We start from the raw sequence: 144,179 nt of genomic DNA on the forward strand, positions 1-144,179 counted from the left end.
TCTCCGTTTCAAAGCCAAAGAGCTGGCGCTTGTCCGAGGACGTCTGTGTGGTCATGTGGCCCGCATGACTAGACGCCAAAGGCGCACGGAACGCTGTTACATTCCCACCATAGTGGTCCTTATTTTTCTACTTGCATTTTTATGTGCTTTCGAACTGCTAGGTTGGCAGAAGCTGGGATGAGTAACAGGCACTCACTCTGTTACATGGCACTCAGGATTCGACCCGCCAAACTGCCGACCATTTGATTGACAAGCTCAGAGTCCTAACCCACTGAGCCCCAAACAACCCCCAAACTACACATGCATTACATGTAAACTATGTAAACTACTGAAGGAAAAAGTAAGGGACTTAGAGACAACACTAGCCAAACCCCAACATACAAAAGAAAGCTCTATCCAAACCAAACCAAATAATGAACAAATAAGAGGACTTGACCCTACTGATAAACCCTTGGAGGAAGACAAATGGAGGTATGTCACACATAGAAGGAAACACAATACTCAAAAAAAGAAGCAGCATACAACTAACCAACCCCTTCTGTCCAATCCAACCAAACCCAACCAGAAGCACCCTCATTAAAACTGAGCAATCAAATACTCCTCTTAGATGAAAACACGCAGACCCACAACCTCCCCTTCAAAGAAAACATGCAGACAGCTAGCAAAGAAACAACTTCAAATCCCTTAAAAAGCCACTTCAAGTATCCCTAAAAAAGTCACATCAAGAAACACACTTGATACAAACAGAAAAATACCCCAGACTGCAGGCCCCCAAAAAGGAAGGCAAGTGTTGGTAATAGGAGATTCTATCGTTAAAGGAACAGAATCATCCATCTGCAGGCGTTAGTCTTTGAATAGATCGGTGCCTACGCTGCGGGTGGTATTGCCCCCCATCCTGATCCCTGTCTGCGGAACAGCAGGGGAGTGGGTGCTGCTGAGGTGGTAGCTTCAGGTTCAGTGGATGGCCCCAGTGCTGCACATTCTAGATCCCCCCCACTGTCTCTCCAGCTGCGGCTCCAGGCACTGTTGTGGCTGCGAGATTCAGGTTTCTCCTCTCTTAACAAGCCAAGGGTTTTTTTCATCAGATCAATAGCTTTCTCTAGGATCCACTCTGCATGAGATGCATAACTCCTGTCCTCTTCACTGACGTGCAGGGAGCTCTCCATCTCTTGCTTCCATTTGGGTTGGTGGCTCCTCCACCTCAGGGTCACTTTCCTCGATGCCTTTTCCCACTCGCTTTTCCTTCCAATGTCCATCAACCACCATGGTTTGCAGTTGCGTGTCTCCATCACCTCTTCCCCAGAGGAGTATGATGCTTCAGCTTCCGATAGTTGGTGGGATTTTGATCAGGGAAAAAGTTCCCTTTCCATGGGGCTTCCCTCCTTGACGTTAGATATTGTATTTTTTGCAAAGTCCCCCAGTAAGGTTCTTCCTTCCAGGTTGACTCTTAATGCAGATCCTGTCTAATGTCAGAACCCACTCCAATCCACATCTTAAGAAAGAAAGACTCTGGAGGCAAGATTGTCCAAGCAGCAACTTTTACTAAGACATGGATGATAGAAAGTATAATAGACAGGATCTGAAAAATATTTTCACAGATCGATATTTTTAAAGTGCCCCTGAGCAAAATCCCACCACTGATCAGTTCCAGATCAGTCACGTTTCAGGTGGCAAGTGTTCTGTACCAGCCTGCTACCGGCCTTGCAGAAAAGGCAACCCCTTTATAGACGGCAAAAGGCTGGAATACGTCTGCCAAATTTATTACAAAAACAAACAAAACATGAAACAAGATACCGGAGCTTTGAAACACTATCTGAGCGGTTGCTTTCAGCAAACCAGCCCTCCCCCAAACATTCCCTTTATAAAGAGTTCAGGGCGTGGCCTCTCTTTGCCTCCTTCCGAGAAGCCCCACAGCCTTCCTCTGCTTGCTCCTACTTGACTGCCTCCTGCGTCGGGCGTCCTTGAACAGGGCCAGCTGTGGGTCATCTTCATCCACACTGTCAGGCTCACACAGCTGGGTCTCCACCAGGTAGGAGGGGCCTGGCTGGGGGCTCTGCGGAGCCTCAAAGCCATCATCAGCAAGTTCTTCAACACCCCCCTCCTCCCCCTCATCTGAGTCATCCGACCCAACTGCCGAACCCACAGGCTGACCCTGAATCACAACAGCAAGCCTCTCATGAGAAAGGGAGAACCATAGAGTTCATTCACAGCACAATTACTCCCTCCCCTTTACATTCTATCTGGACACACAAACCAGAATTCCCCCACCCCCTTTCTTAGTTGCTCGTAGATCAGAGGAAGAGGATTCCTTTCATTGATCTTTTTGTGATGGCCAACAGGCAGGCTAGATAAACAAAAAGTTACATCTAAGGGGAGGAAATGGAGGCAATAAATTCCCCTGTTTATTCCCTTTCCTCTTGGGAATGGCAGAATCCAAAGGGGGGGTGAGATTTGGGTTTGCACAGAAAGAGAGTTAGAAATGAAATATAAATGGATTCTGACACCGGACATACAATCCAGGGAGGTATGTTGTCTCCATGGAGCAAAAATCAAAAATGTGTCTGAAAACCTAACCACAATAATTAGGCCTACGGATTACTACCCTTTCCTCCTCCACCACATTGGGATGAATGACACAACAAAGAACCTGAGCACAATAATGAGAGATTATAAACAACTACTAGGTTCTCAAGGAACTGGCAGACGTGATCTCAGAACCACTGAACTATATTTTTCAAAGATCCTGGAGCACTGGGGAACTACCAGAGGACTGGAAGAGAGATGATATAGTTCCCATCTTCAAAAATGGGGAAAAAATAGATCCAGGAAACTACAGACCTATCAGCCTGACCTCAATACCTGGGAAGAATCTGGAAAAGATAATCAAACAACAAATCAGTGAACACCTTGATGCGAACAAAGTTATCACTAAAAGCCAACATGGGTTTGTCAAAAACAGATCATGCCAGACAAATCTTATTGCATTCTTTGACCAAGTGACAAAACTAGTGGACCAGAGGAATGCTGTAGATATAATTTACTTGGACTTCAGTAAGGCATTTGATAAAGTAGATCACAACCTACTACTTGATAAGATAGAAAAATGTGGGTTAGATAGCATCACTACCAGATGGATTCGTAGCTGGCTGACAGGCTGTACTCAGCATGTGGTCCTCAATGGAACTGCATCTACATGGAAGGAAGTGTGTAGTGGGGTGCCCCAGGGCTCTGTTCTGAGCCCAATGCTCTTCAACATCTTCATCAATGATTTGGATGAGGGGATAGATGGGGAACTCATCAAATTTGCAGGTGACACCAAGCTGGCAGGAATAGCCAATACTCCAGAAGATAGGCTTAAGATACAGGAGGACCTGGACAGACTCGAACACTGGGCACTATCTAACAAAATAAAATTCAATGGTGAAAAAAGTAAGGTTCTACATTTAGGCAGGAAAAATCAAATGCACAGGTATAGTATAGGTGGTACCTTGCTCAATAGTAGGAACTGTAAGAGAGATCTTGGAGTTCTAGTGGACAATCACTTAAATATGAGCCAGCAGTGTGCTACAGCTGCCAAAAAAGCCAACACAGTGCTAGGCTGCATTAACAGAGGGATAGACTCAAGATCGCGTGAAGTACTAATACCACTTTACAATGCCTTGGTAAGGCCACACCTGGAATACTGCATCCAGTTTTGGTCACCATGATTTAAAAAAGATGTCGAGACTCTAGAAAGAGTAGAGAGAAGAGCAACAAAGATGATTGGGGGACTGGAGGCTAAAACATATAGGGAACAGTTGCTGGAATTGGGTATGTGTAGTTTAATGAAGAGAAGGGTGAGGGGTGACATGATAGCAGTGTTCCAATATCTCAGGGGCTGCCACAAAGAAGAGGGAGTCAAGCTATTCTCCAAAGCACCTGAAAGCAGGACAAGAAGCAACAGATGGAAACTAGTCAAGGAGAGAAGCAACCTAGAACTAAGGAGAAACTTTCTGACAGTTAGAACAATTAACCAGTGGAACAACCTGCCTCCAGAATTGGTGAATGCTCCAACACTGGAAGTTTTTAAGAAGAGTCTGGCCAGCCACTTGTCTGAAATGGTATAGGGTTTCCTGCCTGAGCAGGGGGTTGGACTAGATGACCTCCAAGGTCCCTTCCAACTTATTATTATTATTATTATTATTATTATTATTATTATTATTATTATTATTATTATTATTATTATTATTATTATTATTATGCAATAAAGTTAAGACGCTAGAAGCACAAGTAGTATTCTCATCAGTACTCCCAATAAAAGGCCAAAATCTTTGAGGCAAAAAAGAATTCTAGAAATAAACCATTGGCTAAAGCAGGGGTCTTAACACTTGCTCCTTTTATGACTTGTGGACTTCAATTCCCAGAATTCCTCAGCCAGCCACGCTGGCTGAGGAAATCTGGGAGTTGAAGTCCACAAGTCATAAAAGGACCAAGTTTCAAGACCCCTGGGCTAAAGAATTAGTGTCACCAAGAAAACTTTGGTTTCCTGAATCATGTACTGCATTTCTTACACGAAGGACTCTTGGCAAGGGATGGGCTGAACCTCATGAAAAAGGGGGAAAATGTACTTAGAAAAAGACTGGCCCAACTCATCATTAGGGCTTTAAACTAAAATTGAGGGGGAAGGATGACCAATCTTTAGAAATTCTAGAACCCAAAACCAATCATAAATCCCAATAAAACAAATCAAACAATGAGGTAGGCAGTGATAAGAAGAAAGAAAAATTCAAACAATATTCAGGACATGCAGGAAACATACCCTCAGGTAGGCAGAAATGTCTCAAATGCTTATGTACAAATGCTCAAAGCTTAGAGAATAAACAGGGCAAACTAGAAGCAATAGTAAATGAGGGTGGGTATGACATAGTTGGCATTACAAAAATCTGGTAGGATGAAACCCATGAATGGAATGGACTGATGGATGGATACAGATTGTTCAAAAGAAACAGATCTACAAAAAGAGGAGGGGGAGTTGCACCTATATCTAAGAGAACACTACATATCTACAGAAATGCACATGATCAAAGATTGGGAAATCAAACAGATTCCTAACCAACCTAGCCAATAACGTTGTCATCCAAAAGCTGGAGGAGGGAACTAGACATAAAGCTATACTTGACTTAATTCATACTAATAGAGAAGAAATGATAGAGGGAGTTGAAGTTGCCGAATCTTGGATGAAAGTGACCATGTCATACTGGAATTTAATATAATGCGAACACTAGCAATAGTAAACAATTCAACCAGTATCTTAAACTTCAAAATAACCGGTTTTAACAAACTCAGGGAGAACCTAGGAAAGATTCCATGGAAATAACAACAACAACAACAACAACAACAACAATAAGAATAAGAATAATAATGTTGGAAGGGACCTTGGAGGTTATCTAGTCCAACCTCCTTCTCAGTCAGGAAACCCGATACCATTTCAGATACTGAAAATTGTATTACAAGGATGAAAACCCTAAAGGGGAAAACAACCCAAGAAGCATGGGAAACTCTGAAAACTGGGATCATAAAAGCCCAGACCAGCACAATACTACTGGAAAAGAAGAACAAGAAATTCAAGAAGAAAACAGCATGGCTGCATAAAGATCAAAGGTACAAGTACAGATTAGGTGAGACCTGGCTTAAAAACAGCAACTGTGAGAGGGACCTTGGAGTCCTGGTGGACGATCACTTGACTATGAGCCAGCAGTATGCAATAGCAGCCAAAAAAGCTAGTAGAATCCTGGGTTGTATAAACAGAAGCATAGAATCAAGATCATGCAAAGTGTTAGCATCGCTTTATAAAACCCTAGTAAGACCACAGCTGGAATACTGCAGCCACTTTTGGTCACCATATCACACACAAAAATGTTGAGAGTCTGGGAAAAATTCAGAGAAGAGCAACTAAGAGACTGGAAACCAAAACATACCAAGAATGGCTGCAGGGCTTGGGTTTGGCCAGTCTAAAGAAAAGAAGAAATAGGGAAGAGATGATAGCAGCATTCCAGTATTTTAGGGGCTGCCACAAAGAAGAGGGGGGCAAACTATTCTCCAAAGCACCAGAGGGCAGGACAAGAAACAATGGATGGAAACTAATCAAGGAGAGAAGCAACCTGGAATTAAGGAGAAACCTCCTGACAGTGAGGACAATGAACCAGTGGAACAGCTTGCCTCCAGAAATCGTGGGTGCGCCATCGTTGGAGGTTTTTAAGAAGAGGCTAGATAGACACTTGTCTGGGATATTTATTTTTTATTTATTTTAATCCCATTTATATCCCGCCCTTCTCCGAAGACTCAGGGCAGCTTACAATTTAAAGCACAAATCAATGTGCATAGCAATAGCCTTCATTCTATGTATATGCCTGCTTATTAGGGCTTTTGCCTCCCCCCCCAGCGGCATTATTACAAAGTCAGCTTAATTGCCCCCAACAAATCTGGGTCCTCATTTTACCTACCTCGGAAGGATGGAAGGCTGAGTCAACCTTGAGCCTGGTGGGATGCGAACCTGCACTAATTGCAGGCAGCTGGTGTTACTTAAGGAGGCATTAGCCCACTGCTCCACCAAGAGCCCCTTGAGTAAGGGGCTGGACTAGGAGACCTTAAGGTCCCTTCCAGCTCTATTCTATTCTATTCTAGATTTAGGGGGAGACGAGAGAGGAGAAGAAAAGATTTCTCAATTTCTCCAGAGATATCAAGAAAAAAATGACAGAAGCTGAAACAAGATGAAGAGCAAGAAATGCCATCTCTCTTCCAATTCCAAGCCTTCTTTAGTTCCCTGTCTTTTAATATTCGACTCCTCATTTAACCTCCAAGATTATTCCTTTTCATTTCTAATGGAAAAAGTGTCTATTTTTTAAAAAGCCATAACTATAAAAACCCCTTTCATGACCAACATCTGCTTATATAGACCTCCCCCAAACCTGCCCAATTTTCTGGTGTCATCCACCTTCTATGTTGGAGATGGTTCCTTCTGCACAAGGATGACAATCATAGCAACAGATGGGCTCCCCTTCTTGAACAACCTTCTTAAATCCAGGATGACAGCTTTCCACACATGTAGAAGGAGGCAAGGGCTGAGGAGAAAAAAGGAGATAAATCTCTGAATAGTGAGATGGGCTGCATACGTAAAACATCCATGAAAATAAACTTATTTCCAGAAAAATTGCAAAACATTTCGTACAAGATTTTGCTTTGACTAAGTAGAAGCCAAGAGGAAATGTCAGGAAAATAAAAAAGATTGAATTGTACTCTTCTCCTCCATTTCTCTTTCCTTTAAATGTTTCACACATGCTACAAATTTAGACTTTTATTTTAAACTTGGATACAGTAGTTAATTTCTCGGGGATATATTGTCTGGACATGTTGCTTGGGCAAGGTAAACCACATTATTTGAATGACTCCCTTGGTCTTCCTCCTTTACCATAGAGTCAGTGAATAATTAGTATGAAAATTGAAGATTTCACATTCATGAATAGCCAATAATGAAGTTCTCACTCTTGAGAGTCTGACCAACTGATGTGAAAACTCAAAGGGATTGAAAGCAATCCCCTACCCACCCCCAAATTTCCATGCTGTTTTTGCCACCTTCAATGGAATAAATTAAATATTAATCCCACCTTATTAAGCATTTCCAAATGTGTGATAATCGTCTGGTCAAGAGATAATTTAAAATCCTGGGATTCCCATTTTTGTAGACTCCCAATTTTCTCTCTTATAGAACCTCTGTTGGGGAATGTGACTCAGTTCACAATGTCCAAGTCAGACATAAGATCTCCTTTCTCATCCAAATATACCCCTTCTATGGAATTATTGTAAAACTCAGGGCTTTGAAGGAAGGGGTGAAGCTGGAAAGAAAATAAGATATATCAGAGTTTAGAAGTGACATCAGAGTGTCTTTGCAAAAAAACAACAAACCCTTAGTCTACACTGGAAGGGATCTAAACATTTATGCCTATCTGCTTTATTGTCAGATCTGTTCTTGGATAGAAGAATATAAATAAGTAGAGAAATAATAACAGCTGCTAACTTAATATTTAAATATGTAGATCAGAATAACGTCAGTAAAGAAGAGAAAATAAGCACCAGGCCAGGTTTCTGTTCCCACCACTTTATCACAGCAACAGTAATATATAATTCCTCTTAAGGCAAAAAAAAATCTTTTTTCACTGATTTTTTTTATTAATCTAAAAATAATTAACATGTAAAAGAAATTTCAGCCATTCAGATTTTTCTTTCATTTGGGGGTTGTTAGATTTTTCTCTTGTCTTGTATCATTAATTGTATAAATAAAGTTGTTGTTGTTTTTTTTTTATTGAAAAGTTTTAAAATACATTTTATCTTTAACAATCCCCCTCCCCCTCCCCTACCTATCCCTCCCTACCCCTCCCCACTCTCCCCCCCCCCGGACTTCCCAGAGCTAAGTACAAGGTATAAAAACAGAAAACCATCATAAACATCCATATGCTAACAACAATAAACTCTTAAATCTATCGCCCTCTAACTCATATAAGATAACTACAAACAATATTAATATTACATATAAAAAGAAAGAAAAAGAGGGAAAAAAAAAGAAAGGAAGATTCATTCAAATGCTAAGTGAAACTTTTTAGTCCCATATTTCTTCTGGATATATTCAATCCATTTTTTCCACTCCATAATATAGCGTTTTTGCGAGTGATCTTTCAAATAAGCCGAGATCTTTGCCATTTCTGCCAGGTCAGAAACCTTTAAAGTCCATTCCTCTATAGTCGGCAATTCCTCCTTCTTCCAATACTGACCTATTAGAAGTCTTGCTGCTGTAATTAAATTCAACATCAACTTAGTGTCCACAACAGTAGCTTCTGTAGTTATACCCAACAAAAAGAATTGCGGACAAAACTTTATCTTTTGCTTAAAGATCTTCTGCATGTTCCACCAAATTTTTATCCAAAAAGCCTTAATCTTTTTACAAGTCCACCATATATGAAAATATGTTGCATCTTCATCACCGCACCTCCAACATTTGGGCTGATAATTCGGGTACATACTTGCCAGCTTTTTAGGATCTAAATGCCATCTATAAAACATTTATAAAAGTTCTCTCTTAAACTTTGAGCTTGTGTAAATTTTACATTCCTCACCCAAATCTTTTCCCACGTGTCCATTGTAATAACTTCTTGAATATTTTGGGCCCATTTTATCATACAATCTTTAACAAGCTCTGTTTCTGAGTCAATTTCTATCAATGCAAGATATATCCGTTTGATATGTGCCGGACCCTGATTTCTAATTTGCTTTATCAGATTTTCATCAGTCATTGTAAAGCCAGTTTTCTGATCTTCTTTCCACCTGGCCCGTAGCTGGATATATTGAAACTAAGTTTGAATAATCTTCTCATCTCGCAAGAGGCTGTACGGTTTCAGACACCAAACATTTCTTTCCAAACTTAAAATCTCTTTATACGTAGTCACATCATGTTTAAAACCAACATTTATATTTTCTATTGTGTGTTTTGGGATTGCCCACAATGGTATCTTACAGTCTAACTTATGTCTATACTTCTTCCAGACTCTCAACAATGCCTGTCTTAAAATATGCACTTTAAACACATTATCTACCTTCTTATCATACAACAAATATGCATGCCAACCAAACAACAAGTCGTGGCCCTCAAGATTTAATAATCTCTCTTGTGTCAAATTAATCCAATCACTTATTCCTGCTAACGCAGCAGCTTCATAATATAATTTAAGATTGGGCATTTTAAGACCACCTCTTTCACGAGTATCCTGCATAATCTTAAATTTAACTCGCGGCCTTTTCCCTGCCCAGACAAATTTATTGATACCTCGTTGCCATTCCTCCAGATTAGAGTCTTTCTTAAGAACCGGTATCATTTGGAATAAAAATAAAAATTTAGGCAGGACATTCATTTTCACTGCTGCGATTCGCCCCAACAAAGACAATTGCAATTTTTCCCAACTTTCCATTTCTTTTTGAATTTTTCCCCATAATTTTTCATAATTATTTTTATATAACTTTGTATTAGAGGGTGACAAAAACACCCCCAAGTATTTGACCCTTTTAGCAATCTCAAATCCAGTTAATCCTTCTAAGAGAGCCTTTTGCGATACTGTCATATTTTTGGCCAGAATTTTAGTTTTTTGTGCATTAACTTTAAATCCAGAAACCTTCCCATATTGCATTATTATCTCCATCAGGTCCACAACAGAGTTCTCCGGCTGGGTCAACGTAACAACCAGATCATCTGCGAACACTCTCAATCTATAATCCTGATCTCTAATTTGTATACCCTTAATTCTTTCTGAATTCCGTATTTTTATCAATAATATCTCCAATGTTAACACAAATAACAAAGGCGATAACGGACACCCTTGCCTTGTGCCCTTCTCAATATTACAAGCTTCAGTCAAACTATTGTTAACTATTATTCGGGCAGTTTGTTTTGATATAATGCCCTAATTGGTTGCACAAAGTTATCCCCAAAGTTCATTTTATCTAAAACTTTCATCAAAAATTGCCAATTCAATTGATCAAAGGCTTTTCAGCATCTAAAAAGATTAGCGCCGCAGGGATCTGGTTGTTCCTTTCCAAAAACTCTAACACATCAACTATATGCCTCACATTATTCTTCATTTGCCTGCCACTAATAAACCCAGTTTGATCCCCATGAATCACCTGTTGCAGAACCCTCATCAGTCTATTAGCCAACACCTTAGCAAATATCTTGTAATCTGTATTTAAAAGCGATATCGGTCTATAATTTTTTACTTGAGTAGCATCTTGATCTTCCTTCAGAATCAAAGAGATAAAAGCAGTTCTCCAAGATGGAGGCACCTTTCCCCCTCTCTGAATTATTTGAAACAGTTCCTTTAACGGCTTTATCAACTCCATTTGTAAATTTTTGTAGTAGACCGCAGTCAGACCATCTGTACCTGGCGCTTTATCCAACTTCAATTCCTTAATTGCTGTAAGAATTTCTTCTTCTGTTATCAATTGGTTAATCTCCTCTTTTTGTACCTGCGTAAGAACCGGGATGCTAGCATTCTCCAAATATACATCAATATCTTTTTCATTAATCTTCTCCTTAGCATATAATTTAGAATAAAAGTCCAAAAAGGCTTCCTTGATAAAATCCTGTTGAAACACAACCTTTCCCTTATGTTCAATTTTATCTATATTAGAAGCCCTTTGCTTCTTCCTTAGTCTGTAGGCTAGCCATCTACCTGGTTTATTGGCGTTGCAAAAAGTGTTATGCCTAGCAAACCGCAAATTGGTTGCCACTTGATCAGCCATTAATTTATCAAATTGTCCTCTTAATAGCTTAATAACCTCCTTAGTCTTCACATCCAATGGGTTCAAAATCAAGGCCTTTTCTTTTTCCCTAATTTCATTCTCCAATTCTTTCCTTCTGACTTCCACAGTACGTCTATGTTTATTATTCATATAAATCAACACCCCTCTCATGTAGGCCTTGCTAGCATCCCAAACCATGTCCATAGAAGTATCCTTATTCATATTAATTTCAAAAAAATCCTTCATCCGCTGTTTACATTCTTCCACATTTCTCTGATTTCTAAACAAGTTCTCATTTACGCGCCACGAGCGCCTATCTCTATTGTCCTTATTGATCTCTAACCAAACTGGGCTATGGTCAGAGATAGCTCTTGCACAAATCTTTACCTTCTTAACCCTAGAAAAAAAGTCATTAGTCAGCAAAATAAAGTCAATCCTGGAAAAAGATTGATGTCTATCAGAAAAAAAAGTATAATCCTTTTCATGCAGGTGAGTGTCACGCCAAATATCTCGCAGTTCCAAATCATCCTTCATTTCAAAAAAAGATTTAGGCAATCTGGCATGACTCGGAGAGCGCTTAAAAAAACCAGCCTTATCCATCTGTACATCCAAAACACCATTCCAATCCCCATAAAAATAAACGATTTGTAATCCAATTGAGTAAGCTTTGTATGAAGTAAGCTAAAAAAATCAGCTTGCTGTTGATTAGGAGCATATAGTCCAACTAAAAGCGTTTTTTTACCTTCTAGCAGCAAATCTATCATAACATATCTACCATGCTTGTCTGCTTCAATTAGTTCCGCTGATAAAGCGCTTTTAACATAAACAACCACTCCATTTTTCTTATTCATCACAGAAGCAACAAATTGCGTACCCAATCTTGAGTTGGATAAATACTTTTGGTCCATAGTCCTAATATGCGTTTCTTGCAAACATATAACATCAATCTTGAATTGTTTTAAATATTGAAAAACTTTCTTTCTCTTCTGTGGTGAATTTAGTCCATTAACATTCCAAGTTAGAAATTTAGTCGCCATGCGTGGCATCCCGAAGCTGTTGGAGCAGATCTTTAATAGCCCCTCTGTCTTCTTTGGGCCTTGCTCCTCCCACTGCCTCGCTGTATGTACGCTTTGAGAATTCCATAAACTTCTGTTGATCTTGCTCTTTTAATTGTTTTGCTCGTTTTAAAGCGGCACGTGTCACCCTCTGCTCTCCAGCAACAGCCGACGAGGTTATAATTTGATCCCCTCCAGCACCATTCTCCTCTTTCTGTCCACCTTCAGCCTCTTGAGATTTCCCTTCTCCAAATCCCTTTGCAGCTTCCAGAAGTGATAGTGGGGTTGCTTTCAAAACATTATTGTAGAAGTCACGCGCCTGTGTCACAGTAACCAGACGGTATCTTTTACCTTCATGCATCACCAGCAATCCGACAGGAATCTCCCATCTAAACTTTATTTCATGTTGCTTAAGTTCTTGCACAAGAAATGCAAAATCCTTCCTTCTTCTTAAAATCTTTGGAGGAATTTCTTTTAAAACCAAAACTTCTTGGTCAGCAATCACAACTTTAGTATCATAAGCAGCTTGTATAACTTCATCTCTGGTTTCTCTCTTTGTGAAATAAACCACCACATCTCTAGGTAGCTTTCTCTGTCTGGCAATCCATGAGTTAACACGAAAAACTTTATCCATGCATCCCTTTATTTCAGATGCTGACTGATCCAATACTGCTTCCAGAGCCTCAGAAATCAGCTGCTTTAGATCTTCTTTAGAATTCTCTTTTAAACCTCTTATTCTGATAGCATACTGCATCTGGTAATACTGAGCAAGACTCAATTCTCCGTCCATTCTATCCCTTAAATCTTCATTCTCCAGTACCTTTACTTCTAATATAGCATTCTTTTGACTCAGATCCTCCACTTTTTCATCCAAACTTTGCACACATTCAGCCACGCTTTGCACTGTGGACAAGATGTCTACCCTCATCGCACTAAACTTCTCTTCCATCCTCTCCTCCAATTTCTCCAATTTCTCCTCCAATTTCTCCTCCACCTTTGCCAACTTGTCACCCAGTATTTCTGATATTACCTGGGATTGTTTTTCCAAAGCATCTTCTAAATCCTTCGATGTCAATGCAGCAGGAGGAAGCAAAGCTTGCAACGATGTCTGTTGCACCGGGGAAGTTCCAGCACTCCGAAGAGTTTTTGAGGGAGGTTTAGCCGCCATCTTTTCACTTTCACTTGTTGCGCACTTTCACTTTAGGTTTATAAAGTCCATTGAGCTAGAGAGTAAAAATAAAAGTCCTCTTCACCTTAGCCTCCTGCACCGCTCTGCCTGCTCCTTTTTATTCCAGGGTCTTTCCTTCTGGCAGGGGTGGTCGCAAATGCCTGGCTCTGCTCCAAAAATCCCAGAGCAGAGACGCTGAACAGCTGGGAGCAACCCAGGCTGCGGGGGAGTTCAATCCTTCAGCCGCCCAAGCTTCAAGCTCACCCCCTACCTGGGGCCTCACCCCCTCCTCTTCTCCCGAGGAGGGGGCTTCAAATCCACCCAAACAGCTGATCGGCGCTGTTTCGGGTGAAAAAACACAGCTGAGCAGCGGGCAGCCCGAAAACGGCTGTCTCCGGCGCCGCGCCACCGGAACATAAAGTTGTTGTTGTTGTTAGCTGCGAAGTCGTGTCTGACCCATCGCGACCCTATGGACAACGTTCCTCCACGCGTTCCTGTCCTCTACCATCTTTTGGAGTCCATTTAAGCTCACACCTACTGCTTCAGTGACTCCATCCAGCCACCTCATTCTCTGTCGTCCCCTTCTTCTCTTGCCCTCAACCTTTCCCACGATTAGGCTCTTCTCCAGTGAGTCCTTCCTTCTCATTAGGTAGCCAAAGTATTTGAGTTTTAGCTTCAGGATCTGGCCTTCTAAAGAGCAGTCAGGGTTGATCTCCTCTAGGACTGACCGGTTTGATCGCCTTGCAGTCCAAGGGACTCGCAGGAGTCTTCTCCAGCACCATAGTTCAAAGGCCTCAATTCTTTGGCGCTCAGCCTTTCTTATGGTCCAACTTTCACTGCCATACATTGCAACTGGGAAGACCATAGCCTTGACTATACACACTTTTGTTGACAGGGTGATGTCTCTGCTTTTTAGTATGCTGGCTAGATTTGTCATGGCTTTCCTCCCGAGGAGCAAGCGTCTTTTAATTTTTTGGCTAAAATCCCCATCTGCAGTGATCTTGGAGGCCAGGAAAATAAAATCTGTCACTACCTCCATTTCTTCCCCATCTATTTGCCAGGAATTGAGAGGGCCAGATGCCATGATCTTGGTTTTCTTAATGTTTAGTTTCAATCCAAGTTTTGCACTCTGCCTCTTCACTCGCAACAAGAGGCTCTTTAGTTCCTCTTTCACTTTCTGCCATTAGAGTGGTATCATCTGCATATCTTAGGTTGTTGATGTTTCTTCCGGCAATCTTAATTCCAACTTTTGATTCATCTAGCCCTGCCTTTCTCATGATGTGCTCTGCATATAAGTTAAATAGGCAGGGCGACAGTATACAGCCTTGCCGGACTCCTTTCCCAATTTTGAACCAATCAGTGCTTCCGTGCCCAGTTCTCACTGTTGCTTCTTGGCCTACATATAGGTTTCTCAAGAGACAAATAAGATGGTTTGGTACGCCCATCTCTTTAAGAACTTGCCACAGTTTGTTATGATCCCCACTATCAAAGGCTTTAGCATAGTCAATGAAGCAGAAGTAGATGTTTTTCTGGAACTCTCTAGCTTTCTCCATAATTCAGCGTATGTTGGCAATTTGATCTCTAGTTCCTCTGTCTCTTTGAAATCCTGCCTGTACTTCTGGTAGTTCTCAATCCACATACTGCTGGAGTCTAGCTTGCAGGATTTTAAGGATAACGTTACTAGCATGAGAAATGAGTGCAACGGTGTGATAGTTTGAACATTCTTTGGCACTGCCTTTCTTTGGAATTGGAATGTAAACTGATCTTTTCCAATCCTGTGGCCACTGTTGAGTTTTCCAAATTTGCTGGCAAATTGAGTGTAGCACTTTTACTGCATCGTCTTTTAAGATTTTGAATAGCTCAGCTGGAATACTGTCACCTCCACTAGCTTTGTTGTTGCTCAGCTTTTCTAAGGCCCACTTCACTTCACATTCTAGGATGTCTGGCTCAAGGTCAGTGACCACCTCATTGTGATTGTCAGGGATGTTAAGCTCATTCTTGTATAGTTCTTCTGTATAATTTTGCCAACTCTTCTTAATCTCTTCTGCCTCTGTTAGGTCCTTGCCATTTTGGTCCTTTATCATGCCCATTTTTGCATTAAACGTTCCCTTCATCTCTCCAATTTTCTTGAAAAGATCTCTGGTCCTCCATATTCTATTGTTTTCTTCTATTTCTTTGCACTGTTCATTTAAGAAGGCATTCTTATCTTTTCTAGCTATTCTCTGGAATTCTGCATTCAATTGGGTATATCTTTTTCTCCCTTGCCTTTCGCTTCCCTCCTTTCCTCAGCAATTTGCAAAGCTTCCTCAGACAGCCATTTTGCTTTCTTGCATTTCTTTTTCTTTGGGATGGTTTTGGTTGCTACCTCTTGTACAATGTTGCGAACCTCTGTCCATAGTTCTTCAGGCACTCTGTCTATCAGATCTAATTCCTTAAATCTATTTGTCACCTCTACTGTATATTCAACAGGGATATGATTTAATTCATACCTGAGTGGCCTAATGCTTTTCCCTACTTTCTTCAGTTTAAGCCTAAACTTTGCAATGAGAAGCTCATGGTCTGAGCCACAGTCAGCTCCTGGTCTTGTTTTTACTGACTGTATAGAGCTTCTCCATCTTTGGCTGCAGAGCATATAGTCAATCTGATTTCTGTGTTGACCATCTGGTGATGTCCATGTGTAGAGCCGTCTCTTGGGTTGTTGGAAAAGAGTGTTTGCTATGACCATCGTATTCTCTTGACAAAATTCTATCAGCCTGTGCCCTGCTTCATTTTGTACTCCAAGGCCAAATTTGCCTGTTATTCCGGTTATCTTTTGGCTTCCTACTTTAGCATTCCAATCCCCCATGATGATAAGGACATCATTTTTTGGTGTTAGTTCTATAAGGTGCTGTAGGGCTTCATAGAACCGGTCAATTTCATCCTCTTCTGCACTGGTGGTTGGGGCATAGACTTGGACTACTGTGATATTGAATGGTTTGCCTTGGATTCGAACTGAGATCATTCTGTCATTTTGAGAATTGTAACCCAGTATTGCTTTTCCTACTCTTTTATTGACTATGAAGGCTACTCCATTTCTTCTGAGGGATTCTTGCCCGCAGTAGTATACCTGATGGTCATCTGAATTAAATTCACCCATTCCTGTCCATTTTAGTTCACTGATACCTAAGATGTCGATGTTCAGTCTTGTCATCTCTTGTTTGACCACGTCCAGCTTCCCTTGATTCATGGATCTTACATTCCAGGTTCCTATGGAGAAAAAATCTTTACAGCATCGGACTTTCCTTTCACCACCAGACACATCCACAGCTGAGCATCCTTTCGGCTTTGGCCCAGTCACTTCATTCTTTCTGGCACTACTGGTACTAGCCCTCTGCTCTTCCCCAGTAGCATATTGGATGCCTTCCGACCTGAGGGGCTCATCTTCCAGCATCATATCGTTTTGCCTTTTGGTACTGTCCATAGGGTTTTCATGGCAAAGATACTGGAGTGGGTTGCCATTTCCTTCTCCAGTGGATCACGTTTTGTCAGAACTCTCTGCTATGACCTTTCCGTCTTGGGTGGCTCTGCACGGCATAGCTCATAGCTTCATAGAATTATGCAAGCCCCTTCACCACGACAAGGCAGTAATGCATGAAGGGGATTGTTTACCTTAAAAGTCCTTTATTAGGCTAATACACCAGCAAATGCTTGCTCGAGAAAAGCTGGAATCTGAAATCTCCGCCCCTTGCACAATATATTAAAACACAATTCTCCACCTTTCTAATTTTGTCATTAATCATATTCTCCAATTAATTTAAAGAATCAGTTTCCCTTCCGTTAGAAGACCCACCAAAGCCTTATCTTCTTTAGAGAGACAAATGGCCTTGAAGGTGCATTCCTACTCATCCCTCCTCCCAACTTTAAACTAAAGCAATACACAAGTCTTAAAGCAATACACAAGTTTAACATATGAAATAGCTACTTCTTCATCTCTTGTCAAGCAATAACATTCGATGTTAGCAGCGTTGACACAATCATTTATCTGTTATCTTCAAATGATTAATCTGTGTAGCATTTAAAATAAAAGCAATTATTTGCCAATGAATATTCAGCATTTCCATTACAGTATTCAGGATGGAATACTTGTTAGAGAAGCAAAAAGTGCTAAAACATGGTCTTCTGCTTTCTTGTCTGATTCCTTAACCAATGAGCCAAGGTGGCCCAGTAGTTAGAAGGCAGTATTGCAGGCTAATTAAACTCAGTGCCAGGAGTTTGATCCTCACCACCTCAAGATTGATTCCATCCTTCCAAGGTCAGTAAAATGAGGTCCCAGATTTTGGGGGGCAATATGCTGACTCTGTAAACTACTTAGAGAGGGCTGTAAAAGTATTGTGAAGTGGCATATAAATCTAAGTGCTAGTGCTAAGTGCTATACCAAACTAGCTATCTTGGGAATATTGCTATACACAATTTAGAAACGTGTGCCTGAAGTAGCTGAAAATCCGGTGAAATCAAAGAATATCTCAAACAGAAAACAAAAATCTTTAACTTTCCCTCCTTGGTTAATTGATTAAATGTCTTAAGATATAATATTTCTGCTTGAGAATCAAGGAAAGAAATTATGAAGCCAAAAACAGTTTATTTATTTATTTATTTATTACATTTTTATCCCACTTTATTACAGTTACTTAAATCCCAAGATTATGAATATGTGAGCCTCAAGATGTACCTGTAGATCATTCCAAGTAGTCAATTCCAGATTTAAATTAAACCTATTTTTATAAAGATTGACTAGAGCTACATAATATTGCAAATCTGATTATGCTATGTCAACTCCCCTTTTATACTAACGTGGATTATGGAAGTCATTCTTGCTTTTCACTTTGGACTTAAGCAATGTTTCACTCCTTGTTTCTCAATCTTTACTCTCTACATGGACCTAAAGGTTAGCATAGACACAGGGTACTCAATTCCTCTTGTAATTATTAAGCATTATTACATTAAGGATATCTTTTATCTGTTTATCTGTTTTATCTGTGAAAAACCAATGAGTTGAAATTGTTTGTCTATCTGGAACACTCTGATTGGATCAAAACCTAGTATATAATAGTGTGAACAAATTTCCGTATGTATGTTAGTTTTTCACTTTCCTTTCTATTGTCAGATACTCCTTTGTATTCAGATCAGGCCTCAGAATGATAATATAGCATTTGGGGAAAAAGATGCATCCCAGCAGGCCAGCACTGGAGGCCAAGATGGAGAAGACTTGAACAGCCACCATGGATTTTCCTTTGGTGCTCAAGTAAGTAGGCACAAAGGATATCCAGATGCTGCAGAAGACCAACATGCTGAAGGTAATCAGCTTAGCTTCATTGAAGGCTCCAGGTAGATTCCTAGCCAGGAAAGCCACCATGAAGCAGATGACAGCCAAGAAGCCCATGTAGCCGAGGGTAAGGTAGAACATGGCAACAGAGCCTTCATTGCATTGAAGGATGATCTCTTCAGAGCAGGAGTGCATGTCAGTGTCAGGGAATGGAGAACAGACTCCAAACCAGATGGAACAGATGACAACCTGGACACTAGAACATGAAAGGATGATAGAGTTGCTCAAGCTCTTCCTCAGCCACTTCCTCACCCTATTCCCTGGCTTTGTGGCCAAGAAAGCGAGCACCACCATGATCGTTTTGGCCAGGATAGAAGATACAGCAATGGAGAAGATAATGCTGAAGGCTGTTTGTCGAAGAAGGCAGGTCGCTCTAGTTGGTTGGCCAATGAAGAGGAAGGAAGTCAAAAAGGAAATCAGCAAGGAAATGAGCAAGATGTAGGAAAGGTCACGATTGTTGGCTTTCACAACTGGAGTTTCTTGGAATCTAATGAATATTCCCAAGACTAAACCTGTGGCTAAGACCAAGAACAAGGCAATGGAAACCAGAATGACCCCCAAATAATCTTGATAGGACAGGAAAATTATCTTTTTAAGAATACACTGATCTCGGTATTGGTTTGGATGATATTCTTCAGGACATCTGATGCACATTTCCACATCTGCAAAGAACAAAGGGAAGAAGAGGAACACAGGTGTAACTTATGGGTGTCACTGCTTGCTTTGCAACCTCCTATTGTGTTTTATGAGTACGTGAAAGTATGAGTATGTGAAACACTCCAAACCAGAAAAGCAAATGCTTTAAGCTATATGTACCACGTTAAGCTAAATATACCAGACATAATGGCTCAGCAGTTAAAGACACTGAGCTTGTCAACTGGATAGCTCACAGCCTGGGTTCAAAATCCAAGCACCATGTGATGGGGAGAGCTCCTGTTACTTGCCCCAGCTCCTGCAAACCTAGCAGTTGGAAAGCATGCAAATGCAAGTAAATAAAGAGGTACCACTTTTGTGGGAAGGTAACAATGTTCCATGTGGCTTGGCATATAGCCACACTGGCCAAATGACCATGGAAATGTCTTCTTCTAGCACCACCTCCTAGAGTTGGATACAACTGGACAGTTGGATACAACTTTACCCACACCAGGTTTCTTTAAGAGGCTGTATATGCACATGCCTATGGATGAGTGGGATATTTCCTGAAAAATGTGGTAGGTCTAGGAATGAAGGAAGTCATTGTAAGAAGACATTTCTACCAGTCTTCACCTGTAGCAGTCTCAACCAGAAGCCAACACCCAAAGTTGCTACAATACAACTGCCACTGATCAAAGTTGAAGAAATATGTTGCTTCTGAGATCTCTCCACTTCTGATTTTCTTTCCCTGATAAACTTTGGGGTGTGAGGGAGAGATTGCATTACACACTTTACAAATCTTTTTGTTAGCATGTTTACTTGTGGTTTTTTTTCTTCTCATTTTACATTTTTAATATTTCTGTAGGTTTTCTTTTTCAGACTGAGGCATTAATGGGATCTATTAGGGAAGAAAAATTGCACTCAGTTTTGCATTTCTATTTCTGCACACTTCCAACATTTGTGTCAATCCACAACTTCTATACACAGATTTTATCTATCAATATATATAAATGCATAATACAGAGATGCAAAGAGATGCATCATTCTTCAGAGAAACACGAGCTGTAAACTATAACATTTTGTTCATCTCTCAGATTCAAAAGTACAAACTACTTCTCACTGATCTAAATCTAGCCCTCCTTGAATTCAAAGAGGGTGCAAGAAATCAGCAATCAGGGTTGTTCAAATGAGTACACGGTTATTCCATGCTATCTCTATACAAGTATCTGAACTACTAACTGTCAAGACAAATTGGCGATAAATAAGAGTCAATGGAATTCAAGGAGGGCTGGACATAAAGGAAAGGAAAGGAAAGGAAAGGAAAGGAAAGGAAAGGAAAGGAAAGGAAAGGAAAAGGAAAGGAAAAGGAAAAGGAAAGGAAAAGGAAAGGAAAGGGAAAGGAAAAGGAAAGGAAAGAAAGGAAAGGAAAGGAAAGGGAAGGAAGGAAGGAAGGGAAAGGGAAGGAAGGAAGGAAAGAAGAAAGGAAAGGAAAGGAAAAGGAAAGGAAAAAAGGAAAGGAAAGGAAAAGGAAAGGAAAGGAAAAGGAAAGGAAAGGAAAGGAAAAGGAAAGGAAAGGAAAGGAAAGGAAAGGAAAGGAAAGGAAGGAAAGGAAAGGAAGAAGGAAAGGAAAGGAAAGGAAAGGAAAGGAAAGGAAAGGAAAGGAAAGGAAAGGAAAGGAAAGGAAAGGAAAGGAAAGGAAAGGAAAGGAAAGGAAAGGAAGGAAGGAAAGGAAGGAAGGAAGGGAAGGAAAGGAAAGGAAAGGAAAGGAAAGGAAAGGAAAGGAAAGGAAAGGAAAGGAAAGGAAAGGAAAGGAAAGGAAAGGAAAGGAAAGGAAAGGAAAGGAAAGGAAAGGAAAGGAAAGGAAAGGAAAGGAAAGGAAAGGAAAGGAAAGGAAAGGAAAGGAAAGGAAAGGAAAGGAAAGGAAAGGAAAGGAAAGGAAAGGAAAGGAAAGGAAAGGAAAGGAAAGGAAAGGAAAGGAAAGGAAAGGAAAGGAATTTCTCCATTTCTCTGAAGATTCCAAGAAAAACTGGCAAAGGTTCATCAGTATACAAGATGAAGAACAAGAAATGCTATCTTCCTTCTAATGCTAAACTCTCATTGATCCCTATCTTTTAATATCCTGCTTACAATTAAAACTCTCAGAGTATACTTTTCTTAAACATCTGCCTCTTTCCTCTTGTGTCACCCACCTTCCATGGTGGAGATGGTTCCTTCTGCACAAGGATGACAGTCATAGCAACAGATGGGTTTCCCTTCCTGAGCCACCTTCATGAATCCAGGATGGCAGCTTTCCACACACCTGGAAGGAGGCAGGGGCTGAAGGCAGAGAGGAGAAATATCAAGAAAATAAAGTTATTTTCAGAAACATAGCAAAGGAAGGAAAGGGTTGGTGATATCCAGTTCAAGAGTTAGCTCTGACTAGTTATAAGTCAATGAGCAATGTGATGTTCATCAAACAGATTGAGGAGTCCTTGGTACTCTCTGAGCTTGGTTGTTTTCTTGCAGATGTTTCATTACCCAAAATAGCTAACATTATCATTTCAAACCTTAGCCACAAATATTCTCCTTTATTAGATTGAACTGTGTTATTTCATCTTGGTTACTTTTCCCCTTTGATGTTTTATACACTTCAATTTTTAGACATTTATTTAAAATTTAGATATGAATCTTATCGGAAAAACGTTTGACAGACTCTGCATTTTTCTTGGGCTCCTCAATAGCTGATCAAGAAGACATTCACACATTTACATTCATGTAAAAGCATGATATTGAAAGCAAATGCCATGCACTCAAAAAGTATAACCCTGTTTTTGCCACCTTGAGGAGAATAATATGCTGTATATATTAGTACTACCTTGTTCAGAACCTCCAACGGTGTGATAATTTTCTGGTCAATGGTAAATTCCAACTCCTGGAATTTTTGAGAGACTTCACTCTCTTGATTGATTTGTTGGGGAAAACATCCCACTTCACATAGTTCAGGTCAGTTGAAGATCCCCCTTCTTACCCAAGTATATCCCACCTCTGGAATCAAACTGCACATTTCTTCTCTAAGTATTCTTTCCCTGTTTCTCTTCCCTTCTCATATTTCATACACACTACAGGTTTAGGCTTTCATATTAAATAGAGATATGAAATTTATCAGGAAAATGTTGGATGGATTCTTTGCTTTGGCTAAGACTAGTAAACCACGGTTATTTGCATGACTAACTCAGTCTATGTAAACACAGTGAATCATTTATTTTAAAAACTGGAGACTATATTTTTCATGGGCACCTGAATCACTGAGAAGGATTGTCATAGTCTTGAGATCACCTGACATAAAAAGCCAAAAGCATTGAAAGCAAGCCCACAGCACACCACACCAGAAAAGTGGAATCCTGTTGTTGCACCTTAAGTGTAATACAATAAATTTTAGTCCCACCTTGTTTAGCATTTCCATCTGTGTGATACTCTTCTGGTCTACTGTAAGTTCAAAATATCGGGATAACCATTTTACTAGACTCCCAAATTTCATTTTCTTAACAGACTTGTTGGGGGAAATAACCCAGTTCACAATATCCAAGTCGGCTGTCAGATCACCTTTCTCATCCAAATATACACCATCTATGGAATTATTATGAAACTGGGAGCTTTGACGGAAATAGTGAAGCTGGAAAGGAAAGGAAAAAAAAGAATTTAGAAATGTCATCAGATATTCTTTGAAAAGATTCTTCGGTTTAATTGCAGAAGGGATCTGAATATTTTTATCTCTCTGTTCAAGAATGAGATTCTGTTTTTGGTTTCCAGCTTGGTTAGGAGACTATCAACAAGAATAGGAATAATAAGCGCTGTAGATCAGAACAATGACTGTAAAGGAGAGAAATTTGAATAACTGGTCATGTATCTGTCCCCCACCCCCACTCCCCATTTTATCTCAGTATTGTTAATATAAAACTCCTCTAAAGGCAAACAACCAATTGTTTTTTATCTATATTTAATTAACCAAATAAATATTAAGCTAGTAAAACAAATTTAAGATGTTGCTTTAATTTGCCGGTTGTTGTGTGACTTTTCTCCTAAGAGGTTGGCTTATACTTAGTACAGTCTTAAGACTCTGGTCAAGGAGAGAAGCAACCCAGAACTAAGGAGAAATTTCCTGACAGTTAGAACAACTAACCAGTGGAACAACCTGCCTCCAGAAGTGGTGAATGCTCCAATACTGGAGGCTTTTAAGAAGAGACTGGACAGCCATTTGTCTGAAATGGTATATAGGGTTTCCTGCCTGAGCAGGGGGTTGGACTAGATGACCTCCAAGGTCCCTTCCAACTTATTATTATTATTATTATTATTATTATTATTATTATTATTATTAGTAGTAGTAGTAGTAGTAGTAGTAGTAAGTTGACAAGTCATAAATGCTTATAGTAGGGAACAGAATGATTGTTTCAGATATGTTTTGTGTGTGTTTGTTGTGTGTGAATGCTTCTTTTTGGAAATTTTCTTTTTGTCTACACTGGAGGGGGTCAGAACATTTCTCTCTCTCTCTCTCTCTCTCTCTCTCTCTCTCTCTCTCTCTCCTAAAAAAAGGTAAACATAGGAATAATCAAAGCTGTATACCAAAATGTGAGGGGGTGAGGTGTTACCCCCTGTTGATAGGGCTCGCAACTTGGGCGTCCTCCTGGATTCACGGCTCAATTTTGAAGATCATATAGGAGCCGTGACCAGGGGGGCTTTTGCCCAGGTTCGCCTGGTGCGCCAGTTGCGACCCTACCTGGACCGAGATGCCCTACGCACAGTCACCCATGCGCTTGTGACCTCCCGTTTAGACTACTGCAACGCTCTCTACATGGGGCTGCCCTTGAGGACCACCCGGAGGCTTCAGCTGGTGCAGAATGCAGCCGTGTGAGTCGTGATGGGGGTCTCCTGATACTCCCATGTAACACCTCTACTCCGCGAGCTGCATTGGCTTCTGGTTGCCCTTCGGGTGAGATTCAAGGTGCTGGTGATGACCTATAAAGCCCTAAATGGTGAGGGTCCGGGATATTTGAGGGAACACATGCTGCCAGCATCAAGCTCCCTTCGTCCAGTGCGCTCCCACAGGGAGGGTCTTCTCAGGGTGCCGCCAGTTAAAGATTGCCAGCGGGTAACACCCAGGGGTAGGGCCTTCTCAGTGGGGGTGCCTTCCCTTTGGAACCAGCTGCCTGCGGAGCTTAGGACTGCCCCCGACCTCCGTTCATTCCGCCAGGACCTGAAGACCTGGCTCTTCGAGCTCTCTGGCCCAGGCTGAGAATTTTTTAATTTTAAATTTTAATTGGGTTTTTATTTTTTCTCAGGGTTTCATTTAATCTTTTTTAATTTGTTTTAACTTTTGTATTGATTTTCTTTTAAATACCCTGTAAACCGCCCTGAGTCCTTTGGGAAAGGGCGGTATATAAATCTAAATAAATAAATAAATAAATAAAATAATGAATGAAAAGGACAATCAATCAATCAGAATAGAACTGGAAGGGACCTTGGAGGTCTTTTAGTCCAACCCCTGGCTCAAGCAGGAGACCCTATCCCATTTCAGATAGGTAGATGTCCAGTCTTTTCCTAAAAGCTTCCAGTGATGGAGCACCCACAACCTCTGAAGGCAAGCTGTTCCACTGGTAAATTGTCCTCATTGTTAAGAAGTTTCTCCTTAGTTCCAGGTTGCTTCTCTCCTTGATTCACTACATTGTGTCTTGTCTTGTCTTCTGGTGCTTTGGAAAATAAGTTGAACCCCTATTCTTTGTGGCTGCCCCTCAAATACTGGAATACTGCTATCATTTCCCCCTAATCCTTCTTTTCTCTAGACTGGCCATACCCAATTCCTGCAACTGTTCTTCATATGTTTTGGTCTCCATGCCCTTAACCATCTTCATTGCTCTTCTTTTCACTTTCCCCCAAGTCTCAGCATCTTTGTGTGTATGTGTGTGTGATGTGGTGATCAAAACTGGCTGCAGTATTCCAGGTGTAGTTTTACTAAGGCATTATAAAGAGGTACTAATAACTAATAGGTCATGTGATTTGAACTATTTCCCAAGAGTTTGAACAGCTGGGCATGTTCACATTCTGACCACTTTATCATAGTAATGATAATTTATAACTTTTCCAAAGGCAAACAATCATTTTTTTTTATCAGTGGTTTATTAACCTAAAAATAATTAACTTAAAAAAATATTCTCTGATGAATGAAGGGGAATATACATGTCTAATGTATATTCCCTTTCATTCATAATGTATATTCATAATGTATATTCATAATGTATATTCATAATAATAATAATAATAATAATAATAATAATAATAATAATAATAATAATAATAATAATGTATATTCATAATGTATATTCATAATGTATATGGGCTAATGCCTCCTTAAGTAACACCAACTGCCTGCAATTAGTGCAGGTTCGCATCCCACCAGGCTCAAGGTTTTTTTTTATTTATTTATTTTAATTCCATTTATATCCCGCCCTTCTCCGAAGACTCAGGGCGGCTTACAAGCTTAGCAGTAGCCTTCATTCTATGTATATGCCTGCTTATTAGGGCTTTCATACACCCCCCCCCAAGCGGCATTATTACAAAGTCAGCTTAATTGCCCCCAACAATCTGGGTCCTCATTTTACCTACCTCGGAAGGATGGAAGGCTGAGTCAACCTTGAGCCTGGTGGGATGCGAACCTGCACTAATTTCAGGCAGCTGGTGTTACTTAAGGAGGCATTAGCCCACTGCTCCACCAAGGCTTCCATCCTTCCGAGGTAGGTAAAATGAGGACCCAGATTGTTGGGGGCAATTAAGCTGACTTTGTAATAATGCCGCTTGGGGGTGTGTATGAAAGCCCTAATAAGCAGGCATATACATAGAATGAAGGCTACTGCTAAGCTTGTAAGCCGCCCTGAGTCTTCGGAGAAGGGCGGGATATAAATGGAAATTAAAAAAAAATGTGGCAGGATCCACTCTGGGTCACTCACCAGGACCAAAGATTTTGTCTTCTGAGCTTGCAGACTTGTGCTGGAGCCCATCTTCAGAGAACCTCTCTCTAGCTAAAGAAAGTTCCTTGAAGATGGGCTCCAGCATGTATCCGAAAGCCTGGAAGACAAAAAACTCTGGTCCTGGTGACCGACCCAGATTGGAACCTGCAAATATTCTCTGGGACACAGACATGGATGCAGTATAATATCTTGGCCTAGAAAACAATTACCGGTATAAACAGAGAATTGAATGAGATAGAAAGATGGCTGAACAACCAAGATATAGAAGTGTTCACTTCAGAAAATAATAATAAAAAGTGAAACAGTACAAAAATAAAAAGAATCAAAGGAAATGGAAAATGAAGGAAACGGAAGTATGGAATTAGGTTGGGTTTGAGTAACAGGATACTCTAATCTTTCAGAATAACTAACCAAGACATCCAGTTACAAAACGGAGTTCCATCTGCAGGGGAAACATGACTGATCAAAAATTACCTGCAAAAACTTCAGTCTCTGAGGTTCCGTCTTCATGCCCCTATTTCGTCCTGATCTCTTGAATGTGGATACATAAGCTGAATTTAAGGCCCTTCCCACAGCCGAGATGGTGTAAATGAGGTTGCTGTCCAGGGTCAGGATCCGATCAATGTCCTCTTTCCCCAGAGCCTGCAGATTTTCTCTTTGTCTGCACCGTCTCCAGAGTTTTACTGAAATGGCATCCTTAGCGGATGAACATGTAAAGGATTTTTTCCAAAAATTAAATATAGATTTGAGAAAGAGATTAAAAGCATCATAGTTTGCCCATTTCCTTTTCTTTATCAAAAAGGAAAAAATGGCACCAAAGTATTTAAAGGAAAGGTTAGCAAACATTAAGTCCACAGTGAGATCCCAGTGAGCTGTAGTGATCCAGACCTTTTCTACAGATTGTTGCTGGACACCTTGAAGTACTGTTTCTACAATTAGCATTCCTATCCAGAATGAACTGGTCTCTGAACCATAAACAAAGACATTGACTTTACTCCACTTGTAATATTGTTTAAATATTAAACCTATCTGATGCACATTTAATGGAAAGCTTTGATATATAACTGCACAAATGCCATTCCTTAACATTAAAGAAGACATTGTCCTCATGAACCTCTCCCCCTGGTCAGTTTCTGGAGCAAGGAGTCCAACCAATGTCCACTTGAAATGGAGGAGAAGCTGGATCATTCCTGGGTACTGGACTCCTTCAGCAGGGAGCATCGGGTAGAAGAAAGGAAAATGAGTTTTATCCCTCAGAATCTGGGAAGAAAAACTGTAACTGATCTGAAAGGAATGAAAGATGGTGGCATTTTAAATTAAACAAGCAAAATTCAATTCTTATCATTTTCACAATAACTCTCGTCTTCATTTGCAGCAGGAAGTTGCAAGAGTGAAAACTGTGTCCCTGAGAAAGACACACCTGAGGGATTTTATAGGTGCCCAACATGGTGGACATCTGGATGGAGATGCCAGTCTCAGCCCCTTCCAGAACAGCCACTGTGTTTCTCTGCCTTCCACACCTGTAATTGGGGACATTGGCTTCACCATCTGAAAGGAGATCCAGCAAAGGATCTGAAGTCATTTCTACCTTGAAGAAATTTTCATAGATATTATAACCCAGGGTGACGTTGGGTAAGAGATGGTCATTCTGGTTGATGTCCTTGATAGCAAAAAGGAAAGGCAAACATTTCCAAAAAAATTTGGATGATTTGCTGCAGGTATGAACATATCAATGAAAATAGCATTTTTTTTTTCTTCCAGGAGAATATTTTTAGTTTACTCAATTACAATTATTTTTTTCCAAATAGTTTGCAACATTCCAAAACACTACCATAGAAAAAGAATAAGAACAATAGAAAATTTTGAATCATAACGTACTTCAATGTCATTCTCCCACCTGGTAACACTAGCACCACTTCAATTTCATGTCTGGGTCTTCAAACTTTTAATCCCATATTTGATGGTTTGTTTCCTCTCTTTTATTAAAACCCAGATGGCTAAAATAAACTATTTACTATTCCTTCTTTTAAATTTTAGATATTTTTGGAGTTGGATATAGAATTCGGAATGACTAAAAATGGCTGCCATCCAGATGACATTCAGAAGATAAAATTCTTTGTTATTTCTTTCACTATGAGGCTGCATGAAGGTTCAGCCCTGCTGAATGGACCTTTGTTGTGTTTTCTGTTAGGCTGTTTTTTATTCTTTACCTGTTCCTATTTTTTTATTTGTAATTGAAAAACACACAGTGTTATAAAACGAATGTGGTCCCTGGCATGAACTTGTGAATAAAAGTCAGAGAAAATTTTAATGAATGCCTATGCTCTCAAATTTGCAATGTATGGCAGTGAAAGCTGGACCATAAGAAAGTCTGAGCGCCAAAGAATTGAAGCCTTTGAACTATGGTGCTGGAGAAGACTCCTGCGAGTTCCTTGGACTGCAAGGCGATCAAACCGGTCAGTCCTAGAGGAGATCAACCCTGACTGCTCTTTAGAAGGCCAGATCCTGAAGCTAAAACTCAAATACTTTGGCCACCTAATGAGAAGGAAGGACTCACTGGAGAAGAGCCTAATGCTGGGAAAGATTGAGGGCAATAGAAGAAGGGGACAACAGAGAATGAGGTGGCTGGATGGAGTCACTGAAGCAGTAGGCGTGAGGCTAGATGGACTCCAGAAGATGGTAGAGGACAGGAAGGCCTGGAGGAACATTGTCCATAGGGTAGCAATGGGTCGGACACGACTTCGCAACTAACAACAACAACATGCTCTCAAATGGGCCTTTTTCATCCCAGCAGTAAATTTTGCTGTGGAAAAAAATGGTAGTATTATCTCATCTCCAATGCAGAGTGAAAATACAGCATCCCTTTTTGCTTGGACCAGGACGTCAGGATTCCATCCAGAGTTCAGTTCATCTCAGGAGTGAGGTGAAAGGAAGAGGTCATTCTGTTCCTCCGGTCCACAATCTAACTCTGCTCATAGAATGGGAAGGGAAGTGGATGGGGGGGGAAATATTTTGATTCAGGTTTTATACTTTAGAGCTCAAAATGAACTTTGTCACCTACAGATGGTTGACAAAGGGGCCACAAGACAGAATCAGGTAGTAAGTTGGCCAAAGGGACAAATCAAGAGGAGAGGACCTTGAATTTTCAGAGGGCTATTATAGTAAACACTCATTGGAAATGCAGTGGCTCTAATAACGTGCAGGAGGATTGACTTACGTGAAGAATTTCGTTGAAGGACTTCTGCTGAAGTTTAATGATTGAAACCTAGCATCCTTTGCAGAGACTATCCCACTAATGAAATAATCTCCTGACTTGTAATGATGCTCTGGGTCCACTTCACTCTGCTCCAGAGACAAAAGACATTTGGCTTTGCATAACCCACAAGGTTCTGGTGGCCACATAAGCAGCACAAGTAGAAGCATCAGCAACATGATTTCAATTGCTGATTTAGCTTTCACTGTGGCACCTGCATTTTAACAAAGAATGAGAAGAAGATGTGGATAGAAACACAAATTTCTTCCAGGATGGAAACTTCAGATCCAGTCTGAATCTAGCCAAGGCACAGAAATGCTATCTCTGCTTGTCCTGAAACCACCCCCATTTTTTCTTTCTGTCTCCAGAGCCATTGATACACCCAGAATTTTCACCCAACTGTGCTTTTGAGTCTATATCAAAGCATTTTCTGACATGCTTCTATAACATCTTCCGAAAGTTTGCAGAAAGTTCTCTAGGAAGCTAACATGAAGTCAGTGAATAAATCAGTATGGTTTAGATAATTGGAAGGAAGAAAAATAAAGCATCAGCTCCCTGAATCCCTTAAAAGAGCCTTGGTGGAGCAGTGGGCTAATGCCTCCTTAAGTAACACCAGCTGCCTGCAATTAGTGCAGGTTCGCGTCCCACCAGGCTCAAGGTTGACTCAGCCTTCCATCCTTCTGAGGTAGGTAAAATGAGGACCCAGATTGTTGGGGGCAATTAAGCTGACTTTGTAATAATGCCGCTTCGGGGGGGTGTGAAAGCCCTAATAAGCAGGCATATACATAGAATGAAGGCTACTGCTAAGCTTGTAAGCCGCCCTGAGTCTTCGGAGAAGAGCGGGATATAAATGGAATTAAATATATATATATATATATATATATATATATGTCTTCAGGCTGGTGCCCAAAGGGAGAATTCACAGATGTGGCTCCAAGCTCTGAAGATAGGCCAGTGATAGAAACTGGAGAACTTGGTACATTTTTTTCAAATAAAACACTTTTAGAGAACCTGGGATCAAACTAAGAATAAGAGGGATCTGACTTTTAGCATGGCCATGAAAAGTCTCGTATTAATATGGATTTAGTTAGGTTTTGTTTCTAGCAGAACTTGCTCATAAGTCTGTAGGCAGACCGGTAGCAGAACTGGTAGCTACTTTTGTTGCCCATGCCCAGAATGGACTTCTGGAAGCGGCATCCACACAGAGAACTGGTTGTTCACATATCTGAATCCCACCACTGTCTGTAGGTAGCTGTTCATCTCATTCAAGAGAGGAATTTAGTCCCTATTTAAAAACAGACAAATGGCAGGGCACCAGAGAATAGAATAGAATAGAATAGAATAGAATAGAATAGAATAGAATAGAATAGAATAGAATAGAATAGAATAGAATAGAATAGAATAGAATAGAATAGAATAGAATAGAATAGAATAGAATAGAATAGAATAGAATAGAATAGAATGGAATGGAATGGAATGGAATGGAATGGAATGGAATGGAATGGAATGGAATGGAACGGTACGGAACAGAATAGAATAACACACTTGGAAGGGATTTTGGAGTCTTCTAGTTCAACCCTCTGCTAAGGCAGGAAACCCTATACCATTTCAGACAAATTGGACAAATGTTGTCCAATCTTTTCTTTAAAACTTCCAGTGTTGGAGCATTTACAACTTTTGGAGGCAAGTTGTTCCACTGATTAATTGTTCTCACTGTCAGAAAATTTCTCCTTAGTTCCAAACTGTTTTTCTCCTTGATTAATTTCCCTGCGTTGCTTCTTGTCCTGCCTTCAGGTGAATAGCTTAACTCCCTCTTCTTCGTAGCAACCCCTGATATATTGGAACACTGCTATCACGTCACATCATGTTCACATTGTCCAATAACACAATTCCTTTTTGTTATGGGAATGGCTCACTTCTCCATCGAGCACCTGCAGCAATGACCTTGGTATGAAGCAGGCTCTCACTGTCTGTGAATGGCATTTTGGAATTCCATATCCTCCATTCAGTTTCCACCCCTCCCACCTTTTCTATGGCAAGTTGATTAGCGATAGAGACCAGTAGCCATCATAGCAATTCAATCTTGACATGCACTCCTCAGGCAGGGAGTGAGTAGACCTGACATCTAAAGTCACATAGAAAGAAAATTTCAAATTTGCTTAGATGTCTAGGTATCTGTAAGGAATCAAACCCTTAATTATTCAAATAAAATTAAATTGAGCTCTTATCCCCTATACTCAGTGCTTTTTTTGTAAAAGAAAAAGGTGCCAGAACTTACATATGTCATACAACCCGCCTTGCCTACCCTACAAGCAAAACCTCAGAACGAATGAATGAACCTTTATTATCAAAGTACAACATGTGTACAGTGAGATTGGCTGAGCCTCCCTTCGTGCCCCCCACACAACGCACAGTGACAACAAACGGACCATCTTGTTACTAACCAAAAAAGGTGCCGGAACTCCATTCTGAGCGTTCTATGACAAAAAAAGCCCTGCTTATACTCATGATCATGGATTTAATTATTTTTATTTTTAATGTTGTTGTGATGGGCTGATAGCCATGGAACATAAGATGGGAGCCTTTGACATGCAGGTTATTTCTCCTGAATGGGAAATAACTCTGTGTATGATTGACTTGCGAGGCCGGTGTGTTGTGCAATTAGCTCACATGGTGTAACAAGATGGTGCATTTGTTGTCACTGTGAGTTGTGTGGAGGTCACAAAGGGAGGTTCAGCCAATCTCACTGTACACATGTTGTACTTTGATAATAAAGGTTCATTCATTCATTCTGAGGTTTTGCTTGGTAAAAAATACAGGAAACCAGAAGTTGCCTTCAAGCTTTACATTTTTATTCAGCTGAACAAAAGACGGGCTCCTCTAAAAGAGAGCAGCTGTGAAAGACAAGAAATCTTTGTATTTATTCTTTCTGGTTACATAAGTAAGCCATCCAGCAAAGCTGACACACGTATGATAAAGATTTCATCCAGTACGTCTGGCATACTGTAGATAAGAGAGCAAAAGTAACTAAATATTGCGTACTGGGTTCTTTGCAAGCAGGAGATGAGGCGAGAGAGTTCAGGCAGGAACATGTTTTATTGAATAACAGGAACTGAACTACTAACCAAGGCTTCTGCACAGCTATTTATACTGCTGGCCACTAGGTGGCAGCCAATAGGTATGAAGGAGTCTATTGCCACCCTAGAGCCAACCTGTGGTCGTCCTGGAGACTACCTGTCTGAGAAGCCAGCGACCGTTACACAGACTCCCTGATTAAGCAATCTCAACAGCATTCAAAGACATGTGGTACAGTTCAAGTGAAACAGGCCCAATACATTACACTAAACATGTTCCTTTTGGGGTGTTTGCTTAAAGATATTGTATGTTCTCGGGTGGGTTAGGACATTGGGTGTTTTCCTTGCTGGCCTTTCATGACCCTGCATCCAGGACTTTGCAAGAGCCCAAAGACAGCAGGGCCATCTGCACATTCACAGTTGATATTTCCTATACTGTCCCCTAATTCTGGGTCAACACCTTTATCAGGAAGAAAGGATCTTATCAGGGGAGATTTAGAAAGAAAATAAAGGGGGGATGGTGGGAGGGAGGGAGAGAGGGAGGGAGGGAGGGAGGGAGGGAGGAAGGAAGGAAGGAAGGAAGGAAGGAAGGAAGGAAGGAAGGAAGGAAGGAAGGAAGGAAGGAGGGAAGGATTAGGATGCATCATTGAGATAGGGGTACAGTAACAAATATGGCAAATCTGATTGTGCTTTCCCTTCTTATACTCCAGTGAACCAGGAAGGAGCCTGGTTCTCCTCCAATTACTATCTTGCTTGCCAGGATTTAGGAAACGTTTCATCCCTTTTTTCTTATATAATAGTTGTTGCATATTTCATTCAAGGTTATCTCCCATCTCACATCATCTCCCCTACATATGGAAGATGGAAACTATTTAATTTGCAGGAAGGAACAAACACAAAATGATTTCAATGTTTTCCATTTTGGGGGTGGGGAGGCAGAGATGTTGGAAAAATCACTGAGAAGAAGCCAGTGGAAAAAGATCAAAAGAACCTATCTCTTTGTTGAAATCATCTTTCTATGTCACTTTGTGATCAGGCTTACTCTCTCTTTTGAGTGAGTGTTCAACTGAGGAATAGTTAACATTTAATGTTGTAAGCACCTGTGTTTATTTATTTGTTTAATAAATCAATCAATCAATAAAACCATTATCTATAATCTTGGCTCTTAAACACAAGGAATCCCACCAAAATCAAGGATGGCCATTCTTCAGAAATGAGGCAGGGATATTGTTTGGGAAGAGGGTGGAGAATTCTTCCAGGAGGAGGGAAATTCCATTTTAGGAAGAATTCCTTGGAAAAGGAACTCAAGAGGAGAAAAAGTTCTTTAGTCGGTCAGGTACCAAGTGAACTGTGTCCAGTGGCTAAGGTTGGCTTTCAAAAAAGGAAATCTGTGAAATTATAAAAAAAAGATGCGTGGAGTTGTAGAAAACCAGAATGAATGTGAGTTGATACCAAGAGGGAATGTAACTCCAAAATGAGCTAAAGACAAATATATTGTTCTGGGATACAGAATGTGTATGAATTAAGAAGAAGTGCTATTATTTTTAAGGCCAAACATGCAATGACACCTCTAACATAGTGGGCAGGTTTATGATGTTGCTATCCCAGTACAAAGATAGAATAGAATAGAATAGAATAGAATAGAATAGAATAGAATAGGAATAGAATAGAATAGAATAGAATAGAATAGAATAGAATAGAATAGAATAGAATAGAATAGAATAGAATAGAATAGAATAGAATAGAATAGAATAGAATAGAATAGAATAGAATAGAATAGAATAGAACCTTGGGGATATTTCTATCCAGAGTTGTCAACCAGCCAGCCTGCGGGCCAGTTTCCTCATACTGAAGCTGCGCCCACCCCATTGCCGGCAATGCAAAAAGAGTTGCAACATGTAACGTGATGTGGCGAGTTTGACACCCGTGTTCTAGTCTGACCCCGTGCTCAGGAGGGAAATCCAATCTCTTCTTAAAAACTTCCAGTGTTGGAGCATTCACAACTTATGGAGGCAAATTGTTCCACTGATTAATTGTTCTGTCAGGAAATTTCTTCTTAGTTCTAGGTTGCTTCTCTCCTTGACTAGTTTCCATCCATTGCTTCTTGTCCTGCTTTCAGGTGCTTTGGAGAATAGCTTGACACTCTCTTCTTTGTGGCAGCCACTGAGATATTGGAACACTGCTATCATGTCACCCCTCACTCTTCTCTTCGTTAAACTACACATACCCAGTTCCAGCAACCGTTCTTTATATGTTTTAGCTTCCAGTCCCCTAATCATCTTTGTTGCTTTTCTCTGCACTTTTTCTAGTCTCAACATCTTTTTTACATTGTGGTGACCAAAACTGGATGCAGTATTCCACGTGTGGCCTTACCAAGGCATTATAAAGTGGTATTAATACTTCACGTGATCTTGATTCTATCCCTCTGTTAATGCAGCCTAGAACTGTGTTGGCTTTTTTGGCAGCTGCAGATTAACACTTTGAGTTGTTCAGCTCTCTTAGACCACAAGCATCTTGCCCATGGCTTAGAAGAAGCTATTTAGCCTTATCTATGGATATTTATTTTCATGTTTTATTTTCTGTGTGTATATGTGTATACATATTATTACAATTGTTACATTTATTTTAGTTGGTTGCAGCTATGCTGGTTATTTGGAGAGCAATGAAATTTGGTTCTTCTGGAGAACTTTGGTGTAAATAGGTGGGGAGAGGAATCTTTTTCTTAATATTTCAGTGTTGTAGATGGTCTGCAAGGAGCTGCTGTCAGTTCTTATTTCAATTTTTTTTTCCCTGTTCTAAATTGTTTTGAGCCTTTGTAGTTCTTGTAATTCAGAGTTTCTAAAATAGAATAGAAAACAGAACAGAACAGAACAGAACAGAAGAGAACAGAAAACAGAAGAGAACAGAACAGAACAGAACAGAACAGAACAGAACAGAACAGAACAGAACAGAACAGAATAGAATAGAATAGAATAGAATAGAATAGAATAGAATAGAATAGAATAGAATAGAATAGATGGAAAATTAGAATAGACTAGAACAGAACAGAATAGATGGAAAATGAATAGAATAGAATAGAATAGAATAGAATAGAATAGAATAGAATAGAATAGAATAGAATAGAATAGAATAGAATAGAATAGAATAGAATAGAATAGAATAGAATAGAATAGAATAGAATAGAATAGAATAGAATAGAGCTGGAAGGGTCCTTGGAGGTCTTCTAGTCAAGCTCCCTGCTCAAGCAGGAGAACCTATACCATCTCAGACAAATGACTGTCTAGCCTCTTCTTAAAAATCTTCAGTGATAGAGTGCCCATGATTTCTGGAGGCAAGCTGCTCCACTGGTTAATTGTCCTCACTGTTAGGAAGTTTCTCCTTAATTCCAGGTTTCTTCTCTCTTTGATGAGTTTCCAACCATTGTTTCTTGCCCTGCCCTCTGGTGCTTTGGAGAATAATTTGACCCCCTCTTCTTTGTGGCAGCCCCTCATATACTGGAATACTGCTATCATGTCACCCCTATTTCTTCTTTTCTTTAGACTTGCCAAACCCAAGTCCTGCAGCTGTTCTTCATATATTTTAGCCTCCAGGCTTTTGATCATCTTAGTTGTTCTTCCCTCTACTTTTTCCAAGGTCTCAACATCTTCTTTTGTAGTATGGTGACCAAAATTGGTTGCAGTATTCCAAATGTGGTCTCAGTAGGGTTTTATAAAGTGGTACTAATACTTTGCATAATCTTAATTCTATGTCTTTGTTTATACAACCCAAGACTGTATTAGCTTTTTTGGCTGCTGCTGCACACTTCTAGCTCATAGTCAAGTGATCGTCCCTCTCACAGTTGCTGTTTTTGAAGCAGGTCTCACCTAATCTGTACTTAAACCTTTGATTATTTTTTTCCTGCCTAAATGTAAAACTTTGCTTTTCTCCACATTAAAACTCATTTTGTTGGATAGGGCCCATTGTTCAAGTTTGTCAAGATCTTTTTGAATCCTGAGCTTTTCTTATGGGGTGAAGCTATTCCTGCCAGTTTAGTGTCATCTGCAAATTTGATGAGTTCCACTTCTATTCCCTCATCTAAGTCAGGGCTTTTCAACCAGTGGTACGGGTACCACCTGTGGTACATTGGCACCTAGCAGGTGGTACGCCACCATCCTAGAAAAGTGGTAGCAGGGGAGGGGTATGAGCTGAACTGGTAACAGCACCACACAAGCCTGAGCGAGAGACAGCTGGAGCTGCAGAGGTGTCAGGGCTCAGCAGTAGCACCAGGATCAGCACTAGGCTCCAGCTGGAGCTTGGGGCTGATCCTGGTGCTTCTGACCTCAGAAAAAGCACCAATCAGCTGGAATGTTGCAGCATCTCCAGGGTCTTGCAATTTACATTCAGATGTTTGGCAACTGATTCATATTTATGACGGTCACAGTGTCCCAGGGTCATGTGAAGTGACCCAAACCTACTGCAACCACTCAGCGGGGGGGGGGGAATAAAAACCAAAAACCCACACCCCGCCCCCACTGCCAGTCCTCAACAGAAGTGCTCACAACAATGAAAACCTCGGACAGAAGGAGAAGCGCCCCAGGCAGGCAGGCAGGTGTGTTGCTCGGCTGTGGCTTGGGGGGCACTTTTTTCAGTGCCATTGTAACTTCAATGTAACTGCCTTGGTGGAGCAGTGGGCTAATGCCTCCTTAAGTAACACCAGCTGCCTGCAATTAGTACAGGTTCGCATCCCACCAGGCTCAAGGTTGACTCAGCCTTCCATCCTTCCGAGGTAGGTAAAATGAGGACCCAGATTGTTGGGGGCAATTAAGCTGACTTTGTAATAATGCCGCTTGGGGGGGGTGTGAAAGCCCTAATAAGCAGGCATATACATAGAATGAAGGCTACTGCTAAGCTTGTAAGCCGCCCTGAGTCTTCGGAGAAGGGCGGGATATAAATGGAATTAAAATAAAATAAATAAATAAAATAAACAGTCACTAAGCAAACTGTTGTAAGTCGAGGACTACCCGTACTTCATCACTTTTTTCCTTTTCGGGGGGGGGGTCATCAAGTTTTTGACACCTTGCTAGATGTGGTACTTGGATGTTGCCATATCCTAAAAGTGGTACAATGGGTGAAAAAGTTGAAAAGCCCTGATCTAAGTCATTAATGAAGATATTGAATAGTACTGGGTCTAAGACAGAGCCTTGTGGCACCCCGCTGTTTACTTCTCTCCATGTGGATGTAGTGGTGGTTCTTGATACATTCACCCTTATGTATTATTCCTATTTATTGGACATGGATAATTTTCTTCTGAAAGATTTTTTAGATCCTATACCAAGTTTGGACTAGTTAATCTCTGAGATCCTGTCCAACTCATAACTATGAATTTCCTCCAATTGCAGCTTCTGGATAGTCTTCCAAAGCAACCCCATAGAGAATGCATTATAATAGTTGTTTCTACCATATGTTGTGTGAACCAAGTATGGTGCATAATAAACCATAGTTAAGAGTATAGCCTGCTGTGGCTTATTTAATTATGTTAGATGGGACCATCAATTACCGGTGTGCCATGGGTTAAGAATATGCTTAGCTGTGGCTGGGATGGGGTCACAAAATAGTGGCATCCATGTCTGGGGGAGGAGATGTGCAAGATGGAAGACAGGGATGTGATGCAAGCTGCACCACTTTGAATGTGCATCAACACGCAGTTTCAAAGAAAGTGAGGCTTGTATCATGTTACTCTCTTGCTATCTTGTCTATTTTTATTTTCTTGTGAAAACTACTGACAGAACATAGTAACCTATATTCTAGTTGGCTAAATTTTGGTGGGATTAAGAGAACTCATCTTAATATGGTTAAGGCCCCACTGAAGGCATTTGGGATTCATTGAAGAAATACTGCAACATTTCCAAAATAGTTTTCCAATATTTTCAGGGAATATTTTTATTAGGAATACAGAAAATGGCAGTCTCAACATACAAAGTCCTACAAAACTCTGAATCTGGCAAGCGTCCAAGAAACAGGAGAGAAGCAATGTATTTGGAAGTTAATTTCTATAGCAACATAACCAATGGGACATCTGAGACATTAAAATAATCACCTGATTGCTCTTTACGATGCTACAAAACTTTTTTTTATTGTTCTTCTGACACTCTGTCTCAAAAAATAGGCAGGCAAAACTCAAGTGTCTCTTTGCTGACCTGTTGCTAACCTATTAAAACCCTTTAGGGAATTGGCATAAACATGTTTTTCTTTAGCTCTGCACCTGCTCTTGCAGCTAGGTTGAATTCAGTGCATTACATAGAGACATTTTGCCTCATCTCCTTATAATTACCCAATTATGGTCATTTGCTTTGCTTGTTTCCAAAGGTCAAGCTGATTTTCATTCCTGGCCCATGAGGATTGTAAGCGAGGCCTATAAACATTAGAAAGCAACAGCTGCAGATAATATTTTGAATGAAGCTTGAAGAAGTTGGTGCAAAGTTATTACCAAAGTGTCTTCTGGGCCTGCTGAGGCCCAGAGCTGGGACTTAGAGCAACTGGGGAGCTGAGCTGAGAGTGAAACTTTACCTACAAGTGTAACTTCATGTGGAATACAGAGTCTAGGATGAAATTAATTCAGGTTACACATTCTCAGAGTCATATTTTTTGGGAGATTGCACCACTTGTAGGCCCTGTGCAGCTTTGCCTGATCTTGAAAGCCAACACCCTATGCCTACGGCTTTCTTTATGGTTACACAAGTAGTGGTCTCATAGTCAAGATCTACCTGAATGGTTCATGTAGTCAATTATCCCGTAAGCTCTTAAGAGCAGAAAGAAATGGAGGTCACATTACATGATGTCCCCATGCACAAGACCTCTAACCCTCCAACTTGTATGTCCTTTGTGGTATTTGCAATTACATTGGCCATGAGAAGGCAGTACATAACAAATTACATCATTATTAAGTAAATCAGAAGTATGTGGTCAGATGTTCTTCTATGGAGCTCAAATACTTTACAAGAAATTGAACTATAAACTTTCACACTTTAGACATATGGTGCCTGTCAGGATCTCCATCATCAGACTGGTGCCTTGCTGGAGTCCTGCCATCAAAGTGGAAGGGAGGGGGAGTCATTTGGGGCAATCCACACCTGTGTATCTAATGGTGAGAAATGGGGAGGAGGAGCTGACATGTGAAGAAGACCAGAGCTGTTTGTCCCACTTACGCCAGGCATCATCATCATCATCATCATCATCATCATCATCATCATCATCATCATCATCATCATCATAATACGATGATGACGATGATGGTGATGATGGAAGGGATCTTGGAGGTCATCTAATCCAACCCCCTGCTCTGGCAGGAAACCCTACACCATTTCAGACAAATGGCTGTCCAGTCTCTTCTTAAAAACTTCCAGTGTTGGAGCATTCACCACTTCTGGAGGCAGGTTGTTCCACTGATTAATTGCTCTAACTTTCAGGAAATTTTTCCTTAGTTCTAGGTTGCTTCTCTCCTTGATTAATTTCCATCCGTTACTTCTTGTCCTGCCCTCTGTTGCTTTGGAGAATAGCTTGACTCCCTCTTCTCTGTGGCAGCCCCTGAGATATTGGAATACTACTATCATGTCACCTGTCATCCTTCTCTTCATTAAACTAGACATACTCATACTGCAACATGGTCTTGGTGGGACTACCTTGAATTTGCCTTGGAAGTTGCAGCTGGTATAGAATTTGATAAAAGGCTACTTCTTGGACAGATCCATTGCAACATAACAACAGTACTATATAGTCACTACACCAATTTCCAATAGGTTTCTTGGTCCAATGCAAAGTGCTGGTTATCATGTGTAAAACTCTATAAACATTGGCAAAAGGATGTATCAGGGAATGCCCCACCCAGTGTAATTTGACATTGAAACAGAGTCTGTTCCCCTTCCCACTCACAGGAAGTTAACTCATTTCATGGCAATGGTATCAACCTCAAGTATACTGGACAAGAAACACAATCAGCCAAGCTAATTCTGCTTCACTATAAGGCAACATTAACAGAATCTTGAAAGTCTGAAAGTACAAATCTCCTGCCTTCTCTTTTTAATCACCTGATAAATTAGGGAGGTTTGTTTCTGAGTTTTTCTCGGCCCGTTATGCAGCTTTGGCCTATATCCCCTCTTACTCGATCATTCCCTAGAACAAAACAAAAAAACTGAGTTGGAAGGGACCTTGGAAGTCATCTAGACAGCACCTCTTACCCTCATTTCCCAAGATCATCCCCACATTTCATTATAAAAGAATAGTGGACCCTACTTCTCCCAAAGGGAAAATTGGTTTCTATACTATTCTAATATTCTAGACAGGCCAACTGCTATCCTAAACATAGCCTGACAATGATGCCCCTCTACAAAACCAAAACATTTGTGCTATGAGATGGAAACAAATGTGATGACACATGCAAACCAAACTTTTAAAATTTAATCACCTGCCATCCCTAAGGGGGCAGTTTTGTAACAAGGTAGATTCCAAATAGAAGTGGAAGATAAAGACAATTACAAAAAAAAATCCTCAAAACTTTAGAATGGCTTGCCTTAAGAGGTTATGGGTGCTCTGTCACTGGAAGCTTTTAAGAAGAGAGTGGACAGCCATTTGTCTAAAATGGTACAGGGTATCCTGCTTCAGCAGAGGGTTGAACTAGAAGACCTCCAAGGTCCCATCCAACTCTGATGATGTTCTATGCTCTATGGTCTATGTTCTATATTCTAGTCCAATGTAGGAGATGACCAGTCTAAACTCAAGGATGGGTCAAACACATCATCGATCTGAAGTCCCTTCATGCCCACAAAAGATCTAAGTCCAAAGCACCTTAAATTCCATTGAGTCTTATCTAACGCCAACACACTTTGACTGTTAGTAGTTCAGATACTTGTAGACAGCTTTAGCATACAATGAACATATATGTGTATATTTATGTGTATGTGTACAGTGTGTGTATGTGTATGTATATATATGGACTCCTGAATTCCTGTGCTTAACAGGCAGTGAAAGAATGAAGGGCATGCTAGATATGTGTATGTATATATATGGACTCCTGAATTCCTGTGCTTAACAGGCAGTGAAAGAATGAAGGGCATGTTAGCTAGGGGAAAATAATTCTGTGGTACCCCCTTTCCCTTGGTGCCCTAAGCAATATGCTTATTTTGCTTAATGGCTAATGCAGGGCTGACCCTAGACTTCAAAGGCCCACTGAAATATTTTGATAGATCTTTGGATTCTAGAACTTTTAGTATACACCAGAGCCAAGATGGCACAGTGGTTAGAATGCAGTACTACAGACTACTTCTGCTGACTGCTGGCTACCAGAAGTTTAACAGTTTGAGTCTCACTGGCTCATGGTTGACTCAGCCTTCCACCCTTCCAAGGTCGATGGTTGAGGGCAATATTCTGATTCTGTAAAACCACTTAGAGAGAGCTGTAAAGCACTGTGAAGTGGTATATAAGTCTAGATAGTATAAAAATAGATCAATATGATCATGATGATACAATCAAAATGTCACCATTTTGTACATGCATGTGACATCAACACACAGGCAAAAGAAGTGGGGCTTCAATTACATTGCCATGATTTTTACCACCACCCCCACCCCGCATGCAAATGGTTCTTCTGTATATCTACAAATACTTTGTAATAGTTTGCTCATATACACTGTACATGAAGCAATAGGTAATAATGATCTCTCAGAATGATCTTCAGTTTGGCCTTTTATGTCTCTCAGTGCTGGGAGATTTTGTTTTTTCCCATTAACCTATTGAAATACACTTTTTAGCTCCCAAATTAAACTTTAGAGAGCTAGTTTGATGCAGTTTTTAAGGCACCAGATTAGAAACTGGGTTGCAGTCTTGTCTTGGGCACAAAGCCAACTGGGTGATTTTAGGCCAGCCACTCTCTTGCTGCCCTAGGAAGGAGGCATAGGCAAACCACTTCTGAAAATCTTATCAAGGAAATGGCAGGAACTTGTCCAAGCAATCACCAAGAATGAACACTTAGTTGAAGGCATATTCCCCATCTCCCAAAACTTTACCTTGAGCAGTGGAACTTTCCATATGTATGGACAGAACCAATATGGACTTAAACTGAGCAATACAAAATTGTATTTCAAAATCAAATCAAGTGAGGAATCTACCATTCAACATTTCATGCCATTCATGTCAGTCCAGGTGGACCTCTGATTTGTCAAATGTCAAGGCAGTGATGAGGTCCCCAGGCAATTGTTTCTTTTGAATCCAGAGACAATAAGCACACCAATGAATATAGTATAAGCTTTATTAGTACTTTAAACAAAGAGATTTAAAAGTGTGGTGTAAAAAACATATATAGCAAGGAAGATAATACCCAAAGCTGGCATGAGTTCCTTAATAGTGATAGCAGAGATACCTCAAGAATGGTGAATTTCCACAGTACCTGTGCTAGGTTCTGTGCAAAACCTCTCAGCTTAACAACCAGTAGCTAGAATGCAGTATTGCAGGATAACTGCCCACATCCAGGAGTTAGATCCTAACCAACTCAAGGGTGGCTCAACCTTCCCTCTTTCGAAGGTCAAGAAAATGAGGACCAAGAATGTTGGGGGTAATATGCTGACATTGTAAACCATCCAGAGAGTGCTGTAAAGCACTATGGAGTGGTATATAAGTCTAAGTGCTATTGCTATTAGGATTTTTTCTTAAAACTTGGCATCGTGACTTCATGGCCTTGTTTCTATGGTCATAAGAGTACAAGACATGACTTTTCTTGGACAGAAATTGACATAACTGCAACATACAAACACAGTGTGTGAGATTTAAGGGATCTGACAAAGTGACATGTAACAAGTCTCAGGGCTCTATGGAATTGGTTTACCTCGTGATTACCTGGGACAGACTGGTTTTCAAATTTGGCTGTAAGGTGCTTAGCTCTTTTGGCTGGCATTAGGTCTTTTTAGAAACTGTTTTCAGAAGATTATAAGATTAAATCTTGTCCTTTCATATACATATTTTGCTCACTGAGAGGTTGGAATTGGGGAGGACTGTGGGAATATCTAACACTACTTTTTGGAGGACATCCCCTTCAGTAAGAAGTATCTAGTAAAACTTGATCATTTGTTTTGGATCCTGGATTCCACACTTGATCATTTGTTTTGGATCCTGGATTCCACACTAGATATCCATGTTAACTTGAGGAGGTTGAGATGCCTTGGGTTCTTAATTAGAAGACCTTGCCCTCTTGTATGTATGGGGTTACTAGAAAGCTCAGAGCAAGAGGAACACCTTACACATCAGAGTGTGTGGTGGCAGGTGAACACTCTGAATTCTGTAGTTGGGACATCTCAGAGTGAGTCTGGTGCATTGTTAGAGACCCCACACACCCACTTTATGGTCTGTTTCTGTTGCTACCCTCTGGAAGCAGCTTTCAAAGTATTTCCAGCAAGACTACCAGATTCTGTAACAGCTTTGTTCCCTATACTATCTGTCTGGTAAGCTCACAAGATTCATTTTTCTCACCATGTACGTGTATACATCTGAATTAGACTGTTCTCTCTGGACCACATATGTTTGCGCATGTGGTTATATGCAATTTTTTTTGAAATATTTGTGTAGTGTATATTGAGATGGTGACCCTTTGAGAGCTGAATGCAAAAAAATGTCATTTTTGTGTATGCCAATTAGTGTACATTTAAGGTGACAATAAAGTTATTCTATGTCTCTGTCTATGCCTTCAGCTGACTGACCAACATTTTGGAGAGAAAGAAACAGAAAGACTCAGAGAGATGGAGGGCTGGGGGGAAGAGAACCCCAGCACAGTTTTCTGTTAAATTAAACTTAAAGAAGAAAGGGAAATATACAGGTAGTCCTCAACTTACAACCGCTCATTTAGTGACCATTCAAAGTTATAGTGGAACTGAAAAAAGTGACATATGAACATTTTTCACAGTTACAAACTTTGCAGCACCCCCATAATCATGTGATCAAAATTCAGATACTTGGCAACTGGTTCATATTTATGACGGTTGCTATGTCCCAAGGTCATGTGATCATCTTTTGTGACCTTCTGTGAAGCAAAGTCAATGGGAAAACCAGATTCATTTAACAACTGAATTACTTACTTATCAACTGCAGTGATTCACTTAACAACTATAGCAAAAAATCAGCATAAAACACGTAACAAATCTCTCACTTAACAACAGAAATTTGGGCTCCATTGTTGTCGTATGTTGAGAACTACCTGTATTTAAAAACTGATGGTATATTTCTATCACAATGCAAAAAACCTACTCAAAAACAATTTGTGCCTGTGTGCTTTCCTATGAACATTAATGCAGCAAATAATAACTGTCATTTTTGGAAAGATATACCTAAAGTTAACCACTATTTTATTTTGAGAACAAGTGTTCTTTTGTATTCAAGTCTGGTCTTAAAAAAAATAATGTAGCACTTTGGGATGAAGATGCAGCAGAGCAGGCCAGTACTTGACGCCAAGATGGAGAAGATCTGCAGAGCCACCATATATTTCCTTTTGGTGCTCAGGTAAAAAGGTAAAGGTTCCCCCGCACATGCATGCTAGTCGTTTCCAACTCTAGGGTCCGGTGCTCATCTCCGTTTCAAAGCCGAAGAGCCAGCGCTTGTCCAAGGACGTCTCCGTGGTCATGTGGCCGGCATGACTAGATGCCAAAGGTGCACGGAACGCTGTTACCTTCCCACCGTAGTGGTCCCTATTTTTCTACTTGCATTTTTACGTGCTTTCAAATGAGTAACAGGCACTCACTCTGTTATGCGGCACTTGGGATTCAACCCGCCAAACTTCTGATCGACAAGCTCAGTGTCCTAACCCACTGAGCCAATGCGTCCCTATGGTGCTCAGGTAGGTGGGTACAAAGGGAGATCCAGATGCTGCAGAAGACCAGCATACGGAAGGTGATGAGCTTGGCTTCGTTGAAAGCCCCAGGCAAATTCCTGGCCAGGAAAGCCACTTTGAAGAAGATGAGAGCCAGGAAGATCAAGTAGTCAAGGACAAGATAGAATATGACAACAGAGCCTTGTTTGCTTTACAAGATGATCTCTGTTGATTGTGAGTACATGTCTGACTCTGGGAATGGGGGAGAAGTGCACAACCAGATGCTGCAGAGGACTATTTGTACAATAGAACAAGAAATGATGATGGAGTTGGCCAGGCTCTTCCTTAGCCATCTCTGTTCTTTATTCCCTGGTTTTGAAACCAAGAATGTTAATACCATCATGAGAGTCAAAATGGCAATTGTGAATATGTTCTGAAGGCTGTTTGTTGGAGAAGGTAAGTGGCTCTTCTTCGGTGGCCAATTAATAAGAACGATGTCAAAAAGGAAAGCAGGAGGGAGAGGAGGAGGATGTACAAAAGGTCCCAATTGTTGGCTTTGACTATTGGAATATCTCAGAATTTAATGAAGATTCCCGAGACAAAAGATATTATTAAACACAGGAACATTGCAAGGGAAACTAATAATATCTTTGAGTTCTAACTGGCATCTACAGGAAACTCCTATGAAAAGTTTATTTTTTTATTTTATTTTGACATCAAATGTTCTTTTGTATTCAGGTCTGGTCTTAAAAAAATAATGTAGCACTTGGGAATGAAGATACAGCATAGCAGGCCAGTGCTTGATGCCAAGATGGAGAAGATCTGCACAGCTACCATATACTTCCCCTTGGTGCTCATGTAGGTGGGTACAAAGGAGATCCAGACACTGCAGAAGACCAGCATGCTGAAGGTGATGAGCTTAGCTTCGTTGAAGGCCCCAGGGAGATTCCTGGCCAGGAAAGCCACCATGAAGCAGATGATAGCCATGAAGCCCATGTAGCCAAGGGCAAGGTAGAACATAGCAACAGAGCCTTGATTACATTGCAGGATGATCTCTGTTGATTGTGAGTACATGTCTGACTCAGGGAATGGGGGAGAAGTGCCCAACCAGATACTGCAGAGGAGAACCTGGATACTAGAACAAGAAAGGATTATAGAATTGGCCAAGGTCTTCCCTAACCATCTTTGTATATTATTCCCTGGTTTTGTGGCAAAGAATGCTAATATTACAGTGACTGTTTTGGCCAAGACTGTAGAAATGGCAATTGTGAAGATGTTGCTGAATGCTATTTGTTGGAGAAGGCAAGTGGCAGTCCATGGCTGGCCAAGAAATAGGAAGGAGGTCAAGAAGGAAAGCAGGAGGGAGATGAGAAGGATGTAGGAGAGATCCCGATTGTTGGCTTTGACCATGGGAGTTTCTTGGAATTTAATGAAGATTCCCAAGACTAAGGTGGTTATCAAAGACAGGAACAAGGCAAGGGAAGCTAGGATGATCCCTAAATGTTCTTGATAGGATAGGAATGTTTCAATCTTAGGTATACAGTCATCTCGGTTGATGTTTGGATGGTGATCTGCTGGACATTTAGTGCATTTTTCAGCATCTGAAAAAAGCAAGATCAATATCTAACATAAAGTAAGTTCTTCCATCTGATCCATAGCTGTAGTAAACTTGTGATGTTCTGGTTAACTGGTTATGGAGGAAGGTAGCATGCAGAATGGTTAAGAATGGTTAAGTAGTATAATGTAGAAGGTCAAGTGCCAAAAGGAAATAAGAATCACTGCCACACATTCCAATTATGAGCTGTACCTACTTTTAGAGATTGCATGATTTGTATTATAGATTCCCTGTGTCAATTGTCCTGTTGGCATTTCCAGGAAAAGAAACTCCTGGGACATGATTTTACCATGAGTATAATACTTTACTGAAAAATTACATTGGCACAGAAGAAAGCAAAACCAACTCTGGTTTTGCCACTTAAAGTCTTGCTTAGTTAAACAATAGACTTCCTCACCCTCCACCCACCGGGTGTTCACATTGTCCAATGGAAATATTTGTTCTTGTTATGGAACAGTCCACTTCTTCTTCAAGTGGCCTTGGGTGTCAGTTGCCTAGATATCATCTCTCCCACCTTTGCATTCCATTGTCAAGATATGAGCAAAAGAGAAAATCTGGGTGAAACAGCAAATCAGTCTTGACACCCTGAACCAGATTTTAGAAATTTAAAGGACTCTGCGGTCCTCCAAGGACCTATGGAAAGATTGTTATTGTGACCATCTATACTGGATTGTTTCAAACACAGGAAGGAATGGAAGGTTGGACTCAAGGCATCAATATCTCCTTCAAGCTCTGATTCACTTAAGAAGATATTTTTTCTATAAACTAAAACGTTGGTCTTCATATGTAAACTGGCTGCTGGGGAAGCTCCTTTATTAATTTCTCTTTGCAAATAGCATTGCCCCCCTCCAGTTGAACCTAGAAGACAGGGAGGGAGGGAGGGAGGGAGGGAGGGAGGGAAGGAAGGAAGGGTCCAGTATCAGAATTGTAGGTGGATCTGTTAAAAATACCTTCAAATTTTTAATCATGGATTAGTGGATGGAGGAGAGGGGAGAGGAGGGGAAGGGAGGGGAGGAGAGGAGAGTTTTCCATTTCTCCAGAGAGTTTATGGTGTTCCCAAATACCAGATCTTTTACTCTGGAATCACCCACCTTCGATGGTGGAGATGGTTCCTTCAGCACAAGGATGACAGTTGTAGCAGCAGATGGGTCTTCCTTCCTGAGCCACCTTTGTGAATCCAGGAAGACAGCTTTCCACACACCTGGAAGGAGGCAGGGGCTGACGAAAGAGAAAAATATAAACAGAAAATGAAATTATTTTCATAAAACTGGCAATGGAAGGAGAGATTTGTGAACTCCAGTGTGACTAATTAGAAGCAAGCAAATAATTTGAGCAGCAGATTGAAGTGTATATTCCTTCTCTGTTTCTCTTCCGTCCTCATGCTTCATACATATTACAAATTTATGCTTTCATTTTAAATTTAGATAATACATTCCACAGAAAAATATTGTTTGGACTCGTAGAGAAATGTTGGATAGATTCTTTGCTTTGGCTAAGTGAGCTACGTTATCTGTATGACTTGCTCAATCTACTTCTATTTTCTCAGGCTCAATGAATAGTTTACATGAAAATTGAAAATTGTATTTTTCATGCCACCTGAATAGTCAATAAAACATATTTAAGTTTTTTATTGTTGAGGATCAGTTGAAATGAAAACCAAAAGGCAGATCCTCCCCAAAGAACCTGAATCCTATTTTCACCACCTTCAGTAGAGTAAAATAAATATGATTCCCACCTTATTCAGCATTCCTATCTGTGCAGTACTCTTCTGGTCAATGGTAAATTTCAAAACATGGGATGCACCTTTTTCTAAACTCCCAAACTTCATTCTCTTGACAGACCTATTAGGGGAAATGACCCAGTTCACAATATCCAGATCAGCTGTAAGATCTCCTTTCTTTTCAAAATATACCCCATCTATGGAATTATTGTGAAACTGAGAACTTTGAAGGAAGGAGTGAAGCTGGAAAAGAAGAATTAAAAAGAACTTCAGACATTCTTTGAAAAGACCCTTGGTCTATGCTGAGAGGGTTATGAACATTTCTGCTTCTTTGTTCAAAAACAGGGTTCTGTTTTGAGTTTCCAATTTGGATAGCAGACAATTAATAAGCACAAGAATAACAGGTGACAACATGTTTAAATATATGGATTAGAAAAATCATTATAAAGGACAGAAGTTTCAACATATGTTCATTTTCCTAATGCTATATCATAGTAATGCTAATATACAACTGCTTTAAAGGGAAAGAACTAATTCTTATACATTATAGTTTGTCTGCTTGCTCTCTATATCCAAAATGAAAAGAAGCCACCAATGAAACATGTCTGATAGAAAAGAAATACCTGCCAAGCCTTCAGCCTTGGAGCTTCCGCCTTCATGTTCCTATTTTTGCCTGATCTTTTGGATATGGATATGTAAACTGAATTTAAGACCCTTCCCACAGCCCAGATGGTGTTGTAAATGAGATAGCTGTCCAGACCCAGAATTCGATCAATCTCTTCTTCCCTCAGAACCTCCAGATCTTCTCTTTGTGTACACCGTCTCCAGCTTTTAATGGAAAAGGCATCCTTAGTGGATGAACATGTAAAAGCTTTTTTCCAAAAATTAAATATAGATTTGAGAAAGAGATTAAAAGCATCATAGTTTGTCCATTTCCTTCTCTGTATCAAAAAGGAAAAAATGGCACCAAAGTATTTAAAGGAAAGGTTGGCAAGCATTAAGTCAACAGTGAGATCCCAGTGAGCTGTAATGATCCAAACCTTTTCTAAAAAATCTTGTTGAACACCTTGAAGTACTGTTTCTACAATTAGCATTCCAATCCAGAATGAGCTAGTCTCTGAGCCATAAACAAAGACATTGACTTGTCTCCAATTGTAATATTGTTCAAATATTAAAGTTATGTGATGCACACTTAGTGGAACGCTTTGATATATAACTGCATAAATGCCATTTCTTAACATCAAAGAAGACATCGTGCTCATGAACTTCTCCCCCTGGTCAGTTTCTGAAGCAAGAAGGCCAACCAAGGTCCACTTGAAATGAAGGAGCAGCTTGACCATTCCAGGGTACTGGACTCCTTCAGCAGGGAGCATCGAGTTGAAGAAAGGAAATTGACTTTTATCTCTCAGAATCTGAGAAGAAAGACTGTAACTGATCTGAAAGGAAGGGGAGATGATAATACTTTAAATGGAATCACAAAAATGCATTTCCTGTCATTTACATAACAAAACTCTGCTTTTTGTTTGCAGCAGGGGTCCTCTGAGTCAAAGTGTCATGTGTCATGGTTCCGATAGATGAAACCCTTTAAAAGAACTTCAAGGCAAATATTTATTCCTCAGAGAACATTTTATTCAGGAAACAAAGTATTGGCACTTACATAGTTGAACCCAAGACTAAAGTTCCCTCCCCCTGATACAAAGTAACAAGTTGCAATTCCCATCCCAGAAAGGCTATCATAAATCACATTCACCAATTATTCTAAAATGTGCATTCTCCTCCCAATTTCTCAACCGGCCAAAACATTATCTTACATTGACCTTGATTCTTACCCAGCTGCAAATGTTATGGCTAACAGAAAATGATCAAGCATTCCCCCTTTCCCCCCTTCTACATCTGAGAATCCCAAATAAAAGAAATAGCACAAGGAAAGGAAAGCGTAAAATGGCTATAGTTTCTCAATTGTTGCAGAACTGACATCATGACTGAAAAGTGTCTCCGCAAGAGAGACACACCTGGGGGATTTTGTAGATTCCCAACAAAGTTGAAATCTGGATAGAGATTCCAGTCTCAGCTGCTTCCAGAACAGCCACTGTGTTTCTCTGCCTTCTGCACTTGTAATTGGGTACATTGGCCTCCCCATCTGAGAGCAGGTCCAGCAAAGGATCTGTAGTCATTTCTATCTTGTAGAAATTTTCATAGACGTTATAACCCAGGGTGATGTTAGGTAAGAAATCAGCATTCTGGTTGATGTCCTTGGTAGCAAAAAGGAAGGGCAAAAATTTCCAACAATATTTATATCCCTTTCTGCAGATATGAAAATGAAAATAGCATTTAACTTTTCTATCATACTGATCAATCACAATTATTCTTCCAAACAGTTTGCAACATTCCAAACTGTAACCATAGAAAAAGAATAAAACAACAAAAACATTTGGATCTTACAGTATTTCAAAGGCACAGTAAAAGTCGGTTATATTTCGATTTCATGAGTCAGTTTTCAAGTATTTTAATCCCATATTTGATGTCTTTTATTAAAGGTGAGAAATATACACACATAGCTGCCATAGCTCTAAGATTCATTTAAATTCTATTCCCTTTATCACAGAATTTTTTTGCAAGTTAAAAAATTAGAAGCCGGTAACAAATCAAAAATAGCTCAAAAAAGAGCAAAAACACAACAAAGATCCATCCAACAGGGGCTGAACCTTCACACAGCCTCACAGTTAAAGAAAATAACAAGGTCTTTAACTTCTTCTGAACGTCCTCTGGGTGGCAGCCATTTTAACAGAATAATAGAATAACAGAATAACAGAGTTGGAATGGAGGGCATCTAGTCTAACCCTTGGTGGAGCAGTGGGCTAATGCCTCCTTAAGTAACACCAGCTGCCTGCAATTAGTGCATTTTCGCATCCCACCAGGCTCAAGGTTGACTCAGCCTTCCATCCTTCCGAGGTAGGTAAAATGAGGACCCAGATTGTTGGGGGCAATAAGCTGACTTTGTAATAATGCCTCTGGGGGCCCCCCGAAAGCCCTAATAAGCAGGCATATACATAGAATGAAGGCTATTGCTAAGCACATTGATTTGTGCTTAGATTGTAAGCCGCCCTGAGTCTTCGGAGAAGGGCGGGATATAAATGGGATTAAAATAAAAAAATAAAAATAAAAATAACCCCATGCTCAAGCAGGAAAGGTCTATGCCATTTTAGGCAAATGGCTGTCCAGTCTCTTTTGAAAGCCTCCAATAATGGGGCACCCACAACTTCTGAAGGCAAGCTATTCCATTGGTTTATTGTTCTCACTGTTAGAAAATTTCTTCTGAATTCTAGGTTGGTTCTCTCCTTGATTAGTTTCCATCCATTGCTATTCATTCTGCCTTCAAGTGCTTTGGAAAATATGTTGACCACGTCTTCTTTGTGGCAGCCCCTCAAGTATTGGAACAGCACTATCAAATTCCTATGGATTATAGCAAATATCTTGAATGGCTCCTAAGATTTGACAGCTTAAAATGAGTTTCATCACCTGAAGTGTGCAATAGGGTTCCCAAGATGCGTTCAGAAACTAAGTTTGTAAAAGGAGCGGACCAAGGGCAGAGCTGCTTGTGTTTTAGAGAGCTGGCCTTGTATATATTCATTGGAAACGGAGTGGCTGTAATGCAGTGGAAGAAGATTGACTTACTCAATGAATTTTGTTGAAGGACTTCTGTTGAAGGTTAATAATTTAAACCTAGCATCCATTGCAGAAATTAGGCCACTAATAGAATAATCTCCTGGCTTGTAAAGATTCTGTGGGTCCACTTCACCCTGCTCTAGAGTCAAGAGACATTTGGCTCTGAGCATCCCATAAACTTCCTGTGGCCACAGAAGCAACACAAGTAGTAGCAGTAGCAACATGAGTTTTGTTCCTGACTGAGCCTGCTCTGTGGCACCTGCTTTTTATCAAAGAATGAGAACAAGAGGTGGAAGAAACCAAAATCTCTTGAAAGATAGAAGCTTCAAATCAAGTCAGGAAACAGATAATGGAAATATACACCACCTCTGCTTGTCCTAAAACCACACCCAGATTCTATATCTGTCTCTTGAGCCATTTATATTTGAAGCATTTCTGACATGGACGCCACGCAACAATGCTTTTTAGTCTGATATCAACATCAAAACATTTTTGACATTTTGGGGGTTACATTTTTTTAATGAGTTTGAAGTTCCATCTTTAGGGGTTTAAGGTAAAGTCAACAAATTAATTACTATGATTCAGATAATGGCAATTAAGAGAACAGTCACCTCTCTGAACCCTGAACAAATCAACAGATAGGTGCCCAAAGGGAGAATTTGCATATGTGACTCCAAACTTAGTATATGAGCCAGTGAGGGAGACTGGAGAATTTCATCTTAACATGAATTTAATTAGGCTTATTTTCTGGGGGAATCTGCAGATGAGTTGGTCCATTAAGACCTGTAGAACCCATTAAGAGATAAGAAATTAGTCTCTTTTCAGAGACAGATAATTTGGGGATCATCACATTATCTGCTAATCTGACTAATCTTCCCTTCTGCTTCCCATAAAGTCCAGCAAAATCCTGAGGAGACCTTTTACTCTGCATGAGTTATGTCAGCACTTTGGCTTCAAGTTGTGCAAACACAATTCAACTGTGTGTCTTTTCCTGCTTTGCTTTGCTTGGGAAGCTGAACTAAAATTTATTTCTATATTTCTTTTTAAATATGGCATTTATTATCAAGAAGTAATGTGTCAATTTGGAAACCTTTAGCCAATGAGTCAAAATTCAGGGTCTGTGAGGTCAATCTGGAAGACATACAGTCTCACATACAGAAACATATTTTTGCTTAATGTATTCAATAGGTGCGCTCTTTTTGAATATGATTTTAAGCAAGCTTTTAGGATAGTGCTAGGCCCATCTTCAGCTCCATTTAAGCAAGGCTGTAGTGCTCTGAATGCACTTATGCAAAACAAGAGAAAATTTTGAGAGATGGATAGGTTTATTGGTTCAGCTGTCAAAGCTAGCCTAAGGCAAACCTTATTAATCAGAGGAGCAATGGAATATTTCCCTCAAATTGGTAAACTGTTTTTGAGAGAGGATGGAGTTAAAGCCAGGAAAATCCACCATTCTGCTTTTGAAAAGCTATTGTGATATCTGTCCCTGTTGCAGTGACCACTAAGAGGCACCATGTGACTTGTTTCACCCTATTTATCACTCATGAAATGTAGGTCGCCTGGTGCTCTTCTGGAGGTTCAGTCCATCTACCAGGAATTAAATGTACTCTTTCTAGATGTTGAGACTCTAGAAAAAGTACAGAGAAGAGCAACAAAGATGATTGGGGGACTGGAGGCTAAAACATATAAGGAACAGTTGCTGGAATTTGGGCATGTGTAGTTTAATGAAGAGAAGGGCAAGGGGGTGACATGATAACAGTGTTCCAATATCTCAGGGGCTGCCACAAAGAAGAGGTAGTCAAGCTATTCTCCAAAGCACCTGAGAGCAGGACAAGATGCAACAGATGGGAACTAACCAAAGAGAAAAGCAACTAAGGAGAAATTTCATGACATTTAGAACAATTAATCAGTGGAACAACCTGCCTCCAGAAGTGGTGAATGCTCTAACACTGGAAGTTTTTTAAGAAGAGACTGGATTTTAAGAGTTGGACTAGATGACCTCCAAGGTCCCTTCCAACTCTGTTATTCTGTTAAAAGGGGATCCATCAGCTATGGACTTATGTCATCTGGAAGAGGACATCTCTTGGTGTTCATCATATCCACCCATCTTTCAGTTTTTGAAATGTATCACTGTGAATAATGAGCATGTTCAGGTTTACAGTGCAGAACAAGTTTGAGTGTGGACAGTCAGAAATTCACTGAGGATGGGTTCCAGCATAAGTCCAAAAGTTTGGAAGAATAAACCTCTGATCCCAGTGACCAACTCAAGTTTGCAAGTTTGACTGTGTTTGGAAGAAGATTAACTAAGTCTTAATCCACAAGACCCATGGGTGTAAAAACATTTTAACATAAAGCTAATATTTAATGGCAATTCCATTTGTAAAGAATTGGAGACAAGAGATAATGTTGTTAGACATATTCTTTGGAATTATATACCTATTAAATATAATTTTCTTATTACCAAGAGGCTAGTCTTTCAAAATTAAAAGGATAAATTTAAGAAACCAAATCTTTAATGAATTAATCACCAGATATTATCTGGATGTTATGAATAGCTTACAAACTTAGATTATGTAGCGATGATTACAATGAAATGTAGTCATCTTTATTTAAATATTTATCATTTCATATATGGACTGCAAGGCGATCAAACCGGTCAGTCCTAGAGGAGATCAATCCTGACTGCTCTTTAGAAGGCCAGATCCTGAAGCTAAAACTCAAATACTTTGGCCATCTAATGAGAAGGAAGGACTCACTGGAGAAGAGCCTAATGCTGGGAAAGATCGAGGGCAATAGAAGAAGGGGACGACAGAGAATGAGGTGGCTGGATGGAGTCACTGAAGCAGTAGGCGTGAGCTTAAATGGACTCCAGAAGATGGTAGACGACAGAAAGGCCTGGAGGAATGTTGTCCATAGGGTCGCGATGGGTCGGACACGACTTCGCAGCTAACAACAACAACAACAACAACAACAACATTTCATATAGTGTATATTTATAAATAATATTTCTACATGATTTATAAATATACAAACATAATTTTGATTTTTTACTGCTTTTTTAATTCACTTTCCTTTCCTTTTATAATATTCATATGGTTTTGGTTTTTAAAAAAGGAAAATGTTTATTACAAATGATGATCCATTACATTTATCCATCACTGTGATTTCTATTGAGACTACTAGTGGGGCTGATATTATATTTATTACTGTACTTTGCTATTTCTAAATATTATTCTGGAAAAAGAGATATCTATAAAGTCATTCTATATTTTATTTCAACATCATTTGTTCTTTTGTATTGAGTTCTGGTTTGAGCACAATGATGTAGCACTTGGGGATGAAGATGCAGACCAGCAGACCAGCACTTGAAGCTAAGATGGAGAAGACCTGCACAGCCACCATGTATTTCCCCTTGGTGCTCAAGTAAGCCGGCACAAAGGATACCCAAACACTGCAGAAGACCAGCATGCTGAAGGTGATTAGCTTGGCTTCATTAAAAGCTCCAGGTAGATTTCTGGCCAAGAAAGCCACCGTGAAGCAGATAGTGGCCAGAAAGCCCATGTACCCAAGGGCAGAGTAGAACATGGTGACACTACCTTCATTGCATTGTATGATGATCTCTCTAGGTTGGGAGTGCATGTCCATGTCAGGGAAGGGGGGAAAGATGCTCAACCAGATGGTGCAGATGACAACTTGAAGACCAGAGCAGGAAAGGATGATGGAGTTGGCAAAGCTCTTCCCCAGCCATCTCTGCATTTTATTCCCTGGTTTTGTGGCCAAGAAGGCAAATACCACTGTGATAGTTTTGGCCAAGATTGAAGAAATCGCAATTGAGAAGATGATACTGAAAACTGTTTGTCGGAGAAGGCATGTCACTCTCCTTGGATGGCCTATGAAGAAGAAGGTAGTCAAGATGGAAAGCATGAGGGAGACCAGGAGAATGTAGGAGAGGTCCCGGTTGTTGGCCTTGACAATTGGTGTTTCCAGGAATTTAATGAAGATTCCCAAAACAAAGCCTGTGGTTAAAGAAAGGAACAAGGCAATGGAAGTCAGGATGATCCCCAGATTTTCCTTAGAAGAAAGGTAGTTTATAATTTTTGGAATACAGTGATCCCGATAACTGTTTGGATGTTTATCTTCTGGACATTTGGTACATTGTTCTGCATCTGAAAAAGAGCAACAGTAGAATCTACTGTCCTTCAATGAAATCCATTGTGTGTGTAAAACTGTTTTTGTTGGGAATGATTTTGCATGGATAACATCAGTATGAAGTACAATGGAATAAAGTACTGTACTTCTGTCAGCAGAAGTAAAAAAACCACTACTTTTTCTGTGGAGCAAACAAAGTAGGAAGAGCTGCTCTTCAGGATGAGTTGGATATAGAGTGAGGATTGCAATTGTGGCAAATATCTGTAGCTCAGTTGCAGGATGAGGATGAAGGTCACAAGACCCTCACTCAACACATCCACACCTGAAGCTCTTATAAACAGATGAATACTGACACTGACATTCTCTAAACTCTGCTGCAGATGTTACCTAGCCTGGTAATGAAACATTCAGAAACCAACCCACAATATCAGAGAATGAACCTTCACCCTTATCCTAGACCTGAGCTACAGATATTCTCACCCTTATCCTAGACCTGAGCTACAGATATTCTCCATTATTGCAAAGCCAAGTCTTTCAAAATGCACTTTCATGGGCCAGGGTGTATGGTCCTCCTGAAAGCCTGCCCCTTTCTCCTGCTATCACCCACCTTCCATGGTGGAGATGGTTCCTTCTGCACAAGGATGACATTTGTAGCAACAGATGGGCTTCTCTTCCTGAGCCACCTTCATGAATCCCTGAGGACAGCTTTCCACACACCTGGAAGGAGGCAGGGGCTGAGTAGCAGGAGGAAAAGTACCGTACACTGAAAATTAGCTTATTTTATTTATTTATTTATTTATTTATTTATTTATTTATTTATTTATTTATTTATTTATAATTGAATTTCTATACCGCCCTTCCCCCAAAGGACTCAGGGCAGTGTACAGGGCAATAAAAGCACTACAAAAGTTACAAAAGTTAAAAGTAAAGTTATTTTGGGGAAATAGCAAAGGAAAACGATTTGGGGGATCTCCAGTTCAAGGCTTAAGCTTTGCTAAATTTGAACCCTAAATTTGAAGCCTCAAACTCATCAAGCCTCTGTTGTTTTCCTATTTATTTTCTCTTGTCATTTTTCCCCACAGTACAAATTTACTTTAAATTCTCAATTTGCATACGCGAGGGAAATTTGGATAGATTCTCTGCTTTGGTGAAATGAATCATGTTGCCTCATGATTTAATTTTAGTTTTCTTGCAGATCACTGATAAACAACTATCTATATCTTAAATTTGTATTTTATTACTATTTCATCTTAAATTGTATATTATTTTAATTCCATTTTAAATTGTATTTTATCAAATTCCATTTTGGATTGCTTTTATCACGTTTTGGTGACGGTTTGTTGCTGAAACTTTGCACTTTGATATGGCCCAAGGGCTAATCAATAAAGTTGTTGTTGATAAACAACTAGCTGGAATAGTTAAGAAAATATTTCTCCTAGACAAATGAACATCTAACCAAAGTTGATGTTGCCTGCTTTGGAAAACAGATGACATCCCCACATGGTGACCACTGTGACGATTGTATTTGCCAAGCACCAGAAAGGAAAAGAGTTTACAACTATTTAAGAATGGATTTTAAAATTGAATTAGCAGAGATGGTGAGACTAACTGCTTTGATTAGAGACAATGGACCAGATGGCTTTATAAGATCTGGAAACTGTGGACTTTCTACATATTAAATACAATAACTGATGGTTAACAGAGAGATTTGAAGATTATTATAATGTTTGGGCTAACCTGTTGACTTTTTAAATTATCTTTTATCTTTATATTATGATCAGATATTGGGTTCACTTGAATATCAGATAAAGATCCCCTCACCTGGAATATTTATTTATTATAGCATTTCTGTTAAACAGGGATGGGAAAACTTATAACTATTTGTAGACCCATTATGTAAAGGAGAGGAGAATTTACACACACTCACACACACACATATATATATATATGTTTGTTAAGCATTCAGAATACACTTGCTTAGTCCCAGACATGGGACAAATCTTATTTCCTGTTTCAGCCTAGCCCAAAGCCATCTACAGGCAGTAGCCACAGCAGTGGCAGCTCACATTTGTGTAATTTTTTTTAATGTTAGTTTTCTTGCAGAAAACTAGGGGTTAAAACAACTGCTTAAGATGCAGTCGGCCCAGGTTCGAATCTCAGAAGGGTATGGCTGACTGATGAGAACAAATAAGTTTGAAATGATCATATCGGTCTCCCTTTATTCTTTGTTAGCAAGCCAAAAAAAAAATTACACAAATATGAGCTGCCACTTCTGTGGCTACTGCCTGTAGATGGCCTTGGGCTAGGCTGAAACAGGAAATAAGATTTGTCTCGTGCTTGGGACTAAGCAAGTGCATTCTAAATACTTAAACATTTAACATATATACATATATGTGTAAATTTTTTTGTTAGTAATTTACACAATTTACACAAATATATGAACTGTCCGGTGTGACTACAGCCTGTTCGATGGCCTTTGAGATAAGGCTGAAAACAGGAAATAAAGATTTGCCCCATGTTTGGGGCCTAGCAAGGTAATTTAATAGTTAACATACACCGGACAGTTCATATATTTGTGTAAATATATATATATATCAAAATATATATATCAATATATATATATCAAAACAGAGATGAAATTCCCAAGTCTGTCCTTGCTCCAACAGTGGAATCTTCCTGGGAAGACTTTCAGAAAGAGAAGTCTTTCCCCCCACCTTTTTCAACAGTTCCATCTTTGCAAGAGCTGTTTCCTTGATTGTAAACTTCACATCCAAGAATCCTGGTCTTTCTAGATCCCCAAATATCACTCTGCTGACAGATTTATTGGCTAAAATCATCCAGTTTATAATGGCAAGGTCTGCTACCAGCTCTCCTTTCTCATTCAAATACACCCCATTGATGCAATTATTATAAAATTGAGAAATTTGAAGGAAAGAATGAAGCTGAAATAGAAGAGAAAATGGACAGTGTTACAAAGGACATAGAAATGTCTGCAACAAGGATCCTTAAATTTGAACTGGAATGAAGGAAATATACTGAGGAATGTAGAATAAAAATTATGTAAAATGTCCCAAAAAACTTTAGTTCCTTTCAAGACCAGTATGGTGAACAGATATCCTTTGTCTCTTCCCATTCATAACTCTTACTGCTGATTTTTGAAAACCAATGGGAACTCTAGCAAAGGATACATGCAGGTGAGCTATTGAGGTCCAAATTTAAAACTCTAAACAAAATAGGCACAAGAACATTGAAAAAAATCTGCCACTAAAGCCAAAATGAAATAGAATTTCCTACAAAGAACCAATAGTGTAAACAAGAGGTTTACAAATCAATAGGACAGAACATTATGAGAAATAACTTTGCTTGCTTTGAGGATTTCTATGGGTGCCTTTGCTCTACTAGACTGCTATGATTATTAAATTCATTAAGGTGATAGATGGGTCACTTGACATGGAGAATACACCTCAGATCTTCACCGTGAAAGATGATTTCTTTTACTAGTTAAGGTCACCTGCTTGCAATTTTATAGAACATTTTTTCACTCTTAATTCTTCTAAACCTTTTCCAAATCAAAGACTTTACCTTCAGAACTGGCCTCAGTCTATTTACTTGCTTGACATTTCTCCATTTGCAGGTGCTTGAGGAGAGTTTTGATGACTTTGACTCTGTCTCATGGATTAGGATATCAAACCACGTAGTAGGGCTATATTACTATTATCTTTCTCATTTTTCCTGCTACCTATTCTTTTAGCATCTTATGACTATCACTTTATAATTGTTCGTATCTTATGATCTATCTATATTATGACTATCACTGAGTGTTGTATGTTATGAGTTATGGTGATTGTGTTATGATTGTTTTCATGATTTTTCACTTTTTGCTTGTATGTACAGTGAAAACGTATGCACCAGAGACAAATTCCTTGTGTGTCCAATCACACTTGGCCAATAAAGCTATTCTATTTCTATTGAGACTTTAGAGCAGGGGAAGAAGAATCGAAGGAGTTCTTAGTCAAGGAAGGAGACAAATTTTGGGCAAATGCTGCCCTAGGGGTAGTCCATAAAATGAGGCATTAGACCGCCTAAGATACACAACAGTTTTGTTAGATTGTGTTGACCACTGTAGTATTCTTGCCTGTAAAGAGAAGAGTCAAAGAAAAAAAAGTAGAGGCAAAACAACCAAAAAGGTGTTAAGAAAGAATATATTGCAAAAGAAATGAGCCAAAGGAAACAAATGCAACAGGGAGAGCAAGAAATAGAAAATAAATACCTGCCACGCCTTCAGCATTGTGGTTTCAAAGTTTCTGCCACCTTTGAATGTTGTCCTCTTGGATCTGGATCTGGATAAATAAGCTGCATTCAAGGCCCGTGCCACAGCCCAAATTGTGTTGTAAATGAAATAGTTATCCAGAGTGAGGATCTGATCAATCTCCTCTTTCTTCATAGCCTCCAGTTCTTCTCTCCTTCTGCACCGTCGAAAATCTTTCACTGAAAAGGCGTCTTTGGTGTAGGAACACAGGAAGGAGTTCCTTGCAAAGCGTCTCGCAGAAAAATATAACTTCCAAAACATACGATAGTCCATCAGTTTAATGTTTCTCATCAGAAAGGAAAAGGTGCTATGGATGTATTGAAGGGGAAAATCCTCTTCCATCAAATAAATTGTGAAATCCCAGCGGATTGTGGTGAGCAGGATCTTTCCTCTAAGAGATTTAATAAAGGATTCATATATTATAATTAAAATATCAAACCCTGTTTTGATTGTAGTATAGTCTGCATTAAAAATAAAGATGTTCACTTTTCTCCAATTGTGGAATAACTCAAAATCTACAATGAGTCCTTGAAGAGTTTTGGGAAAGGTTTGCGATAAAACTGGACAAATGTCATTCCTTATCAGCATGGAAGTCAATATCCTCATGAAACTTTGTCCATTCTCAGTGTCTGGAGCAATCAGTCCAACCAAAGTCCATCTGAAATGGAGAAGCAGCTTGATCATTCCTGGGTAGAGGATTCTTTCAGCAGGGAGCACTGAGTAGAGGAAAGGAAACTGAGTCTTGTCACTCAAAATCTGGGAAAAATAACTGTAACTGATCTGAAAAGGGGGGAAAAAAGGAAGATGCTATTTTATTCAAGACCCGTAAATCCAAACACCTGTTCCTAATGAAGGAATTACTCTACTCCCTGCAATGAAGAAGCTTTTGTACTGACATCTCTGGTCATTCTAAAGGTAAAGGTAACGGTTCCCCCGCACATGCGTGCTAGTCGTTTCCGACTCTAGGGGCCGGTGCTCATCTCCATTTCAAAGCCGAAGAGCCAGCGCTTGTCCGAGGACGTCTCCGTGGTCATGTGGCCGGCATGACTAGACGCCAAAGGCGCACGGAGCGCTGTTACCTTCCCACCGTAGTGGTCCCTATTTTTCTACTTGCATTTTTACATGCTTTCGAACTGCTAGGTCGGCAGAAGCTGGGATGAGTAACAGGCACTCACTCTGCTACGCAGCACTCGGGATTCGACCCACCAAACTGCCGACCTTCTGATCGACAAGCTCAGCATCCTAACCCACTGAGCCACTGCGTCATTCTACTCACTGTTTATTTTTCTTCTCACTTCATTGAAGCATTTTGCTCTTAAGTATAGCCAACACAGATGCATTGTCTGGGACTGTGCTAGGAAGGTGATATGTCTGCTTGGATTCTTCTCCCTCACTAGATAAGAATCTTCTTAATTAATTAATTAAGCAGTGCCTGCATTTTCTGTGCCACATGAGAAAAGCACATCTTCCTTCCCAATGTCCTTACCACTTTGTACAGAGGGACAATCGAGAACATCCTGTCATATAGCCTCACAGTGTGGTTTAGAAGCATCACTGCTTCAGAAAGGAAGGCAGTGATAAGAGTGGTGAGGATGGCTGAAAAGATCATTGGCAGTTCCCTCCCTTCCATCCAGGACATAGCACAAAAGTGTTGCTTGAGCAGGGTCTGCAAGATTGTCTGGGACATTACACATTCTCTTCATGGCCTGTTTTCCTTGTTACCTTCTGGGAGGAGACTCCATGATATCCGAAGCAGAACATCCAGATTCAGTCACAGCTTTGTTCCATACTGTATTAACCTTGTGAACTCTAAAGCTTCCTCCTTCCATTATGTATTAAAGATGGACAGTGATTAATATTTATATGTTACTTATATATAAGGGTGTAGGTCTATATATATATATATATATTGTTGTTGTTAGTTGCGAAGTCGTGTCCGACCCATCGCGACCCTATGGATAATGTTCCTCCAGGCCTTCCTGTCCTCTACTATCTTCTGGAGTCCATTTAAGCTCACGCCTACTGCTTCAGTATATATATATATATGTGTGTGTGTGTGTGTGTGTGTGTGTGTGTGTGTGTGTGTGTTGTATATAGTATGTTTTAAATGTGTGTTATGTATGTGTACACTTGAGAGCAAGCAACTAAATTTCATTTTTAATGTGTGCCATTGTGCCCACAGGAAAAAAATGACAATAAAGGTTATCTAATATAATCTAATTAATTAAATCTTAATTCATATGATTCTGATGATAAAACTTTGCTCTTCATTTTCAGCAGAGGATGCCTGACTGTAAGTTGACTAAAAATTGTCTTCTCAGCAAAGACACACCTGTGGGATTTTGTAGGTGCCCAACATGGTTGAAATCTGGTTGGAGATGCCAGTCTCGGCCCCTTCCAGAATGGCCACTGTGTTTCTCTGCCTTCCACAGCTGTAGTTGGGTACATTGGCTTCCCCATCTGAGAGCAGGTCCAGCAAAGCCTCTGAAGTCATTTGTGCACTGAAATAATTTTCATAGATATTATAACCCAGGGTGATATTGAGGGAAGTATTGGGAATCTGGTTGATCTCTTGAATGGCAAAGATGAAAGATAGCATTTTCGAATACTCTGTATCTGTTATCCTGAAAGTGTGAGTGTATTAGAACATAATCCGTGGAAATAACATTTTCTTTACAATTTATTTTTAATATATATTTTCAACCCAGCATATTTGGAAGTTTGGGGGCATTTCATTTTATATTCAGATGGATTGTTTCAAATCTCCAAACAAAAAACTGACATATTTGAATAGAACTCTTGCATTCTTTCAATTTATATTTTATTTTAAGAAACTGAATGTATCTGAGTGAATTTGGCTTATTCTTTTTTAAATTGATATGTATTAATAATTTTTACATACAACAAAACACTAATCAGAAGAAGAGAAAGAAAGTAATACAAGAAATGAGAAAGAGAAAAGAAAAAACCTAGTTATCATCCTTTAATTTGTCTTTCTGTTTCAAATCTTTAAAACAATTTATACATTTTACTATAATAATGGAGTGGAGTGGAGTGGAGTGGAGTGGAGTGGAGTGGAGTGGAGTGGAGTGGAGTGGAGTGGAGTGGAACGGAACGGAACAGAACAGAACAGAACAGAACAGAACAGAACAGAACAGAATAGAATAGAATAGAATAGAATTCTTTATTGGCCAAGAATGATCGGACACACAAGGAATTTGTCTCCGTGCCTAAGCTCTCAGTGTACATAAAAGCAAAAAGTGATAAATCATAATCATAGTCATTGTAAAATACATTTATCATAAATTATAAGATACAACAGTATACTAAATAAGCAATGAACATAAACCATACTAGAATACTAAATGAAACAATATAAATTGTAAGATACAAGCAACAAAGTTATAGTCATAAGGAGTTAGATAATAGGAAAGATGAAAAAAATAATAGTAATACACTATATAGTTTGACAGTGTTGTGGGAATTAGTTGTTCAGCAGAGTGATGGCATGGGGGGAAAAGCTGTCCTTGTGTCTAGTTGTTCTGGTGTGCAATGCCCTATAGCATCGTTTTGAGGGTAAAAGTTGAAACAGTTTATCCAAAATTGAATTTTGAATTCTGTTTTCTCTTTTTCAACCCTAATTGTCTTTTGATCTATATTAAAACTTTCTTTTATCTGTGCAGATGTGAACCTCTGAAAACTATGTTCTTCTGCAATCCATTGTTCTCAACTTCCTCTTAATTTTTTCATTCTCCTTTATTGTTGTTGTTAGTTGTGAAATTGTGTCTGACCCATCGCGACCCCATGGAAAACGTTCCTCCAGGCCTTCCTATCCTCTACCATCTTCTGGAGTCCATTTAAGATCATGCCTACTGCTTCAGTGATTCCATCCAGCCACCTCATTCTGTCATCCTATTCTCTTGCCCTCAATCTTTCCCAGCATTAGGCTCTTCTCCAGTGAGTCCTTCCTTCTCATTAGGTGGCCAAAGTATTTGAGTTTCAACTTCAGGATCTGGCCTTTTAAAGAGCAGTCAGGGTTGATCTCCTCTAGGACTGACCGGTTTGATCGCCTTGCAGTCCAAGGGACTCGCAGGAGTCTTCTCCAGCACCATAGGTCAAAGGCTTCAATACTTTGGCGCTCAGCCTTTTTTATGGTCCAACTTTCACAGCCATACATTGCAACTGGGAAGACCATAGCTTTGACTATATGCACTTTTGTTGGCAGGGTAATGTCTCTGCTTTTCAGTGTGCTGCCATAGCTTTCCTCCCCAGGAGCAAGCATCTTTTAATTACTTGGCTGCAGTCCCCATCTGCAGTGATCTTGGAGCCCACGAAAATAAAATCTGTCACTACCTCCATTTCTTCCCCTCCTTTATTAATAAGTCTTAATTGGTTAACCATTTTTTTCTATCAGTTGTTTCTACTTTATAGAATGCATCTTGTGTTGAGATCCATAAAGGTATCTCCAGTTCTACTTATTCCAATGTAGCATTTCACATGTAATGATTTTTGAAATCCACATTAGCTTTAAGTTTATTCTGCCACATGCTTTGGCTCACTCTTGATGTTCTCAGTATTCTGGTAGTTGATTTTAGATTGATTAAGATTTTAGGTTGATTTTCAATTTTGTTCTCTGCCCCTTTGGCTACTTATCCTCTCATATATAGAATCATTAAAGAACACATAAACACACACGTACAATGAGCAGCTTTTACTATAAGTGATATAAAATAGATGTTGAGACTCTAGAAAGAGTATAAAGAAGAAGAACAAAGACGATGAGAGGGCTGGAGGCTGAAACATACAAAGAACAATTGCAGGAAATGGGTATGTCTAGTTTAATGAAAAGTATGGCTAGGGGTGACATGATAGCAGTGTTCCAATATCTCAGGGGCTGCCACAAAAGAAGATGGAGTCAAGCTATTCTCCAAAGTACCTGAAGGCAGGATAACAAGCAATGGATGGAAATTAATCAAGGAGAGGAGCAACCTAGAACTAAGAAGAATTTTCCTAAGAGTTAGAACAATTAATCAATGGAACAACCTGCCTCCAGAAGTTGTGAATGTTCCAACACTGGAAGTTTTTAGAAGAGACTGGACAACCATTTATCTGAAATGGTATACAGTTTCCTGCTTGAGCAAAGGGTTGGACTAGAAACCTCCAAGGTCCTTCCAACTCTATTATTCTACTCTGTTTTGTTCACATTTCTTTCATTTTTGTACCCATGTTGTTGCCTTGATCTAGCAAGAGAGAGGTAGAAGAGAATAACCACTCTCTCTTCTCCATCCACAGTCCAGCGATGCTCAGAGGGTGTCAAGGAAAGCAGCTTCTTCCAAGTCAAGAAAAAAAAGAGGATCTTTATAGATTATTGTGTTGGAGAATTTCAAAGGAGGCTCATCAACTACAGGATGGAAAATGGATCCCCAAGCATGAAATGAGAAAGAAAGAGAGAAAAACCAGCAGATCAAGGGGACCATTCATTGTAAAAGAAGAGGATGGAACTTTAGAAATCAGAGTGAAATAGACTGGGTCTAAAGCCATGTAGGAAGATTGACTTACTGTTTTGATTGAGTCACAGGTATTGCGTTGAAGCTTAGTGGCCAAAATGTAGCCTGTGTTGCAAAGATTATGCCACCAATGATGAACTCTCCTGGTCTGTAATGGTTGTTTGGATCCACCTTGTCCCTCTTCAGAGTCAGGAGGCATTTGGCTCTGAGATTTCCCCAGGCTGCCAGGGGCCACAGAAGTAACAGAAGCAGCAACATGACTTGTGTTCCTGATTGAGTGTCCATCCCTGTATCTCTTTTGAAGAAGCAGTGTATGAAGAGATAGAAAGAAGCTTCAGAGGTTTCCTAATCCAGACAGAGTCCAGCAAGATTTAATGTCTTATATGGGGGAGCAAATGCAGCTCCTGCCTATCCTAAAAGCCTCCCAAGTTTTTCTGCATTTACAGTATGTCCCCAAGATTTTCCAGTGCAAAGACATTAAGTAACAAAGATGATGTGATATTATGGCTTTGTTTATGTGAAATCTGAATGTTTGGGGGGAAAAAGTCTTTAGAGGCTTAGCACCAAGACAACAAATAAACCACTATGATTTGGATAATGGCAACAAGGAGAGACATCACGTCTCTGAACTCTGAATGATTCAACAGGCAGCTGCCCATGGGGTCGCGATGGGTCAGACACAACTTCGCAGCTAACAACAACAACAACAATGAGAAATGATGATGATGATGATGATGATGATGATGATAATAATAATAATAATAATAATAATAATAATAATAATAATAATAATAATTGGAGGTTGCTCAGGCAGGAAACCCTGTACCATTTCAGACAAATAGTTGTCCAGTCTCTTCTTAAAACCTTCCAGCGTTGGAACATTCACAGCTTCTGGAAGCAGGTTATTCCACTGATTAATTGTTCAAACTGTTGGAAAATTTCTTCTTAGTTCTAGGTTGCTTCTCTCTTTGGTTAGTTTCCATCCATTGCTTCTTGTCCTGCCTTCAGGTACTTTGGAGAATAGCTTGACTCCCTCTTCTTTGCGGCAGCCCCTGAGATATTGGAACACTGCTATCATGTCTCCCCTCGTCCTTCTCTTCATTAAACTACACATACCCAATTCCAGCAACCATTCCTTATATGTTTTAGCCTCCAGTCCCCTGATCATCTTTGTTGCTCTTCTCTCTACTCTTTCTAGAGTCTCAACATCTTTTTTACATCATGGTGACCAAAACTGGATTCAGTATTCCAAGTGTGGCCTTAGCAAGGCATTATAAAGTGGTATTAACACTTCATGTGATCTTGATTCTATCCCTCTGTTAATGCAGCCCAGCACTGTGTTGGCTTGTTTGGCAGAAGTCCAATGGGGTTGAGACTTTTGGGACTTCTAAGGAAGGCTACTTTATAGGAGAGTCACTGTAGCAAAGAAGGCACTTTTGGATCATACTGTGTCCCACTCAAGCCCATGAAGACTAGGTGGTATGGCTATTAATACCATAGCCACCTGGTTCTGGGTTATTCCATCTTTAATCTTGGGTTAAAGTTCCTCAATGTGGAGGTCTTCAATGAGCAGGTGTCAGCTGTGGCCAGTAAGTCTTTCACACAGCTCAAAGTGGTGTAGTGGTTGTGCCTTGAGATTCTGCTCTAATGCCCACTCTCAATAAGGTATCATTCTGGGCTTCCTGTGGAGCTGATATCCTACCCTCATTTAGCTAGTGGAGCTGACATGTATAAGGACTCAGAAAGTATATATTTTCTGTCAGTAGTACCCTGCCTTCTGAAATGAGCTTCCTTTACAGATCTGGCAGCTCTCACCCTGATGGCATTCCAGAAGGCCTTAAAGTCCTGTCTTAAAGTCTCCTAACCCAGTGTTTCTCAACCTTAGTAACATTAAAATGTATGGACTTCAATTCCCCAAATTCCCAAGCTAGAATTAACATTGTTGTTGTTGTTGTTAGTTGCGAAGTCGTGTCCGACCCATCGCGACCCTATGGACAATGTTCCTCCAGGCCTTCCTGTCCTCTACCATCTTCTGGAGTCCATCTAAGCTCACGCCTACTGCTTCAGTGACTCCATCCAGCCACCTCATTCTCTGTCGTCCCCTTCTTCTATTGCCCTCAATCTTTCCCAGCATTAGGCTCTTCTCCAGTGAGTCCTTCCTTCTCATTAGGTGGCCAAAGTATTTGAGTTTTAGCTTCAGGATCTGGCCTTCTAAAGAGCAGTCAGGGTTGATCTCCTCTAGGACTGACCGGTTTGATCGCCTTGCAGTCCAAGGAACTCGCAGGAGTCTTCTCCAGCACCATAGTTCAAAGGCTTCAATTCTTTGGCACTCAGCCTTTCTCATGGTCCAGCTTTCACTGCCATACATTGTAACTGGGAAGACCATAGCCTTGTCTATACGCACTTTTGTTGACAGGGTGATGTCTCTGCTTTTTAGTGTGCTGTCTAGATTTGCCATGGCTTTCCTCCCAAGGAGCAAGCGTCTTTTAATTTCTTGGCTACAGTCCCCATCTGCAGTGATCTTGGAGCCCAGGAAAATAAAATCTGTCACTACCTCCATTTCTTCCCCATCTATTTGCCAGGAATTGAGAGGGCCAGATGCCATGATCTTGGTTTTCTTAATGCTTAGTTTCAACCCAAGTTTTGCACTCTCCTTCTTCACCCGTAACAAGAGGCTCTTTAGTTCTTCTTCACTTTCTGCCATTAGAGTGGTATCATCTGCATATCTTAGGTTGTTGATGTTTCTTCCGGCAATCTTAATTCCAACTTTTGATTCATCTAGCCCTGCCTTTCTTATGATGTGCTCTGCATATAAGTTAAATAGGCAAGGCGACAGTATACAGCCTTGCCGGACTCCTTTCCCAATTTTGAACCAATCAGTGGTTCCGTGTCCAGTTCTCACTGTTGCTTCTTGGCCCGCATATAGATTTCTCAAGAGACAAATAAGATGGTCTGGTATGCCCATCTCTTTAAGGACTTGCCAGAGTTTGTTATGATCCACACAATCAAAGGCTTTAGTATAGTCAATGAAGCAGAAGTAGATGTTTTTCTGGAACTCTCTAGCTTTCTCCATGATCCAGGTTGACAAAGACTATCTGAAGCCTTGGGCTAGGGTTTTTGGATTCCACTGCTGAATATTGATGGTATGTAATGATAGCCAAATCTGGCCCTACGTTCTGCCTTGTTTACCTTCCCAATAAGCAACCGAGTTGGAAGATCATTGAAAAGCAGTTTATTAGGGTACCCTGATCAAGTGGGATCTCTCTATGAAAACGCGAGAACTCTGAGACTCAAATTCCTTTTTATAGTTAACACAACAAAGAAAACTGAAAGAAGGAAGTTGGTTGGACAAGATAAGAGTAACCCCTCCTTGCACAGTAAATCAACTACAAAGCTTGTCTGAAGTTAGATAACCAGATGGCAGTTGACACTAAGAAACTTTTTCTTACCAGAAGATAGTTTCCAGGCATCCTTCTGTAAATTATCTTTTCAGTTTAGGAATGTTAAAAGCTATCTAATCAATCCATACAGCCATAGGATAAAAGTTTTGCTACATACCACTCTGTAATGAACCTGAACATTATTTTAAAAGAGAGAAAATATATCAATTTAAAATACAAAATAACTGTGTTAGTTAACAAATTACAAAATCCATTGCATGTGTCCCTCAATATTCAAAGTTGTCTGCCAGATTGACAGCTAAATTCACCATCTTGTTCTTTTCTTTTTTTAGTATGGTTCTCATTTTGTATGGTTTTGTTCTAGTTATCGTGTTGTGAACTGCCAAGAATCATTCTGGAGACAGCCAGTGTGAAATGTAAATGAATCTTTATCTGATTGGACTCTGAGTAAGCTCAGCCTGCCAGACCGGGTGGGATGAGCAGAATCTATGGAAACAGGCAGTTCCTGGATTATCTGGTTCTGTGACATGTAAGCTTTGAAAGAGCATAAACAGCTCTTTGAACTTCACCTGGAAACCTAGTGGGAGTCAATGCAGATCACACAACAGGGTGAATCTCAGTACAGTCCTTACTATGCACTCCACTGCTTTCTGGGATTGTTGATGCTTGTGAATGGTTTGCAAGTTCAGTCCCATGTAGAGTTTGTTGCATTAACATGTGCCTTAATGTGAGCAAAGCCTCTCAAACCAGGAAGGGGCACAACTGGCACTCAAGATGTAGTTGTGCAAAGGCCATCCTAGCCTTTTTAACCTGCTCCTCAAGCAGGAGCATCAGATTGTGTCCAGATTGTGCATCAGTGGTTCCTGGAAAAATACCCTTCTATCCAGTTATTGATGGAACAGTTCCAGAACCAAAACCCAGACAAGCTCAGTTCTTCTTGGGTTTAATCACAACCTGCCATCCCTATCCAGACCTTCACAATCTCCAGATACTAAGCACCTCTACAAAATCACTTGCAGAGTCCAAGGCAGAGATGTGCAACTGATTATAATGACAATAATGAGGATATCAAATCCCATGCTTATAGATGACCCCACCCAGTGGTTTGATGTATATGTTAAATACAGATGGTGTGGCAGGAAAGAGGCTACTGGGAACTTTGAGGTGAAGAGGAAAACGTTATGGGGCAAGGAGACTGCTATATTAGCAGCCATTACAACCCATCCTTGTGGACCAATTTCACAAACAGGGTCTCATGTATGAAAACATATTTATCATAAAGCAATCATCCAGCTGTTTTAATTAAAGAAAAATTAGAGTTGAAAAAAATGGACTTGGTGTTTTTTTATTTTTTTTAAAAAGAATGCTAAAGTGTCAAATGATATTTCTAGAATTAATAACTGATATTTTGGAGAACAGCTACCCAAAATTCACTTTACTGTTATTTTTGACATCACATGTTCTTTTGTATTCAGATCTGGCCTGAGGAAAATAATGTAGCATTTGGGGAAAAAGATAAAGCCCAGCAGGCCAGCACTGGAAGCTAAGATAGAGAAGACCTGGACAGCTACCATGTATTTCCCCTTGGTGCTCAGGTAGGTGGGCACAAATGACACCCAAACACTGCAGAAGACCAGCATGCTGAAGGTGATCAGCTTGGCTTCGTTGAAGGCTGCAGGAAGATTCCTGGCCAGGAAAGCCACCGTGAAGCAGATGGCAGCCAGGAAGCCCATGTAACCAAGGGCAGAGTAAAATATGGTGACAGACCCTTCATTGCATCGTAGGATGATCTCTTTGGATTGAGAATGCATGTCAGTGTCAGGGAATGGGGGATAGGTACCCAACCAAATGCTGCAGATGACAACTTGGATACCAGAACAACAAAGGATGAAGGAGTTGGCCAGGCTCTTCCCTAACCATCTCTGCACTTTATTCCCTGGTTTTGTGGCCAAGAAGGCTAACACCACTGTGACTGTTTTGGCCAAGACCGAAGAAATGGCAAATGAAAAGATTATGCTGAAAGCCATTTGTCGGAGAAGGCAGGTTGGTTTTGTTGGCCCTCCAATGAACAGGAAGGAGGTTAAGAAGGAAAGCAGGAGGGAAGCAAGGAGGATGTAGGAGAGGTCCCGATTGTTGGCTTTCACAATAGGTGATTCCAGGAATTTAAGGAAGATCCCTAAGACAAAGCCTGTGGTTAAAGATAGGAACAAGGCAATGGAAGCCAAGATGATTCCCACATTTTCCTTGTAAGAAAGGTAGTTTTCAATCTTGGGAATACAGTGAACTCGTTCGATGTTTGGATGTTGAACTAGTGGACATTTGGTGCATTTTTCTGCATCTGAAAAGAACAAGAGTAGGATCTCCCATTAAGCATGTTCTTTAAACAAATGTATTGATTGGGTGAAATTGTTCTTGTTATCCAGCTAGAAGATCTTAATTTTGCTTTTCTTTTGTTAATGTCACCATTTCATAATTGAAGATGGAGGAAGGGATGGGGGAAGGAAGGTGTCAAGTTTCCGATGGATGAGCTCTTCAAAGAACTCTGAGGCATTGTTTACCTTAAAAGTCTTTAATTAGAGCTTTATAACATTGGTAATACTTGGTTAAAGCCTGAATCTGGATTCTCCTCCCCTAAGCACAATAATATTAAAGCATTGTTCCCTCCTTTTGTTGCTGTCATAAATCACATTCTCCAATTAGTTTGAAGGGTAAGTTCTCCCTCCTTAGCTTATCCCCCAGTTCTTTTTGCCTCTTATTACATTCAACCTTGAAAATGCTCTGCTGCTATGTTATTATGTCTAACTAATCCCCCATCCATATTCTTCATTCCCCCTCGCTTTTTCATCTAACTTTAACTCTAAAGTGATATACAAGTAGAAATATAAAATAGCTTCTTCATCATCTTTTGTCAAAGCAAGAACATCCAATGTTAGCAGCATTGACAGAAGGAAGGAAGGAAGGAAGGAAGGAAGGAAGGAAGGAAGGAAGGAAGGAAGGAAGGAAGGAAGGAAGGAAGGAAGGAAGGAAGGAAGGAAGGCCCATTATTTATATTCCATATTAATGCTTCAGGAGACCCAGGAGACCCTAATAGAATCAAATTCAGGCATTGGATTATTTAGTACAGCTTCTATTAGCAGAAGTGGGGGGGACACCAATTTTGTCATGGAGCAAGAAATGTTAGATTAAGTTGACCTGTATATGAGTTGTGAAGGAGATCCTGTATTTTGTATAAACAACATGAGGGTTATCTTCTCATGACAAGAAGAAGAAGCTTTACTCAGTCCTGACTCATGATTTCTCCATCTCCTCCCCTCCTCATCTCCATTCAGTAGTCAGTCCATGAATCAAAAGGTAGATTTAGTTCATCAGGTCTAAATTTTGTTCCCTAAGCTGAATAGTGAATATTGTAAGGAAGATTAGAAAATGAAGAAGGGATAGAGAGATGTCACATCCAAAACAGTTCCCTGTTTCCTAGCTTCTCAGGAAATCTAAAGCCATGAATGTTGGTTACCCATTGAAATGGTTCCATTCAAAGTTGGAGAATTGTCTTTATGCCCTGGAAATAATAATAATAATAATAATAATAATAATAATAATAATAATAATAATAATAATAATAATAATAATAATAATAATAATAATTCATGGTACTAGTAATGGTATTTAAGGCCCTACATGGCAGGGGTCCGGAGTACCTTAGGGAACACCTGCTGCCGGTATCAACTTCCCTTCGCCATGTGCGTTCCCACAGAGAGGGCCTCCTCAGGGTGACACCGATCAGAGAATGTCGATTGGTGGGCCCCAGGGGGAGATCCTTCTCTGTAGGCGCCCCGGAGCTATGGAATCAGTTACCGGTTGAGCTCCGGATGGCGCCCGATCTTCGCTCCTTTCGTCGCGATCTAAAAACATTCTTATTCGAACAAGCCGGCCTGGCCTGATGGGGGATTGGTGGGGTTTTTTATTGTTGTTTTATTGGGGTTTTAATATTGTATTTACTGTTTTTAGTGGGCAGATATTTAATTCTTTTTTAATTTTTGTAACTTTGTATTTTTATTCTTGCCCTGTTCACCGCCCTGAGTCCTTCGGGAGAAGGGCGGTATATAAATATTATTAAAATAATAAATAAATAAAAATTAATAATAATAATAATAATAATAATAATAATAATAATGATGATGATGATGATGATGATGATGATGATGATGATGATTTATTTATTTATTTATTTAAATTTTTATACCGCCCTTCTCCCGAAGGACTCAGGGCGGTGAACAGGGCATATCATAAAACTACAAAAATACAAAAGTTAAAAAAGAATTAAATTATTGCCCACAGTAAAAACAATAAAAATATATATAAATATTAAAACCCTAAGTAATTCCCCATCAGGCCAGGCCAGCTTGTTCAAATAAATGGGTCTTTAACCCGCGCCGGAAGGAGCGGAGATCCGGTGCCATCCGGAGCTCAACCGGCAGCTGATTCCGCAAAGCTGGAGCGCCCACAGAGAAGGCCCTCCCCCTGGGGGCCACCAGCCGACATTCTCTGACTGGAGGCACCCTGAGGAGGCCCTCTCTGTGGGAACGCACGGGGCGGAGGGGAGTCGACGCCGGCAGCAGGTGGTCCCCGAGGTATTCCGGACCCATGCCATGAAGGGCTTTGTAGGTCATTACCAACACCTTGAACCTCACCCGGAAGACAACTGGTAACCAATGCAGCTCGCGGAGTAAAGGTGTAACATGGGAGTATCGGGAGACTCCCAGTACAACTCTCGCGGCTGCACTCTGTACCAGTTGGAGCCTCCGAGTGGTCTTCAAGGGTAGCCCCATGTAGAGAGCGTTGCAGTAATCAAGACGAGAGGTCACGAGCGCATGAGTGACCGTACGCAAGGCATCCCGGTCTAGATAGGGCCGCAATAATAAAGTTGGAAGGGATCTTGGAGGTCATCTAGTCCAACCCCCTGCTCAGGCAGGAAACCTTATACCATTTCAGGCAAATGGCTGGCCAGTCTCTTCTTAAAAACCTCCAGTGTTGGAGCATTCACCACCTCTGGAGGCAGGTTGTTCCACTGGTTAATTGTTCTAACTGTCAGGAAGTTTCTCCTTAGTTCTAGGTTGCTTCTCTCCTTGACTAGTTTCCATCCGTTGCTTCTTGTCCTGCTTTCAGGTGCTTTGGAGAACAGCCTGGCTCCCTCTTCTTTGTGGCAGCCCCTGAGATATTGGAACACTGCTATCATGTCACCCCTCACCCTTCTCTTCATTAAACTACAGATACCCAATTCCAGCATCCGTTCCCTATATGTTTTAGCCTCCAGTCCCCCAGTCATCTTTCTTGCTCTTCTCTGTACTCTTTCTAGAGTCTTGACATCTTTTTTACATCGTGGTGACCAAAACTGGATGCAGTATTCCAGGTGTGGCCTTACCAAAGCATTGTAAAGTGGTATTAGTACTTCACTTGATCTTGATTCTATCCCTCTGTTAATGCAACCTAACAGTGTTGGCTTTTTTGGCAGCTGCAGCACACTGCTGGCTCATATTTAAGTGATTGTCCACTAGATCCCTCTCACAGTTACTACTATCGAGCAAGGTACCACCTATACTATACCTGTGCATTTGAATGTTCATTATTCAGAGAAAGAAGATAAATAAAGTGAAATAGGGAGCATATTTGAGCATGACGAGCAGTGTCCAATCCCCATTCATCCAGTATCTTTTAATTTACTAGCCCAGTTTAAGTGCCAAGGTTATTTCTTATATTTTATGATGGAATAAATTATGTAAATTAAAATGATATGAACATTTAAAAGTCAATTTGAGAAAGGCTTGTCAAATATCCATTCATAAAAAAATGTTGTAGTATATAGTCTTCCCCAAATTCTGCCTATTTGTCTAGTGTCACCCACCTTCCATGGTGGAGATGGTTCCTTCTGCACAAGGAAGACAATCGTAGCAACAGATAGGCTTCCCTTCCTGAGCCACTTTCCTGAATCCAGGACAACAGCTCTCCACACACTTGGAAGGAGGCAGGGGCTGAGCAGAGAGAGGAAAAACATCCAGAATATAAATCATAAATTTATGTCCAGAAAGGATCAAAAGAGAAAGAGATGAGAACTTCCAGTTGAAGACCTACTTCTCCTATTTTTTTAAAAGGGAAATGGAGCTCATCAAACTGATTTGATTGAATGTTACTTCCCTTTTCATCTTTTCTTCTAAATTTCCCACAGACCACAATTTTTAGTTTAGAATTGGAATTTTTGTACTAAATTGCACAACCTAGAACTAAGGAGAAATTTCCTGATAGTTAGAACAATTAATCAGTGGAACAGCTTGCCTTCAGAGGTTGTGAATACTCCAACACCTGGAAGTTTTTAAGAAGACATTGGACAACCATTTGTCTGAAATGGTATAGGTTTTCCTGCCTGAGCAGGGAGTTGGACTAGAAGATCTCCAAGGTCCTACTACACATCCTCTTCACGACCTGTTTTCCTTGTTAACTTCTGGGAGGAGGCTTTGTGGTATCCATAGCAGAACATCCAGATTCAGCCATAGTTTCAGTCCATACAGCATTAACCTTGTGAACTCTCATGCTTCCTCTTTCTGTTATATATTCAAGATGGACAGTATTTAGTATTTATTTGTTATGTATAAATAGGGGTGTGGGTTTATACACACACACAAACAAACAAACGTGTTTGTGTGTGTGTGTGTGTGTGTGTGTGTGTCATATATATGTTTCACTTTGAGACTGGGCAACTAAATTTCATTTTTGATGTGTGCCGTTGTGCCCACAGTAAAAAAAATGACAATAAAGGTTATCTTATCTTCCAACTCTGTTATTCTGAGTATCTTGTCTCCTTAGGTGAACCTAGATGATCTTCAAAGCTATTCACTCCCTGCCCAAGGAATGCAATCCTGTTAGTAAGAGCTTCTGAAAGATGAAATGATTTTCCTCACATGGTTCAGCTCTTCCATCTTTGCAATAGCATTTGGGTGGACCCTCAACTTGAAATCCAGGGATTGTTGTCTTTGTAGACTCCCAAATTTCACTTGGTTGATAGACTTATTCCTAGAGTACACCCAACTTACAATCTCAAGGTCTGCTACCAGCTCTTCATTGTCATCCAGATACACCCCTTCGATGGAATTATTGTAGAACCTAGAACTTTGAAATAAGGTATGAAGCTGGAATGGAAGAGAATACAAGTATATTTAGGCAGGACTTTCAAAGGTGTATGACAAGACCATTTCAGAGTAGAAGGAGGACCTGCCTACAATTGAAGATCGGACTTTGAAAGTTTTGAACTTGGCAGAAATGGCTAAAATCTCGGCATATGTGAAAGATCACTCACAACAAAGATATATAGTGGAATGGAGAAGATGGATTGATTTTATTCAGAACAAATATGGGACTACAAAGTGTCATTTAGCATTTGAATAGTTATTAAAGGTAAAGGTAAAGGTTCCCCCGCACATGCGTGCTAGTCGTTTCCAACTCTAGGGGCCGGTGCTCATCTCCGTTTCATAGCCGAAGAGCCAGCGTTTGTCCGAGGACCTCTCTGTGGTCATGTGGCTGGCATGACTAGACGCCAAAGGCGCACGGAACGCTGTTACCTTTCCCACCATAGTGGTCCCTATTTTTCTACTTGCATTTTTACGTGCTTTCGAACTGCTAGGTGGGCAGAAGCTGGGACGAGTAACAGGCGCTCACTCTGTTACGCGGCACTCGGGATTCGACCCGCCAAACTGCCGACCTTCTGATCGACAAGCTCAGCGTCCTAACCCACTGAGCCACCGCGTCCCTTGTAGTTATTAGTTATTGTAATTAATTTAATTTAATTTAATTTAATAATATTTGTATACCGCCCTTCTCCCTGAGGACTCAGGGCGGTTCACAGGGCAGAATAAAATACTAAATACAAACATTAAAAAAAGATTAAATGGTTGCCCAAGTTAAAACAATTGGAATAGAATTCTAAAACACCAAGTTAAAATTAAGACACCAAAAATAAAAAACCCCACCAATCCCCATCAGGCTAGGCCGGCTTGTACAAATAGAAACGTCTTGAGATCGCGACGAAAGGAGCGAAGATCGGGCGCCATCCGGAGCTCTACCGGTAGCTGATTCCACAGCTCCGGAGCGCCCACAGAGAAGGATCTCCCCCTGGGGGCCACCAATCGGCATTCTCTGATCGGTGGCACCCTGAGGAGGCCCTCTCTGTGGGAACGCACAGGGCGCAGGGAGCTTGATGCCGGCAGCAGATGTTCCCTAAGGTAGTCCGGCCCCATGCCATGGAGGGCTTTAAACACCGTTACCAGTACCTTGAATCTCACCCGGAAGACAACTGGCAACCAATGCAGCTCACGGAGCAGAGGTGTAACGTGGGAGTATCGGGAGACTCCCAACACAACTCTCGCGGCTGCATTCTGTACCAGTTGGAGCTTCCGGGTGGTCCTCAAGGGCAGCCCCATGTAGAGAGCGTTGCAGTAGTCCAGACGAGAGGACACGAGCGCATGAGTGACCGTGCATAAATCATCCCGGCTAAGATAGGGCCGCAACTGGCGCACCAGGCGAACCTGGGCGAAGGCCCCCCTAGTCACAGCTCCTATATGGTCTTCCAAAGTGAGCCGTGAATCTAGGAGGACTCCCAAGTTGCGAGCCCTATCTAGAGGCTATGTTATTTTTATTTTCTATGGTTAAGGAGAGTCAAAGTGCGATAGGGTTTAAAGGGTAATTATAGTAATTAGAATATTTTACAGTAAGATTGTATGATGTAATACCCTGTATTCGGCTCTGGGAAGTCGGGGGGGGGTGTTGGGATGGGAGGGAAGGGGAGGGGTGTGGGGTAGATTGGGTACATGTTTCAAAAATGTATTTTAAAACTTTTCAATAAAGGAGCATTTCTGGAATGATGCAAGCTTTGTTTCTTGGCCTGTCCTACTTGGTGAACTCAAGCTGTCCAGGTTTTTCTCCCACGTTATACTAAAAGAATATTTGTCAGACTTCAACAATGCATTTGACAAAGTATACCACAACTTACAGTACTTCTTGGTTACATAGAGCAATATGAGATAGACAGTATCACCACTAGATGGATTCACAATTGGCTAATCATCTGGGGTCATCAGGTAGTACTCAATGGAACAACATAAGAAAGCAAGCAGTGGGATGCCCCAAGGTTCTGTCTTGGGCCTAATATTTTTCCTAAATTATCTAGTCAAGGGGATAGAAGGCAACTCATCAAATCTGCAGACAACACCATGTTGGTTGTTTCCCCCAACACAGTGTTGTCTGCAAATACTTTTAGAAGATAGGGTCAAGAACCAGAAGGATGTTGACAGAATTGAGCATTGGGCCCTATCCAACAAAATGCAGTTCAATGGTGATAAAAGTAAGGTCCTGCACTTAGACAGGAAAACTAAATGCATAGTTGGTACCTGGCTCAACAGTAGAAACATTGAGAGGGATCTAGATGTCCTAGTAGACCGCCATGTAAATATGAGCCAGCAGTGTGCTGCAGCTGCTGAAAAAGTCAGTGCAGTCCTAAGCTGCATCAATGTAAGGATTATCTCAAGATAATGAGACGTGATAGTACAGCTTTACACTATGAGCTCATACCTAGAATATTGGATCCAGTTCTTGTCACCACGATACAAAAAATATGTTCAGTTCCTGGAAAGCCTGCAGAGAAAATGCTAAAAAGTCTGGAGCCTAAATTATATAACAAACAATTGAGGAAGCTAGGTATATCTGCTACACAGAATAGAATAGAATAGAATAGAATAGACTAGAATAGAATAGAATAGAATAGAATAGAATAGAATAGAATAGAATAGAATAGAATAGAATAGAATAGAATAGAATAGAATAGAATGGAATGGAATGGAATGGAATGGAATGGAATGGAATGGAATGGAATGGAATGGAATGGAATGGAATGGAATGGAATGGAATGGAATGGAATGGAATAGAATAGAATAGAATAGAATAGAAGTTGGAAGGAATCTTGGAGGTCTTCTAGTCCAGCACCCTGCTCAAGCAGGAGATCCTATACCATTTCAGACAAGTGACTGTCTAGTCGCTTCTTAAAAGCCTCCATTGATGAAGCGCCCACAACTTCTGAAGGCAAGAATTAATTCGATTGCTTCTCTCTTTGATTAGTTTCCAACCATTTTTTCTTGTCCTGCTTTGGTAAGTAAGCTGACCCCTTCTTCTTTGTGGCAGCACTGACAGCTGTCTTCAGTATTTGAGAGGCTACCACAGGGAAGAGGGGCTTTGTTAGGTACACACCTGTCCAGCCACCTGATTGGCCCAGCCGCGCGGCGGGAATTCCGGGACACTGGGTTGGGTGACCAGGGGCTAGCGCGGGAAACCTTAGCCTGTGGTTGGCCAGCGCCAGGCACGCCGGGCATATAAATACTAGCGATCGGGCAGGTAAGGCCAGTTCGGCCACGTGTACCTGAATAAACAGTTAACAGCAGTCTGGCTCTGTGTGTTCACTCGCCCGACCGACCGGACACAACAGGCTTGACTTATTTTCTAAAGCACATGAGAACAGAACAAGAAGTAATGGGTGGAAGCTTGTCTAAGAGAGATACAATCTAGTTTTTTTCTGACAGTGAGTACAATTAATCAATGGAATAGCTTGCCCCCTGGGTTGTAGGTGGTCCATCACTAGAGGTTTTCAAAGATACACTGGACAACCATTTGACTAGGGTGGTATAAGGCACCTGCCTTGAGCAGGATGTTGGATTATAAGGTCCCTCTCCAGTCCTATGATTCTATGTTATCAAAATAGCAAAAGAAGAGTGAAGGAAAAGCAAAGGGGATAGAGATGGAAACTTGGCATAAAATGTCTACTTTTGTGTTCAAAATAAATGCATTTGTTAAATTAACTATTCAGTTCTTAGAATTGTAAAACTTCTATCCAACTTCAGGAGAGATACCTGTTGAAGTATCTCACCTGTGGGGTTTCGAATGGGGTTAGTGTTATCTTTGCAGTTTTAGTGTTCTTGTCACCTTTGCTTTTTGTTCTCTTTGATCTGGATAAATAGGCTGCATGTAAGGCCTGGGTCACAGACCAGATGGTGTTGTAAATGAAATAGTTGTCCAGAGACAAGATCTGATCCATCTTTTCTTTGGGCAGAGCCTCCAGTTCTTCTCTCTCTCTGCACCGTTTCCAGACTTTCACAGTGAAGGCATCCTTGGTGTACAAACACATAAAAGATTTCTCTACAAAGCGTTGCATGGCAGAGTAAAAGGGCAGAGACAAACCATGGCTTGCTGTTTGGTTTGCTTTCATAAGAAAGGAAAAAATGCTATGGATGCTCTGAGTGAACCCCATGTCCTTCAAATATAAGGATACATCACGCAGGATTGTTGTTATCAGGATTTTCCCTGTGAAAGGTTCCTTAAAGTATTTAAGTAGCTGATGTGTAATCATTACTCCCATGCCAGCTGAATGAGACTCTGCACCATAAAGAAAGACATTTACTTGTCTCCAATTTCGGTATGGTTCAGGATCTATCACTACTCTCTATAATTGTGGAAAAGGCTTGGGCTATAACAGGACAAATTCCATTCCTTATTAGCATGGAGGTCAATGTCCTCATGAATCTCTGTCCATTCTCAGTGTCTGGAGCCATCAAACCTACCAAGGTCCACTTGAAATGGAGGAGTAGCTGGACCATCCCTGGGTACTGGACTCCTTCAGCAGGGAGCATCGGGTAGAAGAAAGGAAAGCGAGTTTTATCCCTCAGAATCTGGAAAGCAAAACTGTAACTGATCTGAAAGGAATGAAAGATGGCAACATTTTAGATAGGAAAAGCAAAATTCAATTCCTCCCATACCCATAATAAAACTCTCTTTTCATTTATGGTAGAGGATATCCAATTTAAAGTTGCATGACTGAAAACTGCCTCCCCAAGAAAGACACCTGGGGGATTTTGTAGGTGCCCAACATGCTCGAAATCTGGGTGGAGATGTCAGTGTCAGCCCCTTCGAGAACAGCCACTGTGTTTCTCTGCCTTCCACATCTGTAGTTGGGAATATTGGTCTCCCCTTCTGAAAGCAGGTCCAGCAAAGCCTCTGAAGTGATTTGTGTACTGAAATAATTTTCATAAATATTATAACCCAGAGTGATGTTGGGTAAGAGACTGGAATCCTGATTTATCTCCTGGATGGCAAAAAGGAAGGATAGCATTTTCCAGTACTCTGTCATCAGTGTCCTGGAAATATAAATACATTAGAACATTTTATTTAACATTGTTAAACAATATTACTAATATACTGAAGCCCAAGAATTCATTTCTCTGAATGAATTATCCTAAAAATATTAACATGTCCATACTCAGATACATAGAAACACATGAATTCAATTAGCAGCTGAGATTCTTAACAAAGCCAATATTTTATCAATTTCTCTACATGTTTTAATTTTGAACACCCTGGAATGGAGACATATTTTATATTGAAATCATTATAATCATACGGCACCTGGCATCAATGCATACACTTTTGGAAAGAAAGACTAAATACATTCAGCTCTGTGATTTCTGAAGATTATCTGTGAATTTAGATCCAGATAAAAGAATCTGGAGGTTATCTCTTTTTCTTTTTTTAACACGGGGGAAACATACAGCATCCCTATGTTTTTCCGTCTATCTTGATCTCTTTCTGGGACAAGGGAAGAGTAGAAGGAGTCATCACCTTCATTTTTCCATCCCCAGTGTAGCTCTGATCAAAGGATGTTAAAGCCATTGAGATGTGAATGAACGTTAGCAAAAGTAGGAGATCAAGAGGACAATCCCTGATAAGATAGGAGGGTGCCTGTAATACAGTGCAGGAAGAGTGACTTACCCAGATAACTGACTTGAAGGACTTGTATGGAAACGTAAAAGCTGAAACCTACTGTTGGTTGCAGAGATGATGCCCCCAACTGAAATGTCTCCTGGCCTGTAATAATTCTGTAGGCCCAGCCCACCCTGTTCAGAGTCAGGAGGCATTTAGCTTGGAGCATCCCCCAGATTGCCTATGGCCACAAAAGCAAAAGAAGCAACAACACAATTTGTATTTTTGACTGAGCCTCCAGCACTATGTCATCTTTGAACAAAGAATACAAGGAAAAGTAGAAGAAAGCCAAGCCTTCTTCTGAGACAGAAGTTTCCTTAACCAGCTAATAAAGTCTTGCAAAGGGTTCACATCTCAAGGAGAGGGGACTAAATGCAGCTCGTCGTTATTCTAAAAGACCTCCCAGCACTCTCTTTCTCCAGACCCAGTTATGTATTCATATCTTTCCAATGGCATGAGCTGAACAAAACATCATTGTGGTATTGAGGTGAAAACATGTCATTGACTCTTGCTGTCAAATCTTCTGAAAGTGTGCACAAAAATCTCTAGAGATATAGCATCAAGGAAGAGAAATAAATTACTATGATTTGGATAATGGCAAGGAGGAGAGAAACCAACGTTTTGAACTCTGAATCAACATGCATGTATGCAAAGGGAGAGGTCACAGATGGGGTACAGACTTTGAGTGAGTGAAAGAAGAGAATTTGGCCCCAAACATTTCTAAGAAAATCCAGCAACAGCAGAAATATTTTTCATGTGTATGAACATTTGTCCCCCAATTTACTTGGTTTTCATTTGTGGTGGACTTTGGCTGCATTTGTATTGTACCTCTGTGAAGATCTGACCGGGAAAGTTAACACAACCCAGGTGGCTAGAAAGGCCCAACAGAGGCTTCACTTTCTTAGGGTCTTGCAGAAGAACAGGGTAGAACAACGGCTAATGACCCTCTTTTACCGGTCTACTATAGAGAGCGTCCTCTCGTATGGTATTGTGGTTTGGTATGCTGGTCTGACAGCCGCGGATAGGAAAGTATTACAGAGGGCAGTGAGCACAGCACAAGACATTGTGGGCTGTCCCCTGACACCACTGGATGACATCACCAGGGCTCGTTGCCTTGGAAGAGTGAGGAAAATTCTCAGGGATGACTCACACCCTGGACGGTATCTCTTTACTCTCCTACCATCCGGTAGGAGACATAGGAGTATAGCCAGCTGTACCAACAGGCTGAAAAATAGCTTTTATCCGTGGGCTGTTAGGCTTTTAAATGGGATATAATCTCTGTGAACTTATGCAGAATTGACTTGGGAGGCCGGTGTGTGGTGTAGTTGGTTCACATGGTGTGGTAGGATGGAGGGTTTGTTGTCACTGTGTGTTGGGGGGATAGAGCACGGGGGGAGGCTCAGTTAATCTCAATGTACACATTTATTTATTTATTTTTTATTTAGTTATATTTATATACCGCCCTATTCCCTGAGGACTCAGGGCAGTTTACAGGGAATTAAAAATCCAAAATACAAAAATTAAGAACCAAATTAAAAAATATTAAATTGACCCTGTACTCAATTAAAAAGAACCCCAAATTAAAAATTTCTCCTCAGTCTGGGCTCGAGAGCTCGAAGAGCCAGGTCTTCAGGCCCCGGCGGAATGATCGGAGGTCGGGGGCAGTTCTCAGCTCCACCGGCAGCTGGTTCCAGAGGGCAGGCACTCCCACCGAGAAGGCCCTATCCCTGGGTGTCACCCGCCGGCAATCTCTTACCGGCGGGACCCTGAGCAGACCCTCCCTGTGGGAGCGCACTGGGCGAAGGGCGTTTGATGCCGGCAGCAGGTGTTCCCTCAGATATGTTGTACTTTGACAATAAAGGTTTATTAAATGTCTATGGAGATTCTCAGTCATCCAGATCATGGTTGTCCCGAAGGTGGTTTTTCAGGAGGCAACTGGACTTTCTTGTTTTTGTCTGAAGATGTTTCACTTCTCATCCAAGAAGCTTCTTCGGCTCTGACTGGATGGTGGGAAATAGAAAGACTGATATTCCTTGCAAACAGCTGGTCATTTACATTCTTTTAGAGAGTCATTGTTAGAGATTAAATTTGATTTGGGTGACAATATTATATAATGGAGTAAAAGCACCTTTAAGGAGTTAAACGGCCTTAGGGTGTGGTTGTAATTATTCCACATAAAAGAGAGTTAGATGTTACACGTAGTTGCTCTTGTATATGTGTTTGATGTTAGTGTTTGGATACCTCTTGTTCTCTTGTTTGCTAACTTGATATTTATTCTCTCAAGAATCAACTGCTTGCTACAGTGTATATTGTTTTTGATATTGGTAAGCAGCTTTTGTATTTTGATACTATGTTTTTATGGACTGACTTTTATGTGCATGATACTGGATTGATACTTGGACTATTTCTTACTGTGTTTCTTTTTGTTGTCTGAGTAAAAATAAGTTATAAAACTCGTGTTAGTGCATTACTGTTTGCCTAAAAGTCCCAGTACAACTTCCACTGTGTATTAATAATACTCTGTTAAACAAACCATTTTTTCAACAACATATTCTAACAATGGTTATGGACCCAGATCCAGTGTGGTGCTGAGGACAGGCACAGTATTGTATTTATATTTCCTAACTGAGTTTTCAAATTCAGACAATGGCACAAGGACTATTCAATCCATTCTGCATTACCCGGCTTAATGGGTCAAACTACGTATCCTGGTCTACACAATGTAGTTTGCTATTACAAAATCAAGGTCTTTGGAAAATAGTCCATAATCCTCCTGATGTAACTGCCTGGGATCCAACTAATGAAGAAGATAACAAGAAGATTGTAGACTTCAATAAAGACAATGATAAGGCTTTATCTATCATTGGGCTAACATTAGGAGACCAACAGCTAGTCCATGTGCGTGGAGAAGAATCTGCTGCTAAATGTTGGGCTAAGTTGAAAAAGATTTTTGTTCGGGACAGTGTTGGTGCTCATATAAATCTTACCAGAAAGCTATTTAGAGCTAGACTGGAAAAGAATGGCGATATGTTAGCTCACCTTAACTTTATAAAAGCAACTTTGTTGGAACTGCAAGAAAAAGAACTTATTTTCTCAGAGCTTCACCAGGTTTACATCATTTTATCATCATTGGATGAGAGCTACGATGCCTTTGTATCGTCCTTGGAGGTTTTGTCCAAAGAAGACCTAACTGTTTCTTCAATAACTGGAAGGTTGTTGGAAGAATCAAGATGTCGTATGGAGAGAAAACAGTTGAGAGAGCCATTGCAACAAGAAATAAAGAAGACTGAATCTGCTTATATTTTAAGGAAATGCTTTAATTGTGGGTTAAAGGGACATATTGCTAAGTTTTGTCAAAATAGTAATTGTCAGAGAAAGGAAAGCCATAGAAAGAATAAAAAGCTGATTAATGTAGCTGTAGCTAACAGAACTACTAATAACCACAATTGGTGGGTGGTAGATAGTGGAGCTACACACTGTATTTCAAAAATAAAAAGGGATTTTGAGAATATAAGGTCTAGTAAAAAATATATTTCTATGGCTAATGGCTGGAGAGTCAAGGTCTCTGGAGAGGGTAAGGTTTACTGTTCATTTTTAAAACAAAATTTGGAAATGCTATATGTTCCCAGATGTGATTATAATCTATTATCAGTTAAGGCATTATTGGAAGCAGGTTTTAAAGTTACTTTCCAAGGGGAGGAATGTCTTATTCAAAAGAATGAAGTGAACTTAATAGCTAATATGAAAGACGGTTTGTTTGTAATTAGTAATGATCCTATTATAATGGCTACTACTTGTACAAATCAAAAACCACATGATGAATGTATTCATTTATTACATAGAAGATTGGGTCATGTGAATTTTAATACACTAAAAAGAACTGTAGCTTTGTCTAATGGGTTTAAGTTAAAGGCTTGTAAGAAATATCTGCAGTGTAACGTATGTGGTAGAGAAAAGAGTAGGGCATCACCAGCTAATAGGTTAGATGGATTTAAAACCACAACTCCATTAGAACTGGTATTTATGGATTTGATAGGTCCTATGAAACCCAGTTTAGGGGGTGCTTGCTACATATTAAATATTCTAGACCATTATAGCAGATATGGGTTCTGTTACCTCCTTACGTCAAAAACTGAAACTATACAAACAATATCTAATTGGCTCAAGTTTGTACAAAGGAAAACTCAGTTAAATGTAAAAACCATAATAACAGACAATGGAACTGAGTTTGTTAATAAACAGTTCAATGAGCTGTTAGTTTCAGAGGGAATAGAGCATAGACGTACAGCTCCTTATAGACCTCAGCATAATGCATTTGTTGAACGGAGGGGCCAAACATTGCAAGCTATGATTAGATCTATGATTGAAGATTCTGGTTTACCTGATAGCTTATGGGGAGAAGCAGCAAAATGTGCTAATCATATTTTAAACAATGTGGTTAGTTCAGCTACAGGTAAAATTCCTTATACCTTATGGTATAAGAGAAAACCAAATCTTAGTTATATTCACACATTTGGGACACCTGCTTGGGTACATATTCCAAGTTCAATAAGAAATAAAGGAGAACATAGAGCTAAACAATTATTTTTTGTTGGCTATGAGTTAAACCATAAGTCTTATCGGTTCTGGGAGAAAGGTACTAAAAACATTTATTGTAGTTCTAGCGCTGTTTTTCAAGAACAGTCAGGCTGGGAAAGGGTAGAAGATATTGTATATATTCCTCAACAAGATTTAACTAACTCCTCAAATGAAAGTGATAAAGAAGAGGAGGAACCTGCTAGAGAGATCAAACAAGAACCACTGATAGTGGAGACAGGAGAGGAAGAAGATAATAATGTAAATGTACCTATAAGTCCAATAATTCTCAGAAGGTCTAACAGGGAAAGACGACAGCCTGATCGTTTCGAGGCAGGTTTAATTTGTCAAATAGACATTGAACCTTCTAATGTTGAAGAAATAAAAATGTATCCTGAGAATGAAAGAAAGAATTGGAAAGTAGCTATGGATAAAGAAATAAAGTCTTTGCAAGATCTTAATGTTTATCAAGAGGTTAAAATACCTAAAACAGAAAAGTTAATTGGATGTAAATGGGTTTTTAAACTGAAAGAAAGTGTTACAGGAGAGGTAATACATAAAGCAAGATTAGTTGCTCAAGGATTTGCACAGAATAATAGTGATTATGATGAAGTATTTTCCCCAACGTTAAGAGCTTCCACTCTTAGGGCTGCTTTAGTTTGGGCAGCAAATAAGAATTATAGTATAAAACATGTAGATATTGAAACTGCTTATTTGCATGCAACATTAAACCATGATATATATATGAAAGTTCCATCAGGAATAGAAAGTAAAGTAGGGTACTGTTGGAAACTGAATAAGAGTTTGTATGGTTTAAAACAGTCAGGTTATGAGTGGAATAGATGTTTAGTAAAAGAGTTAAATAGTTTGGGATTTAAAGCTAGTATTGCAGATCCTTGTTTATTTATAAAACAGCAAAATAGTGAATTATCATTGTTATTATTATTCACTGATGATATTGCTATTATAGCAAAAGATGAAACAGAAACTGAAAGAATAATTTCAGGGTTAAAAAGAAAATTTAGAGTAAAAGATCTAGGAGCTATTAGTCATTATCTAGGGCTGGATATTATCAGGACTAGTAGAGGATTTAAACTGTCTCAAGCTAAGAAAATTAATGGTTTGCTGAAACGTTATAATATGGAAAACTGTAAACCAGTAAAAACACCTATGGTTCAAGGTTTTGAGAGTTTAGCAGATAACAGCAATGTCTTTGATAAAAAGATATATCAATCATTAATAGGCAGCTTGATGTATTTATGTAACTGGTCAAGACCTGACATAGCATTTACAGTTAATCATTTAGCTAGATATTGTGAGAATCCTACAACCAGATGTTGGCAAGGTGCGAAAAGAGTTTTAAGATATTTGAAGCACACCATACATTATTCTCTATATCTAGAGCCAACAAAGGAATTGGAACTAAAAGCATTTGCAGATGCTAGTTTTGCATCTGATACTGTAACCAGGAAATCCACTTCAGGATTGGTTGTATTATTGGGAAACGCTTTAGTAGGATGGAGGTCTAACAGACAGAAGCATATAAGCTTATCAACAACTGAATCTGAATTTTCTTGTTTATCTTTATTATGTACTGAGCTATTGGTATGGAAACAATTATTGTTTGATATGGGTTTAAATTGTAATGAACCAATAAAAGTGTATGAAGACAATCAAGCAGCTATAAAATTAGCAACTAATGCTGCAGTGAAAACTAGATCAAAACATACGGATCTACGGTATCTAAATGTCAGACAATGTGTTAAAGATAATTTGATTAAACTGGAATATTGTGCAACTGAAGATAATATTGCTGACCAGTTTACTAAAGCTCAGGGTGCTATAAAGCATAAATCTGTTTGTGATATGTGTAATTTGAGATTGTAAAAATATATGTATAATATGCCACCCAAAAGGGGAGATTGTTAGAGATTAAATTTGATTTGGGTGACAATATTATATAATGGAGTAAAAGCACCTTTAAGGAGTTAAACGGCCTTAGGGTGTGGTTGTAATTATTCCACATAAAAGAGAGTTAGATGTTACACGTAGTTGCTCTTGTATATGTGTTTGATGTTAGTGTTTGGATACCTCTTGTTCTCTTGTTTGCTAACTTGATATTTATTCTCTCAAGAATCAACTGCTTGCTACAGTGTATATTGTTTTTGATATTGGTAAGCAGCTTTTGTATTTTGATACTATGTTTTTATGGACTGACTTTTATGTGCATGATACTGGATTGATACTTGGACTATTTCTTACTGTGTTTCTTTTTGTTGTCTGAGTAAAAATAAGTTATAAAACTCGTGTTAGTGCATTACTGTTTGCCTAAAAATCCCAGTACAACTTCCACTGTGTATTAATAATACTCTGTTAAACAAACCATTTTTTCAACAACATATTCTAACAGTCATTGAGGCCATTTGGAGGTTTGCCTGTGTCTTCAGGGTCACCTGAGTAGTGCAAAAGTGTATGGCTGGCTGCAGAATGTTTTCTGCCCTGTGTCTCTTCACTGTTGAAGACAAGAAGTGCAGGGTGTTGGGGATGAGTCTGTGTTGCTTCATCTGAAACTGAAGTGCAAATGGTTCCTGTAGTCTGCAATGTTTTCTGAAAATCCATTTATACTCCTGCACTATTCAAATGGTGTTCATCCCAAAATTCATAGCTAAACACTTTGCTGTAGAAGGAGCTGAAGATGCTTCTTGGATGAGAAGCAAACCATCATTATAGATTTCTCAGAACTGAGCCGCTATATTGATAAGAGATACTAGAGTCAATGTTTGACTACTTTTCCAGGATAACAGAATAACAAAGTTGGAAGGGATCTTGGAGGTCTTCTTGTTCAATCCCTTGTGGGATGTTTGTGCCCAAGCTGAGGATCCAATAAAACACACTAGATGAGAAGTGGAGCTGAAAGAAAATATGTTTATTCAACCCAAGGTTGTCAAAAACATTAGGTTGGGTCCACACTGGACTGGCTCCTCTGTTTCCCTTGATAGTTTTTTTATTTTAAAGATTTCAATCAAAATATAACTGGAATGGACTTTGGAGGACTTGTAGTCCAATCCCCTACTCAAGCAGGGGGCCCTATACCCTTTCAGTTAGGTGGTTATCCGCTTGACCCAAAAACTCAGGAAGGAATTAAAGATGATTCCTGGTTCCAAGAAAATAAAACTCTATTGACCTACAGTATCTGGATGGTTTAGCCTGGAAGGGGTCCAAACTGTACCTGCCAAAATCTCTCATAATTCAAGTCCTTCAACACAGTCATGATGCAAAGCAGACTGGCCACTTTGGGTTCTTAAAAACTTTGCATTTAGTCTGGCTGCAATTTTGGTGGCTGGGAATGAAAAAAGACATTGCGAGCTATGTAAAAAGCTGTGCCACTTGTGCAGCCATGAAGAATTGTCCTGGGAAACCCCCAGAGTTATTGCAACAGGCCCTGGGAGGAGATAGCTATGGACTTTATTGTTGAATTATCAGAAAGTAACAGAAATATGGTAATATGGACTGTCCTTGATCTCTTTTCAAAGCAACCCCATTTCATTGCCTGCTCAGGGATCCCTCAAAAATTAGCCAAGATATATATATACTCAAATACTTTGGCCACCTAATGAAATAAAATATATTTTCTAACCAAAATATATCTTACTTGCATTTGCAATTAATATCCATTTGTTCAATTAATATCCTGTTTTTCCCACCTTTTTATATAAAAAATTAATTTCCTATTTGTGTTCAAAATGTCTCTATCGCTTATAATTTCTCATAATAAGTTATATTTGGGTAACCAAAAGTTTCCCTTATTCAAAGCCTCTTAGCATTTCCATATTTTCCTTTTCATACCAAAATATAATATTCTAATTATAAATCCTATCTTTCTATTTCTATTTCTAACAATTATCTATTCTCAGCCATGTTCAAACATCTGATTAATAGTATAATATCCCATCTAATGAGTCAAAGCCTCTATTTTCTTCAGTCTTACTCTAGCTTTCTTCCTTTGCCACTAACTTTCCAAGTCAATGCAGTTGAATCATCAAGTAATTCTTCCTCTATTTTTGTGTATATTGTTTGGAATAAGAAAGACAATTTGATTAAAGTATTTTTAGAAGGATGCTCAGCCCATTGATATTCATTAAACAGCCTTCCTCCTTCTCCAATTTCCCACAATTCTCCTAACAGCTCTATCTTCCATTCAACCAGCTCTTCTTTTTTATCCTCAAATGTGTTCTGAGATCTTGACAGGTAAGATATCTTTTTCATTTCTGATATTATTGCTACATCTTCTAATTCTTTGTTTGTCTGAGTCTGTCTGTTAGTTCCTTTCTTTAGGTCCTCCATCTTCGGATCTGCTTCCTCTGATTTTCCTTCTGTTTTCTGGGTTGCTATTTACTTCTTTGTAGTCAGTTTCTGAGTTTGTAGATTTAGATTAAAGAATTGTTCTTTTATCTCCTTTGTGTTATTTTTAGTCTCATCATGAGCTAAGGCAATTGTCTCTTGTATTGATTTTAACAGAAAGAATTTCTTTCTGAAATTCATCATCATTTTCTTGTTGGTATGTCAAGTATGGAACATCCATTTTGTTTTTGTATGTAGTCTTTATAGTCCAATCTATTTAAAAAGTTTCAATTAATTATCATTTGAACTCCTAATTATCCAGCTGGCCTATGAGTGCATCCTTAAGTCTCCCCTCTGCAAATATAAGTAAAGTTCAATTTTTTCAAATTTTTGTGTCCAATGAAAAACACATCCTTTGTGTCCAGAGGGAAAAGAGAAATTAAAAATTTTTCATCAATCAAAGATTTATAGTCCAAAGTATTCCATAATCTCAATCAATAATGTGTGTTTCTTCTATAGGGAAATAGCTCCATGACACAGCTCTGAAAGTCAGTTACTATTTATATTCATAGTCCAGGCAGGCCAGTTTCAAAATAGTTTATTGTCTCTGCCACACAGCTACAGTCTTTAAAAGTGAAAGTTTCTGAAAGCAACAAGTTTGAGTCTGGGCTTCCAGCCAAGTTTCCTTTAGGCATAATAAATTATAGTGCTATAGTTCAACACTAGATGTCGTTGATGCCATCTTCCAGCTTTTTACATCCAAACGTATATTATAAGCTTTTAAAGTCTCTTTTTTAAAAAAAAATATCTCAAAAGCACTTTTAGTCCCCAAATTTCAAAGTTGTATATGTGTATTGGTTCCAAATGAACCTTGTAATTTTTTCTATTTTCCCCAAAACAATTAATTCGCTGCTTTTCTTTTCCTGAGGGAATGGGGTGGAAATTCCCCTTCCCTCTCTCATCAGGGAGGATTATTTGCCTTGGGCGGATTTTCCCCAGGAAAAAATTTAAAGTCATGAAGAGAGGATAGGATCTCACCCAGTTCCATCCACATTGCTCGAGAGGTGCTGGTTAATGCTTATTTTCTTTGGTTGTCAGCAGCTTCTGACTGGCCACATCAATGTAGCCAGTCTTTCACTTGCCAGTTTGGAGGGCTTCAAATGGAAGTGCCGCTGCCCTCCCATGATCAACAAGGGTCCCCTCCATCTCTGTTGCCTTTTGGGGCAACTTCCAGTGGGGCGAAATCAAATGCAGAAGACGGAGCCCCATCTTCCTGCACCCGTAATGCTGTGACGTCAAACCAGAATTAGCCAAGCTATTTCTGAAGCACATCTACCATCTCCATGGAGCACCAAAGAGGATTATATTGGATAGGAGGGTTCAATTTACTACAAGGTTCTGGAGAGACTTTGTCAAGCTAATTGGGTCCACTCAAGGACTTTCATCGGCTTTTCATCTGAGCATGAAAGGATTGTCTGAATGTGCTAACACAATGATGGAACAATACCTCCAATGATACATCAACTACCAACAGAATAATTGGGCTGACCTCCTGCCTTTTGCTGAAGTGGCATATAATAATACAGTGCACAGCAGCACTGGGCTTAATCCATTTAAAATAGCCACTGGCTAAGAGTTTATTCCTATGCCCAAATATCCCCAGGACCTCCCTGCTTCACAAACCTTAGATCAGTGGGTGACATCGTGGCAAAGTATTTGGGCTAATGTAAAGAAAGCTTTAGTCCAAGACACAAAAACATATAAAGACCAAGCTGATAAGAAGCAGTCCCCTCAGAGGCCATTATACAGTATGTGGGGGAGAAAGTCTATCTACAGTATATACCATGTATTTAAAGCTAAAATCGCCTAGCAAGAAATTAGGACCTAATTCCCTGGTCCCTTTCCCATAGTTAAGATCATAAATCCTGTTCCCCTTATTAAGAAAGATTCACCCTGTTTTTCATTGCAGTTTGTTAAAGCCTGTCAGGGAATTCTCATTATGACCAATTCCCAAGAAGGCTCTGGATCCCATTTTAGTAGAAGGGGAAGCACATTTCAAAATCAAATGCATTCTTGATTCTAGATTGTATAAAGGGAAGCTACAGTACTTTGTGCAGTGGAAAGGATATCCATTATTGGAAGCTACTTAGAATCAATCATCAGAGCACTTATTTATTTATGAAAATTTATATGACTGCTCAACTCACTCTCAGTGTCTCCAAGCAACTTACAAGGATAAATGTGAATTAATTAAACATGATGATAGACACAATTTTCGAGAATTGAGTGAAGCTAGAACTTCTTGAAACACTGTTTTAATGGCCTATATACTTGGAGAGAGATTACCTGCACATTAATTCTATAGATTGAAAAGAGAAAGAGGGAATCACATTAATCAAAAATTGGTGGCTAATTTCTATCAAGAGTTAAGAAAAAAATATAGGAACATAAATTTGGACCTATTAAATAAAACTTTTGAGAAGCAGTTACAATCACTTTCCCAAACTATTTTATCTTAAGATGTTCTTTTGTATTCAGCTTTGGCTTTAGCACAATAATGTAACACTTAGGGATGAAGATGCATCCCAAAAGGCCAGCACTGGAAACCAAGATGGAGAAGACTTGCACAGCCACCATGAATTTCCCTTTGGTACTCAGGTAAGCAGGAATGAAAGACACCCAGACGCTGCAGAAGAGTAACATGCTGAAGGTGATCAGCTTGGCTTCATTGAAGGCCCCAGGCAGATTCCTGGCCAGGAAAGCCACTGTGAAGCAACTGACAGCCAGGAAACCCATGTAGCCAAGAGCAAAATAAAACATGGTAATAGAGCCTTCATTGCATTTCAAGACAATCTCTTCAGAATGCATGTCAAAGTCAAGGAAAGGGGGATAAGTTCCAAACCAAATGCCACCAATAACAATTTGGATACTTGAGAAAGATAGGACAACGGAGTTGGCCAAGCTCTTCCCCAGCCATTTTTTCATCTTATTTCCTGGTTTTGTAGACAAAAAGGCCAACAACACTGTGATAGTTTTGGCTAACACAGAAGAAATGGCAGTTGTGAATATGATGGTGAAGACCATTTGTTGGAAATAGCATTTTGCTTGCACTGGTTGGCCAATGAAGAGGAAGGGGGATAAGAAGGAAAGCAGAAGTGAACCCAGGAGAATAAATGAAAGGTCTCGATTGTTGGCCTTAACTATTGGAGTTTCTAGGAATTTAATGAAGATTCCCAGCACAAAGCTTGTGATTAAGACCATGAACACAGCAAAGGAAACCAGAAGTATTCCCAAATGTTCTTCATAAGACAAATAAGTTATAATTTTAGGAACACAATGGTTTTTCTCTTCAGTTGGATGCTGATCATCTGGACATTTGGTGCATTTTTCTGCATCTAAAAAAATAATATGATTAATATGTCTGCCACTGCTTGTTACTTTCCATTCTATCCAGTAAGTTCCTTATGGGGAAGCCAAAAACCAGGAGACCCAAAGGCCATTGTGATGAAGTGTGTGTGTATGTCTATATGTGTGCAAAATATGCAGTAGAGATAGAGGACAAGGAGATGCTCATTAACAAGGGAAATACGGAGCTGAACAAGTGACTGATTTAATTGTGTTGTTCTGCCATGTTGGGGGTGGGGAATGGGAGTTTTTTAATGAGTTTTTATTATATGGGTTTCCTTAAAAATTCTTAAGTTGCTCAAAGTCACCTACTATATGTGTGAATTGGACAGCTATATAAATTAAATAAATAAATAAAATACTTGTTTTGCAGGAAATTTCCATTTTACTCATAAAAGCCATCTTTAAGTAAAGATGATTTGAAGCAGATAAGTTCTTTTGACATTGCAAAACTTTAATATTCAAAAAAATTTAAAAAGAGGATATCTTCCATGTTTGCAATAGTGGTGAATATCTGTAGCTCAAGTGTGGAATGAGAGTAAAGGTTCATTCTCTGAGTTTGTGGGTTGGTTTCTGAACATTTCATTACCAGGCTAGGTAAAATCGTCAGCAGCATTTAGGGAATGTTGGCATCAGTGCTCTTCTGTTTATAAGGGCTTCAGGTGTGTCAAGTGAGGGTCTTGTGATGGGTCTTATGATAGGGAGGTTAATCAAGTCAGGGTCATTGAGAGATGAACTGCTGGTGGGAGGAGGAAGAGGTGCCTTGCATGGGTTGGTTGAGGATCGGTGCTGTCTCTGGTTGGCTGTGTGGTTGATTTGGATTCTGAGGGGTTCATAGCCTGGTTGTAGGTTGATTTGTCTGTTGATGGAATTGCTTGTGGAGTGCCAGACTTCGATGCACTCACGAGCGTGGTGGGTGGTAGTATAGCCAATTATTTTAACATTAGTGATCTTAGGCCGATCATATCTTCCATGTTCTTATACAGCTAATCTGAATTAGACCCAAAGGTGCTTAGTATTCAATTTCTATTTTACACTGGGATATATTTGTGTTAAGCAGTCTAGTTATTATTAGCTTTGCATTTTTAAAAAAGATACTTATTAAAAAATGTTTACATAGAATAAAAGCTTAATTAGAAGAATAAAATAAAGAAAGGGTGAGAGGAAAATGCATGAAATTAAAAAAGAGAGAAGAAAGGATGTACTGTATGCAAATGTCTATGGAGATTCTCAATCATCCAGGTCATGGTTGTCCCAAAGGTGCTTTCTTGTTTTTCTTTGAAGACATTTCACTGCTCATCCAAGAGTCCTTCCATTCCTCACCATCCAGTCAGAGCTGAAGAAGCTTCTTTGATGAAAAATGAAATGTCTTCAAAGAAAAAATAAGAAAGTCCAGTTGCCTCCTGAAAAAGACCTTTGGGACAACCATGACTGAGAATCTCTATAGATGTTAGGTGAATTCATTACTCAAGGACTACCATTCCCTTCATAATCACTCACCTTCCTGAGCAGAAATGGCCCCTTCTGCACAAGCAACACAATTGTAACAGCATATGGGTCTCCCTCTTTCAGTCATCTTGTGGAATCCAGGATGACAACTTTCCATACATTTGGAAGGAGGCAAGGGCTAACCATAGAAATACAAGGAAAATGTATTAGGAGAACTTTAAGTAAGTCAAGACAAATGTTTGCAATGTGTATATTTCAATATATAGTGACACAGCTGTATCTGAAAGGTCTATTCTTTGGATGTAACTGAATAGCAAAAATATAAGCAGGTTCTGTTCCTAAGATCTCCACAAATCATCATTGCTATTATTAAGAACTTGAGAGACAATGAAATCAAAGACCTCAGTTTCTGTACCTTGCTGAGTAATTTCAGGTGCCTGAGAGCATCCTGATTGATTGAAAATTTGAAATCTGAGGATCTTTGTTTTTCTAGACTTCCAAATATCACTTTGGTAATAGAATTATTTGGGGAAATTATCCAGTTCATGATGTCCAAATCAGCTACCAGGTTTCCTTTTTCATCCAAATGTACTCCATCCATGGATCGATTGTGCAACTGAGAGTTTTGGAGGAAAGGGTGTAGCTAGAACAAAACAGAAAACAAAAAATAATGCAGCATGTTTCTTATCAAACAAGAAACACAGTTGCTCTGACAATACGTGTCATTTTTCTCTTGTGATTGCATCTAAATTTGTCTGTAAACCTACTCAAAGTTTGATGGCTATACAAGCTGAATGAGAGAATGAATGCCTGTTTGATACTTGAATTGTTGTTGTTGTTGTTAGCTGCAAAGTCGTGTCTGACCCATCGCGACCCTGTGGACAACGTTCCTTCAGGCCTTCCTACCCTCTATCATCTTCTGGAGTCCATTTAAGCTCACGCCTACTGCTTCAGTGACTCCATCCAGCCACCTCATTCTGTTCTGTACCAGCCTACTACCGGCCCTGCAGAAAAGGCAGGGACAACCCCTTTACAAGAAGGCAAGAGGCTGGAACTAAGCCTGCCAAATTTATGGACACAAAAGCAAACAGAGCAAAACAAAACACGAACCATGAAACAGGAGCTATTCAAACGGTTGCCTTCAGCAAACCAGCCCTCCCACACATTCCCCTTTTAAACAGTTCAAGGCGTGGCTTCTCTCTGCCTCCTTCCGAGGTGCCCCATTGCCTTCCTCTGTTTACTCCTGCTTGACTGCCTCCTGCGTCGGGCATCCTTGAACAGGGCCAGCTGTGGGTCATCTTCATCCACGCTGTCAGGCTCACACAGCTGGGTCTGCGTCGTAACCAGATGGGAGGGGCCTGGCTGAGGGCTCTGCGGAGCCTCAAGGCTATCCTCAGCAAGCTCTCCAACACCCCCCCTCCTCCTCCTCTGAATCGTCCGACCCAACTGCCGAACCCACAGGCTGACCCTGAATCACAACACATTCTCTGTTGTCCCCTTCTTCTCTAGCCCTCAATCTTTCCCAGCATTAGGCTCTTCTCCAGTGAGTCCTTCCTTCTCATTAGGTGGCCAAAGTATTTGAGTTTTAGCTTCAGGATCTGGCCTTCTAAAGAGCAGTCAGGGTTGATCTCCTCTAGGACTGACCGGTTTGATCACCTTGCAGTCCAAGGGACTCACAGGAGTCTTCTCCGGCACCATAGTTCAAAGGCCTCAATTCTTTGACACTCAGTCTTTTTTATGGTCCAACTTTCACTGCCATACATTGCAACTGGGAAGACCATAGCCTTGACTATACGCACTTTTGTTGACAGGGTGATGTCTCTGCTTTTTAGTGTGCTGTCTAGATTTGCCATGGCTTTCCTCCCGAGGAGCAAGCGTCTTTTAATTTCTTGGCTGCAGTCCCCATCTGCAGTGATCTTGGAGCCCACGAAAATAAAATCTGTCACTACCTCCATTTGTTTCCCATCTATTTGCCAGGAATTGAGAGGGCCAGATGCCATGATCTTGGTTTTCTTAATGTTAAGTTTCAACCCAACTTTTGCACTCTCCTTCTTCACCCGCAACAAGAGGCTCTTTAGTTCTTCTTCACTTTCTGCCATTAGAGTGGTATCATCTGCATATCTTAGGTTGTTGATATTTCTTCCGGCAATCTTAATTCCAACTTTTGATTCATCTAGCCTTGCCTTTCTCATGATGTGCTCTGCATATAAGTTAAAAAGGCAGGGTGACAGTGTACAGCCTTGCCGGACTCCTTTCCCAATTTTGAACCAATCAGTGGTTCCGTGTCCAGTTCTCACTGTTGTTTCTTGGCCCACATATAGGTTTCTCAAGAGACAAATAAGATGGTCTGGTATGCCCATCTCTTTAAGAACTTGCCACAGTTTGTTATGATCCACACAATCAAAGGCTTTAGCATAGTCAATGAAGCAGAAGTAGATATTTTTCTGGAACTCCCTAGCTTTCTCCATGATCCAGCGTATGTTAGCAATTTGATCTCTAGTTCCTCTGCCTCTTCGAAATCCTGCCTGTACTTCTGGTAGTTCTCGATCCACATACTGCTGAAGTCTAGTTTATAATATTTTAAGCATAACTTTACTAGCATGAGAAATGAGTGCAATGGTGTGATAGTTTACTGTCCATAGGGTTTTCATGGCAAAGATACTGGAGTGGGTTGCCATTTCCTTCTCCAGTGGATCACGTTTTGTTAGAACTGTCTGCTATGACCTTTCCGTCTTGAGTGGCCCTGCACGGCATAGCTCATAGCTTCACTGAATTACGCAAGCCACTTTGCCACGACAAGGCAGTTGTTGATGTTCGCCAGAGCTGAATGAAACTCTGTAAAACACTTTCATTACCCAAACTAGGTAACAGCATCAGTGCTACGATGTTGTTGATGATGTTACCTAGTTTGAAACTCTGCAAGAAAACAACCAAGCTCAAAGAGCACCAAGGACCCCTCATCTTCTTTCTCTTTTTCTTTCTTTCTTTCTTTCTTTCTTTCTTTCTTTCTTTCTTTCTTTCTTTCTTTCTTCCTTTCTTTTCTTTCTCTCTCTCTCTCTCTCTCTCTTTCTTTCTTTCTTTCCATTTTTATTGAGACTTATACACTGCTTTGAATTTTGTTCAAAATCTCAAACTGTAAAAGCCATACCCCACATCAAGAATAAGTCCATGCAACAAAACCCATTGTAGAGTTTAAAAGGTATTCATATTTGATATAGTTTTTCTTAGTTTTTAATCTTTCTGTTTAAATCTTGTTTACAGTGCAGGTAGAACACTGATGGAACTCAGAATACCCTTTGATACTGTAATATACTTTGGGGGGAAAAACTTAAGGACAATACCCGAAGTAGACAATAAGAATTGAACTGCATTTTGAGGAGAAGTGTGAAAAAGGGTCTCCATATCATAAATAGAAAGAAATGTTTGTCCTTAGAATTAAGAAATGTGGATTGGAATTGACAGGACAATCAACAAGGCAAGATCTAGATTATTACGTTTTTTTCAAATTTGGGGAACTTCCTTGCCCATGTAATATAATTAATGTTTCATGACTGCTAATACATTTTTTCTGTCTTTATAGAATTCTTTGTCAATTCATAATTGGAGCTCTCAGTACTTTACTTTGGCCTGGGAGCCCACATATTGCTATTGTAGGATATTTTATCAAACAAATTTTGTTTCAGATTTCCATTGATTGGGTTGATATTTTAACTGAGTGCTGTTTTTCCACAACACTATAAAAAGTGCAAGAAAATAGCACCCAATTACCAAATATGAATACTTAAATATTTGATTATTGTGCACAAGAACAATATCATGGCCATCAAGATACCTGCCAAGGTTGTAGATGTGAAGCTTTCAACCTTTCTCTACTCATCTTTCTTTCCCTCTTGCATTTGGATGAAAAAGCAGCATTTAAGGCCCATGCCACAGCCCAGACAGTATTGTAAATGAAGTATTTGTCTAAGGAGAGAATTATTTCTACCTTATCTTGGGGCGGTAACTTTATTTCTGGTTTCTCTTGGCATCTTCTCCAGCTTTTCACAGCCAAAACATGCCTTGTAGAAAAACAATGAAAAGCTTTGAGTTTAAACTTCTCCATGTAATCATAGAAAGCTGTAAAATTGTTGATTTTTCTCTTTTTCGGGGTATGAATGAAGAAGGAGAAAAGGCTATGGATGTTTTGAAAAGACAATTTACGTTGGAACAGTTGCATCGTGAAGTCCCACAAAGCTGTGGTGATCCAGATTTTCCCCACAATGGGTTTTGTCAAGTCCTTAATTATGTCTTGTATAATGGCTATTCCTTCTAGGAAGGAATTACCTTCTGCAGAGTAAACGAAGACATTGACTTGCCTCCATGTGAAGAAGAAAGCAGAAAAGACCTTCAGATTGTTGTTAGTCACCAAGATGCTTTTGGATATAATGACACAAATCCCGTTCTTCAGGAGTAGAGGAGTCAATGTCCTTAGGAACTGTTCTCCATTGTCAGTGTTTGAAGCAAAGAGACCAATGAAGCTCCACTCAAAGTGCAAAAGCAATTTGACAATTCCTGGGTATTGTGTTCCTTCTGCGGGGACCATCCGATAGAAAAAGGGGAACTGAGTTTTATCACTCAGAACCTGGGAAACAAAAGTAAAGCTGATCTGAAAAAGGAATAAAGATGTTAAAGTTTTCTTTCAGGGCTGATCATAGTCAAAATATTCACTATGCACCTAATAGAGAGACTAAATTGGTCCTAATCATGCATGGGATTCTCCTTTCTTGCAAGAAGACCCATGGCTGGAACTCTGTTCAGATAGTCGTCATTGTCATCATCATCATCATCATCATCATCATCATCATCATCATCATCATCCTATTAAACTTGTATGCTATCCAACTTTCAACACTCACAACAATCAAACAATGAAATTACAATTAAATCATTTTTTTTCTTTTAACAACCCTGTAATCCTTTGCATCGGGGTGGATAGAGCTGAACATTTACTGGGTGGATGCCCTTCCTGATGCCTATGTGAAGCTCACAGCAGATATTTTCTCTTTGTGCCCAGAGAGAGAAATATCTGCCACTACTTAAGATCAAACTCACAGCCTTCTGATTGTGAGAAAAGAGCTCCCCCTCTGGGCCACCACACCACTCAAAATTATAATTAAATCAATAAGGCATAAAATGGATAAAAGATGGCTAGCCTCCTTAAATACATTTTATAAATAGTATTTAATAGACTCTTAAGTGCAAGGTATTATATCAAGATTGCTAAACTAGAATCTGCCTGTCTGATTAGGAGATCTAGGTTGATTAGGCGATCTATGTGTAAAAGGTTATGAATATTAAACCCTAAGCCACAAGTTGATCCATCCACTACCATATATAGATATTTCTCTGAAGGAAAGTTCTCCTTGAAGATCTCTGAAGAAAAACGCAAGCTAAAATGATTCTGCAAAGTAGATAACCATACAGGTGTACACTTTCATACCTTACCTGTGGGATTTTGTAGATGGCTGCCATTGTTGAAATTTGTATGGAGATGTCTGAGTCAGCTGCTTCCAGGAGAACCCAGAGATCTTTCTGTCTTCCACAGCTGTAGTTCGGAATGCTAGCATCTCCAACAGAAAGCAGGTCCATCAAGCTGTCTGTAGTCATCCTGGTGTTAAAAACGTTGTTGTGGAGGTTGTAGCTCAAGGTGATGTTGGGTAAAAGTTTGGGATCCTTGTTGATCTCCTGGATGGCAAAAAGGAAGGACAGAATTTTCCAGTAATATGGAGATCCTTTCCTGCAAATATACATGCACCATATTACCATTCATGGAAATGGCTTGTTAGATATGTAAGGCTGTGCATGCTTCAGCAATGAGTTGGAAGAATTGATTTGGAGCAGACATGAGCACTGCACCATCCAGCTAGCAATTAAAGCAGCCAGACTTTTATCCAGATTGCCTAAGAAAAAATACAATGCCATTGTGATGAAAAGTCCACTGTGCTTTTTAAAACAGCTGCCTTACGTTTCACACTTGCTCAGAAGTCTAGGAAAAATGGGTTATTGCTTTAAGAAATAACAGAAGGATGCCCCAGTCTTGTAAGACTGGGAAGAATTGTCTAAACTATTTTTGGAACATTCTCTGTTCTAATAAATCCTAAACCTGTTAGCCATTCATAAGGCTTTAAAGACCTGGCTGTCTATTACTTTGGATACTAATGATTTGGATTGTTGATTTTTTTTGTTGGTTTTAAATTTTGCAAGCATTCTTTATTTATTTTTAGTCTCCAGGCCTTTAATCATCCTAGCTGTTCTTCTCTGCACTTTTTTTCCCAAAGTGTCAACATCTTTTTTGTAATGTGAAGACCAAAACTGGATGTAGTATTCTTGGTGTGGTCTTACTAAGGTTTTATAAAGCAATACTAATACTTAATGAACTAATATTTCCTAAGCAGGAAATATTTTCCAGCCAATTAAACAAACCATAATAATTGGAGAATTTTGAGAAGATTTCCTATCTATTGGGGAAACCTGGACTAAACAGAAGAATATTTATATTTCGCAAAATCCCCCTAGAAATAAAGACTGGGTGATCCATGTGATAGCATGAATATTCACATACATTAACTAAGCTTGCAAACTAACCATGGAACAAATATGACCTGGCATCAGTTATTTTCTTCCTCCTGCTTTCATTCACACAGCACAACTTACCATAAAATGTTAGCAGATGGAGGCCTCTGGAAATCATTGAGTAGAAACTGGGCAGGTGATATAGAGAGAAGTCCAGCTATTACATGGTCCCCTGTCTTGTAGTGATTCCTTTCATTGCATTCCTCCTGCTCCAAAGTCAGAGGGCACTTGGTGTTAACCATCCCATTGGCACCACGGGGCTGCAGCTGCAGCAGAAGCAGAAACAAAAGGAGCATTCCTTGAGTACCCAAGTCTTAAAAGAGCTTAAAGAATTGGGAGAAGAAACCTTGGCTCTCTCACCATACTAAGGTGTTGGTGGGTTGTCTAATTCAGGACAGAGTTCAGCCCAAGCTTCACAACTATAGTGGATGACTTAAGATCTGTGTCCTTTACACACCAGATCTCCTTGGATCATTGGGGACTTGGGAAGAATTGTGAGACCAGTCTTTCTAATGCAAGCCATTGTCTCGTGTTGTTTTTGAGTCATTAGAAGAGTTTGAGGGGGGAAATCCATAGAGATTTGACTTAAATCTAAAACATCACAATAATTCTGATAATTATAAGACAGAGTATCATCTTTGCAATAGCTTGAATTTTTTGTGACTCCACAAAGTTCAACAACTCACGGAGGTGAATCCTTTGTTCTTCTGGATCACCCTGAGGGTCTTTCCACACCATTGATGGAAGTACTCTTAAGCCATCTTTGAGGAAAAAGAATTGAAAATTGAAGCCAATTTTGATATGAAAATTGCTGGGATGAGGGTGACGGTTTATTCTCCGAACTTGTGGGTTGGTTTCCGAATATTTCATTACCAGGCTAGGTAACATCTTCAGCAGAGTTTAGGGGATGTCAATGTCAATGTTCTTGTTATGCAGGCATCTGCATAGCAACAGCCCTCAGGGGGCGTTGGCCTGGACAGTTTCGGCGGGAAACCTAGGGCCAACCCCATTGGCTGTTAGCTTACCTGGCCAGGTATATAAGGAGGCCAGGTAGCACTCATTCCTCAGTTCACTTCCCCTTCCAATAAAGAGCTGAACTCACACACCGGCTGGCGTCTCTCTTGCGTCGGACCCACTACACAATAGTTCTTATACTGACATTGACATCCCCTAAACTCCGCTAAAGATGTTACCTAGCCTGGTAATGAAACATTCAGAAACCAACCCACAAACTTGGAGAACAAATATTCACCTCATTCTACACCCGAGCTACAGATATTTGCCACTATTGCAATTTGCTGGATCTCCATGCTAGTGGAATCCCTTATCTTTCCCCCAAAGCAATTAGTTACCATGTGTTGGAGAAATTTTGAGTTTAGTTACAGAGACCAATATACTTTCATTGAAGCAAAAAATGGTTTCTTGATCTATACCAAGGCAAATACATGCCTAAAATGGGCAGGCATGCCACTAACCTATATAGATGTACACAAATTACATTATACCTGTTTCTTGTAATCTGTGTATCAGCACTTAATTTAGAATTTTCAGGAATTTTTTAGATATAAAAGAGGGAGAATTAAGAAAGATGTCAGGACTTTAATAAAGTTTTAAAAGGCTTTATTGAGTAATTGTCCATAACAGTGTTCCATGTGCTCTGGCATATAGTCATGCTGGCCACATGACGATGGAAAGGGTCTTCAGAAAACACTAGTTTCTTATCTAAGAAACAGAGATTTCTTAGATAACACCCATTAGAGTCCAATATGACTGGACAGGGGGAAACTTTACTTTTACTTACAACATCTAGAGGATACAATCCCAATCAGCTGGATGAGCCCTAACAGTAGCAAAGGTTCATGTTCTGGAACTTGACTCAAAAGGAAGCAAGGAAAAAGGATCAAATATTATATTGCTTTCCTCCACTCCTGCACTCTTATCTCACTTCTGGGATAACTAGCAAGGGTTATCAATGTGTATTCCCCATTGTGTGTTTGCTTACTCTCTTGAAATCCCATCCTCTCCAATAAATGTAAATACAATGTTTGAATTCAATATTTCTATTTACATTCATTGCAGAGGGTCTGCAGAACAGAAGACATTTCTCTTGGTTCCCACCAGCCAGCATTACATGGTTGATGGGACCCACATTAAACTCAACCTGTCTGACCAAATTGGATAGGTAGAAACAATTGGGAGATGCTCCTTTAGTTAACCCTGCTCCAAGCCATGAAAAGCTTTAAATGTGATAAGCAGAAACTTGAATTGCATCCTAAAACACACTGCCAAACAATGAAGTTGATGAAGCAGTGGCGTTACATATGTCAAATACTCAACACAATGGAAGCTTTTGAATGCTCTTCAAGGATAGTCCCACAAAGACCACATTGCAGTTGTCAAGACAAGAAATCATGGGGACATGGATGACTGAGAACAAAGACTTCAAATCCAGAAATAGCATAACTGGTGCACCATCCTGGGATGTGCCAAAGCCTGGCCATGATTGGCCATGGCTGCCACCTGCTCTTGTATCAGCAGGTATGAGTGCAAGAGGAACCCCAGATTGCATAATGGGTCCATATGGGGCATTGCAACACCATCCATAATTAGTGGTGAAAAATCCTTGCCATTCTGTTTTGTTTGGGCTGAGTGAAAGCCCATTGCAGTCCATCTAGATCTTTGCAGCCTCCAGGTTCTAAAAGATGACATCAAGGCATTGCTCAGGCAGCCCACGGTGGAGGTGTAAAGCTGAATATCATCAACATATTGATGATACCTCTCCCCAAACTGTTAGATCATCTCACTCAGTTGTGTTATGTAGATGTTGTATAGGAGAGGAAAGAGAACTGAACCCTGGGGCACTACATAAGGTAGGGGCTACAGGCTGGATCTCTTACCCCCCATCAGCAATTAGAACCAGTCTTGGAGAAAGAACCTGAACTACTGAGAACTACACACCCCAGCTCCAAGTCCCATAGCTGGCCCAAAAGCATACCATGGTCAATAGTAACAAAAGCTACTGATAGATCAATGGGTGTCAGGTTGAATGCATTGCTCCCATCCTGCTGTTAACCAGAGATCATTTATAAGTGTGACTAACTCTGTTTCTATCTCATAACTGGGCCTGAAACACAACTGGAAGGGGTCTAGATAATCCCTTTCATCCAAAGTTCTCTGCAGCTGATATGCAACCATAACCTTCCCTAAACAGGAAATATTGGAGATTGGATGAAAGCTGTCCAGATTGGTTGAGTCAAGGAATGGCCCCTTCTGATTTGTCTGAATGCTAAGCTTCAAGCAATTCCCTCAGTTCTGGATTTAGCTTGTTCTTGCCAACACTAGTCCTTCAACACTGATAGCACAAGCTATTGTATATAAATAGGGAGTAAACCTCACACTCACTAGCACTGATAATATTACCTAGTTGAGTAATAAAATATCTTCAAGCAAACAAGAGGCTCAAAAAACATCAAGAACTCTATAATTCAACTCTGAGCTACATATATATTCTTCTATTGAAAATAGAGTGGTTTAGGTGAGTGTAGAATTTTGCCAAGGTTACTTTTGAACTGGAAACCAACACATAATTACATTGAAGGTCAAATTGGTTTATTGAAAATGCTGGAGACAGGCCAAACAAGGTTACATTTCCTCTCTATCAACATGCAAGTTAGAGTATTCAGATGATCTGGTACAGCAGCAAAGTATTTGATTGGTTATAGCATATCAAGTATCTAACAAGTTTGGTAAGGCTATTAGGAGATGTCCATGAATGCATGTAGAGAAAGACTACAAAGAGAACAGGAGTTTTGAAATAACAAAGAAGCCAATGTCATGGACATCATTTCTTTCAGAAGACTTCCTGTTAGGAGGCTTGTTTGTTTATTTAATTATTTAATTTGTCACCTATTTATTTAATGGGTGGGGGCAGCTTATAATATAAAAAACTTATACACACACACACAATTATATAAAATCACAATAAAATCATAATGAAAATACAAATTACAACTAAAACTAACAGACAGGGAGGAAAGGGGCAGAATATATGGGGGAGGGGGAAACTGCTATTAGTTGATCAACTACCTCCAGTCTAGTACTTCTCCATTGGGGCCCCAAGCCTGGCAGAGGCAAGTCTTCAGGCTCTTGCAGAAAATTGGAAGGGTGGGAGCCAATATCACCTCAGGAGGTAAGATGTTCCAAAGGGTTGGAGCCATGGGGGAAAAAGGTCTTCTCCTGGGCCCTGCCAGTTGTAATACCTTGACTGATGGGAACTGCAGCATGCCTCCTCTGCCAGCATGGGTGGGGATGGGCAAGCCCCATAAGGATGAGACAATTCTTCAAGTAACCTGGGCCCATGCCATGCAGGGTTTTTAAGGTAATAACACTTGAATTGCACCAGGAAGCAAATCAACAGCCAGTATAGCTAACAAAACAGTAGTATAATGTGGGACATTTAAGGGCCCCAAAGACTGCCCACCCTGCCATACTCTGCATCAATTGAAGCCTCCAAGTGCTCTTCAAGGGTAGACCAATGTAGAGTGCATGGCTGTAGCGAAGGGGTGTGATGATCAAGGCTTGAGTGACTCAGCGCAGGGACTCCTGATCCAGGAAAGGCTGCAACTGATGCACAACCTGAACTTCTCCAAAGGCTGTCCTAGCCACAATGGCCACCTGCTCTTTGATCAGGAGTTACAAGTCCATAAGAACCCTTAAATTGCACAATGGGTCAACCAAGGGTAGTGCCACCCCATCCCAATCTAAAGATGTCAAAATGCCAGTTACTGAAGATGCATGCATCCCAAAGCCATTTGGTCTTGCTAGGGTTCAGCCAAAATCTGTTGTCACCCATGTTTACTCCACCTGTTGGGAGTAAACCTAATTAAATAAAATTGTGTCTTAACCAGATAGTAATAGTTAAAATGGTCTACTGGATCAACACAAGGGAAGAGAATGATGGATGATTCTTCAACAGAACAGACATATCCAAGGCATTAGAGGACCCTCCTTGAAAAAAAGATTAATAAGAATATTTCTTTTTATTTTACTTTAATCATTAGCTGCTCCTTTGTATTCAGATCTGGTCTTAATAAAATAATGTAGCACTTGGGGATGAAGATGCAGCCCAGAAGTCCAGCACTAGAGACCAATATGGAGAAGACCTGCACAGCCACCATGTACTTCCCCTTGGTGCTGAGATAAGTGGGCACAAAGGAGATCCAGACACTGCAGAAGACCAGCATGCTGAAAGTGATCAGCTTGGCTTCATTGAAGGCACCAGGGAGGTTCCGGGCCAAGAAAGCTACCATGAAGCAGATGGTGGACAAGACACTCATGTAGCCAAGGGCAATATAAAACATGGCAACAGATCCTTCATTACATTGCAAGATGATCTCTCCAAGCTGAGAGTTCATATCTGAGTCAGGGAAAGGTGGAGAATTCCACAGCCAGAAAGTACAGATGCCAACTTGGACACTGGAACAAGAAAGGATGATGGAGTTGGCCAAGCTCTTCCCCAGCCATCTTCTCATTGTATTTCCTGGCTTTGTAGCCAAGAAGGCTAGCACCACCATGATTGTTTTGGCCAAGACACAAGAGACAGCAACTGAGAAGATAATGCTGAAGACTGACTGTCGGAGAAGACATGTTGTTTTTCTTGGAGGACCGATGAAGAGGAAGGAGGTTAAGAAGGAAAGAAGGAGGGACAGAAGGATAATATAGGAGAGGTCTCGGTTATTGGCCTTGACTATTGGAGTTTCTAGATATTTAATGAAGATGGCTAATATTACACAGGTAGTGAAAGAGAGGAATAGAGTAAAGGAAACCAAAATGATCCCCAGCATTTCTTCATAGGACAAAAATGTGGTGACCTTGGGGATACATTGGATTTGTTCCTGATTTGGATACTGATCTTCTGGACAGCTGGTGCATTTTTCTGCATCTGAAAAAAAACAGGATATACCTTTACCGTTTACTCTTGTTTGGCTTAGATCCATCAGTATAATAAAATAAAACTTAACATTAAAAGTGGTTTAAACAAGAGGGAATAAGTCTCCATAAGGGGCAATATTGGTGGGATAAAGTGAGTGATGACCTTGTGAGGGAGTGAAATTTGGGTTGCTATCTGTTTGCTTAAAAAGTAGCTGCAGTCATTCAGAGTCCTTGCTTCCCTTGGACATTCATCCATTCCCTCAGAACTCTCAAAGTTTGTTTATACAAGCCAGGATATGTCCAGGGCATTCCCTGCAAGCTTCTTTTTGTCCTAGTGCTCTGGTATCTGGCATCTTCCTTCACCTCCTCCTCCAACCACCCTCCCCCTTTGGGACAGGGCGGCTTTAAGCTTATCCTGCAGAAAGAGTGCAGAGAAGAGCAACAAAGATGATTAGGGGATTGGAGGCTAAAACTGTCAAGTTTCCAATGTATGGGCTTTTCAAGTGACTCTGAGGCATTGTTTACACTGGCAAATGCTTGCTCAAAGGAAGCTGGAATCTGAAATCTCTGCCCCCTTGCACAATATATTAAAACACAATTCTCCACCTTTCTAATTTTGTCATTAATCATATTCTTCAATTAATTTAAAGAATCAATTTCCCTTCTGTTAGAAAACCTGCCAAGTTCTTATCTTCTTTAATTTCAGATGGCCTTGAGGTACAATCTTCCTCTTCCCCCCTCCCAACCTTAATCCAATCTCTTAAAGCAATACACAAGTTTAACATATGAAACGGCTACTTCTTCATCTCTTGTCAAGCAATAACATTCGATGTTAGCAGCATTGCAGGAAGTGGGTATGTGTGCTGCCACCATGTGGTCGTTTGGGAACTACAAAATGTTATGTTAATCTTTTATGTTAATCTTTTATGTTAATCTGTTCAGCCAATCCCTCCCATTTTGTGACGTACTTCATCCTTCTTAACCCTGAATGTTCTATCATTTCCTGGACACCATTACAGGTGGTCTGCTCTCATGGTAGGATTTTAATGTTGTTTTTAATGTATTTTAATTCATTGTTGTTAATTTCTGGGCACCCTGTTTAATCTCTTTTAATGTTTGTATTTTGTACTTTTATATGTTTGCCCTGTTCACCACCCTGAGTCCTTCAGGAGAAGGGCGGTATACAAATAAAATAATAATAATAATAATAATAATAATAATAATAATAATAATAATAATAATAATAATAATAATAATTATTATTATTATTATTATTATTATTATTATTATTATTATTATTATTATTATTATTATTATTATTATTATTATTATTATTATTATTATTATTATTATTATTACTGTCTTTGACCTTTCATCATCTGACACATCTTGTTGTCTGCTGTAATCTTCTTTGCATGTAATAAAGATCTTTGTGGATGATAAAAAGGTAATTTTATGAGTTCAGCTATCTGGTAAAGACTGTCAGCAGTGATTATATCTACTTATACAGGCCAGGCACAGGGGTCTCACCAAGGGGATATATCAGTATACAACAGTTGGAGTCAGAATAGTATGTGTAGTTTAATGAAAAGAAGGACTAGGGGCTTGACAATGGCTAATATTACACAGGTAGTGAAAGAGAGGAATAGGGCACAGGTCTGCAACCCGCGGCTCCGGAGCCGCATGCGGCTCTTTCAGCTGTCTCCTGCGGCTCCCAGTCCTCTGCCATGTGCAGTCCAAAAAAAAAAAGTGGGAATAAAAAAGTTCAACCAATCAATTCAAATATGCAGGGTAGGTGCATATCTTGCCTTGGCTCCACTCTTCAGTCAAACCCTGTTCTGCGCATGCGCACATGTACGCGCATGTGAACACATTTTTTGCGGCTCCCAGTTTTTCCTTTTGGGAGGGAACCGGTTCCGAGTGGCTCTTTCACTGTTTCAGGTTGCTGACCCCTGGAATAGGGTAAAGGAAACCAAAATGATCCCCAGCATTTCTTCATAGGACAAAAATGTGGTGACCTTGGGGATATATTGGATTTGTTCCTGATTTAGATACTGATCTTCTGGACAGCTGATGCATTCCTAATTCCAGCAATTGTTCTTTATATGTTTTAGTCTCCAGTCCCCTAATCATCTGTGTTGCTCTTTTTTGTACTTTTTCTAGAGTCTCAACATCTTTTTTACATTGTGGTGACAAAAACTGGATGCAGTATTCCAAGTGAGGCCCTACCAAGGCATTGTAAAGTTGTCCCATTCCCACCTGTGTAATATTAGCCATTTTCATTAAACATCTAGAAACTCCAATAGTCAAGGCCATGACCTCTCCTATATTATCCTCCTTTCCTTCCTTCTTTCCAGCTTAACAGAACAACAGGATAGCAGAATTGGAAGGGACCTTGAAGGTTTTCTAGTCCAACCCCTTGCTCAGGCAGGAAACCCTATACCATTTCAGACAAATGATTATCCAATCTCTTCTTAAAAACCTGCAGTGTTGGAGCACCCACAACGTCTGGAAGCAAATTGTTCCATTGATTATTTGTTCTAACTGCCAGAAAATTTCTCCTTAGTTCCAGGTTGCTTCTTTCCTTGATTAGTTTCCATACATTGTTTCTTGTCCTGCCTTCAGGTGCTTTGGAGAATAGGTTGACATTTCCCCCCTTCTTGTCCTCCAAAGAAAGTAACATGTCTTCTCCAACAATCCACCTTTCAAGCTATGGCAGGTAGCATATCCATGTGGGAGTGCTGCCTGAAGCTCAGCTTAGAGGTCTGATGGAATGCTCAAAAACAACATTGTTGTACCTAGAAGAGCAGCCATACTGAAACAGCACTTCTTTTCAACTAGTGCAAGATTTTTGGGGAAAGGCAATGGTTGTATGCTTCTTTATAGACTTTGAAAGCTTTCTGTAAATTGAGTATGAAAAGGTTGAGTTTTGAAGACACTGAGTTTATGTGGCAACGTCACCTTGAAAACTCCTAGAGGGTAGAGATGACCAGAGAAATAGCCTATTGTGAGGAAAGGGTATGCAGCAATAATGTGTAGTACAGATTTGCTACACTTGCTGCATCCAGTCCTTGGAGAGCAAAGAACCTTCACAGTCCCTGAGCAGAGGTCCTGTTTTCATCACAGGAAGTTCTAAGATTCTCTTTGCACAGTTGAAGAGACCTAAGGTTAGAAATACCCTTCCAAAATATCTGTTTTCCTCCAAAGATGTTTTCACTCACCTTCCTGAGTGGAGATAGTTCCTTCTGCACAGAAAAGGCAGAGGTAGCAGCAAACGGGTTCTCCTTCCTGAGTCCTCTTAGCAAATCCAGGTCCACAACTTTCTACACATCTGGAAGGAGGGAGGCCCTATGCAAAGAAAGAAGGAACATCAAAGGAGAAAAATGTAAAGATTAATCTATGGTAAAAGAAATATAATTGGTTTAATAATAATAATAATAAGTTGGAAGGGACCTTGGAGGTCTTCTAGTCCAACCCCCTGCTCAGGTAGGAAACCCTATACCATTTCAGGCAAATGGCTGTCCAGTCTCTTCTTAAAAACTTCCAGTGTTGGAGCATTGACAACTTCTGGAGGCAGGTTGTTCCACTGGTTAATTGTTCTAATTGTCAGGAAGTTTCTCCTTAGTTCTAGGTTGCTTCTCTCCTTGACTAGTTTCCATCCGTTGCTTCTTGTCCTGCTTTCAGGTGCTTTGGAGAATAGCTTGACTCCCTCTTCTTTGTGGCAGCCCCTGAGATATTGGAACACTGCTATCATGTCACCCCTCACCCTTCTCTTCATTAAACTACACATACCCAATTCTAGCAACCGTTCTCTATATGTTTTAGCCTCCAGTCCCCCAATCATCTTTGTTGGTCTTCTCTGTACCCTTTCTTGGTGTAGGGGTTCAGACCACCAGGTTAGAAAGTGGGAAACTGTGAATTCTAATCTTGCTAGGGGGTGATCTTGAGCCAGTTACTTTTTCTTAGCTCTAGGAAGGAGGCAATGGCAAATCATTTTTTATGTTTTGGCAAGAAAACTGAAGGCGATTGTCCTGGTACTTATCAGGGGTCAACAGTGACTTGAAAGCACCTGCTTCCCTTCCAACAAAATGGAAAGAGAAGAAAAAATATGAGCAATTAAAGTCAATCTCCTACTTTGGGTTGAACCTGGATTTTATTGAAATCACTTACAATTGAGTGGGAGGGTTTTACAGATTTGAATTCCAGGATTGAGTAGCAGCTTGAGAACTTCAATAGCCAATTTCACTACTTCAACAATATTTGAAACTGCTAATGAACTTCAAACCCTCATCAGTGACATGTGTATTGCTTCTTTCTGTCTCTCTCTCCTCCTATTCACTTTCTTGTCTTTCACTTTTTCTAGTTCTGATTTTAGAGTTCAAGTTCTTGGGAATTAAGTCCTCTCTTCATTTCTGATACATGAGCTTCCAGGGAACCTACTGGTGCTTTGCTGATGAAGCAACAATTTTAAGGTTAATGGTAGCCTGATTTTGAGCATCATATTTTTTTCTGCACAATTTACTAGAAGAGCTGATGGAAAAAAAGATCTAAAGATCAATGATTGCATGCAATCACCAAATGCCCAAAGGAACAAAGAGGTCATTACAGAATTCAAAAGCTTTGGAGTCCCTGAAATGGAACAGACTCATTTCTCCTACCTTCTTGAGTCGTTTCAGTTTTGCAAAGCCATCCTGATCAAGAGTAAACTTGAGATCGGGAGATCCTTGTCTTTCTAGATCCCCTAGTTTCAGTTTGAAGAAGGACTTATTGGGGAACATAATCCAGCTCATGATGTCAAAGTCAGCTGCTAGCTCTCTGTTTTCATCCAAATATACTCCATCCATGGAACCATTATGAAACTGGGGGCTTTGCAGGAATGAGTGGAGCTAGAAGGGAAAAGAGAAAACTGCAGGATGAAGAGCAATGGTAGAAGAAAATGTCAATAAAGATTCTCAGTCATCCAGGTAGAGTTGGCTGAAGTTGAGTCATGACAAATGGATTTCTTTACTTTTTTGTGATTTGAAACATTTCACTGCTTAAGCAAACCCCAAAAAGAGAATTATTTGTAGCCCAGAACTGAACTGTGAGGTCCTTAGTGCTCTGTGACTGTTTTCTTGCAAATATTTCATTACCCAATTCTGTAACATCTTCAGTGGCGCAAAAGGAATAATTTGATAAGTTGCCCCTTTCATCCACTGATCCCTTATGGTGAAGAATTCATTCCAACATGAATTGAGCTGTGATTTTCTTTTTATATTTTAACTGGACTTCTTACATTACTGAAAATTTTTATGCTTTTTTTGTTTGCTTTTAGGTGTTTGAATTGACTTGGTTTAAATTTAGAAGGTAAGCAGAGATGGGTCTAACTAGTAATAGAAAAAAAAGATAAGAAATGATATTCATATAAAAAAATAATAATAAACATTTGAGGAGAATCAACTAGAAACCTGCAGGAAACATTCCATGTAGTCATCAGCAATCAAAGAGACTTGACTTCTTGGCTTTCTAAAAAGTGTGAAAATTAAAGATTTTAGACAGGCACAGATTTGAGCTTGGAGAAAAATCTCAAGACTGTGTGATTGATAGCAATAGCACTTATGTACCACTTCACAGTGCTTTATAGCCCTCTCTAAGCAGTATACACAGTCAGCATACTGCCCCCAACAATCTAGGTCCACATTTTACCAACCTCACAAAGATAGAAGCGTGAGTCAATTTTAAACACTGTTCTGCTATGTATTCAAGGTCCGCAGCATTGTCTGGGACACTAAACGTCCCCTTCATGACCTGTTTTCCTTGTTACCTTCTGGGAGGGGGCTTTGTGGTATCCAAAGCAGAACAACCAGATTCAGCCAGTTTTGTTCCATGTAGCATCAACCTTGTGAACTCTCAAGCTTCCTCTTTCCAATATGTATTCAAGATGGACAGCGATTAATATTTATACACATTTATATGTAGGGTGTAGGTATATACATATGTACGTACATAGCATGTCTACATGTGTGTAATGTATGTGTACACTTTTGAGAGCAGGCAACAGAATTTCATTTTTAATGTGTGCCAGTATGCCCACAGTAAAAAAAAAATGACAATAAAGGTTATCTTATCCCAATTTCTCAATATGATACACTTCATAAAATTTAAACTTCCTGTTGCATTTCTAGCATGCTCAAAATAAAGAAATCTTGGAGAAAGTTGTTCATGATATGGATTTAAAGATTTTTTTCTTATTTAAAGGAAATGTAGAATAGTGAATACCTGCCAAGGCTGAAGCATTTGAGCTTCCAACTGGTAGTTCCTCTTTCTCACATTCCTAATAGATCTGGAGGAATATGCTCTGTTTATGGCATTCGCCACAGCCCAGAGGGTGCTGTGAATTTGATAACCATCAAGAGACAGGATTTTTTCATAATCTTTTGGGGAAGCTATCCTCAAATCCTCTTTTTCACGGCATCTTGTCCATCCTTTCACAGACCCAGCTGGCTTTGAGTATAAACAATGAAATCCTTCATCTACAAATTTCAGAATGGAAGAGTAAAGGAGTGGAAATTTGTTATCTATTGCCCACTTGTGCCTGTGGATAAAGAAGGATAAAAAACCATAGAGGGAAGGGAGGTACTGCTGAGACTTTAACTCCAGGCTAAAATCCCATAAAGCTGTAGTGATCCAGATTTTGCCAATCTCCATCTCGATAAACATTTGCATCATTACATGAAGGAAGAATATTTGTCCTAGGAAGAAACCTGTCTGTACATAACAAACAAAAACGTTGACTTTTTTCCATTTGTTCAACTGGCCAATGGTCTTCTCAAAGTCCTTGAAAGAAAAGGAGGTGCCGAATGAAAAAGCAACACAAATGCTGCTCTTTGTAAGCATAGGAATCAATGTTCTTGTGAATCTCTCTCCATTCTCAGAGGTTGGAGCAACAAGTCCTATCAACGTCCACCTAAAATACAAGAGAATCTTGATAATTGCTGGATATTGGATGCCTTCCCCGGGCAGCACTTGGTAGAAAAAAGGAAAGTGGTTTTTATCCCTCAAAACTTGTGAAGCAAAAGTATAACTGACCTGAAAAGAAAATGACAAACTTTGGATCAAATGAAAAGAACTACCCTCAGACACAACTCGCCTTGCTACAGGATCTGCTCATATCCTTCACTTTTTCTGGATGAGCCTTGACTGTGGGATTTTTCCATCAAACATTCCCGGCATTGGCTCCTAATCTTGACTGTGGTCCTGACGAGGGATGTGGCTGCTTTCACCATTTCCATCCTATCTGATTGCAAACCAGTTTCTTAGATGGAAATCATCCTTACTTTTTTTTTTAAGAAAACCATGAGTAGAATTGAACGGAGAAGCTCCCAAACACAAACACACAGAGATACACACAGAGACAAACCTGAGAGATTTTGTAATGGCTCAGTATGGTTGAAATATGGATGGAAATGTCCATCACATCCCCTTCGAGGACAGCCAGGATATTTTCCTGCTTTCCACAGTTGTAGTTGGGAACATTGGCCTCCCCAGTTGAAAGCAGGTCTAGCAAGGCATCAGAAGTTATTCTTCTGTCGAAAAAATTGTCATTGATAGAGTAGCCCAGGGTGAGGTTGGGTAAGAGATGGGGATCCTGGTTAATCTCCTGAATGGCAAAAAGGAAGGACAGAATTTTCCAGTATTGTTTGTTTCCTTTCCTGTCAATAGATGTATATCATATCACAGTCAAGAACATTAATGCATCTCTTCCACTTTTTAAAATGGCCCTTCCTCTTCCATGCAAAGCTAACATCTATCCAGTTATTAAAGCTAAGGCATGGTTGCCATTCATTGCAGATCTTTCTAACAAATGATGACTTTCCTAACCATTCAACTGATCTGGGCAAATGACCAAATTCTGGAATTTTGAAGCAGAACAGGAAAAAAACACTTGAAAGACATTCTTATTTCATTACAAGCAAGTTACAAATTCTGATTTCCAATATATGCATGCCACATAACATAAATAAGCAGCCCTAAGTATACAATTCTCAAAAATGTGTTGGACCTGGACACATGCAATCCTTCCAAGGGTATTACCATATAAAAAGAGCTGTCAATAATTTTGTCTCAGTACTCAAATTCAAATTGAACCTTTTTTATTGCCTTTTTTTTTGAGGTGAAGAAATGAATTTGCACAGAAAGGAAAGGAAAGGAAAGGAAAGGAAAGGAAAGGAAAGGAAAGGAAAGGAAAGGAAAGGAAAGGAAAGGAAAGGAAAGGAAAGGAAAGGAAAGGAAAGGAAAGGAAAGGAAAGGAAAGGAAAGGAAAGGAAAGGAAAGGAAAGGAAAGGAAAGGACAAATTTGTTGTAAATCAGAGAAGGTTCTTGAGACTTGATTTGTTCCTTTTTCCAAGAAAGTGAGGCAGTGGATTTTATTTGTTCTAAATTAAATGGAGGAATTGCACAAATGTGTTGTAAGAACAACATTCTTGAGACTTCATTTGTTTTCTCTCCCTCTTTGTCTATTGAGCTGTTCCTCTAAGAACATCAATGACTCTTGTATTTAAAAAATGCACTTGGTATATCTCATGGATGGTGCTGGAGAAGACTCCTGCGAGTCCCTTGGACTGCAAGGCGATCAAACCGGTCAGTCCTAGAGGAGATCAACCCTGACTGCTCTTTAGAAGGCCAGATCCTGAAGCTAAAACTCAAATACTTTGGCCACCTGATGAGAAGGAAGGACTCACTGGAGAAGAGCCTAATGCTGGGAAAGGTTGAGGGCAAGAGAAGAAGGGGACGACAGAGAATGAGGTGGCTGGATGGAGTCACTGAAGCAGTAGGCGTGAGCTTAAATGGACTCCAGAAGATGGTAGAGGACAGGAAGGCCTGGAGGAACGTTGTCCATAGGGTCACGATGGGTCGGACACGACTTCGCAGCTAACAACAACAATATCTCATGGAAATTTACATCATTTTGGATTCAGCCATGCTTTGTGGCAAGAAAGATGTCTGCTCTAACTTTAATTTAAACTTAAACACATCAATCAATAGATCATCTTCTCCCTCCTTCTCCTTTCTAACATTCTCTGTCTTCTAAGCTAATCTTACCGTCTTAAGTGATAGCTGTGGTGGAGGATAGACAGACAGACAGACAGGCAGACAGATAGATAGGCAAGTAGGCAGGCAGACAGATAACCTTTATTGACATTTTTTACTGTGGGCAAACTGGCACACATTAAAAATGAAATTCTGTTTGCTCTCAAAAGTGTACATATACAAACTCACATATACACAAGCTATATACATACATACTATACACTACACACACACACACACATACACATATATTGCTTATATGGACAGACAGAAGTTAACTGACTAGATGACCTCCAAGGTCCCTTCCAACATTATTATTATTATTATTATTATTATTATTATTATTATTATTATTATTATTATTATTATTATTATTATTATTATTATTATTAATCTGCCATCCTCACCCCTCTCTATACTGCCTTCCTGTCCAAAGCAGTAATAAAAAAATGGGGAATGGAATGGAAACATCATGCCTTAACCCTTCAGCTACAGTCACTGAGTACTGATGTGATGGACAGAGAATAAATATGATGGCATAGAGATCTTGTGCCTTTTATCATCTCACTGAAGTTTACACTTCAGTAGAAGCTTCATTCGCTACAATCTACCAAAAGAATCCCAGTGACTTCCCACAGAGAGAAACCAGAACAATCATTCATTTAAAATGCCTTCAAAAGAGGGCAATCTTTTAAGGAGAACTGCAGTTTTAGAAACTGGCAAGGAGCAGAAAGGTTAAAATCATCCAGCCCCCAGTGACTTACTTGAAAAGTTTAGCAGAGGGAAAGCTGCGGAACTTGAATGCTGAGTGCTGAGTTTCTGCTGTAGAGATGATACCGCTTAACAGATGACTTCCTGGTCTGTAATGATTTCGTGGATTTAATTCGTCCTTCCCCAAACTCAGAGAGCATTTGGCTTTGAGCACCCCATTGACTGCATGGGGCATCAGAAGCCACAGTAAGAGCACAAGAAGAAATGCATTTCTGGGCATACCTGATTCATATGTTGTAGTTGCTTCTCTTGAACACTAGAAGAATCCCTGGGAAAAAACCCAAAGCTTTCAGAACACTGAAGCTTCAGTGTCTTTTCTTACCTTCATGACTGAAGATGTCACAGCAGTGGCCCATCTGTTGCCTACCCAGATTCTCTGCATCAACTTAAAAAGCCAGAGGTTCTGATGCAAGATTTTGCTGCTGTTGCTCTTGAGTCTCTAGCAAATCAATGTTTGTGCAAACCCCTGGAGAGTGAACAAGCAGAACAAACAGACAACCATCATCACCAACATGAAAAAGAACTAGGCAGCTTGTAGTTATTTTATAAGAGTTAAAGTGCGATAGATTGAATATTTTATTGTTGTTTGCATAAGGTAGACTATGATTGTTTGTATATTTATACCCTGTATTGAGCTCTGGGAAGTCGGGGAGGGGGGAGGGGGAGGGGAGGGAGGTGTTGGGGAGGGTTGGGGAGGGGGGAGGGGGTTGGGAGGGGTTTTGTCTTTTTAAAAAATTTATTGTAAAACTTTTCAATAAAAAAAAGAAAAAAAGAAAAAGAACTAGGCCGTTGAGAATTGTAAGGAAAACATGCATTATCTCTGCCAGAGTTTTGAATCACATTGTGACATCCTGAGCAGGGAGAGGGGGGAAAAAGGTTTCTGAAAAAGTAATTATGGCATCTTTACAGTCTAATCTGGATATTAATTCAACACTGCCTTGAGTTCAGGTTCTGACCTTGTGCTGCATGCAAGACGTCTATTCATGATCCAGATTGTGGGAAGTCAGCTCCCCAGAGAAGGAAATATTAAAAGGGCAGGAAAATATATTTCCTAAAAGGGTCTTAAAAAGGCAGAAAAGCATGCAGTTTTTCTTAATAGCCCCAGGTCTCCCTCCCCCAAGCGGAAACCAACTCTATAGAAATGCAGATGTAAACCATTCAGGGAGGTTGAAGCTAAGAAGACTTCTAAAATCTACATACCCCAGCCCCAGGGAGGTGGGCTGGGACAGACAACCAGCAAGAATCCTAGAGTGGCACACCTATGCTCAGGACAGAATACGTGACAAAGGAAATACAAAGCTTGAAACAGGAAATAACTCCAGACAATAGAGTCCAGGGGTTATAAAAACCCACTACCCACATGTGCTCAGCCCTTCTTTTCCTGTTGGATCCATCTTTCTGTCTGCCTTTCCTCTGCAATAAACTACAACCTTCTTCCCAAAGCAGTTGCCGTGTTTACTCCCCGCTTGGAGGAACCATGATGGAGACTTCTCTTCCTACAACATGATGCACAAAAGCACAGGTATGGTGTAAATGGTACCTGGCTCAATAGTAATAACTGTGGGGGAGATCTTGGAGTTGTAGTGGAAATAATTTAAATATGAGCCAGCCGTGTGCTGCAGCTGCCAAAAAAGCCAACACAGTGCTAGGCTGCATTAACAGAGGGATAGATTCAAGATCACGTGAAGTGTTAACACCACTTTAGAAGGCCTTGGTAAGGCCACACTTGTAATATTGCATCCAGTTTTGGTCACCATGATGTAAAAAAGATATCGAGACTCTTAAAAGAGTGCCGAGAAGAGCAACAAAGTTGATTAGGGAATTGGAGGCTAAAACATATAAAGAACGGTTGCTGGAATTGTGTATGTCTAGTCTAATGAAAAGAAGGACTAGGGGTGACATGAGAGCAATGTTTCAAGGTCTCAAGGTTTGCTACAAAGAAGAGGGGGTCAAGATATTCTCCAAAGTGCCCAAAGGCAGGACAAGAACTAATGGATGGAAACTAACCCAAGAGAGAAGCAGCCTAGAACTAAGAAACTTCCTGACAGTGAGACCAATGAATCAGTGGAACAACTTGCCTCCAGAAGTTGTGAATGCTCCAACACTGGAAGTTTTTGAGAAGAAACTGGACAACAATTTGTCTCAAATGGTATAGGGTTTCCTGCCTGAGCAGGGGGTTGGACTAGAAGACCTCCAAGGTCCCTTCCAACTCTATTATTATTGTTGTTGTTTTTGTTGTTACTGTTATTGTTATTATACCAGCCAGCTCGCTCTTCTCCTGCTTCACTTTGAACTCTCCCTCACCTGCCAGGCTACTTTTGGACATAGGGTTAGCATTAAATTTGCATTCAGTGGGTGGGCTCTTTCTGAATATGATTTTAAGCAAGCTTTTAGGATAGTGCTAGGCCCATCTTCAGCTCCATTTAAGCAAGGCTTTAGTGCTCTGAATGTACTTGTGCAAAACAAGAGAAGGTTTTGAGAGATGGCTAAGTTTATTGGTTCAGCTGTCAAAGCTAGCCTAAGGCAAACCTTATTAATCAGAGAAGCAATTGAATATTTCCCTCCAATTGGTAAACTGTTTTTGAGAGAGGATGGAATTAAAGCCAGGAAAATCCACCATTCTGTTTTTGAAAAGCTATCGTGATATCCGTCCTTGTTGCACTGACCACCAAGAGGCACCATGTGACTCGTTTCACCCTATGAGATGTAGGTAGCCCAGTGCTCTTCTGGAGGTTCAGTCCATCTACCAGGAATTAAACTTGTTATGTATCCAGTGCAGGCATCTGCATAGCAACAGCCACTAGGGGGCATTGACCTGGACGGTTTTGGCGGGAACCTTTAGTTTCGGCGGGAAACCTAGGGCCAACCCCATTGGCTGGTCACCTACCTGGCTCGGTATTTAAGGAGGCCAGGTAACCCTCCTTCCTCAGTACGCTACCCCCCCAATAAAGAGCCTCATCCTGCAGGGTGAGGTGAGGCGAGGGAGGGGGCAGGGTGAGGGTGACATTGCCACAGGGCAAGGCAAGGCAGGGGCCGGGGCAGGGGCTGGTTGCAGACAAAGGGGGGCTCTGGTGAGGAGGAGGTGGAGGAAGAGGATTTAAGCAAGTTTAGCATTCTTGGGTGTCTATTTTATCTTTCCTAATAAGCTGTAACCAACTTCCTCTCTTCACTTTGCAAAACCTGTGGGTCCCACGCCATTCCACATACCTGCAAGAAAGCAGCTGCAATCGGAGTACTCTAACTGTAACTTTGAAATGTGGCACCACTGATTTAATTGCTGTCACACCTGCCTTGGTGGAGCAGTGGGCTAATGCCTCCTTAAGTAACACCAGCTGCCTGCAATTAGTGCAGGTTCGCATCCCACCAGGCTCAAGGTTGACTCAGCCTTCCATCCTTCCGAGGTAGGTAAAATGAGGACCCAGATTGTTGGGGGCAATAAGCTGACTTTGTAATAATGCCGCTTGGGGGGGGCAAGCAGGCATATACATAGAATGAAGGCTACTGCTAAGCTTGTAAGCCGCCCTGAGTCTTCAGAGAAGGGCGGGATATAAATGGAATTTTTTAAAAAAGTACAGTTGGAGTTTACAATACTGGTTTATCCAGCATGTGTTATTTATTTTATCTTTCTTATACAAAACTACACCTTCTATACACAGGGTGGAGAGTTATTGTTGGTTTCTTGTCCAGTTTTAGTTTCCTTCTGCATCTGATTGGCCACTGCAGTAAAATAACATCAAAATTTGGTTTTATCAAGTATTCTTATCCCAGTTGTGGGGCGGGGGGAGAAATTCTTTCTGCTATCCAAGGGTGTGTATTTCAATACCATTTCCAAAGTCAAATTCCTTGACATATACTGTAGATTATTCCTTTACACTGGTTAAATCCAGAAAAATAGGTTAACTCAATAACCAGGCCAAAAATAAATGTCTATCAGCAAAACAGGGTTCATAGTCTTGGTGGGGGTGGGAATCCTCTGTCTTGCGTAAAGTTGGGACCTGTTGAACACCCCAAAGCAGCCCAACAATACTCACTTTGAGATCCCGATGAACAATTCCCAGATCGTGCAGGTAATTCACAGCCTCTAGCACCTGCCAGATTAGCTGGCTGGCATGCAATTAAACCTCCCTCCTGTTCCATATGCCCCCATCTATAGGTTACTCTCTTTCAGAGTAAATGAGATTTGGTGGGCAGGGGATAAATTAAGTCAGTGCAAGAAAGAAAAAAATGGCCTGATCAGTGGATACATTTATACATTTATCTCCCTCTCCATCTTGTTCCTGAGTCAAGCAATGGGGTTCACCCTTCCATGCCCCCTTTTCAATTTCCCCAAAGGACTGCAAGTGTCACTGTCTTTCTAAAGACAAAGTGTGCTTTTGTGCCCCTGGCAGAGGACATCTTGTGCCTCACTGCACTCCTGATCTTGAGCTGGCAAAGATTGGAAAATGCCACCTGCCACCTGCCTTCTTTCCAGCCCAGAATTCTTATGCTACAGAAGTCCTTCCCCACATTGCTCCAAGCTTAATAAAGCAGAGTTTCTCTGTTTAAATAAGCCTTCACTACTACTATTACTTCTTTTGAATCTGTATGAATGTATTACTGAAAGGAGTTAATGCTCACTAACTGGATGTATTTTGTTTTTAATCCGGTTTCAGTTTGGAGTTGGGAGATGGGATGCGTGCATCTGTGAACTAGAAAGCTGCACCACTGTTACCTCAGATAGCCAGGGTGTGCATGGATGACAGGCAATTAATATGTGTCGCAAAAATTGAGCCACTTAAAAACTTCCAGTGTTGGAGCATTCACAACTTCTGGTGGCAGGTCGTTTGACTGATTTTTTTATTTATTTTTATTTTTATTTTAATTCCATTTATATCCCGCCCTTCTCCGAAGACTCAGGGCGGCTTACAAGCTTAGCAGTAGCCTTCATTCTATGTATATGCCTGCTTGGGCTTTCACACACACCCCCAAGCGGCATTATTACAAAGTCAGCTTATTGCCCCCAACAATCTGGGTCCTCATTTTACCTACCTTGGAAGGATGGAAGACTGAGTCAACCTTGAGCCTGGTTGGATGCGAACCTGCACTAATTGCAGGCAGCTGGTGTTACTTAAGGAGGCATTAGCCCACTGCTCCACCAAGGCTCTTAATTGTTCTAACTGTCAGGAAATTTCATCGTAGTTCTAGGTTGCTTTTCTCCTTGATCAGAATACTGATACAGGATAAGTATTTCTGTAATGCTAATTGCCTTGTGAGATTTGATATAACACCATACTACAATGGTTTTACAAATTGCTTTTTGACATTAGATCTATATAGCAATTATGTGCTGTTTTTCTGAAAAAGAAAATGTGTGGTTCAAAGTAATTGTGTCTTTTTAAACAAATTCTTTTACACTGAGCCAAAGCATCCATACACACCCATAAAATTTTCTAAGCATTCAATAGCAAAGAGAAAAGGGGAATCACATTTATTAAAAAGCTGGTAGAACATTTCTATCATCTGAAGAAATAATAGAGTTGAAACAATAGGGAAATGGGGGGAATACAGAACTTGATGTTTTAAAAAAAGCTTATTAAAGTGTCCAACACAGGTGAAATATTAACTGACATTACTGGGAACCACCTACCCAAAATGTACTTGATTATTTTATTTTGACATCAAATATTCTTTTGTATTAAGATCTGGTCTTAGGAAAATAATGTAGCATTTGGGGAAAAAGATGAAGCCTAGCAATCCAGCATTGGAGGCCAAGATGGAGAAGACCTGCACAACCACCATGTATTTTCCTTTGGTGCTCAAGTAGGTAGGCACAAAGGAAACCCAGACACTGCAGAAGACCAGCATGCTGAAGGTGATCAGCTTGGCTTCATTGAAGGCTCCAGGTAGATTCCTGGACACAAAAGCCACCATGAAGCAAATGGCAGACAGGAAGCCCATATAGCTGAGGGCACAGTAAAACATGGTGATGGATCCTTCATTGCATTGTTGGATGATCTCTCCAGGATGAGAGTGCAGATCAGATTCAGGAAATGGGGGAGAAGTGCCCAACCAGATGCTGCAAATGACTATTTGGACACCAGAGCAAGAAAGAACTATAGAGTTGGCCAATATCTTCCCCAGCCATTTCTGTATTTTATTTCCTGGTTTAGTGGCCAAGAAAACCAGCACCACCGTGATTGTTTTGGCCAAGACTGAAGAAATGGCAACTGAGAAGATGATGCTGAAGGTTATCTGTCGGAGAAGGCATGTGGCTCTCCTTGGTTGGCCAATGAAGAGCAAGGAGATGAAGAAGGAAAACAGGAGGGAGACAAGGATAGTGTAAGAGAGGTCTCGATTGTTAGCTTTGACGATTGGAGTGTCTTGGAATTTAATAAAGATTGCCAAGACAAAGCTTGTGAGAAAAGAGAGGAAGAAGACAAATACAGCCAGAATAATCCCCAGATTCTCTTGATAGGATAGGAAGGTTTTAATCTTGGGAATACAATGATCTCGAAGGATGTTTGGATGCTGATCTTCTGGACATTTGGTACATTTTTTTGCATCTGTAAGAAGCAAGAGTAAGATTTCTTATTAATCACATATTTTAAAGAAATGTATTGAAAATACATTGAGAGGATGTCAATGGCTGCATATGAAGGAACTCAACCTGCAATAAGAAAGAAATGGGGACTGTCTACCACTATTCGTACAGAGGCTGAACTTATATCTGCTGAATATATTTAATTTCATTTCCAGAAATAAGAAGGAAAGGAATATTTTAGACCCAAGGAACAAATTAAAAGATTTTTTCCAGAGAAAACAACTCACTGGCTCAACTATATGACATAAAGACAGGGAACAAATTCATTTTCCCATGGAAACCCAAACTGTCAGTTCAGCCATAAGATTGTTATATAGATTGGATAATGAAGATAAAGGATTAGAAGGAAGCAAATTCATCATTTCAGTTACTAAACCTTTAGAAGACCAAATAATGTTGAGAAGACATGAGAAGATCCCACGAGGAGAACCCAGAATCTGAAACCAGGGACAGTTTGATAAACGCACTAGAGTAGCTCTTCAGAAATAAACCATGTTTATGAAGCACTGTCTGTTTATTACTTCATTGTCTGTGTAGTTTTACCCCATTACCTCATCGTTACACCCTCATGGCTTCACCAACTTTAGTAAGCCAAATGAAATTTCTCCAATCAATCCATTAAAAACTATTTTCTGAAGTCTGCAGAGGGAGAGTCTATAATATCTCCCTTGTTTAGTCTTATTTCGCCTTCAGTGCTGTTAATAATTGGAATTGTGTGTCTAAGTAATGTGTCTGCTTCAAACATATCCTGGGAAAACTCAGCTAAGCAGCTAACTGGATTCAATGATCCCTCCAGGTCTGAGTCTTCTAAAACACCATCAATTTATCTGGTTAATTCAACCACAAAGAGTCCCACCATCCAGTCAGAGCTGAAGAAGCATCTTGGATGAGAAGTGAAACATCATCAAAGAAAAAACAAGAAAATCCAGTTGCCTTGTGAAAAACTATGATCTGGATCACTGAGAATCTCCATTGACAAAGAGTCCATAGTTGAATTAAAAAAATACAATTCCAGACATAGCTTTGGAGATATGCTTATTTTCTGTCTGGTCTTTGCTTACCCTTTGCTTACGTATAAAGAACAGTTGCAACATATAAAGAATGGTGCCTGGAATTGGATATGTCTAGCTTAATGAAGAGAAGGACTAGGGGTGATATGATAGTAGTGTTCTAATATCTAAGGGGTTGCCACAAAGAAGAGGGATTCAGGCTATTCTCCAAAGCACCTAAAGGCAGGACAAAAAGCAATGGATGGAAACTAATCAAGGAGAGAATTAAGGAGAAATTTCTTAACAATGAGAATCATTAAACAGTGGAACAACTTGCCTCCAGAAGCTGTGAATGCTCCAACATTGTAGGCTTTTAAGAAGACATTGGACAACCATTTGTCTGAAATTGTATAGGGTTTCCAGCCTGAGTAGGCGGTTAGACTAGAAGACCTCCAAGGTCCCTTCCAACTCTATTATTCTATGTTCTAATTATAGTAAAAGTATATTTCTTAAGGAAAGCTAGACAGTTAAACACAAAATTGCCTTGGACAAATTGATGACATTCAAAACCCATTTCTGCCCAAAGAATGCAACCTAGTTGGTAAGAGCTTCAGCAAGTACTGAAAATAAAATACACAAAGAATGGCCCATGAAAGGGACTCAACTGAGAAATGCTTTTCAGGAACACCCTCCACAGAAAATGTCTAGAGTCTCTCTTCTTCCTTCAGTCTTACCCACCTTCCTCAATGGAAATGGTTCCTTCTGCACAAGGAAGACAATCATAGCAGCAAATGGGTTCTCCTTCCTGGGCCACTTTCACAAATCCAGGATGACAGCTTTCTACACATCTGGAAGGAGGTAGGGGCTGAGGAGAGAAACATTTAAAACATTCAAAAAAAATTTATTTCATGAAAGGAAGTGAAGAAGGAAAGACTTGGTGACCTGAAATTCAAGACAGAGTTTTTCTTACATTGAAGGCTACAAAAACACTGGAGATTCAGCTGAAATTGTACTTCTGTTTTATCCTTATTTTTCACACACTACAAATTTTAGATTCAGAATCTACATGTCAACGCTGCAAACTTTGGATTTTCTCTCTTTGCTTTTAACATGCTTTTTCTCCTATTTAGAAATCAGGTGCAGAACGGGGGGTTGGGATGAATGCTTGAACTCAGCTAGACATAATAATAAACATTGCTTTGTGGGAACCCAAGGTTAAATTGATAATGTTTTGGCAGGCTGAGGAGCTGGGGAGAAAGCCTGCATTTCTGGCTAATTGGAGAACGTGATTTATGACTGCTTGTTGGGGGTGGGAACTGCAGTTTGTTACTTTGTATCCAGGGGAAGGAAAATTAGTTTTGGGTTCAACTATGTAGTGCCAATACTTTGTTTCCTGAATGAAATGTTCTTTAAGGAGGAATTCTTGCCTTGAAGTTCTTTTGATGGGTTTTATCTATCGGAAAGGTAAAGGTAAAGGTTCCCCCGCACATGTGTGCTAGTTGTTTCCGACTCTAGGGGCCGGTGCTCATCTCCGTTTCAAAGCTGAAGAGCCAGCGCTTGTCCGAGGACGTCTCCGTGGTCATGTGGCCGGCATGACTAGACGCCAAAGGCGCACGGAACGCTGTTACCTTCCCACCGGAGTGGTCCCTATTTTTCTACTTGCATTTTTACGTGCTTTCGAACTGCTAGGTTGGCAGAAGCTGGGACGAGTAACAGGCGCTCACTCTGTTATGCGGCACTCGGGATTTGACCCGCCAAACTGCCGACCTTCCGATCGACAAGCTCAGCGTCCTAACCCACTGAGCCACCATCAGAAGGAGGGACGCGGTGGCTCAGTGGGTTAGGACGCTGAGCTTGTCGATCGGAAGGTCGGCAGTTTGGCGGGTCGAATCCCGAGTGCCGCGTAACAGAGTGAGCGCCTGTTACTCGTCCCAGCTTCTGCCAACCTAGCAGTTCGAAAGCACGTAAAAATGCAAGTAGAAAAATAGGGACCACTCCGGTGGGAAGGTAACAGCGTTCCGTGCGCCTTTGGCGTCTAGTCATGCCGGCCACATGACCACGGAGATTTCCTCGGACAAGCGCTGGCTCTTCGGCTTTGAAACGGAGATGAGCACCGGCCCCTAGAGTCGGAAACGACTAGCACGCATGTGCGGGGGAACCTTTACCTTTACCTTTATCTATCGGAACCATGACACTACACTTATATACACTAAATTACTCAGGGAAAAATTGAATGGATATTTTGCTTTGCCAAAATAAATCCTTTTGCCAATGAATCAAATCTAACTACTTTTGGCAGTGCTAATAAATAATAAATAAAATTAATAACAAATACTAATAAATAATTTAGTGGGACTAATTTAGTGGGACTAATAAATAAATATGAAGAATGGTTACAGGAATTAGATATGTCTAGTCTAATGAAAAGAAGGATTAGGGGAGATAGAATGGCACTGTTCTAATATCTTCTATAAAGATAAAGGGGTCAAACTATTTTCCAAAGCACCAAAAAGCAATACAAGAAACAATAGTTGGAAGCTAACCAAGGAGTGAAGCAACCTAGAACTAAGGAGAAATTTCCTGACATTGAGAATAATTAATCAGTGGAATAGCTTGCCTTTAGAAGTTGTGGGTGCTCCAGTACTGAAGGCTTTCAAAAAGAGACTGGACAGCCATTCATCTGAAATGATAGGGTTTCCTGCTTGAGCAGGAGGTTGAACTAGAAGACCTCCGAGGTACCTTCCAACTCTATTGTTCTATGTTCTAATCATAGTAAACAAGTACGGGTATATTTCTTACGAAATATACACAGAATTGCATGAAATAAATATATTCCCACCTTCAACCCCTCCATCTCAGAAGATAAATTTGGGTTGATCGTAAATGTGAAATCCTGTAATTGTTGTCTTTCTAGACTTCCAAACTTCACTTTGGTAATAGAGGTTTTGGAGAGAGTCACCCAGTTCATAAGGTCCAAGTCTGATGCCAGGTCTCCATTTTCATCCAAATAAACTCCTTCGATGGAATTATTGTAGAACTGAGAACTTTGAAGGAAGGAATGAAGCTGGCAAAGAAGAGAGAATGGTTATTTTTAGAATGGGCTATCAACATTTTATGGTGAGACCCACTCACTTATCCTGGGGATGAACAGAAGATCTCTGTCAACTAGCGAACCCAAAAAAGGGAATCTTCAAGGCTTTTTAAAAGATAAGCTTTATTGAATACACATCTTGAAACTGAAGCAAAACCAGCTTTGCTTTTCCCACACAAAAAGTTGCCTAGTTAAACAATAGCTTCCACTTCCCACCCACTGGGTGTTCACCGTGTCAAATCCTAGAACAGCATTTTGTTATGAGAACAGTCCACTTGTCTGTCAAACACCTGCATTAGTGACCTTGGCATTCTTGCAGGATCTCACGATTCATGAACAGCTTCTTGGAATCCTGCTTCCTCCCTGTGCTGTCTACACCTCCCCCCTGTTTCTATGGTAAGTTCATTAGCGGTAGAAGTTAGCAGGCATCTTAGTGGTTTAACCTTGACAATCTCACTGTCTATATACAAAAGGAAGATAATCAGATTAATTTTCCAAGTGAAATGAAGTCAAAAAGGAACTTTACGTCCATAAGCCTTGGTGGAAGCCTTGGTGGAGCAGTGGGCTAATGCCTCCTTAAGTAACACCAGCTGCCTGCAATTAGTGCAGGTTCACATCCCACCAGGCTCAAGGTTGACTCAGCCTTCCATCCTTCCGAGGTAGGTAAAATGAGGACCCAGATTGTTGGGGGCAATTAAGCTGACTTTGTAATAATGCCGCTTGGGGTGTGTGTGAAAGCCCTAATAAGCAGGCATATACATAGAATGAAGGCTACTGCTAAGCTTGTAAGCCGCCCTGAGTCTTCGGAGAAGGGCGGGATATAAATGGAATTAAAATAAATAAATAAAAATAAAATATGTTGCAGGAATATCTGAAAAACTCAGAAGGATTTTCAACCAACACAATATACATACACATTTTTAACCCAAAACTACACTAAGGCAGAAGCTCTCAAAAAGAGTGCTAATGACTAGATGACTGCAAGAAATATAAATCCTTCCATCCTCCACAATTCATTGAGTACTGAAGAAGCTTCTTGGATAACAAGTGAAAGATCTTCAAGGAAAGTTGGCTTTGCCTTTTGAAAAAGTTGCCAGTTGCCTTTTGAAAAAGCACCTTTGGGACAACCATGAGCTGGATGAGTGAGAATCTCCATAGACAATCAAAAAGGAACACAAATCTCTTTATAGAGACACAAGGAAGTTCCATCTCTCTGAAGGTTTAGAGCTGAATGGGAAGCTTATTAACAGAAAAGGCTTTTCTTTCCTGAGGTCTTATCCTATATAATTTATCAGACTAGAAATGCCCGGCCACTTGCTCTGACCTTTCACTATTTTCTTTCTCCAATTCTACTGAAAATTCAAAACAGTGGCAAAGGAATAGATCCATTTTAACTAAGAAATGGAGATTATGTCAAGGCCCAGGTAGTCCTCAAGAAGAGGGACAGCCTAGCAGGATGGGAAGAAGAATGGTAATACTATGTAATACACCCCATTGATCAAATCACTGATTTGAGAGACTGCCACAAAGAGGAGATGGTCAATTTATTTTCCAAAGCACCAGAGGACAGGACAAGAAACAATGGATGGAAACTAATCAAGGAAAGAAGCAACCTGGAATTAAGAAGAGCCTGCCTAACAGCAAGGACAATTAACCAGTGGGAGAGCTTGCCTTCAGACAATGTGGTTGCTTCATCACTGGAGGTTTTTAAGAAGAGACTGAACAGTCACTCGTCTGAAATTGTCTAGTGGGCTGGACTAGAAGACCTCCAAGGTCCCTTCCAGCTCTATTCTGATTCTGATCATGAGAATAAAGCAGAGAGAATGGGGTGGGAGATTATGATGACCCAGCATATAAAGAAAAAAGGCAGAGGAGATAGACATGCAAGCAAAATTATGGATTAACCAAGAAAACATAATTGGCAGACTATGAAATGATATTTGATTGAATGAGGGAAAGGACGGTGAAACAATAAAGATGTCCAAATGATTTCTTCCCAATGAAATATAAAAGGAGATTCTATTGAGAGCTCCTTGGTGCTCTCTGAGCTTGGTTGTCTTCTTGAAGACTTTCATTACCGAAACATTACCAATGCTAGTCACTGAACATCACTAGCATTGATGATATTCCCTAGTTTGGCTAACATCTGAAAGAAAACAACCAAGCTCAGAGAGCACCAAGGACCTCTCATGTCAGCTGCCACCACATGCTTGTGCTTCGCAACCATTCAGTAACAGCTGCCATGGACTCCAGGGTGGTTGGATGGGAGGGGAGATACTTCAAGAGAAACAAAACTTTAATATCTCTCTCCACGATGGGTGTCAAGGAAAATCAGCTGGGAATGGAACGCAGCTGCATACCAAACCTATGCCTGATCATTCTAAGATCTTGTTTGAATTTGATTAGACATGGGAAGCAACAAAGGGAGAAAAAAGTTAGACTTGGAGATTTTGGCGCACAATTTTCAGTACTGGCTTTACATTACTGTAATTCAATTGATTTCTAGTAGAATCTATCTTTCTCAATAAATGGAGTTAAGGATCGTTCTCACTTAGAGGCTCAAACTGAGGCAGGTCTGACATCTCATTTCAGTCCTGAGCTACAAATATTATCCTTTTTTGGGGAATCTGTTAATAAAGAAAGGAAACAAGAGAAAGGGATTCAAATGAGAGATGAGTTAGAAAGTTGGAATTCAATTTAATGTTTATTTTTGAATTTTACTTCTTTTTATTTTATTTTGAAACTAAAAACCCAATTCCTACATTTGTAAAAACTGGTTTCTCATTTCCAGAAGACAGATGTGTGGCAGAAAAGAAATACCTGCCAAGCCTTTAGCCTTGGAGTCTCTGAGTTTTTTGCACCTTTGATCCTCATCTTCTTAGAGCCGGATAAATAGGTTGCGTGTAAGGCCCGGGCCACAGCCCACACAGTGTTGTAAATGAAATAGTTGTCCAGAGACAGGATCTGATCCATCTCCTGCAGGGACACAGCCTCCAGTTCTTCTCTCTCTCTACACCGTTTCCAGACTTTCACAGAAAAGGCATCCGTGATGTAGGAGCATGTAAAAGATGTCTGTGCAAAGTAATGCATGAAGGGGTAAAAATGCCTAAACCCATTGTATTTTGCCATGTGGTTTCTCTTCATCAGAAAGGAAAAAATACTATGAAGAAATTGAATGGGAAAGTCATCGTGTGCTAAAAAAATTGTGAAATCCCATCGTATTGTGGTGATCAGGACTTTCCCTCTAACTGACTCCTTCAAAGTTTCAAACACTAGTTGTATGATCTTCAACCCTATATTGAATGAATAATCCTCAGCCCCATAAAGAAAGACATTCACTTGTCTCCAGCTTTTGTATGGACGAATATCTATGGACACATCATAGATTGTTTTGGAAAAGGTTTGTGATAAAACTGGACAAATGCCATTCTTTAGCAACATAGAAGTTAATATCCTCCTGAACCTCTCTCCCTGGTCGGTATCTGGAGCCATCAGGCCAACCAAGGTCCACCTGAAATGAAGGAGCAGCTTGACCATCCCTGGATACTGGAGTCCTTCAGCAGGGAGCATCGGGTAGAAGAAAGGAGAGTGAGTTTTATCACTTGAAGTCTGAGAAACAAAAGTGTAACTGATCTGAAAAGCAACGAAAGGTGTCTTTTGTTTAATGTCCATTACATCCAAAATTAAAGAAAAGAATTCTGGCTTGAATGAAACAATTCTATTTCAAGCAAATATTTATGAATTGATTACATTGCCTTTTGTTTCTTCAATGGAGAAACTTTCAAACTAACAGAATAATAGAATTGGAAGATCTTCTTGTCAACATCCAGAATCCAAATATATCACCAGGATCAGTTCAGTTCCAAAATTCTTACTCTTTATTGAACACACGGCATAGTATTGTCAAAGCAAAGTTCACTCTGAGGTTCTCAGACACCAGATCAAAGAATTAAACAATTAAAGACTTGCCCAAGACCCCTCCCTCTCACCCCTCCTTTGTTATGGGAACCATCTGCCTTTCTTCCACATCTGTTTCAGTGTCCTTGGAAATGTGTCAGGCACTCATAGACTTCAGTAGAATCAAAAAAAGTTTCATTTCTCCATCTAAACACTTTTAAAGCAACATTCCCCTCAACTCTACTTGCAAGACTAAATGAAGAGGCACGTGGCTGCCAAAGTTTCACTCTTGATACTTCTAATCCAGTTCCCTACTCAAGCAGGAGAACTTGACCATTTTAGACATGTGGTTAGCCAATCTCTTCTTAAAAACTTCCAGTGATGGAGCACCTGCAACCTCTGAAGGCAAGCCATTCCAGGGATTTTTTATTTATTTTTTTACAGTCAGGGGATCTCTCCTTATTTCTAGGCTGCTGGTCTCCTTAATTAGTTTCCATCCATTGCTTCTTGTCTTTTTTTTTAATCCCATTTATATCCCGCCCTTCTCTGAAGACTCAGGGCGGCTTACAATCTAAAGCACAAATCAATGTGCTTAGCAATAGCCTTCATTCTATGTATATGCCTGCTTATTAGGGCTTTTGCCCCCCCCAAGCAGCATTATTACAAAGTCAGCTTATTGCCCCCAACAATCTGGGTCCTCATTTTACCTACCTCGGAAGGATGGAAGGCTGAGTCAACCTTAAGCCTGGTGGGACGCGAACCTGCACTAATTGCAGGCAGCTGGTGTTACTTAAGGAGGCATCAGCCCACTGCTCCACCAAGGCTCCCTTCAGGTGCTTTGGAAAATACAATAGAAACTCTTGGACTGTGTCCATAGTGGGAGGAATATCTCTCTTCTAATCCTTTCCTCATTTGAATGTTGAGCCATCATCCTTAATGCCTACTATCTACAGAACATAATATCACTGCTTTCTTCACTTTTAATAGAGGACCTCTGAGTGAATGTTATACGACTAAAATTTCTCTTCCAAGCACAGACACACCTGTGGGACTTTGTAGATCCCTGACACGCTTGAAATCTGGTTAGAAATATCTATTTCAGCCCCTTCTAGAAGAGCCACTACTTTCCTCTGCCTTCCACAGCTGTAGTTGGGAACATTGGCCTCCCCATCTGAAAGGAGATCCATCAAAGCATCCAAAGTCATTTGTGCACTGAAATATTGTTCATAAATATTGTAACCCAGGGTGATGTTGGGCAAGAGATTGGAATCCTTGTTGATTGCCTGGACAGCAAAAAGGAAGGAGAGTCTTTTCCAATATTCTGGTATTGCTCTCCTGCAAATATCAACATATTAGAATATAATCAATAAAATGCATTTTATTCCCATCTTTTTATTATAAAATGTATAATCTACAATCAGGCACATTCTTTCTGAATGAACTAGAACTTTTTTTATAAAAACATATCTTAAGAAAAACAAACTGCTTTAATAATTGTCATCAGATCAGTTTCAAGGCATGATATCAGTTTGTGATGGAAGTTACCTTCTGCAATACTTAACAGTTGGATGTTGGATCTATTCTATATAAAATACAGAATCAGTTTCAATACTAAAGTTGGAAAGGCTACTTAGAGAATCATCCTCACCTTTAGACACATGCACACAAACACAAATAAGGAGTAGCTGTGACTGTTAACAAAGCCAATATGTTTACTGGATTAATTTAGATTTTGAAGTCCTTGAGTGGAGAATTAATTGACATTTAAATCATTCTATGATTATGAAACCAGGAATCTGTAGGAGATGACCAGGTTGAGCCTAACAGAGGGGTCAAGCATGTCATCAGTCTTGAATCCCTTCACACCTACAAGAGATCTAAATTCAGTCCACTGTGCATTCTGTTCACTCTTATCTATTACCAATTTTCCTTGACCATTAGTAATTCAGATTTATAGAGAATTAGCATAGAAAATAATAGATTTGGAAAGGAGATTGCAGGTCTTCTAGTCTAACCCCTTGTTCAAGCAGGATATCCTATACCATTTCAGACAAATGGCTGTCCAAACTCTTCTTAAAAAACTCCAGTGATGGGACATCCATAACTTCTGGAGACAAGTCGTTCCATGAATTAATTGTTTAAACTGTCAGGAAATTTCTCCTTAGTTTTAAGTTGCTTCTCTCCTTGATTAGTTTCCATCCATTGCTTCTTGTCCTGCCTTCAGGTGCTTTAGAGAATAGGTTAATTTCTTCTTCTTTGTGGCAGCCCCTTAGATATTGGAACATTGCTATCATGTCACTCCTAGTCCTTATTTTCATGAAACTAGATATACCCAATTCCTGCAACTGTTCTTCATATGATTTAGCCTTCCATCCCTAACATCTTTGCTGCTCTTCTCTGCACTCTTTCTAACTGTCCGATTTCTTGCACCTAATAGAATCATAAAAGCAATCATACGTGTTTGGAAATTCCATGACTTAACAAATTCCTGTCTATGATTCCTTCATATTACCAGTAAATTTGGGTCCAGAAATAAGAATATGGAGATTATCTCATTTTCAGTGCAGGAAAAAATATATAGCATTCCTCCATTTTTGTGTCCATTTTAACCCTTATAAGGGGCAAGGGCGAGATAGAAGAGAGCACCCACCCTCTCTTCTCCATCCACAGTTTATCTCTGCTTGGATGATGTCACAGAAAGTGAGATGAGAGAAAACAAAAGTAGGAAATTAAGGGAATAGTAGCTCTTAAACTGGAGGAGGACTGTAATGCAATGAGTGTAGGTTCACTTACCACAAGAATTCATTCAAAGGAGTTGTATTAAAACTTAACAGGTGAAACTTGGCCCTTGTTGCAGAGTATATGCCATCAATGAAAAATTCTCCTGGCTTGTAATGATTCTTGGGGTTCACCCCATCCTTCTTCTGAGTCAGGAGACATTTAGCCTTCAGACTGATACAGACTCCTTGGGGCCATAGCAGCAGCAAAAGCAGCAACATGACTTGTCTTTTGGAGTGAGCCACCAGCCCTGTTCTTGCTTGGAATAAAGTTTGAGCAGATGTAGAAGCCTCTTCCAAGGCAGAAGATTCGGGGGCTTTTCTAATCAAGATATGGTCCAGCCAAGGCTTCACAACTGAAGGGGAGACACATGACCACAGCCCCTGCCTAGGCAAAAAGCCTTCCCTTACTTGGTCTTTCTCCAGAGTATGCACTCACAACTTTCCAGTTTCATGAAATCAGCCAATAAGGCTTTGGTCTGGCATTGAGGTGAAAACATGTTGTTGACATCTGCTGTCAAATTTTCTAAAGTTTGCAGAAAAGTCTCTAGAGATTAATCATCAAGTCAACAAGTAAATTGCTACAATTTGGAAAATTGTAAGCTGGAAAGATATTGCTTCACTGATCTTTGAATGAGACAAAAGGGAGATACACAAAGAAGGAATTCACAGATGGGGTTCAAACTCTGAAGATGAGCCATGGGAGTAAGACAGAAGAGGTTGGAGCAAAACGTTTGTAAAAGAAATCATTATAATTAATATCAAGAGATGGTTTTAGTATTGACATGAAGATCAGTATGAAATAAGTTGGTCTTGATTTATGGTGGACTTTGGCTGTATTTGTCAAGTTAGGCAAGGATCTGCTGCGATGCAGATTGCTCATCTGTTGAATGAAGAAACATTTCTTTATTTCTTGTTTGAATTTAAGACTCTGGGCAAATAACAATACGTAACTGTAAAAAAACCCAAGAGATTCATAATCAACAACAAAAATAAACAAAAAAGAATCAACACCAAAAATATCAACAGAACTTTTGCACATCTCTGCTACACATCTGGATCCCCAAGCCCATCATAAAACCAGATCTTTAGGGCCTTGCAAAAAAACAAGTCCGAGTCCCTTGGACCGAGTCCCTTGGACCGCAAGGCGATCAAACCGGTCAGTCCTAGAGGAGATCAATCCTGACTGCTCTTTAGAAGGCCAGATCCTGAAGCTAAAACTCAAGTACTTTGGCCACCTAATGAGAAGGAAGGACTCACTGGAGAAGAGCCTAATGCTGGGAAAGATCGAGGGCAATAGAAGAAGGGGACGACAGAGAATGAGGTGGCTGGATGGAGTCACTGAAGCAGTAGGCGTGAGCTTAAATGGACTCCAGAAGATGGTAGAGGACAGGAAGGCCTGGAGGAATGTTGTCCATAGGGTCGCGATGGGTCGGACACGACTTCGCAGCTAACAACAACAAAAAACAAACAAACAACTAGTGGCTTTGGGGTGAATCAAATCTCTCTGTTGTGACATCACCAACAGAAAAATCTCTCTTCTTTGAAAAGCCTTCCAGATTTCCTAATAAATGGAACTGAATCATTTTTTTTCCTTACCAGACCTAATGAACAGGTAGATATATTAGGGAAGAATTGGTCCCTCAGATAATCTGATCCCATGTGATAGAATTATGGGGCTGGAATGGACTTGGAGGTCTTCTAGTTCAACCTGCTCCCAAGGCAAGACTCCATGTACTATTTCAGTTGTCCAATATTGTTTTGAAAACTTCTGTTGATGGAGCACCCAGAAATCCAGGATGCAAGTTGTTCCATTGCTTAATAGTTCTCATTATCAGAATATTTCCAGGTTAGATCTCCCAACTGCAAGCTTCCACCAATTGCTTCTTGTTCTACCCTTAGCTGCTGTAGAGAATAAATTGACACCCTTATCCCTGTGGCTGTAAGGCAGACATGTCAAACTTGCTGTAATGTATTGGGCCTGTTTTCACGTGTCTTTGAATGCTGCTTGAGATTGCTTAATTAGGGTGTCTGTGTAATGGTCGCTGGCTACCCAGACATGCAGTCTCCAGGATGATCATTGGTTGGCTCTGGGGTGGGAATAGGTTCCTTCAAACCTATTGGCCACTGCCTAGTGACCAACCATATAAGTAGCTGCGTAGAAGCCTCTGTTCTCAGTTCTGTTCCTGTTACTACAATAAAGCAATGTTCTTGTTTGAACCCTCTCATCTTGCCTCCTACTTCCAAGAAACCCACTACACAACACTGGTGACGAAGGTGGGATCCTGCTTCTTCAGAAGAGCTAAAAGTCACTAGGGGGTGAGGCCAGCAAAGCACCTGGCAGGGAATGAGTTCCCCCCCACCTTGGTCGGCCTAGCAAGCCACGCTAGCGACCACCCACCCTGCAGACCAGTCCCAGAGCCTACAGAAAAAGCAGGACAAGGCAACAAGAGGACCAAGCCGCAAAGACTTCCCAAAGATGGCGAAAATCGGAAAGCTTGAGGAGTTTGATGTTACTCACCCAGAGAGAGTAGGCAGTATACAAATTTAATAAAATACAAAATACAAATACATCCTACATCTCGAGGGTCAAAAACTACCTCCATGCCAACCAAGTCACCGAAGATGGGCTGAAGGCTGCAACATTCCTCTGTGTCTGTGGGCCTGCAACCTTCGACATCGCAGAGAACTTGGTCACACCAGCGCAGTTGGAGTCTGTTACTTATGTGGACCTAAAGAAACGGCTCGGTGACCATTTCCAGCCCAAATTGTCAGTGATAGCATGGAGGCATGCCTTTGAACAATGAGTTCAACAACCTGGAGAGAGGGCAATGGAATTTATCGTGGTGTTGAGACAAGCTTTGTGTCTTTGCCAATTTTCAGACTTAGAAGAAAGGCTTTGAGACCGACTCATCTGTGGACTTTGGAGCAGAGAGCTACAACAGAAACTCTTTGCAAAAGAGACTCTCTCACTCCAGGAAGCCTTCAAAGAAATCATGGTGGACGAAGCCGCTGGCAGAGCCATGAAAGCCATGCGGCCTGCCAAAAGCATGCAGCACGAGGAAGCCATCCACCACAAGGTCATCAAACTTCCAGAAGATGTCAACTTTGACCATGAAGTTGACAAGATTCAATGGCACCACGACAAAGAACCGAAGACTCCTTACAAGGCAGTTTCCTTTCCTCGGTGTCCGGGCTGTGGCAGCCACCATCAACAAGCAAACTGCAGGTTCTGGACAGCCACATGTCAGGCCTGCAGGAAGACTTGCCACATTGCATCAGTCTGTAGAGGTCGCCAGAAGGATCGCCAATCGGACATTCCAATCAGCAGAGGTAACGGGGCCCCGGGGCAGCTTAGTGTAGGGTTTTGCTACAGCCGTCGGAGTGTTTGCTGCATGGGAGCTTGCCACCCCCTTAAGCCCAAACTGTGATTTCAAGTCGAGCTGCAAGGTGTTCCTTGCAGGATGGAACTGGACACTGGATCAGCTGTGTCCATCATTTTCGTCGAAACCTTCCATTTCATCTGCAACCGCAGCACGAGGTGGGCCAAGCTTATGCCATCTGACATCATCCTGACTGACTTCCAAAACTCTCACATTGCCATCAAAAATGAGGCCACTTTGGCCGTCAAGTTCAAGGAGTTTTGGGGGGCCCTGGATGTGTTTGTGGTGGAGGGCCAGAGAACAAGCTTAATAGGGCTTGATTGGTTTGACTCTCAGGGCAACCAAGTCACCGGAATACACCGGACACAAGCAGCAAACTTGGTGTCAGTATGCAAGGAGTTCGCGGACATTTTTGACACTAGCCTGGGAGAGTACAAGGGCCCTCCAATAGCCTTTAAACTTGATCCTGCTGTAATGCCTATTAGGATCAAACCCCATAGAGTGCCATTTACGCTTAAACATAAAATTGATGCAGAGCTGGACAAGCTAGTTAACCCGGGGGCACTATAGCCCGTAGATGGGAGTGAATGGGAAACCCCAATTGTCACACCACTTAAGGCCAATGGGGAGGTCAGAATTTGTGTTGATTACAAGTGCACCATAAATAGGGCACTCAAGCAGCATGCGTACCCGGTGCCAGTCATTAGCCACATCTTGGCATCGCTGCAAGGGAGTACTGTATTTGCAAAATTAGATTTGGCACAGGCCTATCAGCAGTTACCTGTGGACAAGGCCACAGTGGCTGCACAAACCATTGTTACACACAGGGGGGCTTTTAAAGTCAAATGCCTCCAATACGGGGTTAGCATAGCCCCTGGGATTTTTCAAGTGGAGCGTATGCTCCAGGGCAGTCTGGGGGTTTGCCCCTATTTTGGCAATGTGCTCATCACCAGTGAGTCCACTGAGGTGCTTGCAAGGAGGCTCAAAGCCTTCCTTCAACGGTTCTGTGAAGTGGGCCCTAAATTATAAAGTAATAAGTGTAACATTGGGGTTTCTTCTACTGAGTTCCTGGGTTTCCGTATTGATGCTGAAGGCATCCACCCTTCTGAGTCCAAGCTGAAGGCCATTCAGCTGGCACCTAGCCCCAGGTCAAAAGGAGAGATTCAGGCATTCCTGGATCTCCTTAATTTTTACCATGCATTCCTTCCTAACAAGGCCACAGTGGCAGAGCCGTTACACTGGCTCTTAGACAAAAACACCCCATAGAAGTGGACCAAGGTTCACGAAGACAGCTTTAAGGCAGTAAAATCACTACTGTCCTCCAATTCAGTGCTCACTCACTTTAAAGAGTCATTGCCTGTATGCATTGTGTGTGATGGCCATTGTGGCCGGGGTGAAGAAATTCCATGATTACTTGTATGGCAGGGAATTCATGGTCTTCACTGACCATAAGCCACTGTTGGGGTTATTTACTACAGACAGGCAGACGCCTCAAATACTGTCCCCCTAGGATGTTAAGATGGTCCATTTTCATGTCAGACTACAGCTACAGGCTGGTTCACAAACCCGGCAAAGACATGGGCCATGCAGATGACCTTAGCAGGTTGCCATTGCCACAGGTAGAGGCAGATCTGACTCCAGCAGATCATATTTTGTCAATTCAGTATTTGCCTGAGTTTCCCCTCCATGCTGGGGATGTGGCTGCAGAAACTGCTGCAGACAAGGTTTTAAGTAGAGTATTGTCTTGGATTCACACAGGGTGGCTTGAAAATAGTCCTGGACCTGAGTTCCAGAGCTACTTCACACATAGACATGAGCTTTCAGCTCATAAGGGTTGCATTCTATGGGGGAGCAGGGTTATTGTCCCCAGTTCATTAAGGAATCGTGTACTTCAATCTCTGCATGAGGGACATCCGGGCATAGTCTGGATGAAGGCATTGGCACGAAGCTACCTATGCTGGCCAGGATTAGATAAGGCTATCAAGGTCCAAGTACACGGGTGTTACACGTGTCAACAGTCCAGACCAGAAATGCCACATGCTCTTGTCCACAGATGGGAGGAAACTCATACATGGTGGTCAAGGATTCACATCGACTTTGCTGGGCCTTTCAGGGACAGCTATTCTTGATAGTGATCAACAGCCACTCTAAATGGCTGGAAGTAATTCCTATTGCAAATATGACTACTGCTAGGACCATCCAGGTGCTTAGAAAGCTTTTCGCCACACACAGGCTACCGGACATCGTAGTCTCCAATAATGGGGCCCAGTTCACAGCGGCAGAGTTTCAAGCCTTCTTGAGGACATGTAACATAAGGCATGTTACATCAGCTCCTTTTCACCCCTCGACTAACGGGCAGGCCGAATGGATGGTGCGCACTACAAAGGAGTCACTCAAGTGCATAGTGACTGGAGATTGGCACCATAGGCTCGCTGATTTCTTGCTTTGCACATTATGCCTTGCACAGCAACAGGAGACAGCCCAGCAGAGCTTTGCTGGGGAAAAAGGCTCATCATGAAACTGGACAGATTGCACCCAGACCGGGTGGCAGCAGACACCTCTTGCCCAAAGCCTCCAAGGGTGTTGCAAGTAGGTGATGGGGTGTGGGCCCGGAACTATGGGCATGGGAACTTGTGGTTGCCAGGTAAAATTGTCAAAGTCTCAGGCCTGCTCTTGTATGAGGTGGCTCTGGATGGGGGAGTGAGTTGTTCGCCGCCATATTGATCAGCTGCGGAAGTGGTTCGCAGAATGGCCACAAAGCGAGGACCTGGTGATGGGTCTGCTCCTAGAGCCAGAAACCGGCAGCCAAGCAGGGCAGTTCACATGCTCTGAGGACTCCACCAGTCAGTACAATGGGGAGGTGGTTGTAGATGGGCAAAGCCCGGGAGTGCAACATGGGTCCCTTGACGGGGAAAGTCAACCCAATAAAGACAGCCACTGTGCTAACTCCGCTTCTTCATTGGACTTTGGTCTGGGCCAGCCTGAAATGGCCAGCTAAAGGGACTCTCGTGAACTCATGAGTCCTGGTCTACCCAGCCCGGTGGGCAATCTGGTACACCAGGAGTTGCCTGGATCCCCCAGGTGATCTGCAAGGTTGCGCAGACTAACACCATATTTACAAGACTTTATTCTCAAATAATTTTAATAATGTTTGTACTTTATTCTCAAACAATTTTAATAATGTTTTTACATTCTAGGAGGGAGGGGTGTAATGTATTGGGCCTTTCACTTGAACTCTTTTCATGTGTCTTTGAATGCTGCTTGAGATTGCTTAATTAGGGTGTCTGTGTAACAGTCGCTGGCTGCCCAGACATGCAGTTTCCAGGACGATCATTGGTTGGGTCTGGGCCAAAAAGGAAGTCCAGGTGCCTTGTGAAAAAGCATTTTTGGGGGTTATTGTGATACTATTTTATCTTTCTATTTTTTTTACCTGAGCAATTGATCCCTATTAGAAGGAACAAACAAATTATTGCTGCTTTTAATTGATTGTTAATTGTACCTCCTCCAAAATCCCATGCATTACCGCTTTCATTTCAGTTCTCCAAGTGCAGTTTTAAGTTATTTATTCGAGAAAAGAAATAATTATTCACAATTCTTCCACATGAGTGTATATATGGAATAATGTTTTAAATATCAGAGTCTTTACAATCATTCATACAGAGATGCAGACACACATATTCTCCACATTTAAGAACAAAGGAAAGACAAAGGTGTAAATAGTGCTCATTTAAAAGTAGTTTATTTTTATTGTGACTTGGGCTTTTTGTTCACTTCTTCACGGCCATTAAATTATCAAATACTATAACCTGAACTTACCATATTCTTTTAATTATTATCGTATTCTTGAGACAGAGCTCCCTAACAGTTCATTTCTTTCTATTTATTTAATCATCAGATGTTCTTTTGTATTCAGATGTGGTCTTAGCAGAATGATGTAGCACTTAGGGATGAAGATGAAGCCCAACAAGCCAGCGTTGGAAGCCAAGATGGAGAAAATCTGCACGGCCACCATGTACTTTCCCTTTGTGCTCAGGTAGGTGGGTACAAATGACACCCAAACAGTGCAAAAGACCAGCATGCTGAAGGTGATCAACTTGGCTTCATTGAATGCACCAGGGAGATTCCGAGCCAGGAAAGCCATTGTGAAGCAGACAGCAGCCAGGAAGCCCATGTACCCAAGGGCAACATAAAACATGGCAACAGAGCCTGCACTGCATTGCAGAACTATTTCTCCAGGTTGAGATTGCTTATCAGTACTAGGAAATGGGGGAGAAGCTCCCAACCAGATGGAACAAATTATAACTTGGACAGTCGAAGAACAAAGGATGATTGAATTGGCCAAACTCTTTCCCAGCCATCTCCTCACTCTGTTTCCTGGCTTGGTGGCCAGGAAGGCCAGCACCACTGTGAC

General features: G+C 40.4%; 3 protein-coding genes across 3 annotated transcripts; all 3 read right to left on the reverse strand.

The window, feature by feature from the left end:
- Positions 1 to 18,658: 18,658 nt before the first annotated feature.
- LOC308663047 (vomeronasal type-2 receptor 26-like) lies at positions 18,659 to 31,774 on the reverse strand (the record flags this gene model as incomplete). Its single annotated transcript, XM_081319189.1, has 7 exons — positions 18,659 to 19,569; positions 21,730 to 21,856; positions 22,965 to 23,192; positions 27,013 to 27,822; positions 27,959 to 28,250; positions 29,756 to 30,005; positions 31,708 to 31,774. 7 exons carry the CDS (start codon positions 31,772 to 31,774, stop codon positions 18,659 to 18,661), a joined length of 2,685 nt encoding a protein of 894 aa, XP_081175315.1.
- Positions 31,775 to 46,213: 14,439 nt separating this feature from the next.
- On the reverse strand, positions 46,214 to 66,939 carry LOC308663048 (vomeronasal type-2 receptor 26-like; the record flags this gene model as incomplete). The annotated part of the gene is made up of 8 exons (XM_081319190.1): positions 46,214 to 47,289; positions 48,395 to 48,521; positions 49,039 to 49,266; positions 51,036 to 51,275; positions 59,553 to 59,780; positions 61,109 to 61,927; positions 63,594 to 63,771; positions 66,707 to 66,939. The coding sequence occupies 8 exons, from the start codon at positions 66,937 to 66,939 to the stop codon at positions 46,394 to 46,396; spliced, it is 2,949 nt and encodes a 982-aa protein (XP_081175316.1). The 3' UTR covers positions 46,214 to 46,393.
- Positions 66,940 to 71,485: 4,546 nt separating this feature from the next.
- On the reverse strand, positions 71,486 to 83,053 carry LOC308663049 (vomeronasal type-2 receptor 26-like; the record flags this gene model as incomplete). The annotated part of the gene is made up of 7 exons (XM_081319191.1): positions 71,486 to 72,393; positions 75,955 to 76,081; positions 77,138 to 77,233; positions 81,013 to 81,585; positions 81,704 to 81,835; positions 81,985 to 82,276; positions 82,908 to 83,053. The coding sequence occupies 7 exons, from the start codon at positions 83,051 to 83,053 to the stop codon at positions 71,486 to 71,488; spliced, it is 2,274 nt and encodes a 757-aa protein (XP_081175317.1).
- Between the last annotated feature and the right edge of the window lie 61,126 nt (positions 83,054 to 144,179).

The sequence above is a fragment of the Vipera berus genome (genome assembly GCF_964194415.1).
Source record: "Vipera berus genome assembly, chromosome: 2".
NCBI lineage: Eukaryota > Metazoa > Chordata > Lepidosauria > Squamata > Viperidae > Vipera > Vipera berus.